At 44.7% G+C, this 144,179-nt stretch overlaps 1 protein-coding gene, 1 long non-coding RNA gene and 1 pseudogene across 2 annotated transcripts; 2 read left to right on the forward strand and 1 right to left on the reverse strand.

Moving 5' to 3' along the window:
• Positions 1–15,886: 15,886 nt before the first annotated feature.
• On the forward strand, positions 15,887–84,259 carry LOC124620379. Its single transcript, XR_006980175.1, has 3 exons — positions 15,887–16,018; positions 65,846–65,925; positions 84,147–84,259. It is a non-coding gene; the product is annotated as an uncharacterized LOC124620379 (long non-coding RNA).
• Positions 77,166–77,284, reverse strand: LOC124620589 (annotated as a pseudogene).
• Positions 84,254–116,244, forward strand: LOC124620148. The gene is made up of 5 exons (XM_047146818.1): positions 84,254–84,317; positions 84,401–84,542; positions 108,534–108,758; positions 115,137–115,370; positions 116,107–116,244. Exons 1-5 carry the CDS (start codon positions 84,304–84,306, stop codon positions 116,242–116,244), a joined length of 753 nt encoding a protein of 250 aa, XP_047002774.1. The 5' UTR covers positions 84,254–84,303.
• Positions 116,245–144,179: the final 27,935 nt, after the last annotated feature.

Consider the following 144,179-nt stretch of genomic DNA (forward strand, 5'->3'; position numbering starts at 1 on the left):
TCGGTAATATTCACACCTATCAGCACCTACTTTCTTTGTAATTGCAATTTCTTCTTGAAGCCTGAGGGTTACTTTGCTGTCTCATACTACTTGCACACCAGATGGAAGAGTTTTGTCATGGCTGGCAGTCCCAACTCTCTCAGTAGTTCTAGCGGAATGTTGTCTACTCCCAGGGCATTGTTTCGACTTAGGTCTTTCAGTGCACTGTCAAATTTTTCATGCAGTATCGTATCTCACATCTCATCTTCATCTACATCCCCATCCATTTCTTAAATATTGCCCTCTACTACATCTCCCTTGTATAGACCTTTCAGTTCTCCCTTCTTTGCTTAGCCCTGGTTTTCCATGAGAGCTCTTGATGTTCATGTGGGCTCCTGCCCACTCATCTCGTGTAGAGTGCCTAAAGGATGCTGTGTTCTCGCAGTGCTATACAACAACTCAAGCAAATCACATTAATACTTTTCGTTACAAGTAAGAAGATTGACAATACTTAACTTTAAATTTTCAATGGTGTCGCAAGTGATGGGCGACATGGAAACAATCAAAGTCATTTGCTATATTCAAGGCCAATGTAAGCAATTGATAGGGATCACATGTCACTGCTGTCGTAGTGCTCTTCTAGTACTGTGCAAATACTGTCTGTCCGAAGCTGGTAGGAGCGGTGTTTATATTCTTTTCGGCTAGATGTCACTCCTGTCTCGTTGCGTTCCTTCGCAGTGGGCTATTGGCTGATGTCGTCTCACCACCTTCTTTGCTCTTGCGACCTGCATCTTCGTGCTGGCACTTGTCGATACGCTGGAACATTCCTCTCCCAAAAAGCGACAGATCGTCGTCGTGTAGGGAGTGCGACCACAGTGGGGAAGACAGGAGTGTGGGCGCAACGTCAGCCGGAAGCGATGGCTGCAGGGGACGTCGAGCTCCCACCATCCAGCCTGCGCACTGGCGGAAACGTACCCCGGAAAACGACCAGAAGGGTACGCGCCCACCTCTTGCTGCCACGAACTAGATGAAGAAGGCGACGACTGCTGCGGTGTGGGCGGGTCCAGCTCCATAAGGTAGGACGAGAGGAGACGCAGGAGGCGAAGTTTCCATCTCCATGGGGTTGTCCCGCTGTGGCGTGATGACACCCTCTGGCGGCTGCTGTGGCCGTGCTGTCCTCTGAATCCGTGAATCTGGTGGAAGAGAGACTGAAAGATCATCGTGTACATGGCAGAGGCGAAGTTGATTTTGATGGCGGCGCTGCAAGCCATCTGGACATGAAAGAAGACACATGGAAGTGCCAAGTCGACGGACGATCTCGCCTCGCGCCCACCGTCTGCTGCCGCTAAGAAAACCTGTAAAAAACAATATCATGTGGCGCGAAGGTATAGTTGCGGCCTTCCTTCGGCGCCGGATGTTGAGGAGGGTGGAGCAGCTGGAGCAGTGTCTGATGGTGGCGCCCGTGAAGCAATTCTGCCGGCGATGGTCCATATTATAGTGTTGGCAGAAGCGCCAACACTGTGTTGCTAGAGGAGGCCGAAATGCACGAGTTTAATTACACGCTGACTGGCGTTAGGTCTGGAACAGGTCAGAGAAATAAGACTAGCAAAACAGTAGGTAACTGGTAGAATACTTAACTTTAATCCACAATTGTAGAACATCTCTCGTTACGGTACATGCTTCATAATAAATATCAATCGAATACGGCGCCTTGCTAGGTCGTAGCAAATGTAGCTGAAGGCTATGCTAACTATCGTCTCGGCAAATGAGAGCGTATCGGTCAGTGTAGCTTCGCTAGCAAAGTCGGCTGTACAACTGGGGCGAGTGCTAGTAAGTCTCTCTAGACCTGCCGTGTGGTGGCTCTCGGTCTGCTATCACTGACAGTGGCGACACGCGGGTCCGGCGTATACTAATGGACCGCGGCCGATTTAAAGGCTACCACCTAGCAAGTGTGGTGTCTGGCGGTGACACCACACATATCGTGGGTGCGAACAGTATGAGACGAGAAACAGTTTCAATGCTTGATCCCTGGTGTGTGTAGAGTGAAGTTTGGCCATCTGTTGCTTGAATGTTCTGACAAAACGTTCCGCTTCGGCGTTTGACTGTGGATGGAACGGTGCACTAGTTAGTTGCTGTATGCAGTTGCGCTCTTAGAATGTTTCAAATTCATTTGACGTGAACTGAGGACCATTATTTGCCACTATTACTTTAGGAAAACCTTCGAGGCAAAAAATCGATGACAACACCTGAATTGCCGAAGTGCAAATTATCGGCGCACCAAAGGGTTCTTTATGCTACGCGAGGAACGAGGCCAAGATGCGCGAATGTATTTTAGCAAAATGTTCACATCTGAATCAGCTTTCGTGGCCTGTGCAATTTTCCTATAGTTCAGCGGAAAACAGTGAAGCAATTCAGAAACAGAGAGGCTATGCCGACGTGCGAAGTATCGGCGCACTACTGAGTTCTTTAAGTTATTCAAGAAACGAGGCCAAGGCGTGGGAATATAATTGAGCAAAATGTTCAAATCTGTATCAGATTCTGTAGCCTGTGCAATTTTCTTACAGTTCAGCGGAAAAGACTGAAGCAGTTCAGAATCATGAGCATCGATGTGACAACAAGGTGCAGTAGAAGCATCAAAGTCTGTATAAGGGCCAAACGGAAGACGTGAAAGCGCGTCCGCATTACCATGTTGAGCGGTCAGACCATACACAATCTCGTACTGGTATTGAGACAGCAACAAAGCCTATCTTTGCAATTTTTGGGCAGTTCGTACAGGAACCGGTTGCGTCGGATGAAACAAGGACTGCAAAGGCTTGTGATCCGTTACTAACTAGAATCTTTAGCCATACAAATAGTGCTGGAATTTGGTGACACCATACAAAATAGCCAAAGCCTCTTGTTCAATTTTTGAATAGTTACACTGAACTTTAGACAAAACTTTGGACGCGAAAGCAATATGCCTGTCTTTATCACCAACTGTGTGCGAAAACACTGCACCGATTCCGTAAGAGGAAGCATCAACTTGAGATACAACTGTTGTGTCAGGATCAAAGTGAACTAAGCATCGATCACTGAGCAGTGCACATTTAAGTGTTTGAAAAGCTGCTTGGCACTCATCCGTTCAAAAAAAAGGGGACATTCTTGCGACGCAAGCGATGCAATGGAGCTGCAATTTGTGCTACATTCATTATGGACCGAATATAATACGAGTAGTTCATTTTCCCAATTCTCTGATATTGCGAGGAACTGGCAAGTCTCGTATGGCTAACAAATGCGACTGAAGAGGATGTAGACCTTGATTGTTGATGACATGACCAAGATACTACAAATCAGAATTTAAAAAATCACACTTGTCCAGTCTACACTATAGTCCTGCCTCAGATAACACATGAAACAAAGTACGTAAATTTGCAATGTATTCTTCAGGTGTACGATCTGCTACAACAGCATTGTTGAAATAGTTTGAACAGTTTGGCATTTGTGCAGTTTGCTGTTCCAAATACCGTTGGAAAATGGCGGGCGCGGAAGCACTGCCAAAAGGCAAATGCAAGTATTTAAACAAGCCAAAACGAGCATTTACTACACACACTTTTGGAGATTCTTCATCTAGCGGTATTTGAGGATACGCATCGTGCAAATCAATTTTTGAAAAATAACGTCCAGAGCCTAATTTGTCCATGAGATCCTCAAGCCATGGCAATGGATAAGTATCAATGACAGTTTGTGGGTTGACGGTAGACCTAAAGTCAACACAGAGGCGAATGCGACCTGGAGGTCTGGGGAGCGAAACCAATGGAGTTGCCCACTGACCAGCTGATATGTGCGCAATAACTGCGTTATCTTGCAATTCATTAAGTTCAGCCACGACTTTGTCCTGTAATGCAATGGGAACAGTTCTGTCCCATCAAAATTTTGGCTGACCATTGTTTTTCAGAGTAACATGTGCAACAAAATTGTTAGCTTTTTATACACCTTCATAAAAGATGTCCGAGAACTCTTTTAGCAAACTAGCTACACTGTCTTTCACATTGAATGCAGACACTGACAGCATATTGTCCTAAATGTTAAAGCCATAAAAAGCAAAAGAATCAAAACCAAATATGTTCTCACAATCGCATGATTGTTGCATTGCTAAAGTCACTGTTCGCGTATGTGAGCGATACATGGCAGACAAAGCACATGTTCCGAGAACGGAAATAACTTGTCCATTATAAGCTGTCAATGGCTGGATCTGAGCACTATGGGACTTAACATCTATGGTCATCAGTCCCCTTGAACTTAGAACTACTTAAACCTAACTAACCTAAGGACATCACACAATACCCAGTCATCACGAGGCAGAGAAAATCCCTGACCCCACCGGGAATCGAACCCGGGAACCCGGGAACCCGGCCGCGGGAAGCGAGAACGCCACCGCACGGCCACGAGCGGCGGACTATAAGCTGTCAGTTGTGTGCTAGTTTTAGACAGGCATGGGGAGCCTAACAGTTCATATGTGTGACGATTGAGCAATGTGACAGAGGTACCCGTATCCAATTGAAATTTCACACGTTTCCCACAAATAAGTAAATGAACAAAAAGTTTGTTTGACTGGCGTATCACTGAAGAAACTGCACGTTTGCTAGTTTTGCTAATGCTACGGTCGCAGGTTCGAATCCTGCCTCGGGCATGGATGTGTGTGATGTACTTAGGTTAGTTAGGTTTAAGTAGTTCTAAGTTCTAGGGGACTAATGACCTCAGAAGTTAAGTCCCATAGTGCTCAGAGCCATTTGAACCATTTTTTTGCTAATGCCCGTTGTAGAATTTGAATATATGGCATTAATGACGTGGGGCTTGTGGCTAAATTTTTTTGAGTGGGATGAATTCTTATGTTTGTTCCGTTGCAAACATACGGATTGTACGTGTCCTTTTTTACCACAAGGGTAACACTGAGCTTGTCGGGAGGGGCAGTCTTGGCGTTTGTGCCGTGAATAACACCGAGGGCAAGTCTTAATTGTGTTCGCCTGTGTAGCCACCTGTGTAGCGAACTGCTTACACAGCGTGGAAGGTTGTTTACGCGGCGAAGCGAGCTGCTGCCACTGCTGAATGGGCTGATCGCAACTAAGGGACTCAACCCGAGTAATAGCTGGCTGCACAAATTTCTGAGCCGACAAGGCACCTGAATCGTACTGGTCTAGTATTTGCACTACCTGCTGAAATGATGGACCGGACTGTTTCAAAATCTGTTCTCTGAGTTTGACATCAGGTACACTGTACACGATCGCATGATGTAACATGACATCTGAATATAAAGCACCGCAAGTACATTTGAATTCGCATTTCCTTGTCATGCCCTGAAAATCTGTTGCCCATTCGCGATAAGTTTGTTCTGATCGCTTTTTGCAATTAAGGAATTGATACCTCGGTCTACCACATTCACTTGTTGGTCATAATAGTTAGTTAGCGAAGAGATAACATAAACAAGTTCACTCAGAGTGGCGTTAGGAAACAGTTTTTGAAATAATGGTTCAAATGGCTCTGAGCAATATTGGACTTAACATCTGTGGTCATCAGTCCCCTAGAACTTAGAACTACTTAAACCTAACTAACCTAAGGACATCACACACATCCATGCCCGAGGCAGGATTCGAACCTGCGTCCGTAGCGGTCACGCGGTTCCAGACTGAAGCGCTTAGAACCACACGGCCACACCGGCCGGCTTTGAAATAATCTGAACACTGCACTTTCTACCATGGATAATAGATACAGAAGTTTCACAATAACTGGTGCATTGTAAACTAGGAGGTGGGCCTCAAACTGGGACAACCACTCTAGCCATTCCTCTTGAATGTCGCAAAGGTGGTATTGCAGCTGTAGTAGGCAGTGCTTGATACGTTGGGGATGCAGCGTTGACCAGTAGCTGCTGCACCGTGTGGAGTAACATGGAGATCTGTTGCGTCTGGAGCTAAACATCTGCATTGGCTGTGTTGCATCTAACACTTGTGGCTGTGACGCCTGAGCAGGGGGCGGGACAGGTGGGGTGGGGATGATGGAAGATACACATGCAAGAAACAGACAAGGCAAGCAAGCAAAGAAATTTTCTGCAACGCCCACCTGAAAACACTGATTAGCAAAAACGACAAGAAGCTGTTAAAGCAAAGAAAAGCCCCTGAAAAGTAAAGACAAGAGAGAAGCCAGCAACATACAAAATTCCATGGCTGTCAGGCATTGGGCTCGGCGGATACTCATCTCCAAATGTGGGGTTCGCCGGCCGCGGTGGTCTTGCGGTTAAGGCGCTCAGTCCGGAACCGTGCGACTGCTATGGCCGCAGGTTCGAATCCTGCCTCGGGCATGGATGTGTGTGATGTCCTTAGGTTAGTTAGGTTTAAGTAGTTCTAAGTTCTAGGGGACTGATGACCACAGATGTTAAGTCCCATAGTGCTCAGAGCCATTTGAACCATTTTTTTTGAAATGTGGGGTTCTGCTCACTCGTTTCATACAGGGTGCATAAAGGATGCTGCGTTCTTGGAATGCTGTACAGCAATTCAAGCAAATCATGTTAATAGTTTTTATTACAAATAAGAAGATTGACGATACTTAGCTTTAAATTTACAACGGTGTCACAAGCGATGGGCAACATGCAAACAATTAAAGTCCTTTGCTGTACACAAGGTCCATGTAATCAGTTGATATGGATCACATGCCACTACTATCGTAGTGCTCTTATAGTACTGTGCGAGTACTGTCCCAATACTGTCCACCTGAGGCTGGCAGGAGCGGCGCTTATATTCTCTTCTTTGCTCTTCCAACGTCTTCGTGCCGGCGCTTGTCGATATGCCGAAACAATTCATACAGCTGGTTCTCTTTTCTCCAAATGTCTCTTTAATTTTTCTTTAGGCAGTATCTGTTTTCCCCTACTTATATAAGCTTCTTAATAATTACATTTGTCCTCTAGCAATTCCTGATCAGCCATTTTGCACTGCCTGTCAATCTCAATTTTTAGACGTTTGTATTCTCTTTCGCTTGCTTCATCTAGTGCATTTTTATATTTTCCCCTTTCATCAATTAAATTCAATATATCCTGTGTTGCTCACGGATTTTATACTAGGCCTTCTCTTTTTTCCTATTTGGTCCTTTGCTGCCTTTACTATTACATCTCTCAAAACTATCCATTCATCTTATACCGTATTCCTTTCCTCTGTTCTAGTCAATCGTTACCGAATGCTCCGTCTGAATCTCTCAGCAATCTCTGTTTTTTTTCCCAACTTATCCAGGTCCCATCTCTTTATCGCCTACTTTTTTCCAGTTTCTTCAGTTTTAATTTATAGCTCATAACCAATAAATTGTGGTCAGAGCCCACACTTGCCCCTGTAAATGTTTTACAGTTTAAAATATGGTTCTGAAAACTCTTTCTTACCATTATATAACCAGTCTGAAACCTTCCAGTATCTCAAGCTCTCTTCCATTTATACAACCTACTTTCATGATTCTTAAACGAAGTGTTAGGGTGCAAAATTCTAATAGGCGGCCTCCCCTTTCATTCCTTTCCTTCAGTCTGAATTCACCTACTATTTTTCCTTCTCTTCGTTTTCCTACTATCGAATTCCCAAACCCCATTACAATTAAATTTTCGTCTCCCTTAACCGTCTGAATAATTTCTTTTACCTCATCACACATTTCTTCAATCTCTTCATTATCTGCGGAGCTAGTTGGCATATAAACTGGTACTACTTTGGTGGGGGTGCACTTTGTGTCTATCTTGGCTATAATAACTCTCTGTCCGACACATTTTAACAGACTGCATTTTATACCGTGATGCAAGGGCAGAAGCACAAGTTGATGGTGATCTGCCCTGTGTTTTAGCTAATGATGAGACGTGTGTGTCTAGGGTTTTTAAGTTTTGTGATGTGTCTGGACTCTGGCCTAAACTTTTAGGCTGGAGGTATTAGTGTATTGCAGAGTGGCTGACACCTCCCTTTTTTTCCTTGCGGTCAGCCGGCCACTTCCATCTGCTACATTGTTTTAGCCCCCTCTCTCGTTTTCTTCCTGTGTTGTCCATGTTTTACTGCTGACGCCCTGCTTCATCCCACGCTTCGGTGTGGGTGAGCACATCTTTTCCGATGATTGTTTCCCGTGTTTTATGTTCCGTTTTATGTAAATATTCTGAGTTTTTTTTTTTTTTTTTTTTTTTTCATGACACCCGTCTCACTATGATACTGAACGGGCGCTTAAGACCTTGTTGTCGTGCGCCCACAAAACCCCTCTACTACTACTACTACTACTAATAACTCCTTCACTATAGTGTTCATAATAGCTTATCTGCATTCCTATTTTGTAGTTCATTATGAAATCTACTACTGCATTACCCCTATTTGATTTTGTATTTGTAATCCTGTATTCACTTGATAAGAAGTCCTGTCCCTCCTGCCACCGAACTTCACTAATTCCCACTATTTGTAACTTTAACCTACCTGCAAGATTAAGCGATCTGATATTCCATGCTCCGATCCGTAGAACGCCAGTTTTGTTTCTCCTGATAACGACATCCTCCTGAGCAGTTCCCGCCCAGAGATCCGAATGGGTGACCATTTTACCTTCAGACAAGAATAGCAGGCTCAAATCATTGCTTCCTATCCTCGATGGCATGAAATTACTGTGGTTTGGAGGCAGGGTACAAAATGCTGATCTGTCATACGAGCATCACTCATACGCATGTCCTGCATCAGTGATGAGATGACTTCTCAGCGGTTAACGGCATGTCCTGCACTACAGCCCATGGTATATTGCCACCCTCACATGTAGAAGCTATGAGCCCTTTCTTCCACTGCGGGATTGATTGTGCAGGACCCTTCTATGTGAAAACTGACTCACGGCAATCCAAATTATAGGAACAGTATTCTGTTGCCGTGTTTGTGTGCCTGGTGACACGAGCAGTGCATTTGGAGGTAACTGGCAGCATGGCTGCCGAAGTATTCCTAGCGACTCTTAAAAGATTTGTGTATTTACTGCCACAATCTGACAAACTTCCAACTATGTTGGAGTTAGTCAAGAACTCTGGAGCTACATACTGCTATAAGGACTCACTATCAGCAGACTTAGTTGCTCGAAGAAGGCATCGAATAGCAGTTCATTCCTTCAGGTGTCAACACACTTTGGTCAGATATGGGAGGAAGCAGTAAAGTCCTTCGAGTACCACTTGCGGCGAACGATGGGAGTCATATGTCCAACATTCCAATAGTTTCATTATAACTATCCGGGCTGTTATGTCGTGGTCGGTTGATGAATTCTGTGGTGATTCCCAACGTTTCGTCTCCGGCTCCGGGAGACATCTTCAAGGGGGTCCGTAGCTCGATGGAAGGTCCAACACACCCATGGCTCGCTACTGTGTTGGACCTTCCATCGAGCTACGGACCCCCTTGAAGATGTCTCCCGCAGCCGGAGACGAAACGTTGGGAATCACCACAGAATTCATCAACCGACCACGACATAACAGCCCGGATAATTATAATGGAAATGATATTTCCGGCCGTGAAAGTCTACATTTTAGTATTCCAATAGTTGACAACCCTGACTTGCCAAATTGAGGCTAGCCTGAACTCTCTCCCTCTCACACCCCCACCTTGCAATCCTATTGACTCCCAGGTCCTCATTTCCTGATTGGAACCTCAGTCACGACGAGCCTCAGCCAGATCTACCTACTGCAGCAGGGATTCCAGATCTTTTGGCGGCACTGGTCATCTGACAGCCTACATCATCTGCAGCAGCAGGCCTATTACAATGCGCAACCTGGCGCTTTGGTCGTAGTAAAAGATGGTTGTAGTAAAAGCAGAGACAACCTGCCACCCATACGCTGGAAGCTGACCGTTATTGAAGGAGTACGCTGTCAGTGTGGCGTAATGGTGCAAGTGGCCACTATTCGCACACCGCAAGGGGTTCCCAAGAGACCAGTCTGTAAGCTACGTCCTTTGCAGAGTGAAGTGATAACAAACGCGAAGAGCGTATTCGTGTTTTTTATCTTGTATGTTTTCTTTAGTTTGTTCTGCATGTACCTTGCAGCAGATTCAGTTTTTCGTCATTTTTTATGTTTCAGTGTTCTCTCTTTGTTTTGTTTACGGGAGCGGTTTTCGGGAGCCAGTTACAACCCTTGTATGTTAACAGAATAGCAGCCAGCAGGTCACTCGTCAAGGGCGCATAACGGGACACTCTCCCCTGCGAGACAACAGTTTTGAATAGTCTACCGGTCGGGTGTCGTAGCTTGTGGCTTTGTGGCCCGCGCGACTCGTATGCTTGACGGCGAAGGTGCGTATTTCGTTTTGTGCATGTCAATTGTGAATAATAAGTGATTCTCTGACACAAGTCAGTTTTTGAAATCTGAATGGATCGGAACCACTGTGCAGTACTTCTAAATTCATCGTCCTCCGGCAACATTAACGGTTTACATTTTCGTCATTCTTCGCATGCGTCATTTCCGAATGTAACAGGGAAACAGGGGGGAAAAGATACTGGTGTGGTGTCACCGCCAGACACCACATTTGCTAGGTGGTAGCCTTTAAATCGGCCGCGGTCCGTTAGTATACGTCGGACCCGCGTGTCGCCACTGTCAGTAATTGCAGACCGAGCGCCACCACACGGCAGGTCTAGAGAGACGTACTAGCACTCGCCCAGTTGTACAGCCGACTTTGCAAGGAACGGTTCACTGACAAATACGCTCTCATTTGCCGAGACGATAGTTAGCATAGCCTTCAGCTACATTTGCTACGACCTAGCAAGGCGCCGTATTCAATTGATATTGAGATTCTATTAATGTATCATCAATAGCGATGTTCTACAAATGTGGATTAAAGTTAAGTATTCCAGAAGCTACGTACTTTTCTTTATAGCATTCATTACGTATCCTGTTTCAGACCTCACGCCAGCCTGCGTGAGTTTAAGCGCGTGCCTTTCGGCTTCCTCTCGTTGTGACTTGGCTATCTTGCTAAGTCACAACAACTGGTACTACAAACCCGTCCGACAAACCCCGCAAAGCCTAGTTTACACGACGACGCTGCGCCACTCGTCACTTGGAACGCAAATGGTTTCATATATGACTGCAGAGACAGCGACACCAGTGTACAGTTTGGACGTTTTCTGGGTGCCTGAGTCATGTCTGAAATCAAAGTTTTGGCAGCTGCACGAATTGTGGCGAAGTTAAAGCACGTTAGCGTGGTATCACTGCATAGGAAAAGAAATGAGAAACGTGTTTGGGTGCGTGACGCGATACCGAAAAGACGTCAGCTCGGTTGCTCAGCGACATTGCTGAAAGAAGTTGTGTTTATAGAAGAACCTAGAAGTTATTTTAATCATCTTAGAATGTCACCAAAACAGTTCACGTTTCATTTACGTGGAGTTAATAATGCACTAAGGAATAAAGATACTGTAATGTTGAAATTACGAACCACATTGCGCGCAGTACAGTCCAGAAATCTCCGTCTGGTATAAGATGCAGTTTTAGTTGGTGCTGACGCATTTCTATTAACACCAATAATTATTAACATTAACAGCAATAATTACTATTAAGAAAAGTTTAAACATACAACAAGACGATAAAAATAATGGAATACCTCCTAATATCGTGTCGGATGTTCTCTAGTCCGCCGTAGTGCAGCAGCTCGACGTGGCGTAGACGCAGCAAGTGTTTGGAAGTCCGCTGCAAAAATATTAAGACATGCTGCCTCTATAGCCGTCCATAATTGCGAAATTGTTGCCAGTGTAGGACTTTGTGCACGAACTGACTTCTCGTTTATGACCCATACACATTCGATCGATGGCCAAATCATTCTCTCGAATTGACCTGACTGTTCTTCAAACCAATCGTTCAGAAGTGTCCCGGTGCGGTGGCGCAGTGTGTCTATAGAAATTCCATCGTTGTTTGAAAACATGAAGTCCAGGAATGGCTCCAAATGGTCTCCAAGTAGCCGAACATAACCATCTCCAATCAATGATCGGTTCCGTTGGACCAGAGCACTCAGTTCATTCCAGGTGAACACAGCCCACACAATTATGGGAGTCTTCACCAGCTTGTACAGTGCCTTGTTGGCAGCTTGGGTCCGTGGCTTTGTGTGATCTGTGCCACATTCGAGCCCTATCATCAGCTCTTATCAATTGAAATCGTGACTCATCTGACTGGGAAATGGGTTTAAGTCTTCTAAGGGCCCACCGACACTATCATGAGTCCAGGAGAGGAGCTGCAGGCGATTTCGTGCTGTTAGCAAAGGCACCCGCGACGGTCGTCTGCTGCCATAGCCCACTGACGCCATATTTCGCCGCACTGTCCTAACTGATACGTTTGTCCTACGTCCCACATTGATTTCTGCGGTTATTTCTCGCAGTGTTGCTTGTCTGTTAACACTGACAACTCTACATGAACGCTGCTGCTGTCGTTCGTTAAGGCCGACGGCCACTGTGTTGTCCGTGGTGAGAGGTAACGCTTGAAATTTGGTATTCTCGGCGCTCTTGACACTGTGACTGTCAGAATACTGAATTCAGTAAAGATTTTCGAAAAGGAATATCCCATGCGACTAGCTCCAACTACTATCCCGCGCTCAAAGCCTGTTAATTACCGTCGTGCCGACATAATCACGTCGGAAACCTTTTCACATGAATCACCTGAGTAGAAATGACAGTTCCGCCAGTCCACTGCCCTTTTATACCTTATGCTCGCGATGCTATCGCCCATCTGTGTACTTGCATATCGCCATTCCCTGACTTCTGTCAACTTAGTGTACTACAATTGGCAAATGGGAAGCACTGCTGTAAATTTTTAAATAAATGAATATCGAATAAAGAATTAAACTTCCCAGATTTGTGTAGCCTTTCCCCCCGTCAACAATTTTCTTAAAAAAATAATCGGTCAACTTGATTCAATGGATTTTAATTTTGTAGACGTGAGCAGTTCCACCGCCAGAGGCCAGCCGCTGTGGCCGAGCGGTTCTAGCCGCTTCAGTCCGGAACCGCGCTGCTGCTACGGTCGCAGGTTCGAATCCTGCCTCGGGCATGGATGTGTGTAATGTACTTAGGTTAGTTAGGTTTAAGTAGTTCTAAGTCTAGGGGACTGATGATCTAAGTCCCATTAGTGCTTATAGCCATTTCATTTCAACCACCGCCAGATGTTTTGCTTGCCTGTATTTTCCTTCATTTAGTTGTATAAATGCATCCAATTTAACATATTTTGCCCTGCTGCTCATATGTTGTCAACACATTTGTGTTCAGATCGGATATGACGGTCTCAAGCGCAGAAACATGTCGCTGTTTGTTTTTGTAATCAATGTTACTGAAATCTCACTAACACCCATGCGAAGCATAAATAACGAAAATGTGAAAATTATCCTCTTTTCCGCACTGCACATTTCTGTACGTCTACACTCTACCGACACACCTAGCCTCGAGACATATCAGTGTCGCCAAAGCTGGAACAAGCCAAAAGAGTTTAGTTTCAGCAACGAGTTGCGCAATTGCGCGGCACGCATGTGCAATGGTCGACTGCGCAATTGGGTGCAGCCTAGTGTCGTGTAAACTAGGATTAAGATGGCTTTCTGAGTGAGGGCGTAAATCTAGGTGTGTTATTTTGCTTTCTGTATTTGTTCCCGTCGCCATGAAAATAAATGGGAGGTATTAGTTTCGGAATGAACCTCGTATTGTAACCAGTTTTGTACTCCGCAAGCCGTCTTACGGTAGGTGGCGGAGACTACTTCTGGCTGGGCTGTTTTGAGGGAAGAGACCAAACTGCGAGGTCATTGGTCTCATCGGTTTAGGAAAGGACGGGGAAGGAAGTCGGCCGTGCCCTTTCAAAGGAACCATCTCGGCATTTGCCTGGAGCGATTTAGGGAAATCACGGAAAACCTAAATCAGGATGGCCGGACGCGGGATTGAACCGTCGTCCTCCCGAATGCGAACTACTTCTGGTACCACTATCTTTTTCCTCCCTCCCCTATTCCACTCACGAATGGCGAGGGGTAGAAATGACTGCCGGTAAAGCTCCGTATGTGATCTAATTTCTCCAATTTTCGCGACACGTACGACGCAGGGAGCAATGTGTTGCTCGACTCATCTTGCAACGTAAGCTCTCGAAATTTGAAAACAGTATGCCTCTTAGTGACGCAGAACGCCCCCCTCCCTTGTAGCGACTGCCACTGGAAGTTGCTGAGCATCTCGGTAACAACTCGTCAGCACACGGAACGTTCGAGCGTCATCGTTGACAGTGCCGAGTTCAACGTGCTGCTGAACGCTCAGAAACGCTGCGACTTGCGCTTACGTACATTTCCCCCTTTGTAGACGTGCTAACCATGTTGTTCCGTCTGTCATATACCCAAGTAAACACTTCAGTATCAATGACCATGTAATAAGGAAATCGGAAGTGTAATGTCTAGTTAGAAAGGACATCAGTTCATGAAAGTTCCGTTACAAACAGTGTGAGAAATGTTCAAATGTATGGGAAATCTTATGGGACTTAACTGCTAAGGTCATTAGTCCCTAAGCTTACACACCACTTAAGCTAAATTATCCTAAGGACAAACACAGACACCCATGCCCGAGGGAGGACTCGAACCTCCGCCAGGACCAGCCGCACAGTCCATCACTGCAGCGCCTGAGACCGCTCGGCTAATCCCGCGCAGCTAACAGTGTGAGACAAATTTACAATAGTTCTACACATAAGATAAAAATTATTTCATTACACTCACATTATAGTAAAACCGTAATGTCATTTTTAGTTGATCACTGTGCCTATTCAGCAGCAGAATCCTTACAACAGGCGAAATCAATTCTTGAAACAAGAAACTGGAGAATTTCTTATTGCAAGTAGTGCGAGCTGTGTTGTAGATTCAGCCAATTGAACAAACTCACACCTCAGATAAAGCACACTTATATCTGCATAACATCGAATGTAATACAATAAACCTTTATTAAACCAATAAGAAGGTATCAGAAACTATCAGAAAACGTGTAGATTGGTAAAAAAAAATCTTTGAATCCAGTGACATGCGGCCAGCAACACATCAACTGTTACCAGGCAATTGTACGATTGTACTCATTACGCTACACCGAAGATGAATTGTACGCGACTTTCTTCGTGTCTTACTATTGCCTGAAAGCTTTATCGTAGTTTTTGATGGATTCTCAACGTGCTGTAGCCTGACACGACATATTTTCACAACACGCAACTTACAGTAATTCATTCAAATGGCTCTGAGCACTATGGGACTTAACTTCTAAGGTCATCAGTCCCCTAGAACTTAGAACTACGTAAACCTAACTAACCTAAGGACATCACACACATCCATGCCCGAGGCAGAATTCGAACCTGCGACCGTAGCGGTCGCGCGGTTCCAGACTGTAGCGCCTACAACCACTCGGCCACCCCGGCCGGCCGTAGGTGGTGTGCATCCGTCTCATTGGTCTCCGTTCAAACGCATGTTTAGAATATCTGACCTGCTAGATATTCCTCTGTGCGTTCGGAAAGACTCACGATGTGTTTTTTCCACACTATGACGTCAGAAACTCGGCACATTCAAACGTTATAATGCACGGTCCGTGTGCTCACGGCTTAATGCCCTCGTGCCGAGAAGAGGTACGATTTCAATTATGGCGAAAAGAAAGGAGAAGGAAATTAGTGCGGCACTTCTTCGCCTAATTCTCAAGATACCCTGAATACGCACCCCTGCACCTCACACTTGACAATACACGTTGCGAATCGAGGTCCACTTCGCGCATCAGCTCCAGTGCCACGGCGGCGGGCGGGGGAAGCGAGCGGAACTATTTTGGCGGCGGCGTGACCGTGGCGCTCCCGCTCCCCTCTGCCGCCCCCGGGCCAGCCGGGCGCCACAGAGCACACACCGCAGACGCCCCCGCGTCGCGCCAGCCACAGACTCCCTTCCAGTCGCTGCTCGCCTCGCGCCACGCTCTCTCGCTCAGACTGCCCTCGTCGCGATAACCGCAGCGCACGCCGCCGGCAGAACCGCCAGAAGCAGAGCCATCTCTCGCGGCCGTGTGCACTAGGACAACAGTGACGCGGCATCCGGCAGAGGTAAGGTCAAGGGCCGCGTCTTATGACGCTTTCGCCAGACAGTGATTGCCATTCATTCCTTCTACTCTTCCGGGCAGATTCTTCATCGTGCATATTCCATATCGAGAAGCAATGAGTGCGCCTCTAAGGACGACATTATGACCTGAATCTATGAATTGAAACTTATTTGTATTGTATTGTAGTGTATGTTAACCGGGGACCTAGAAACGACGGAGAGGCTCCGTCCCCGCCGCAGCCGCAGCCCCGTACGTGGAGAACTTGTTTGCGCAGCAATCGCCGACATAGTGTAACTGTGGCGGAATAAGGGGAACCAGCCCGCATTTGCCGAGGCAGATGGAAAACCGCCTAAAAACCATCCACAGACTGGCCGGTTCACCGGACCTCGACACAAATCTGCCGTGCGTTAGACGGCATGGCCAACCGGGAAGGCGAAACTTATTTACTGATTTACTGGAACCGTTCAGTTTGTTTCTAAACCGCGTTTCGGAGGTTTAAACCACGGCCATCACATGGATTTACGTTACTTACGGTAAAAAGATGTAGCCTATGTGTAGGTAAAAAGATGTATATGTAGGTAACAAGACGTATATGTACTGGGTGTTTCACAATTATTCATGTTGCACACTTCTAGAGGATGTAGAGGCGACTTACTAGGGAACTAGGGAACCTCCTCCTCCCCCCCCCCCCCCCCCCCTCAGGTTTCAAGGTAAGATGACCCAGTGGACAGCCCGTCAAAACGTAAACACAGATCAATCATGAAAACAGGAAGAAGGTGCACTAAACTCTGAAGAAAGAAGCAAAATCAGAACACTGAACGGCCCGTGCTCAAAATGTGCAACATCCAGCAGAGTTGTCTAGCGGCGGCGTTATCGTTCTGTGGTTACGGTGTTGGACTGCGGATGGGGAGATCCGTATTCCAATTTCCCTCGTACCCTATTTACTTATTTTCTTCTTCACGAAAATATGAACTGTCCGACCGGTCATCGATTTGTCTGCTGTATTCAAATTTGTGTCTGTGTTGTGATTTAACGTGCGTTTGCAGCAGCGATGTGGAAAGAAGGAACTTCCACACGTACGTACTTCCTATTTGTTCTACACAACTACCACATGTTATGACTCTTGCGTTCCGTTTTGGAAGTTTTGACTCTTCAATTCCTTTATTGTAACATAGTTCACACACGTTTTCATTTCTGTGAGAGATCTATGCGACATCTCGCCTGCCCTCACTATTCATCATATTTACTTTTGACGGTAATATATTCTTACCATATGACTTATATTCTACAACCAATGTATGGTATGACTACAGAGAAAAATATTTTCGTAAGGAGATTGCAAATAAAATGGATACACAAGAACTTTCAGTCAAATCAGTACATTCGTTTTATTTATATTATTGTATCTACATTTGTTAGGAGTTGGGTTGTGTTGTTTTGCGGAAAGAGACCAGACAGCGAGGTCATCGGTCTCATCGGATTAGGGAAGGACGGGGAAGAAAGTCGGCCGTGCCCTTTGAAAGGAACCATCCCGGAATTTGCCTGGAGCGATTTAGGGAAATCACGGAAAACTTAAATGAGGATGGCCGGACGCGGGATTGAACCGTCGTCCTCCCGAACGCGAGTCCAGTGTTTAACCACTGCGCCACCTCGCTCGGTATTTGTTAGGAGTATAATGTGTAACCTATGGAACACTGCAAGAACCAGGGAACTACTCGTAGCAGAAACAAGGAAAACAGTAGGTATTGCGACACACGGACTTTTAATGAACGCCGAATTTGGCCTATTGTTGTTTTTCCATATGTCTATTGCAAAACAAACTTGATTTACATTCATAAACGGCTCTCCGTCGTCACACAGTTTCATGGCGTACCAAACAAACCTATTGTTAGAATTACGTGCGAATGAAAAAAAAGCACAAATAGTGAGATTCGATGCTTACAGCTTGCCCCTATGAAACTATACGCTTATTCGCTCGGCAGCGGACTCATTAAATATTGGCGACCACACGAAGAATACAAGCACGCATACAATTTTCAAATACGATTTTCTCGAAAACGGTTGAGAATTGCGTGTTCCTGTTTACGTATGTTGAAGTCCTAGTCGTGACCAACAAACACTGACAGTATGAATCAAATCGGCGAGGGGAAGTTCGTACGATCCCCTTGTTAGTCTTAGTTTCTCCAGTTCTAACGAGGGAAACTCCCCATCCCACCCACTCAGTTTCAGTGGTAAGATAGCCCAGCGGATAGCCCGTCAAAAAGTGGACACTGATCAAGCATGAAAACAAGGTGTACCGAACTGTTGAGAAAGAAGCAAAATAGAAACAGTGAACGGTCCAACCTACAGATTTGCAACATGGAACGAAATGCAAAAACCACGGCGTTATGGTTGTGCGGTCACGGTGTTGGACTGCCAAGTAGAAGATCCGTGTTCAAATCTCCCTGGAGGCCCCTTTTTCACAAATTTAGGAACCGTCTGCCTGGTCACTGACGTGTCTGTTCTTCTTCTGTAGTCTTAGCAATTGTCGTACTATACGCTGGTTTAGAATATGAGGCGTGTGGTAAAAATATATTATCATCGCACGTAAATTTGATGAATAGTGAGAGCAGGCGAGGTGCCACATAGACTTCTCACACAAATGTAAACAGCTAATGAACGGGTGTGATATACGTTACAACAAAGGAATTGAAGAGTCAAAACTTCCAAAACGGAACGCAAGAGTGATAACAAGTGTTACTTGTGTGAACAAAAAGGAGGCACGTGCGTGTGCAGGTCCCTTCGTTGCACATAGCTGTTGCAGACGAACTGTACACCACGATAAAGACACAAATCTGAATACAGCGAATAGACACGTCAATGACCGAATGGATAGTTCACAATTTTGTGAAAAATATACCGTCACCAGACAAGCACGAACCATGGCTGTTAAAACTAGCTCAATATTGATCTTCAGTTTGGACCATTCATTGTTCATATTTTGCTTCGTTTTTCGCAGTTCAGCCACCACCTTCCTGTTTTCACGCTTGATCTGTGTTTAGTTTTTGATGGCCTATGCTCGGGGTCACCTTACCACAAAATCTGAGGGGGTTGCGATGGGGAGTTTCCCTTGTAAGTAGCATACAGGGCAACAAGTTTCCTTTAGCAAACTCGATCACCTGCCAGTTTTTCAGCTTCCTCCCAGTTCATGTCCACGCACTGCAGGTCCTCTGAAAAAGTTCGTTCCCAAGTGTTACAAATTCTTCCTCTACTTCTGTGTCCATTAGTTGGTTTCCACAATAGTACTGATTTGGGGAGTCTTCCATCGTTGTTGTGTAAAACATGCCCTGCAAGCTTCAGTCTTCTTTGAAAACGATTTTGTGCATATCACTTCTTAGCACAATTCATCTCTTGAAGTGTGGTCGCGATAACTGATCTTTAGAATTCGTCTTAATCATCGTCGATGAAAAACATTGAGCTCGTGTGCTGATTTTACTGACTTTTCCGGGTTCCATATGCGTATATTGCCATCAGTAGCATGATACAGGAGTACAGCCGAAGTTTTGTTGACGCAGTTATAGAGTACAACTACCATACGAATCGCAGCCGTTGGAAGACTGCAGAAGCTGTCCCAGTTATGTTGCTGATATCTGCATTACGTCGCTGTTATTGCAAATAACGCTGCCAAGATATGGAACTGGTCAACATCCTTTAGTACCTTGTGTTGCACTACAATTTTGAGTATATAAAGTTCAGTTCCAGTTTTTATGTTTATTGCTCAAGTCAAATGTTTATCCGTCCATAGTCCAAGCCTGTGCTTTGTCTCTTACTCACAGTATAGCCTAACCTAAAATGTTCCCATTAAAACCTGATGCACATCCATAAATAGCTTTTTTTTATTCTTGAGTCCACAAGTGCATTAATTTTTTTTGTACGAAGGTATTTCCTCGTAACATACTTCAAACGGTGTCATTGTCGATTAGTTAGTTCCACCTCTTGGATATTATCAATCACATTACACAACAGCCGTTGGAAACAATTTGCCAGATGTCGTAAGCGGAATACATCAACATGTAACAGCATCACCCGTTGAATGGCTTAGTATCTTACAACAGCAGATACCAGGTACTGCACCGCGTCTTGTCACTGTTCCAGTACGCAAAGTACAATACATTAAAAAACTCAGCGTATGTCTTGAAATAAAAATGCACATGACGTTGACGAGGTATTAAAATAAAATGGCTCAATGAGGGCGACAATGCGTAACTGCCAATGAAATGAGGTGTCTGTGTCAAATAAAACAGTTTGTTGCCGGATAATATCTTCGTACAAGTCATCTTCGTTTCTTTTTCTTTCACCAAACAAGATGGTGAACCAGTAAGACGCTGGCCTCGTGTACCTTTCAGAGAAATTCGCATTTAGATTTTTCGTGGTTTCCCTAAACGCTTGAGGTACATATCCAAGATTCCGCGGTCCGAGCCTGTGCTATGTTTCTTACGATTTCGTTGCCGGCGTGGCGTTAAACTCCTCGGTCAGCGTTAGCGTTGTGAAAGGTTACAATTACCGTTCACTTGCTCTGAATAAATTTTTCCGTGTTTCCCTTCTTTGTCACACAGCAACCGAGATGGTGTAGTTGCCAAGATGCTGGACCCGAAGTCTTGCTATTTAGGTTTAGGCTGTCCTTGATTTCCCTGACTCACTTACTGTGTATCTGTGGATGGTTCCGTGATCGGTTTACTGCTCCATCCTTATCCATTCGAGTTGGTGGTCAATCTCTTAACGCAGCTGTCGCCACAGAAATTTCTGTTCAGCTTTTCATGTTATTTAGACAATGGTTAAAGGTGGAATTGGCTCAGATCGGAGAAACTAATTTAAATGGAAATTAAACACCAATAACACTAAGAAAAGTTCAGCATTTTCAGAAGTTAAGGAATGAACTAAAATTTGGGTAACGTATCTCTTGACCCTTCAGCGTTAGCCTAAATGAATGTTGTAAACATTTAGAAAGCACGCTTATATCGTCGTGCACGTCGGAATAAGCTTTCTTGCTCTCCTTCACCCTACTATTTGCAGCAAAAGCTGGCTGCTCATTTCTTCCGAAATGAGCAAATTACTTCTCCCTTGGCAGCGCAGTCTGCATATCGAAGAATTAATTTCTATGTTTTTGTTTAATAGATACTTGATCCCTGCCTTACAGCCGAAGTGGCCGTGCGGTTAAAGGCGCTGCAGTCTGGAACCGCAAGACCGCTACGGTCGCAGGTTCGAATCCTGCCTCGGGCATGGGTGTTTGTGATGTCCTTAGGTTAGTTAGGTTTAACTAGTTCTAAGTTCTAGGGGACTAATGACCTCAGCAGTTGAGTCCCATAGTGCTCAGAGCCATTTGAACCATTTGAACCTGCCTTACAACGTAAGATTTAATGCCAGACAGCTGTAGCGTCATACTGCTCTGTAAAAATGCTCGGCCGCATAACCTTAGTGCAGTTTATCAAAGACAGCAAAAGTGGGGCAACTGAAAATTGGGTTGCTTGATAAATCTGTCGAAGGAGTAGGCACAAACACAAACCATGAACAATATTTCCGCTATGAGGTAGGTACCTACCAGAATTCGAACCGCATCTCTAGCAAAGTTATGCGAAATCTACCACTTCCGAAATTCAGCATGCGTATGTGCGAAACAACCCACTACGTCCTTCAATTACGCACAAGCACACCTCTCTGGACTACGAATGTTCAGCTGCTCTCGCGTTGTTTGGCTCTCGCCGCCCGTAACATCGTTATCTAAAGAACGTAGTTTGCTTTACTTGCTTGTATTTTCCCTGTCCGTTCAGAGCTGTGGCCTGATACAGCGGCAAGTGGCGACAATTAACGATGCGTATAACTGTATTTCTGAATGAATCCACTACTTGCGTGACTTGGAGTTGGCTGCGTGCAATGGTATGGAAGTCTGATGACGCTAACGAAATGTGTGCTTAGGTGCTAGAAGACTCTTTACAGATTATGGGAAGAAATAATCGGGAAATGATAATAGAAATTTTACTTTCCCAGTATACAATGTGTTCCACGAGGAACGGTCTGTTTTCAGGAATATGACAGGAGCAAACATATACAGTAAATAACCAGTGACAAAATTCAAGTCGTGTCACATTGTCGCGAATGTGAAGATTGTGGACACTGTATGTGAAATGGGTACAAGTTTTCCGCATGTAGTGTTCGCGCTGGAAGTTCAAATGTTCAGATGGCTCTAAGCACTATGGGACTTAACATCTGAGGTCATCAGTCCCCTCGGCTTAGAACCACTTAAACCCAACTAACCTAAGGACATCACACACATCCATGCCCGAGGCAGGATTCGAACTTGCGACCGTAGCAGCAGCGCGGTTCCGGACTGAAGCGCCTAGAACCGCTCGGCCACAGCGGCGCTGGATGTGGCCTTGCGGTGTTGGTAGGACTACGCTGCACCATTTCAACAAGGTGCTACTGTTCCTGCATAGATTGTTGAACTATAAGCTCAGAAGAAAAATTGGAACTTGAAAGAATACTTGTTTCACGCAATGCGCTGAAAACTCCGGCAATTCGCTTGGGAATTCGAGATGTCGGAAAGCGCCGACGGTATTGTTCAACTGCAGCAGAAGCACTGCCGTCGCAGGAGCCGTAAACCTACATCCTATCTGCATACTCTTTATTAGTCTAGATGTGTAGCAAAACGTCAAAGAAGCTGTATCGGAAAGACACATACGTACGCGCCACTAGCTAAAAACAAATGTACATTAAATGTGTTCTATCTCGGAAACTATTCGAAATAGGACAAAGGTACATATGAAGTTTTTTGCTTCAAATGAGTGTTCCTGTCATATCACTGAATAATTATCATTCCTCTGGTACATCCTGTATATGTAGATGATGATATTCTCTTTAGCTTCTTACCTACAGTTTAAGTGTAACAGTACAGATTGCATCAAAACTGTCTGTTGGCTGGTCGTAACAGCTAGTGATAGCTAGTGACGTTCGTGCTTGATAGAGGGTGCTTGGATCCGAAATCACCCAAAATGTGCCCTTTCTTCTATCTTTCATTGTCTTATTTCTTGATTATAATTAATTTGGATTACGTAACCCAGTCAAAAATTAGAAATTCTTTGTGAAATTGAGAACGAAAGAAAAATACCGGCCCGAAAGCAATTCTGTATGCTCCTTTAAAGATTTCAGAAAAATCGCTACATTATTTGACACAAAGTCTGCAAGGAAGTGAATTTAACATCTACTACAGCTGTATTAAATTTCATAATTGTTCCTAAATTCACTGTTGTTATAAGTAAAAGTAACGTAAATGTATTGTCACGTGACTGATAGAATCCTCAGTTCCCTGAAAAAGTCTCCTGTAAGATGTTTGGATGTCAATTTTGCATGAACTTTGCACTGATAGCTTCTACGTCTATACTCTACAAACCACTGTGAAGTAGATTAAAAAGGTTTTTGGGATAATTGCATTGATGAAGAAGATTATGTTGCAGGACAGCACTGATTAAAAGTGTGTGCTCAGAATTCTGTCTTCAAGTCAATAGAGGTTTCAAAGCAGGCAGAACAGAGATTTTTGACTAATGTAGCCACAGGAAAGTGTCATCTCTATAAATTATCCATCTGGAAGCCTAGGAATGTTAAACACGGAGTTTAATTTAGTGTATGCCCATTGATCTCTACATTTGGTACCAGTAGGTCATTTTCATTCGTTTGGAGTTGCATAACATGAGTTTCTATAAGACTGATAGTTACACTGTTTGCTGCAAATCAGTTATACGCCTGTTGTACTATTCTCCAGGATTTGTATGGTGTAGATGTGTTTGGCCCCATACCAGCGTAAATGCTTCATCAGCAGTTGTCATCGTTTTGTAATAGCCCTCCAAAGATAATTCATGTAAGTCAAGAACAGAAGAGAGACAAATTCTGAACCTTGAGATACACCGCATTTAGTATTTCCCGACTTTGAATTTGGTTTTGATCGTATGGAATCATTTTAATGTAACCCTATGCTTTCAATCAGCAAGTGCTGCTCTTATGTGAAGCCCGCTTGTGTAAATAAGAACGTGTATTTCTCCATACTGGATGTACGCAGTACAAAGCAAAACTTTACAAACACATCCTCGTGAACGTTGGTTCTAGATTACTCAGGCCCTACAACAAATAAATACACAATTGTCCGAATTTCAAACGTAAAAGTTACAGCACGTTTTCCCACAAGAAGGGTAGCAGAAGTGATCCGCAAAACCATCGTTAAATATCTTCGACATCCATCTATTGTGGAATATTAGCGTATTCTGATTTCAGATGTAATAAGGTATCTCAAATGCGGTTATCTCCTAGATGTCAAAAAGCATCGATTCCGAAAACATCTCACATGAGATACTGAAAGTCATCGGTCAAGGCAGTTATGTAGATGCAGTGTTTCTTGACTACCGAAAAGTATGTGACACAGTACCACACCTATGCTTATTATCAAAAGTACGATCGTATGAGCAAGCGAGGTAGCTCAGTGGTTAGTTCCATGGATTCGCATTCGATTTCCCTTTCGACGTGCAGCAGCAAAGTATGATGGAGTCTCTGTTTTATATTAACGACCTTGCAGGCAATATTAATGGCAACCTCAGACTTTTCGCTAATATGGTGGTTATCTTTAATGAAGTATTATTGTAGAAATGCTGCACAAATATTCCGTTACATCTTAATAACTATGCACTTCACAAAACGGAGAAACGTAGTAATCTATGACTACAGTCCAGTGATGGAATCCGTCAACTCACACAAATAAAAATTTGTAACGAAATGAAATATATAAATTGTACAGGCTTGGTCGTAGGTAAAGCAAGCGGTAGTAGGTTGTAGGGCAATGCAGTTAGTCTACAAAGGACCTGCGACCCGTCATAGAATGTTGCTCAGGTATAGCCACCCATAACAAAAAGGACGAACGGAGAATACTGATTGTATACAAGAAGGTCAGCACGAATGGTCACAGATTTTTGACCGTAGTGAGGAATCTATGAAGGGTGTTCAGTAAGTAATTTAACACTTTTTGTCGGTTAATTTCGGTTGAAAAAATGTGGGAGATCGTGAAATATTCCCGCTACAATCCCCTAAACCTTTATGAAGTTACGATAATGGCGGCGCTATGTTTAGCCTTCAGAATGGTATCTGTAACGGAGGTGAGCTCCAAGTAGAGAGCTGTCACTGAGTTTCTTTTGTGGGAAAACCAGCGCATCACAGATATTCATAAGAGCTTGCAGAATGTCTACGGAGATCTGTTAATGAACAAAAGCACGGTGGGCCGTTGGGCGAGGCATCTGTCATCATCGCAACAAGGTCGTGCAGACCTGTTCGATCTACCCATTTAGTAAGTCCATGGATTTACCGCGTGCCAGCCGGCCGCGTACAGCTGTGACTCCTGCAATGTTGGAACGAGCGGACGCTCTCTTTCGAGGCGATCGATGGATCACAATCAAAAACTTCGCTGATCAACTGGACGTCTCTGTTGCTAGTGCTGACACAATCGCCAACCAGTTGGGGTACTCAGAGCCTAACAGAAGACCGTAAACAGCAACGAAGGACCATCTGTGCGGAAATACTGGCGCGTTAAGAGGCTGATAGTGACAATTTTTTTGTCGACAGTCATCACAGGCGATGATAAGTGGGTTCGTCGCCTCGAACCGGAAACGAAACCGCAAGCCATGGAGTGGTGCCACACCTCCTCCGAAGAAAAATTTCCGTTCAGCCCCATGAGACGGTGAAGCCATGGCGACGGTCTCCTGGGACTCTGAAGGGGTTATTCTGTTTGACGTTTTCCGCAAAGAAACGACTTCAGCATGTTCGTCGCCACAAAAACGCAAAGGAACTTCGCCTTCTCCATGTTTGCGAAAGGCCTCACAAAGGTCTGCGCTCCCGAGAGGAGTTCAAAAAACTTCGTTGGACTGTTCTTCCTCACCCTACAGCCCGGATTTCGCACTTTCCGACTTCCACCTGTTCGACCCAAACAAGGACAGACTCCTTGGGAAGCATTACGTGGATGATGGGGAGGTTATTGATGCAGCAAGACGTTGATTCCGACATCGACCATTAGAGTGGGTCCATCTGGGCCTGCAGGCCCTCTTAGTAAGGTGGCGTAAGCCGTCGCACTGGAGGAAGATTACGATGAAAAATAAGGTTTTGTAGCCGAAAGAGTGGGTAAATTGGCTATATTGGAGTCCTGATAAAACTAACGTGCTTTCAAAAAAAAAAAAAAAAAAAGTTGCATTACTTACTGAACGACCTCGTAGGAATGTACTACAGCCACCTACGTATCACTCCCGAAGGGATCGGGAAGAGGAAATTAGATTAGTTATAGAGCGCACAGAGGTGTTCAAGCTATCATTCAAATGGCTCTGAGCACTATGGGACTTAACATCTATGGTCATCAGTCCCCTAGAACTTAGAACTACTTAAACCTAACTAACCTAAGGACAGCACACAACACCCAGCCATCACGAGGCAGAGAAAATCCCTGACCCCGCCGGGAATCGAACCCGGGAACCCGGGCGCGGGAAGCGCGAACGTCAAGCTATCATTCTTCCCATGCATCATACGCTAATGATATGGGAAGAAGCCCTAAGTGGTAGAATGGTAGGTATGCTAAGCGCCCCACTGTGGTTTGCAGTTGTAGATTTACCGCGTTCATATCCATCAGACAACACCTTATGACGGTTGTGATAAGGACGGCTAAGCGTTTCCATTCCAAATGTATTACCTGGAACAGTCGTAAACCATGTAATCCGCAGATGAATAGGTAAGAAAGGAGTAATAATAAACCTGTGATTAACCGAAAATTTCTAGTTGTCACACGTGCCTCGAGAAACTGTGACTACACCGTTGCAGGTAATTCACGTGATATCAAGTCTTCAGGTTCTGTAGTCCATTTCGCGGAATTATTTGTTATTGATTTAGATCTAGTAAATTTTTCTCAGATCTTCGTGGGGTGCCCACAAAAGTGTCGGTGGGACAGAACTTCAGTAACGCGGCTCTAGGCTGTTTCTGTGTTTGACTTTTGTTTTGCCTTTGCCATAACAAAATCAATGAAATAGGAAATCGCTATCGGTGATACCAAGTTTTATTTGTTACTCTCTTAAAACCAAAGTACCATGAAACAAGCGTACATACGGCTTGTGGCGAGAAACGGCGGCCGGCCGAGGTGGCCGAGCGGTTCTAGGCGCTACAGTCTGGAACCGCGCAACCGCTACGGTCGCAGGTTAGAATCATTCCTCGGCAATGTATGTGTGTGATGTCCTTAGGTGAGTTAGGTTTAAGTAGTTCTGGGTTCTAGGGGAGTGATGACCTCAGAAGGTAAGCCCTTTGAACCATTTGAGAAACGGCGTCACCAATTATATCTGATTACGCTCTGCATGCAGTGACTTAAACAACACCTTCAGTCACAAATTTTCGTGTTTTATTAAGTACACGATGCATTTCGGAATACAGTCACGTTTGAAGTTGCAAAATATGGATAAAATTAAATTAAAGCCTTAGCTGGTCTCTCACCGGCGTAACCTCCCTTTTGGCATATGCCAGTCGTTTTCTGTCTGTCCAACAACAAACGAGTATATCCGTCAAACTGTAAAGACTCCATGCTTTCTTCATCCCAATCCATTTTCGTTTTCTTTCCTCCATCCCATAAGCTAGCCTTACCCCGCTATGTCTCGGTGTTCTCACTGTCGGTCAGCTTCTTCTTCAGATTTTATTCCTTATGTTTCTGTTAGATGTCGTTTCTCAAATTCGACGAAAACATAATGAGGAAATTGTTAAAAAGTTTAATTAGACTGGCATTTCTGAAATACAATGTATTTATTACTATATCTAATATTATTATTACCAGATTATTATTATGAAATTGATTATTATTTACTGCTCATGTTATTATGCTTACTGTAATGATTGCTATACTATTTGTAAGCATTATACTTCTAGCTGCCAGTATGATACCATTATGTGAGACTGTGTGAACTTTCGTTATACCGTGTGGATTTCCAGTTCTTATAGTAGTGTGCTCTTTACGGAATCTCGGTGAAAGTTACCAATCCGACTTAGATGTGACTGCTGTGCGTATCAACTTTATGCCTAGGTTTTATATATGAATTTCTAATACAGAATATTTAAACAATCTTTTAACTGTAGGTTAACCAGACCAACGTTTACATACGTACCTGTGTAGGATTCTTGCGTCATGACTGGACTAATCACGGAATATGAAGTGTACCTATTTACTGCTACGAATACAGAAAAACACAAGGTTTCTTTAACACAGTACTCTGAATGCGATAGTATGTTTGGCCTAACAACTGTAACGCAGAGACATACAGGATAAACATAGGCTGTGGCTGAAGGCAGTCTGAATCTGTGCAAACTGAATAAGCACTCACTGTTCCTTAAATGCACTAAGAATGATGTGGATTACCAGCAACGTATCTGTAATCTGCAGTGCATACCTACCTTGATTATAATCATCTGCAACAAGATGAGCTGGGAGCAATTACATTGCTTTTGATATTACAAATAAATCTTGCGCGTAAGACAAGCGCCTTTAAACCATTTATTAATAATCGGATCACGCAAGCTGCAGTGCGTGTATAAATAATAGTATTTAAAAACTTTTAAACCGGTAAATGGGATGTGAAGGTCAGTGAGAGATAATTGGAAAACTATTGCTATTTAGTTGTGTATTAACCATGAGCGACTAACACAAACAGAATCCATATTAATGATAACGTTATCAGTTACTGTAATTTGGATATAAAACAGAAAGCTTACGAAGTGAACACCTGAAAAATTCCTCTTACATTCAGTGCTTTCAAAAGGAAGAGGCAAAGAGGCTTTCCTGAGTTCATGCATGTACTGTAATGAGGTGCTCAAACCGACAGTGTCCTTATAGTCAAAACACAAGATACAATATTAAAAACAAAACAAAAACTGAAAACAACCCATAAACAGGCGAAAGCGTTTGATGCAATACTAAGGCACGCAAACGCATAGCCAGATATTACCACACTGCATATGTTCCAAACCGCGGCAACTGCATTCCGAAGTCAATGCTCCACAGCAACACGGCTAAGACATGTCCAGTTCTACCAACGCTCGATAAAATAATGCTAACCAGGGCGGACTGACTACGCTGCAATATAAACGTCAGTATCCAAAGTGTCTCCTCTGTACAAGTTATCCGAAAGTACACCGTCTCTGGCAAATATTACAAACAAATCCACCACCTCTCATGTTACAGAAACCTTACACATCTACTGCTTATTTACTTCACGTATTGTATAGGGAGGGGGGGGGGGGGGATCAAAAATTTTCTGTTTGAGGACGATGCTGCAGCGTACAGGTAACCCATCGCGACGCCGATGCGTGTATGTAAGCACCGACATGTAGGTAAGGGATTAGTGTTGCCTTCGAAACCTTTTTATCGCCCCTTATAATATTAACTTATTAAGAATATCTGGTTAGATGTAAGTGACGGCCGTAAGCTCTAATATTACCAAGTGAAATAAATGCATAAATAAATAAATATACAAGTATAAGTATCCGTGATGATATACGTACATTGACTCGTGGAATGAGTTATTCTGCTTAGGAGATTGCGGGTATCCGTTATCTCACGACTGCATTGTGTTTCGCGGTAAACAGTAGTGTAAAGGACTATTATAAATATGTGCCCTGACGTCACGGGAAGTTTATGTTTGCGATACTGTTCCACCAATCTCTTTTTTACACACAGTCTGTGTTCCGCGCCAAAGTATTTCTGGAACGAGCTGTGTACCTGCCCACCGCTGCAGGGCTGCGCCTGCTCTTGAGAAGTCAGTTTGCACTGTTTGCCATACATTCTTCGGCTTCTACCACAAACCACTCTTTCCTCTATTCCCCCAAGCCGAAATATATGATGTTATGGTTCAACTGAACGCCACGTTCGTAGTGTGGTTTACTCTAGATGTTTACTCTGCTCTTTTACTCTATCTCTGTCTCTCCCTCTTCTCCTGTAGCGTAGAAAAGGCTCTCCACGAAGAACTATAGAGCTAATGGTGCTCAGTCGGACACAGCCGTCTTAGGATGATAAGACTCGAGGGCTATTATCGAGTTATCTTGCACAAATTTATGTGGTCATCTAACAACTCATATTAGCGTGCTATCTGAAAACATTTCAAGTCATCATTCAGGAAGCAGGTACGGATTCCAATCCAATCGTCGCTACAGAACATTCTCTTTGCGTTAATTCTTACAATTTTTAGAACGGAACCTAAACCTGTGATGTAAATTCATGCATATGTGCAGCAATTAAGACTGGGGTTCGGCGCGGGTCGAGTTCACAGGCTTAAATCAAATGACAGGCCCATATAAACGTGTAGTCTTCAATTTATTCGTCGTAAATTACGTTGAGGTGCATACCAACTGAAGCACAGGTCGATTGAGTCTTCCCACTTGTAAAGAAATCAAAGTAAATGAGGAAAACTTAGGAGATTATAAAATTGTAAGTGGCAATTCTCGCTGTTCTTATTTTTATTGCGTACATGTGCGATCAACAGATGCAAAAATCTCTTAAAGCACTAGCCAATGAGAACCAATACAGCAGATTGTCAAATGGTTCAAATGGCTCTGAGCACTATAAGACTTAACTTCTGAGGTCATCAGTACCCTAGAACTTAGAACTACTTAAACCTAACTAACCTAAGGACATCAGACACATCCATGCCCGAGGCAGGATTCGAACCTGCGACCGTAGCGGTCGCGCGTTTCCATACTGTAGCGCCTAGAACTGCTCGGCCACTAAGGCCGGCCAATACGGTAGACTGTAGCCTAAATAATGCTTCACTATGAAAGAGACTGATTTCAGACAAAAGCAGAAACACGTAATAACATGTGACGCCTTAAGTGTGACGGCATCTAACAGTTCATTCTTCAAATACAGCATGTATAGGAAAGTGAAACATTGGGAGTAATATTAGGACGCCGAAATCAATCCGAAATAAAAGATAATATTCACGACACCTGGTTTTTCTCTGAATAATACCATGTCAATATTTTGCAGTCATGACTTATTGAACTGATGTTTCGGTAGTATTCACATGTGTCGGCACCTGTCTTCTTTGGAACTGAAATTATTGCATTCTTCCTGAAGTGTGAGGCTATTTCGCCTGTGTCATATATCTTCCACACTGGGTGGAATAATTTTGTCATGGCTGTTTCTCCCAAATATCTCAGTAGATCTGAGGAACCCTCTTTCCACTTAGGTCTTTCAGTGCCCCCTTGCCGAAAAAAGTGTACGTTACTGATACATCGGCTACAGCCTTCACGTCTAGCTGACTTGTCGGCTGAACGAGTAGTAAAAGGGAACAATGGTAGAGGCAGACAACGACCAGAAAACGCAGAACAGATTGGGAGGATGTTAGGCATAGCAGTTGCGTAGACATGGAGATTTTAGCGCAATATACGAAAAAAATGGATGACAGCATGAAACCAGTAAACAGACTGTTGACTTAAAAGAAACTTAGTAGTTTACGTTTCAGTTACCTCAGATTGCGTTTTGTTATTGAATGAGAATCTTAAATACTAAATTTATTGCACGAAATATGCAGAAATCTGATACCGTTCTCACTTTATATGTTTTCATTATTGTTTGCATTTTTTGATGTCCCTTTCTCTTTAAACGCGAATTAAGAGAGGCATAATAAACTTCCACTTGTCAGTGATAATGTTTTATTTTATATGGTGGAACATTCAGTACAGTTAGTATTATCTGCTGTGTACTGCAGAAATATCCAAGTGGATCTGCACCTCGTGTCTATTTGGTACACAAACTGGCTATTAGATCTTACTATACAGAAATATATAAGCGATCAATGAGTCACAGGTGAACTCAGTCATATCAAAACGAAAGAAACACTGAATGGAATGACTGGTCGAGATATGAAGTAGAACTATGACGTTGGTTCGGTTGAGCGTAAAGCAAATAAAAAACTACTATTAAGTGATGGGATAATGGAAATCTGCAGACTGTCTACGAAGGGGAGTGGTTACGAAGTACTTGTGTAACCTATCATTAAAAATGTTATTATGAACAAACTCTATGAATAATGTGGTACATATGTGTGAATTTATGCGTGATGTAGGATGTACAGTACCTTGAGAAAGTAGGGAAAAAAAATGACTTCAGGGAAAGAGGCAGGATGATACATTCATAACATCACACCCAAATCTATGTAAATTCCCAGAGAATTCGATAGAGGTAATAAACTCCCTGAGAAACGTTGTGCAAAGCATGCAGAAACGCGATAGTTGCAGTACTTTGTTATTTAAATCAATAGTTGCGTTATTTAAGTCAGAATACGTATTCAGTTGGACCAACGTGGAACGTCGAGCGTATTGAAAGAAGGGCAACCCGAAAAGTTACAGGTTAATTTCACTGGCGGGAGAGCGCAATACAAATACAAAACAAACTCAGCTCGCAGGTAATACGTGTAGGATGCATAGCACTTCACAGTAATCTACGTACTTGGGAAATTCCAAAAACTGATCAGAGCAGAATCTACAAATATTCTTCAGAGTCCTACATGTCGCTTTGGTAGAGCCTACGAAGAGCAAATTAGACTAATAACAGCTCGCACAAAGGCACGTAGATAATTATTTTTACCTCGCTCTGCTCATGAATGGCACTGATAAGAAACAAATAAAGTGTATCATCTTCCATAATGGTAATGATTTGCAGAATATACACACCCTTCTCGCAATAAGGAAATACCTTGTGCACCGAGAATACATTTTTAATTTGCAACTACATCAATAACAGACTGAGGCTGTTTGCATGAAGTTAACTCTATCCACTTAGACCTACTCTGCAGTAATATCTGACTGCGCTCGCTCTCCCGTAGACCTCACAATCGATGCAGCTCATGTGGCTTTGGGAATCCCTAGGGACGACTGTTCTCTCTACCGACCATTCGGCCATGTACACCCCTCGCTACCTGACCCTCCGGCCGACGAATTTATCAAAGCCTCTCTGGTGTCAGGCATTTCTACCTGCGAAGCCTGCACAGGACCACCATGCCCCATGCGTGCCAGACTGTCAAGCGAGAAACCATTACTGAAGCAACAAAACCAATACCTAACTTGGCGTTGGGCACGCCAAGTCCAATTCAGGAACGATGGCGGATCCTGCAGTTCGCGTCACGGAAGGGTATTATATTGTTGCAGGTTCCAAGCACAGTTGCGGTAAATTTTTTATTGGCTTTTCGGTCTTGCGGCTATATTCATTTACATACACTTTTTAACCTTTAGTAAGAGTACTTTAGACAAAAGCAAAGGAACTTAACCTGGACAATTATCTATTCCTCACAGTGCTCTCCGAAATCTTAATTCAGTGAGTGAACTCATGAGTGGAAATGAAAACTAAATTATCTGATAGGTATACTCAGGCTGATAAATTCGTATACGACGTACGCGGACCTCTCCGCAAATAGAACAGTTTTCCCAGGTGTTGACCTTAGTCAAACGGATAAAAAATCTATTTTCATACTTTCATATGCAAGAAATATTCCAAAATGGGACGCATATAAGATGTAGATTTCATGATAAACTCAATGTAACAACGAAAGAGGCAAAAAAAAAAAAAAAGAAAAGAAAAACATCTTCGGAGATTGCAGCAGTCTGTCTGTGAACCAGTTGTCATAATACTTAAGACTCCGTTGATGGCTAAACGACGAAATTCTTCGCACGTGAGTAAAAAGTACTCGTAGTAACTGAAATATACGTACGACTATACGAGGAAGGAACTGCTCCTTTATGAAGTACCAGAGCAAAGAGAAAATTGCGCGAGGGATTATGGACGACCTAATGCTTCTTGTAAAACTGTAAACTAATCATATACGCGCAAATGCCGTCCAGTATTCATAGATTTCTTGGTCACCAAACTGTTACACCGTCGTGACAGACGAAGTGTAACAATGACAAATTCTGTAATTTTCAGGTCTTTGTAGAACAGACACAGATCGAGGGTTCGATAAGTAACATTGGCTTTATGTCATTCAGACCACTGTTGTCCAATTACATACTGCGGTGCGAGACCTGAAGATGACCTGCAGGGCAAGTCAAAACCGGTAGTAATTAATAAAACAAACTGTGATTCAGATGATGTTTTTTCATTTATTATAACAAATGAGATCATGGATCCAAAGACATGGCGTAAATTACATTAGGGCACATTTTACAAGGGTAGCTTTGTTATATTTTTAAGCGCGTGTATTCTATATTTATTAAAGTAATAGTTTTCATTGTTTACAAGATGTAGACCGTCCATTACTTCTACTTGGTTTCCCCTTTTTCTAGAAATCTGAAGATGGTCACCACTGACCGAAATCGATAGTCTGAGGACGAAGTTTCTAATCTTAGACCGGAATAAAAGAAACAAATTCTACACTTCCTGGATCACTGTTTTTATCCGTGTCGTCGTTGCAGCTTGCAAGAAGACAAAAAATTGCACTTGCTTCCATTGAAATTTGGATGTGGTGTCTTTGGTTGAATTTTTCCTTGTATCCCTGTTTTGTTTTTGTGAAATTTATAGGCGGGAGTCGCTAATAGCCAACTGCAGGCGATTTCATGAACTGTTAACACTGTATGTATTCCGGTCCAGTGGTCGGATGTCGGAATCTTCTGGGGAATATTTAGACAGCTGCAGGGTTTTAAGTTACCGACTTCAGACTTCCAGAGTAGCAAGACGTTAAACCCTGTCTCACGTGTCAAAGCGAGGCTGGCAACTCTTGTATGTATTGATCTCAGAGGCACACACCTACAGAGCATTAGTTCTGCTCAGCCAATAAACGCTTCAGCTGAATACGTGGACCTATACGTCCCATAATTTGTCTCGAGTGCCGCACAGCGTTAATAAGCCCTTTTTTACACTAGCGACTTTCTGGTCAAATTCGACTACTCGAAGTGCGTGCGCTCCTTATACAGCAGCAGCCAACTACGACACGAGTGTGCCTATAACGTCAATGATCTATACAGATTGTGCCGAGTGTGAATTTCTAAATTTGTGAGTGTGCTGCGTGCTGTGAACGTTCATAAACAAGGGACTAGGTGCCGTCTGCTAGCATCAGAGGTTAAACTTTTGTGATCGAGCTCATTCACATTGGCCGCAGCTCGCGGTCTTGCGCTCTCGCTTCCCGCGCACGGGGTCCTGGGTTCGATTCCCGGCAAGGTCAGGGGTTTTACCTGCCTCGAGATGACTGGGTGTTGTTGTGTCGTCTCCATCATCATCATTCATCCCCATTACGGTTGGAGGAAGGCAAAAGCAAACTACCTCCGCTACGCCTAGTCGACGGTGCGGGTATCTTGCATCGTCCCCCATGTTCCTCGTAGTATGGGACATCATCATGATTCACATCAAAGAAATGGATTCTGTGCTTTTGTGTCTTGTACGGCAAGAAAGGAAGAATGAATTGAATGTTGGTGTTAATAACGATCATCCTCCTTTACCTCCTCTACATTACTGCAGATGACGTGTCACTGAGCACATTTGTTCTGTGCATGCAGTACACGTGAAGCGCCTAGTTGTTTCCACTGCACAGTGTGGAATATGGAGGTTCTGTTATAGTTCGCCGGCCCGTGTGGCAGTGCGGTTCTAGATGCTTCAGTCTGGAACCGCGTGACCACTACGGTCGCAGGTTCGAATCCTGCCTCAGGCATGGATGTGTGTGATGTCCTTAGGTTAGGTTAGGTTTAAGTAGTTCTAAGCTCTAGGGAACTGATGACCACAGATGTTAAGTCCCATAGTGCTCAGAGCCATTTGAACCATTTTTTTATTATAGTTCACTAACCTGCTGTCTTCAATTTGATGTCCCCAGCGCAGGAAACAGCACGCAGGTCGTAGGTTCTGTATCTTGAGGCTGAAACCGACTTTTAGAGAGGTTCTGTTCTGAAATAATGTATCACTTCTTTGGGATGCCACTCCCGTATTTTAATATAGCCACACGAGAAGATTCAAATGGCTCTGAGCACTATGGGGCTTAACTTCTGAGGTCATCAGTTCCCTAGAACTTAGAACTACTTAAACCTAACTAACCTAAGGACATCACACACATCCATGACCGAGGCAGGATTCGAACCTTTCACCATAGCGGTCGCGCGGTTCCAGACTGTAGCGCCTAGAACCGCTCGGCCACACGAGAAGAATACATGATCTTAATACAAACACCTTCTGATATAGCAAAGTACATGATCAAACACAATGTTTACGAAAATTTGTCTTTACACTATTTGTGGCACGTGTCTGTGCCTCATGACTACCGGAGTGAATCTTTTAATACTGAATACTGGCAAACACATTCTGCGACAGACAACATGTCTGCTCTTCTCGACTGCCTAATTCAGAACGACGAACAGGAACTTAAATAAAAGTTGGAAACACATCCTACGACAGACAACATGTCTGTTCTTCTCGACTGCCTAATCCAGAGTGACGAACAGTCCGACTCCGAAACACTTCGCGCGCCATACCAGAGAAGGCTTGACCCGAACGCTTCTGAAGTGCTTCGACTGTAATTTCGTCAGTCTTTTGTTTTTGATTTAAATTGTTTTTAATAATTCTAAAATGACTGATTGATAGTCAGCTGTTGAGAGATATTTATATTAAAAAGTGAAGTCATTCCAATGAGTAGTTTAACTAATAATAATAACTATACTTTAACGTTTTGGCGCCCTTGCTCCGAACACAGCAGCCGATCACAGAGCAGTAGCATTATGCAGGCTGTCTTTCTCACGGCAATGTTACTGAATCTATCATGTTTCACAGGCACCTCACACCACATTTCGTTATCTATATACTTCTTGCATCTCCACTGCTCTGGGAACAGCTTCTTGGAGCCTAATTTGATGGCTGACTAAGCCAGAAATAACACACTTCTTAATCATTATTGAGTTGTTTGCTTAGTTTCTGTGAGACACTGAGAATATACAAAACATTCTGGTATTTTTTCCTATTACTGTTCTCGCACGAAGGAAACGAAATGTCTGAAGCCAAATTATATTTACCGTGTTACAGAGAAAACATCTACAGTGTGGATAAATAAGAACGTAAAAAGACCAGCGGAAAAATGCTCCTATCGGAGCGCAAAAATAACCATTATTTTCTGTTTGTTTTAAAATGGTTCAAATGGCTCTGAGCACTATGCGACTCAACTGCTGAGGTCATCAGTCGCCTAGAACTTAGAACTAATTAAACCTAACTAACCTAAGGACAGCACACAACACCCAGCCATCACGAGGCAGAGAAAATCCCTGACCCCGCCGGGAATCGAATCCGGGAACCCGGGCGTGGGAAGCGAGAACGCTACCGCACGACCACGAGATGCGGGCTTGTTTTAAAAGACTCTGACTTCAAAGTGGGGTACCAGCTGCCGCAGTCTACTTTCCTAACCTTTAAAAATTTTCCCATAGATCTTGGCATATGAACAGATTCGCGTTTTTTTAACGTGCAGTTGACTTCAGACTCCTACAAGCTCCCATAACTGTAAGTCACACCCACTAGTCCATCGCTGTATGTCGCTCATACACATCCACTTCCAGTTGCCCTTTCTCACTCACTCATTCAGCCCACTCACTGTCATTATCTCTTTGTGTCTCCCTGTGAATGTCTCCTGTGTCACAGCGACAGTCCGCTTCGTCCTGTCTCACTACTACAGTTTCTTTTCACTGTCACTATCTCTCTCTTGCTCTCTCTTACTGCAATATCTCATTCCTGCCTTTGCTGTTGCTACAGTTCCCTCTCACTGTCACTATCTCTCTCTTCTTCATTGTTACTGTCATATCCACTGTCTCTTATTAACACTGGTTCTCACCCACTTCCACGTTTTCTGTCACTGTCAGCTAAGTTCTACTGCCACTATGTCCTTCGCTTTCTCTCACACTGCCATTGTCTCCTTTGCTCTTTCTATAACACAACCACTACCTGCTATCTTCCAATATTTATTACTTTTCCATCTATTTGCCACTGCCACTGTCTTCTTTTCTCTCAGTATAAAAAGCACAAACATGTTTGCATGACAAAATTTTTGGGAAAATTTTCAAAAATGCCGAGGAAAATAGGCTGAGGCAGCTGGACTCTAATTTTCAGTTGGAGTCTTTTAAAATAAACAGAAACTTATTCGATTTTTTTGTTCTCCGAGAGGACCATTTTTCCACTGGTTCCCTTCTTTTCCCCGCTGAATAGCACATGTAACTCATGTGAAAAGAAATGTATCGGTCAGTAAAATTTAGATAGTTTACTTAAGTGAAGTTGAAATAACGCACAACTAATTTTACAACTCAGACCAGATTTTACGTGCAAAATTCTAGAGCATGTGGTTCCCATATGATAACGGAGACACTTTACAGCATATTTCTCCGTGCTACATCACTTTATAAACTACATTTTCGACTCACATTGGATTTTACATGCGTGTTTTACGTGTACAAGTAAGGTAACTTTGAACCTCTGTGTCTCGGAAACTGATAAGGATATACAGAAAATATTGGATATCGTTCAAGATAAATCTTAGCAACATATCGTAAAAATTACGGACTTCGCTGTGCATACCCGTCTCGGAATCCGCGGATGGGTTTTGGTGCCCAACAAACACGGCTTTTTGAGAACGGGGAGATGGCTCTTGTAGATAAATGCTTAGAGAATATACCGTTATAATTTGAACAATTTGCTGCGATTGTTTATTATTTAGATTTCGCCTCATACCGAATCTTACATGTAGAACTAGGAAAAGTTGAACCACTGTATTTCGGAAAGAGATAAAGATATCACGAAAATTTTCAAGGTTTGTTCGAGATCGGGACATTAGAAGTATACTGTAAGAATTTCAGCCTGTTTCTGTGTGTAGCCGCCTTGCAATCGTCGGTTGGGTTTTGATCCGATGGTGATCGTGAAAAGACTTTTTGTGGGATTTTCCTGAGAAATGTCAGTGAGCTAGTGGTGCCTCCATAAGTCTCACCAAGCCCACCATAGCCCACACCAAACGCAAAAAGAACCAATTTGCTCCAGTAGCCTAAGCAGGAGCATGTGTGTAATATTCATACTTTCACCCTGTAGGCAGGATAGTGACACTATGACAATCCTTCTGTTGGTTATACAAATAGTCCCTAGCCAAAGGGCTATCCAAAACACTTGAGCCCACATTTTTATCACTAATAGAAACAAAGATATAAGCACTGGAAAACCCTGTTTTCACACACAGTGTTTTGGAACATATTAGATCTGCATGCTGTCGCATGCATAACGTTAAATGTTTTCTAATGAAAATTACACACATCAAAAAAAGTTTTTCATCATCCTGGTTCCCAGAACTTCTGAAGATAGACATTGACTGTGGATATTGTATCACAGACACAGCCCCTTTGACTGTTCAGAAATGTCACTAAACCCACCCAAAGATGTAAACAACCATGCATGAGCACTGTCTATTAGACAGAGGGAGTACAACTGCCAATCAGTTCCAGTCATTCCACCTGGAAGAAGATACACAGCTCGTGTTGTCTGTAGTTCAACCATGCCTAGACAGTCAATACCGCGGTTCGATTCCATTTGCTTTGTTACTTCGTACCAGGAAGGGCTCTCAACAAGGGAAGTGTCCAGGCGTCTCGGAGTGAACCAAAGCGATGTTGTTTGGACATGGAGGAGATACAGTGAGACAGGAACTGTCGATGGCATGCCTCGCTCAGCCTGCCCAAGGGCTGCTACTGCAGTGGATGACCGCTACCTACGGATTATGGGTCGGAGGAACCCTGACAGCAAGGCCACCATGTTGAATAATGTTTTTCATACAGCCACAAGACATCGTGTTACGACACAAACTGTGCGCAATAGTCTGCATGGTGCACAACTTCACTCCTGATGTCCATAGCGAGATTCATCTTTCCAACCACGACAACATGCAGCGCAGTACAGATGGGCCCAACAACATGCCAAATGGCCCGTTCAGGACTGGCATCACATTGTCTTCACCGATAAGTATCGCTTATGCCTTCAACCAGACAATCGTCAGAGACGTGTTTTGGGGGCAACCTGGTCAGGCTGAACGCCTTAGACACATTGTCCAGCGAGTGCAGCAAGGTGGAGATTCCCTGCTGTTTTGGGGTGGCATTACGTGGAGCCGATGTACGCCGCTAGTGGTCATGGATGGCGCTGTAATGGCTGTTCTATGTGTGACTGCCATCCTCCAACTCATAGTGCAACCATAGCGGCAGGATATTGGGGAGGCATTCGTCTTAGTGGACGACAATTCGCGCCCCCATCGTGCACATCTTGTGAATAACTTCCTTCAGAATAAGAGTGACCAGCATGTTCTCCAGACATGAACTCAATCGAACATGTCTGGGATAGATTGAAAAGGGCTGTTTATGGACGACGTGACCCACCAACTACTCAAGAGTTCTGGGCATTGGGGTGATGCAAAACTTTTTCTAATGTATGTATATGTTTTCTCGAGCAGAAAAATATATTGTTCTACACGTTGGGAAGGCGATCCTCCTATCCTTTCAATTTTCAGGAGTGAAAGAATATACCACACAACCTTTGACAACAAGTTTCACAACGAATTCTGCTTTCGTAATTAATAACTCTGTTATCATTGTTGGTCCCCACTTTTTTTCTATAGTTAGATTTTTTCGTAAAATGTGTGATCGCTCATAATCCCACATTCACTGTTCAGATGCCATACTGCACAACAGACACCTCTCACAACACACGCCATTTTGGAACTGACTTGTATACGACAACGGCCAGTCGAAACAGACTAGACTCAGTACAGCAATAAAACACCAGGGGCGCTGCAGTAGACTCACTGGTCTCGAGTAGCCATTCGAGACAAGAAAGTCGATCGCATAAAAGGGGCTTAAGACTGCGTCACTCCTGGAGCGCGGTCACGTCAATGAAAGGAACGTTCCAAATGGCATAAAAGACGAGTTCGTGCAGTTCTTTGCAATAAGAATATAAGCAGAGCTTAGAGGAAAAGAAATACTTAAAACTGAATGTTCGAAATGCCTGTGTACATTAATCATTACTTTAATTAGAAATTGCATTATATATTCTCAAATGCTTGTCTTCAGTAGCATTTTCTCAACGATTAACTGTAAAATCTTCAGAAATTCGTTTTGCTTTGTGTACTTCCATTCATTAACGTCGCACGGAATAATTTCCTGGGAAATTCAACATGGACATACAAAGCATTCATTACATAGGATCATGTTGCATCTGGTATTCATCTGCAGACCTCAAGTAGGTAAACGTGAAAAAGAACTAGACATACTAACAACAGCCTCACAATAAATTTACTTTCTCCTTGAGTTTAAGATGTAAGCTGCTTTTCTCATTACTGTTACTGACTGGTGTTATTAAACTAGCCATCACTGATTTAGAACCACATGATATGAGCCAGTGTGAGCGCACTATTATTTACTCTGTGGATCTCGTTAAATAGCACTGTTCAACAAAGAAAATATAGTATAAATCGTGGTAACGCAAAGAAGACGAGGAGTAATAGGTGTTGCCTTCCAGGAGGTATTGCTGTGCGTATAAAATTACACCCAAGACAAAAATAATAGTTAATTGTCTTTTGCACACGCTAACCAGACCCCTCCACCTATTTGCAGATACGGACGTCTGGGACCTTGAATGACAAAGGGTTTTATATCGATCCGTAAGTTGTCATACAAATATGTCAAAAAAAGCCGCTCGCAAAAATGCTATTTTTCAGAGGGTCATATCTTGGGTTCTGTTGATCACAGAGATAAGAGATCAAGTATTTTGGATAGCTATCGGCCTAACGATCATTTGTATACATGTCGGAAGAACGGGAATATGTAGCTATCCTACAGTGCAGGGTGAAAATTTAAAGATTTCACTCTTCCTGCAACCCTGGCAAATTGAACAAATCGGCCGGTTCTTTTGCATTAGGTGTCGTCTGCAGTAGACCTTACGCAGTTTATAAAAGCGCCATTTGTTCATGGGTGCTTCCTGAGAAGACCCTGAGAAAGCCTGATTTATGCGTACAAAAAGTACCAATTATTGGGATGGCCACTTCTATCATTTCTATTCATGACAGAGCATCAAACTTTTTACAGTATGCTCTTAAGATGATATTCTAGGGCAACTTGGAAATTTTTTTCGATATCATAACCCTTTACTGATATACAGAAGTTCCAAATTACAGTACTTACACTGAAAATAGCAAAAATCAGTTTTTAGCCGTTTTCGCACCATGGGCCGCAATTATCTAAATATTGAACAATAGAAAGTGCCACAAACCTCAAATGTACATTCTTCAGACATTCATCTAGAAATGCCATATTCTCGTTTTCTAAAAATCTGTACCCGTTATCAAGATACAACGGAAAATTGATAATTTTTGCATACAAAAACTACCAATTAGTCACATCTATAATTTTTATTCGTGGTAAGTCGTCGAAATTTTTACCGTGTTTTCTTAATATGAAGACCTCTGGGAACTTAAATTTTTTTCTCGTTATCGTTAGCCGTTACCGAGATCCAGCGGTTCAAACTTACCGTAAAATATGCCCGTAATATCCGCTCTTAGACGGAAATGTAATTTTATCTGACGTTGTGAACAGATGGCAAGAGTTCTATTGTCATGGCAGGGGTTCTGAGGTCACCAAACTATGTTTTTAGCCAATATATTTCATCAAGGAGTAAAGCATTGCAATCCTTTAAGAATGTTTTGAATGGTTCTTTGGAAAGCTTCAAACCATAAAAACTTGAAAGAACCCGTATGAACATCTGCAATGTATGATGTCACTTAAATCCCATTTTTTGCAATCACACCTGTATTTCTCGAAGCTAAAATGTGTGTTGTTAACGATAAATACCAGAGTGCATCTGCAAGACATTTTACTGAGGGAGCGGAGATACAAGGGCAGGAGGAATTCTGTCATGATAAGTAATAATGAAAGAAAGATTCAAGAGTGGGATTAAAATTCAGAGTGAAAGGATATCAATGATAAGATCCGCTGATGCTATTGTTATCTTCAATGAAAGTGAAGAACCATTATAGAAATTGCTGAATGAAATGGACAGTCTATTGCGTACAGAATATGGACTGAAAGTAAATCGAAGAAAGGCGAAGGTAATGAGAAGCAGCAGTAATGAGAATAGCGAAAAACTTAACACCCAAACTTCTGACCACGAAGTTGGCGAAGATAAGCGATTCTTGTACTTTGGAAGGAAAGAGAACGTTTCTGGCTAAAAGAAGTATGTTAGTATTCAACATAGGCCTTAATTTTTTTGTTAATGTACCTTTTGAGCACATACTTGTATGGTAGTGAATCATAGTCCGTGAGTAAATCGCAAAAGGAGAGAATCGAGATGGGGTGTTACAGAAAGATGTCGAAAATTAGGTAGACTGGTAAGATAAGAGAAAAAGGAGGATCTCTGCAGAATCATTGCAAAAGTGGAGGCAACAAGAAAAGATGAGATGACAGTACACGTGCTAAGACATCACCGAATAACTGCTACATCTACGTCTACATGATTACTCTGCAATTCACGATTACGTGCCTGGCAGAGAGTTCATTGAACGACCTTTAAGCTACTTCTCTTGAGGAGAAAGTTGGTGACTGAAGTTTTATGAGAAGGTTCTGCCGCAACGGAAAACCCCTTGTTTTAAAGACTGCCACCCCAATTCGCGTATCATATCCGTGACACTATCTCCGTATTTTGTGATAATACAAAACGGGCTGCCCTTGTTTGAACTTTTTCGATGTCCTCTGTCAACACTTTGCGAAGCGGATCCCACTTCGCACAGCAATACTGAAGAATTCGTGTATCATATCCGTGGCACTCTCTCCGCTATTTTGCGATAATACAAGACTGGCTGCCCTACTTTGAACTTTTTCGATGGCCTCCGTCAATCCTATTCGGCGCGGATCCCACTTCGCACAGCAAAACTCCAGAAGATGGCGGACAATCGTGGTATTAGAGGGAGCTGTAGAGGATAAAAACTGTATGGTTGATAGAGGGTCGAATACATCCAACAAATAATTCAGGACATAGTATACAAGTGCTAATCTGCCATGAAAATGTTGACACAGGAGAGGAATACTGTTGAAATTGAATGATGCAGCACCACAGACAGCCCAGGAAAGAGGCGCTTGTAAGATATTTAATATTTTTTACAAATATTTTTCATCTCTTTGAAATATACATGAAATAAATATCATAATCTCAGAAATGAGAGTGAAAATTTATACTTCACTTTCACATTATGTGCCGAAAAAACGCAGGGAAACGTATTCTCTCCACTATAGCATTCAATTTTAATATGTGTGTTCTGTAATGGTGTTGTGTGGTGTCGACCTCCTGTGAAGGTGGATAGGTCAGTAGAATACTTGTCAGGGCAGATGGTATGACCCCCACTCCCCCAGCCCCCAAGACATGTGGACTATCTAGTGGAAGCAGCAGCAAATTGATTCATACTCAGATTGAAACAAGTTGATTTATTTTTCCAGTGCAGCATACATCGCAGATACAACGCCCACATGGTTCTCCTCAGCAATACATAGTCGAAACCTCGTCTGGGGTCGTCACGACTCAGTGTCGCCAAGAGCAGAGCAACCTTCTGTGTAACCAATCTTGACCAATGGTGGAGCTGCTTGAATTTCTAACTTCGCAGACTGGCATGGTTATACCATGGGAAGGTTGTGCCAGCAGCCTGCCCCAGCAGCGGCTGGTGACAGAAGCGATGGCATACAGGGAGCAAACCCCAGTTTCTGACGTTTGGCTGGCAGTGCACGGCGAGAGTAGACTCTGCAGTGCATGGCGAGAGTAGACTCTAAGTGGGTCAGCGGGTAAAAGGATCCTAGTCCGATCTTTAGCTCATAGGAGCTGGTGCTAGCTCCTAAAGCAGACAGTCCCATAGGATGATGGAGGATGATGACTAAAGCAGAAAAAGGCAGTAGCGTGACGATGCTTCTACGGGCCATATGAGGCCTGTCTAAAAAGTATCTGACCTTTGGCCAGAAAAAATATTTCGAATACCTGACGAGGTTGAGACCCTAATCCCCATCAAAGAAGGCCCCTTGTGCTTGCACACACTTAGCCCACAGACCCTTCCACTGCCACAAACACCTCTGGATGTCTTCTTTTGGAATGGTGTTCAGCTCCATCGTCGTGTTCCTCATTATCTCTTCTATACTCTCAAAACAGGATCCTTTCAGTGGCATCTTCAATTTTGGAAACAACCAGAAGTCGCAGGGAGCCATGTCTGGAGAGTAGGGAGGTTGGCCAAGAAATTTTGGATCAAGTGGGATGAATATATGGGGGCGTTGTCGTGGTGCAGTTGCCAGTTCTTCGCCGTCCACATGCCTGGTCTTTTGCTCCAAACTGCGTCACTGAGTCGCCGGAGAACATCTTGATAGTACTCCTTTGTCACTGTTGGTCCTGGTGCATAACTCGTGATGCACAATTCCACAGACATCAAAGAAGACAGTCAGCTTCACCTTGATTTTACTTTGCACCTGATGCACTTTCTTTTGGCTTCGAGACTGGAGATGCTTCCACTGCGACGACTGTCTTTTTGTTTCTGGGTCGTACCCGTACACCTATGACTCATCTCCAATTATCACAGTGTTCAGAAACCCAGGATCAGCGTTGGTGGTGTCCAGAAGGTCCTGTGTGTGGTGTCACCGCCAGACACCACACTTGCTAGGTGGTAGCCTTTAAACCGGCCGCGGTCCGTTAGTATACGTCGGACCCGCGTGTCGCCACTGTCAGTGATTGCAGACCGAGCGCCGCCACACGGCAGGTCTAGAGAGACGTCCTAGCACTCGCCCCAGTTGTACAGCCGACTTTGCTAGCGATGGTTCACTGATAAAATACGCTCTCATTTGCCGAGACGATAGTTAGCATAGCCTTCAGCTACGTCATTTGCTACGACCTAGCAAGGCGCCATTATCATTTGCTATTCATCTTGTGATGCATGTACCGTCAGACCGATGTTCACCAATTATGGATTAAAGTTAAGTATTCCAGCTATTCCTTTAACTGTTCCAGACCTCACGCCAGCCTGCGTGAGCTTAAACGCGTGCCTTTCGGCTTCCTCTCATAGTGGCTTGGCTGTCTTGCCAAGTCACAACACTGTGCAACATCAAAACGGTGGTCATTTGTTCCGGTGACAACAACTTGGGCACGAATTTCGCAACCACTCGGTTCATGTTCAAATCATCACGCAAAATTGCATGTGCAGAATCTTTACTCACTCCAACCTATTGGGCAATCTCCCGCACGGTCAAACGACGATCTTCCATCACAAAATTTTGCACCCCCTCAACAACAGCTCCACTCCGAGCAGTTTGGGGCCTGCTAGAACGCTGGTCACCCTCCGCTGATGTGCGTCCATTTTTGAATCGGTTGAACCGCTCCTTAATTTGCGTTACAACCATCGCATCTTCTCCAATCACCTGCTGAATCTTACGAATTGTTTTGATTTGAGAATCACCAAGCTTTTGACAAAAGTGTGTTTGTGTTTAAACCTGGTAGACTGTCATTCACGTACTGTACCTGCCTCTTTCCATGAGAATCCGACAAGCTCTTATTTGCCACCGAATTAATTCGGGATTGTCACGTCCTTAAACGACCAACGACTCTGCTTACATACTTCAATAGATTTTCATTTTGTGAAGTACTTGTAGAAACAAACACTACTACGTCCCAAATGAATTAAATGATAATTGTCAACATTTTGTTAGTTCCCTATTCGGTTTTCCTATGCCGACTACTAACACTATGCTCTCTTGACAGAACCATTCTTCTACCTAGATGGATAAATTACAGAACACTTATCTCTCATACTGTGTCGGGAGAAAATTAGTCTCCAGTCCATCGCCATTACGACAAGACTTAGACGACCTGAAATACAGTGTGTGTGTGTGTGTGTGTGTGTGTGTGTGTTGGGGTTTATGGGCGCTCAACATCGAGGTCATCAGCGCCCTGACACACATTAAAAGGAACGAATGTGGAGAGACCTAATAAAACTGAAAAACACATTCAAAGAAAACAGGAAAAGAGGGAAATTACTACATAAGAAAGTATAACCGAAGGGAAGGGAAAACATAGCAACAAGAATGACACAGGAATGTGTCATTGGCTGGCCACTTACAGAAAAGATGGGCGAGCTTGGCACACAGTGAGCAAATTAAAATCCGCTCCCTAAAATCTTTGTAAAAACATTTGACAAGGCACAGAACTTTAAAACTTCAACCACATTCGTCCGAGTGTTGCCTAAAAGAGTTGGCAGGTCCGCTGGCAAATCAGCCGAGGCCCGCTGGTCAGAAAATAAAACACAATCCAGTAAAATGTGGCTCACAGTGACCTGGACGCCCCAAGCACCACACAATGGAGGGTCTTCTCGCCGGAGCAGGAAGCCATGCGTCATAGGGCTGTGGCCTATTCGAAGCCGAGTGAGGAGAACCTCGTCCCGTCGATGGGGCTGAAAGGAAGTACACCACACACGCGTTGTGGGCTTGACTAGACGGAGCTTATTGTCAGTCACTTCCAGCCACTCATCCTCCCACCGACACATGACTCTGGAGCTCAACAGCGAGGTGAGTGCGTGCAACGGGATAGCACACTGAGATACGTGTGGATCAAGACACGCCTCCTTCGCTGCGAGATCTGCCCGTTCATTCCCAGCAATGCCGACATGCCCCGGAACCCAGCAGAAAGCTACAACCTTCCCTAGTCGCTGTAGTCGGAGGAGGGCATCCTGGATGGTCTGGACTACTTTATCCGCCGGATACAAACGGTGCAAGGATTGAAGGGCACTGAGTGAATCGGAACAGACAAGAAATTTAAGAGAGGAAGAAAGTCTCATCGGCTCCAGTGCCCGCAAGATCGCAGACAATTCTGCATCAAAGACAGTAAAAGTCTGAGGCAGGCGGACCTTGAGGACACGATCCGGAAAAACAACTGAGCAACCCACGGAATCCCCTTGTTTCGACCCATCCGTAAAAACAGCTACATAGTCGTGGTGCTCAGATAAAATAGCAGAAAATGCTGCATTAAAAACGGTAGCAGGAGTGCAATCTCTCTTGTACTGCAATAAATCTAAAATCACACGTGGCCTCTTCAGTAACCAGGGTGGCAGGCAGTTAAAACCCAGGATTTGGGGTTGTACAGACTCCACACTGAGGGACTCAAGCACACGGTGCACTCTGATCCCAAACGGCAACGTAGCCCGGGGACGGCGGGAAAAAAGGCGATCCAGAGGTGGATGGGCAACAAGATGGTGAGCAGGCGAGCCGGGAGCTGCAAGAAACTTACAAGCTTGGCGCACCAGCAGGAGCTGCCGCCGGATGGTAAGTGGCGGTTCGCCAGCCTCAGCACAGAGGCTGGGTACGGGACTGGTCCGATAAGCACCCGTAGCCAGTCGAATCCCAGCATGGTGAACAGCGTCAAGGATCCGCAAATAAGACGGCCTCGCTGACCCATATACTGTGCAGCCATAGTCCAGCCGTGAGCGCACGAAAGCTCGATAAAACTGAAGGAGACGCGCCCTGTCCGCTCCCCAAGACCTGTGGCTGAGGCACTTGAGGATGTTCAGTGCCTTCAGCGTTCTGGCTTTCAAGTCACGTAGGTGTGGCAACCATGACAACCTGGAGTCAAAAATTAGGCCTAGAAACCGCACTGTGTCTCCAAACTGTAGGACAGTATCCCCCATATGCAAGGCAGGCAACGTAAAAAGACGACGAGAACGATTAAAATGAACACAAACACACTTATCGGCAGAAAACCTAAAACCCGTCTTTGCAGCCCACTCCTCTAACCGCCGCACCGTTAGTTGCAATTGACGGCTCGCGGATGCAACACTAGAGGAGGAACAGAAAACAGCAAAGTCGTCCACAAACAAGGAGCACTGTACTGGACTCCGCACTGTAGACGTTATACTGTTGATTGCTATGGCAAAGAGGGTAACGCTTAAAACACTGCCCTGGGGGACACCGTTCTCTTGCTCAAAGCGATCAGACAGTGTGTTACCAACGCGGGTCCGAAAAAACCGCTGAGACAGGAAAGACCGAATGAAAATAGGGAGGCGGCCACGAAAGCCCCATTGATGCAGTTGTGCAAGAATACAGTGTCTCCAAGTAGTATCATATGCCTTACTGATATCAAAGAAGATACCGATACAGTGATGCTGACGGAGGAAAGCCTGCTGAATAGCCGCCTCGAGGAGGGTCAGGTTGTCGACTGTGGATCGAAATTTTCGGAATCCACACTGAAAGCGGCTAAGGAGCTGTCTGGTCTCTAGCAGCCAGACCAGACGACGGTTAACCATCCGTTCCAGGGTCTTTCCGACACAGCTTGTCAAGGCGATACTACGATAACTACTGGGACATGTGCGGTCCTTTCCTGGTTTGAGGAGAGGGATGAGGATTGCCTCCCTCCACGAGGTTGGGAACACTCCCGTGTGCCATATGAGATTAAAACATTCAAGGAGGATTTCCTTTGACGCCGCTGGAAGATGTCTAAGCATGGAGTACCGGATGCGGTCGTAAGCTGGTGCAGTGTCAGAAGTCTCAGTAAGAGCCGACTCAAGTTCCCACATGGAGAAAGGGGAGTTGTAGGCCTCAGAACCGTTCGACCGAAAGTTCAAATTCGCTCTTTCGACAGTCGCACGGTAGCGACGAAACGCTGGATCCTGGGTTGCAGTGGCAGTACTTTGTGCAAAATGCTCTGCCAGCGACTGAGCTATGGCACTGCGTGTCGTTTGGAGGCATCCCTGGTTCAGGACTGCAGCTATTGGTAAACGGCTGCGTTTACCGGAAATCCTCCGGATGGCTTCCCATACCTTTGTGGAACAAGTGGAACGGTTGATGGAGTCCAGAAACTCCTGCCATGACCTTTTCTTGCTCTCTTTAATGACACGGCGTGCCCTGGCTCTCGCGATACGAAAGGCGGTAAGATTGACCGTTGTTGGGCGGCATTTAAATCGGCGAAGAGCCGCACGCCTGTCACGGATGGCTGAACGGCACCCTTCTGTCCACCAAGGCACAAGGCGCCGCTTAAGAGTGCCAGAAGACTGTGGTATGGACAGGTCAGCAGCATGGTGGATCACAAGCGTGATGTGATCCACCCATTCCTGTACGCTGGTGTGGCGGTCAAAGACAACCAACCGAGTGAACAGTGGCCAGTTAGCCCTGCCAATCATCCACGATGGTGGCCGCTGCTCCAGCAATACACCATCCAGGAGATGAATGCGGATAGGGAAGTGATCGCTGGAATGTAGGTCGTCAATGACCTCCCAGTGAACGGAGTCAGTGAGGGTTGGAGAGCAGAAAGATAGGTCAATGGCTGAGAATGACCCTGTAGCACTAGAGAAATGAGTCGGAGTACCTGTGTTGAGGATGCACAACACTTGAGATGTTAGGAGGCCCTCCAAAATTCGACCTCGAGCGCAAAGAGAAGTGGAGCCCCACAGGACATGATGGGCATTGAAGTCTCCCAGGAGGAGAAATGGGCGGGGGAGTTGGTCGATAAGGTGTGTGAAAGCCTCTAAGTTCACTGCATCCAGAGGGGGTAAATAAAGGGAGCAAACGGTAAGCCTCCGACCGGAATAAATTGCAACTGCAACTGCTTGCAGGTCAGTATCCAGGGGGAGAGCAGAGGAGTGGTGGTCATTATCGACAAACACGGCGACTCCGCCTTTGGCCCTGTCTCCAGTCAGGTCATCTTTGCGATACAACCTATAGCCCCTGAGTACAGGAGCATCAGATTGTTTGAGATGTGTTTCCTGTAAACACAAGCACAGGGGGCGTTGCTGTGCTAGGAGGTGCAGTTCCTCCACATGTGCCCGGAATCCATTCATGTTCCACTGAATAATGGGAGCCATCTATCAGGGCGGGAGTACCTTCAGTCGCACTTTCTGTCGGGGTGGAGAGCCCACAACAGGTGGAGGCTCAGTTTTGGGGCGAGACGATTGCCCCAGTCTGACATCTACCTCCATCGCCTCAGAAGAGGAGTCGAGAGAGACGTCAGAGAGAATGACATCCACATCAGCAGACTGTAGAACTTCAGTCTCCTTTAGTGGGCGAGTCTTCACCTTTGTCTTTGGCTTCGATTTTCTGGCCTGAGGTGGCATTGGAGCCAAAACCTCAGAAGCAGTAGGGGGTGTACCAGCACTAGGCAGTACACAAGACTGGACCCGGGAAGGGACAGGAAGTTCCATGATGTCAGCTACCACAGCCTGGTCAGAAGGCTGGGAGGGAGCAGCGGGCTTCACAGGAATGGCAGCAGCACATGTACACTGACAAACGCAGGTGCTAGTGCTGACAGTAGCAACCTCCGTTTGGGTAGCGGCATCGGTTTTCAAGACAGGCTGTTTCAGAACGGAAGAAAAGGAGGCAGCGAACGTGGGCGGCTGCATGGACTTGTAGATTTTCTTTGCCTCACCATACGGGATGCGTTTAGTGGTTTTAAGTTCCTGGATCTTCCGTTCCTCAAGGAAAACTCTGCATTCCCTACTCCACACAGGGTGATCCCCAGAGCAGTTCACACACTTGGGAGGAGAGGAGCAATCAACTCCCTCATGAGCGGCTTTACCACATTTCCCACAAGTGGCTTCCCCTTTACAGCCGAGAGTAGTGTGGCCAAAGTGTTGGCATTTAAAATACCGCATGGGGTTGGGGTAATAAGGCCGTACACGGAGTCGTAGGAAACCTGCCTTCACATGCTCTGGCAATTTGGTGCTGTTAAATGTAAGAATAAATGGTGGTGGTGGTTGTTGGATGTTTAAGGGGGACTAAACAGCGAAGGTCATCAGTCCCCCATTCCAAAATCAGGCGAGCCGAAAATCTACGAAGCAGATAAAAACCAAAGGGGGAGGAGACGTCCCCCCAGGCGCTAAAAGCACACAAATGCAGCAACAAACACTACAGACAAGGACAGAGGAACATCAGACAGAAATAAACAGAAGAAAGAAAGATGGCCGGAGACTGGTTGACTGACCACGAGATCAAAAATGGGAAAGAGTCAACCATCTCACAGCACACCAGAACAGCAACAGACACAAGGACAATAGACACAGAAAGGGAAAGGCGCAGGACCTCCCTAAATCGAACCATAAAACGGACTACCACGAATAAAATTTAAAACGGTATCAGCCATGGAGGCATCGTCGGATAAAACCAAAGCCAAAGTGCCCGGGAGATTAAAAGATTGCCGGAGTGTGCGCAGTCGAGGACACTCCAGCAAAATGTGGCCGACCGTCAGCCGGGACCCACACTGACACAAGGGGGGATCCTCCTGACGCAACAGATGGCCGTGCGTCAGGTAGGTATGGCCGATGCGCAGCCGACACAGGACTACCGAGTCCCTGCGAGAAGCCCGCAGGGAGGAACGCCACACATCGGTCGTCCCCTTGACAGCCCGTAGTTTATTCGGGGCTGTCATGCCACGCCACTCAGCAGCCCACATCCCAAGTACCTTACGGCGCAACACCAGCTGCTGGTCGCGAGCCGTAAGGCCGATCTCCAAAGCTGGGGCGGCTATCGCCCCTTTGGCCAGCCTGTCTACACGTTCGTTCCCTGGGATGCCAACATGACCGGGCGTCCAAACCAGGACCACTGAACCACCAGAACGGGCAATGGCGGAAACAGCCTCCTGAATGGAGGACACCAGAGGAGAGGAGGGATAGCAGCGGTCGATGGCCTGAAGGCTGCTCAGGGAGTCACTGCAGATGACAACGGACCTACCTGAGCAGAAACGCATGTGCTCAAGAGCGCGCAAGATGGCCACCAGCTCTGCAGTAAAAATACTGCAGCCAGCCGGCAAGGAGCGTTGCTCAATATGGTCAGAGTGAGCAAAGGCGTAGGCAGTGCGACCATCAACCAGGGAACCATCAGTGTAGACTGGCTCACAGCCCGGAAATGATTCGAGGAGCGCAAGAAAACGGCGACGGAGGGCCACAGGCGGAACCGAGTCCTTAGGGCCCTGTGCCAAATCCAGACGGACAGACGGCCGGGACAAACACCAGGGAGGCGTAGGTGTATGGACCCGGAAGGGAGGCAGAAGAGGGAATGACCCCAGTTCTGACAGCAGGGACTGGACACGGACAGCTACGGAAAGCCCAGACCTAGGTCGCCGTTCGGGCAGATGGAGGACCATGGCAGGGAAAAGCAGGCGACGATTGGGATGGCCTGGCGAGCAATGCACGTGGACAGCATAGTCGGCGAGCAGTCGATGGCGGCGAATCCGCAGCGGGGGAACCCCGGCCTCCACCAGTAAACTATCCACGGGGCTCGTACGAAAAGCGCCAGTTGCAAGCCGGACCCCACAGTGGTGTATGGGGTCTAACAACTTCAACACTGAGGGTGACGCAGACCCATAGGCCAGGCTCCCATAATCAAGCCGGGACTGCACAAGGGCTCTGTACAATTGCAGTAGCGTGCAGCGATCTGCACCCCAAGACGTGTGGCTAAGGCAGCGGAGGGCGTTGAGGTGCCGCCAGCATTTTTGCTTCAGCTGAGTAACATGAGGAACCCATGTGAGCCGGGCATCAAAGACGAGTCCCAAGAAGCGGCAAGTGTCCACCACGTCAAGCAGGTGGCCGTCGAGGTAAAGTTCAGGATGAGGGTGGACCGTCCGACGCCTGCAGAAGTGCATAACCCGAGTCTTGGCAGCAGAGAACTGAAAACCATGAGCCAGAGCCCATGATGCTGCCTTGCGAACGGCGACTTGCAACCTGCGTTCGGCGACTCCCGTAGTCGTGGAGCTAAATGAGATGCAGAAGTCGTCGGCATACAAAGAAGGAGACACCGACGACCCCACTGCTGCAGCCAGACCATTAATGGCCACTAGAAATAACGAGACGCTCAACACCGAGCCCTGCGGGACCCCATTTTCCTGTATATAAGAGGAACTAGAGGTGGCACCGACTTGCACCCGGAAAGAGCGGCGCAATAAAAAGCTTTGAAGAAAAGCCGGGAGCCGACCACGAAGACCCCACCCATGCAACGTGGCGAGGATGTGATGCCTCCATGTGGTGTCATACGCCTTCCGCAGATTGAAAAATACAGCAACAAGGTGCTGACGTCGGGCAAAAGCCGTACGGACAGCAGATTCCAGCCACACCAAATTGTCCACTGCAGACCGGCCCCGACGGAAGCCACCCTGGGATGGAGCGAGGAGACCGCGCGACTCAAGGACCCAACACAAACGCCGCCCCACCATACGTTCGAGCAATTTGCACAAAACGTTGGTGAGGGTAATGGGACGATAGCTGTCCACCGCCAGTGGGTCCGCACCGGGCTTCACGATGGGGACAATAAGACCCTCTCGCCATTGCGACGGGAACACGCCCTCGTTCCAAATGCGGTTAAAGATGGCGAGGATGTGTCTCTGGCAGTCCCTGGAGAGATGCTTCAGCATCTGCGCATGGATGCAGTCCGGTGGTGGTGCTGTATCAGGGCAATCGGCGAGGGCAGCGAGGAGTTCCCTCTCGCTGAAAGGAGCATTGTAAGTTTCATAATGACGCGTGTGGAATGAGAACGGCGTCCGCTCGGCTCGCTCCTTTAGAGAGCGAAAGGCGGGGGGATAGGATGCAGTCGCAGAGCTCTGAGCAAAGTGCGCGGCTAGCCGTTCAGCAATGGCGGCAGCGTCCGTGCAGACAGCGCCGTCCAAGGAGAGCCCAGGGACACCCACAGGGGTCGGGGAGCCATAAATCCGCCGGATACGGGACCACACGTGCGAGGACGAGACACGGGAGCCCAGGGAGGAGACGTACCTCTCCCAGCACTCCTGCTTACGCCGTGCAATAAGGCGACGGGCGAAGGCACGGAGCCTCTGAAAGGCGATGAGGGTCTCCAGAGACGGGTGCCGCCTATGACGCTGGAGAGCCCGCCTACGGTCGCGAATAGCCTCAGCAATCTCCGGCGACCACCAGGGGACAGCCTTCCGCCGAGGGAGGCCAGAGGAACGGGGGATGGTAGCCTCGGCCGCTGAAACGATGGACGTGGTTAAAACACGGACCACCTCGTCAATGTCACCCTGTGGGGGAGACGCAATGGTGACAGCGGAAGTAAAAGCTGGCCAGTCAGCCCTGTGGAAAGCCCAGCGGGGCAAGCGCCCAGAAGAATGACACTGTGGCAGTGACAAATAGAGGGGAAAATGGTCACTACCACACAGGTCAGGATGCACCCTCCAGTGGAGGGATGGGACAAGTCCAGGGCTGCAAATAGAGAGATCGATGGCCGAGAACGAGCCATGGGCCACACTGAAATGCGTGGGAGCACCGGTGTTTAAGAGGCTAAGGTCGAGCTGAGCCAACACATGCTCCACGGCCCGACCACGATCATCGGAGACAGTCCCACCCCATAGAGGGTTGTGGGCATTGAAATCGCCCAGCAGCAAAAAAGGTGGCGGCAGTTGTGCTATCAGAGCAGCCAGGACATGCTGTGCGACAGTACCATCAGGTGGAAGGTAAATACTGCAGACGGTGATAGCCTGTGGCGTCCACACCCGAACAGCGACAGCCTCTAAAGCTGTTTGTAGAGGTACAAACTCGCTGTGAAGAGAGTTCAGGACATATATGCAGACGCCACCAGACACCCTTTCGTAAGTTGCCCGGTTCTTAAAATAACCCCGATAGCCACGGAGGGCGGGGGTTCGCATTACTGGAAACCAAGTTTCCTGCAGAGCAATGCAAAGGAAAGGATGACGGCTGATAAGTTGGCGGAGCTCAGCTAAATGGTGGAAGAAACCGCTGCAGTTCCACTGGAGGATGGTACTGGCCATTGCTGGGAAAGGCGTGACGGGACGGGGAAGGCAGATTACGCCACGGGGTCACCCGCTGCCTCCAAGTGAGCACCTGTGCCAGTGCTGCCCATGGCGTCGGAGGGACTGGCGAGATCGAGGTCCTCAGCGGACGCCAGGATCTCCACCTCGTCCTCAGACGCAGAGGTTGAAGGTTGCGGTGGGACAGGTGCCACCGCAATGTCAGGATGCTTGGGAGCCTTTTTCTTCAACGGCTTCGCACGCTGTGCCTTGGGAGGGTCTGGCTGGGAGGGCCCCACTGGGTCAGTCTCAGGGACGGACGACGACCGTGAAGCCCTATGACCAGCGACCGGTTGTTGCTTCAAAACTTTGCGGGTATCCGCTTTGACACTGGGCAAAGCCTGGGAAGGGAGGGCCCCAAGGGACCCCTTCCTGGCTAGAGTAGCCGAAGAAGCCCTACGCTTCTCCGGCTGGGAAGGGGGGACGAATGTCCCCGATGGTTGGGGTGGTGTCGCTCCTGGAGTAGATGGAGCAACAGAGGGCGAAGTGCTCCCCACAACCAAGGGGGCTGGGTCATTTTGACATAGCTGAGAGGCAACAGTACGTGACGACACGGGAGAGGATCGGACCGCTGTTGCAGCAGCGGCATAGGTGGATGTCATGGGCACAGGATGTAGCCGCTCATATTTCCGCCGTGCCTCTGTGTAGGTCAGGCGGTCCAGGGTCTTATATTCCATTATCTTCCTTTCCTTCTGGAAGATCCGACAGTCCGGTGAGCAGGGGGAATGGTGTTCTCCACAGTTAACACAGACGGGAGGCGGAGCACATGGAGTATCAGGATGCGAAGGACGTCCGCAATCCCGACACGTGATGCTGGAAGTACAGCGAGATGACATGTGCCCGAACTTCCAGCATTTAAAACACCGCATCGGAGGAGGGATATATGGTTTCACATCACAACGGTAAACCATCACCTTAACCTTTTCGGGTAAGACATCACCCTCAAAGGCCAAGATGAAGGCACCGGTGGCTACCTGATTATCCCTCGGACCCCGATGGACGCGCCGGACGAAGTGAACACCTCGTCGTTCGAGGTTGGCGCGTAATTCATCGTCGGACTGCAGAAGAAGATCCCTATGGAATATAATACCCTGGACCATGTTGAGACTCTTATGCGGCGTGATGGTAACTGAAACATTCCCCAACTTGTCACAATTGAGCAACCTCCGTGACTGGGCAGAGGATGCCGTTTTGATGAGCACAGAGCCAGAGCGCATCTTGGACAAGCCCTCCACCTCCCCGAACTTGTCCTCTAAATGCTCCACAAAAAACTGGGGCTTGGTTGACATGAACGATTCTCCATCAACCCGCGTACACACAAGGTACCGGGGTGAATATTCGCCACTGCCTTCTTTAGCAAGACGTTCCTCCCATGGAGTAGCTAGGGAGGGAAACGATCTCTGATCCAATTTCTTCCCGTTGAGGTTAGACCTCGATCGCTTAGAGACTGCTGGTGGAGGCCCACCAGCGATAGATGATGTACCACGCTTCATTGCGGGTCATCCGCCCTGATGCCACCTACTCCGACCAAGGGCCCTCCCCACGGGCGCCACCCAGCCACAGCAAAGGCCACCTGGCAGGATGGCCGTTGCCGGGAGTCCCGATGCCCCAGGGAGATGGGCATCTACTCCTTGGCATACGTGGGGAGTGAACGGCGCAGGCATCAGTAGAGCGATCCCTGTGTTGTCAGGGGGCTACAACCAAGAGGGTACATGGCGACCCCACCACAACGGACTGGCTACCGTGCTGGATCTTAGGTGCAAAAATGGCCAAGGTCGTCGTCACAGTTAAAAGAAACACTGCAGAGTGCAGCGTGGTAATCGCCCAAGAGATCGAAAACGAGCGGGACACCATTGCAACGACGAGAAAGACGGCTATAGGTCTAATTGCACGAAGGATACAGTGCACCATGTAAGGTGCCCTTCCCCAATTGGCTCGCTCTTCGGAATAATTTAGATAGATGGAGGTCAAACCCGAGAGGGGACCATCACATAAGGCCGAAACGTTTGAGACTCCTTTTAGTCACCTCTTACGACAGGCAGGAATACCGCGGGCCTATTCTTACCCCCGAACCCGCAGGGGGTAAGAATAAATGAGTCAGTTTTTATGAGAGCACCATCCACCCATTTCATAACGTGTTGCACGTCCACAATGCCTTCCCGGGACCATTCAGACTTCAGTTCGTCTTGGGGAATGTCGACGAGATCTCTGCAAGTCACAACACCCTTGCTGTAGTTCAAGGTGTTGTGAAAGTCAGTCTCTATCGCAAACTCCCCAAGAAAGTGTGCCTTCTGAAGGTTCTGAACTTGCTGGAAGCTAGATGTTTCAACCAGCAAGGTGCCATTGCACAGGCGCTTTACAGACTTTAACGTGCCAGCAATACCCTCTAAGCCCTTCTGTATATAAAATGGCGAAACTTTTTCAAAACTCCCATCTTTTCTTTTAATTATAAGAAACACATTCTGAGAAGCAGAATGCGTTCTGTTACTAGTACCTGAATCAGGAGGACTGGCTACACGAGCCCTCTTGTTAGATTGGGTGTGAGAACCTACCAGCGGCCCACCCTTTCCGCTGGGAGGAAAAGAAAAGTTCGAGGGTTCCATCTCGATCCCACGAGCAGCTAGGGAACTAAAGGTCCGCTCAGACAGAGCCCCGCATGCCTGAGTAAGCCCTATACAACTGGGGTGTGGCAGGTGCCCCAGAGGTTGCCCGCTTGCGACTGTTCCACCTCAACAGCCATGCATCTCATAGGCACGGAGCACACTGGAAGATTGAGGGTTTTTTTATAGAGGTTTGTTCCATCCTCGCGATCCGGGCGGCCAAGCCAAGATCCCCATTCCCTGAGACACACAACATTCCACCGCTGCGCCGCACGGTGGTCGCTGAAGTGTACTCAGAGCTTACGGTGACGGGGGACAGGTGGCGCTAACCAGTCCCCAGCTCAGGAATCCTGGGGTCGCCAAGCCCGTACCCAGCAAACGAATGCTGAGCCCCTGGGGGAACCTGAAATACAAATTACAGGGTGAGTCAACTGTCCCTACCGGTGTCGTTGAATACAATCGTTTGATACAACCCATTGTGTTGTATCTGGCCTTCAGAAACCACGCGCGAAATTTTCATACGCTATCCCTCGCTACACGTAAACTATTACTCCTACAGAAAAAAATGAATAGGATCTTTTTGTGGGATATTTAAAGTACTTAAAAATTGTAGTGGGATATGGTTTCACTGACGGACACGGTCTTCGAGCTATTCAAGAAAAATATACAGAAGACACCTTCAAACGCACCTCCACCCCTCACGTATCCCTCACCAGTCAGGATTCCTAGTGCGTTGTTCGTGCCATTCCCTCTTACCACTGTACAAAAAATTACAAATACACGAACTGTTCCTGATATTCGACCTTTTCTGGCCTCTATTGATTGGGTCGTTTCACTACCAGCATAGCCAGCTATTTCGTTAACATGTTAATTTAAACGTGTTCGTGAGGATAACGAAAGAAAAACGGCTTTTGTAAACTTTACGGTGAAACTAATTACGTTGGTAATTCAGTCCAAACTTAACCCTTACAAGCACAGTAGTTTCGTAGTCTGAAGGGCTGACAAATACAACGATGTGTTTTATTTTATGCTGTTAAAATTCACAAAACTATTAGGTAGAATTTACACAGACGACAATTTTACAATTTGTAAATGCTCGACTAAGCCGGTGGTGTAATGAGGCCAGTCAACGAAGACCAAAAGAGGTTGAAGGTGTGAAATAATTTGCGCAATCAAAAATTTTTGTATAGCAGTAGGAGGGAGCGCCATTTACAATATACTAGAAATCCTGATCGGTCGGGACAAATCTATTGGGGTTGCGTGTGAAGGTCATTTTCATAAGTTTTTCTTCAATAACTCGAATACTACAGCCTCTATCGAAAATTTATCCCAGTACAAAATTAAACTACGATTCCTACAAAAAGCGTCTATTCGTTTTTTTCTAATGTTTGGCGCGTAGTGAGGGAGAGAATATGAAAATGTAGCGCATGATTTGGTGGCCAGACACAAAATGGCGGTTTGCATAAAACGACATTGATAGGGGCAACTTAATCACTTTGTATTTCAGACAGAATGTACATGAAGTTCAGAGATCTCACCGATTGTAGTTTTTCAGCATAACGTCCAACGAAAGGGATTTAGTAAAATCTTTAGTAAAAACTTCAGGCAGTTTGCTATCAAGGTATATACACCTGAACAGATAAATATCACTGAACGAATTTAATTTGTTTCTCAAAATTTGATTAATTTATTTAACAGATTTTTTACTGCAGAATATTAGCTCACAGCTAAGCTTACGTTACCTCTTATCGCTTTTCACTCTCTACTACTACAGGGAGAGCGCGCTGTTGGAGTTCTGACACACCGTACAGTCAATCTCTTTTCAAACAAATACAAGGAGAGTTGGCAGAGGGAGTCTCCTACCGCGAATATTTTGGAGGTGGCTTCCTGTTCTCACATATGCATTCCATCCTTTTCAGGTGTTCATCCATTAACAGCTTCATGACAATGACTTTCAAAATCGGTTACAGCTATCCAAATAACATATACGAACACTGTAAAGTGACATGGTGTTTCTATGTATGACATCGCGAATAATTCATTGTTCACAAACCACGTGCAAGTCAATCTTCACAATGTGCAGTACTGGTCAGATGAAAACTCACTCTGTCTGAGAGAGGTGGATAACCTGCTACTCTAGTTTGTCTGAATGTGGTGCTGGAATTTCGAGAATCGCATCATTCGTCCCTATTTTATTGACGTCATTCGAAACAGCCACAAGTATTTACAGTTCGCTCTGCACAGATAATTGCAGACGTTCTTAATAGAACATTTTGCCACAGCTGGATTCGTACTGCTCTCAGTATTAATCAGAAAACTTTATTGGGAGATCCATTTTAATTTTCAGCACTATTCTACTTCAGGAAATTGTCTTATGAGGGATCAACTTTGACCCGTGAGATACGTTTAAACTTTTCACTGTTCCCGAAACGAACAATTCATGTCCTGTAACTGCAAAACATCATCCATAAAAATTCCAAGACTCGACCACTGGATTGGATAATGCACGCTACTAGCAGCCAATACACCACCTTTTGTTGGTACCTAGACAGTTCTGCCGATAATACCAAATAAGACAAAACAGGATATGCCAATAAATTTAAAATAACACAAAAACACCATACTTCAATTTTCCGTAGAAACAAATGTAATTCATTGGCATTGGCTTCAACTCTAGCCCAATAAACGGTTCCACCAAATGTTATGAAACCTCTTTCTTCCGAACGATCAAGCTCAGTAAACTCTGACTCTGCTTTAGAAAACCGGGAAAGCAGAAGGGTACGCCAGTGCACAACAGAGCACTTTCGAATTTGTTTAGGCTTTCTGAACTGGAAAAGAAATTTTGCTGGCCAAGAAAGTGCAATAATTTCCGAACACTTTAAAACAGCACAACCCCTATGAAGCCAAACAATGCCAGTTGACTTTTCATTTCACGAGCAATAAACAGTCATACGAAACACTTTTAACATTGAGGCCGTTCGCCAGTCAGCCTCAGAGACAGAATGTAGGTGCTTCCAAAGGACATATCCTGCTCCCACAAACGGCACGCTGTTGCAGAGTGTTACCTCATGCTAGGACTTCTTGCAAGTTTATTCACAACAAATTACGGAAAACATCTGTAGTTATGGGACTGTCTCCCACCTCTAGGTCACCGTAGCAGGCTCTTGCAACAAATCCCTCAAGGATACAGGGTAGCCGGCCGTGGTGGCCAAGCGGTTAAAGGCGCTACAGTCTGGAACCGCGCGGCCGCTACGGTCGCAGGTTCGAATCCTGCCTGGGGCATGGATGTGTGTGATGTCCTTAGGTTAGTTAGGTTTAAGTAGTTCTAAGTTCTAGGGGACTGATGACCTTAGAAGTTTAGTCCCATAGCGCTCAGAGCCATTTGAACCATTTGATCCAGGGTACTTTCCTGGCTCAATATTATATAAAAATCAACACCTATTTCTTTCAGGCATTGTTTATAAAGTACATATTTTACAGAGTTTTTATTGACATCGGCTAATGCAGCACACTTTCTAAACAAATTAGAACTATTTTGAATATTTTTGAACCTGCTTAGGGTTATTAAAAATTACAAAGAAATTGTTTGTTTCCAAAATGCTTCCTCAAATTGAGGTACCATTTAATCCAATGTTATATATTTGAAGGGGACCACATTTTTACCAGATGTGCATGATATAATGGCTGAGGTGCTAGACCTATTTAATTCCACGTGTTATGTATATTACAAGGATAAAAAATATCACCTCTTACATTTTCAAAAAGTGGTTCAAATGGCTCTAAGCACTATGGGACTTAACATCTGTGGTCATCAGTCCCCTAGACTTAGAACTACTTAAACCTAACTAACCTAAGGACATCACACACATCCATGCCCGAGGCAGGATTCGAACCTGCGACCGTAGCAGTCGCGCGGTTCCGGACTGAGCGCCTAGAACCGCTAGACCACCGCGGCCGGCTTAGAGTTAAGTATTCCAGCAGCTACGTACTTTTCTTTATAGCATTCATTACGTATCCTGTTTCAGACCGCACGCCAGCCTGCGTGAGTTTAAGCGCGTGCCTTTCGGTTACCCGTCACTGTGGACTGGCTGTCTTGTCAGTCCACAACACACAGATTCAGACTGCCTTCAGCCACAGCCTATGTTTATCCTGTATGTCTCTGCGTTGCAGTTGTTAGGCCAAACATACTATCGCATTCAGAGTACTGTGTTAAAGAAACCTTGTGTTTTTCTGTATTCGTAGCAGTAAATAGGTACACTTCATATTCCGTGATTAGTCCAGTCATGATGCAAGAATCCTACACAGGTACATATGTAAACGTTGGTCTGGTTAACCTACATACCGATGTCGTACAGTTAAGAGATTGTTTAAATATTCTGTATTAGAAATTCATATATAAAACCTAGGCATAAAGTTGATACGCACAGCAGTCACATCTAGGTCAGATTGGTAACTTTCACCGAGATTCCGTAAAGAGCACACTACTATAAGCACTGGAAATCCATACGGTATAGCGAAAGTTCACATAGTCTCACATAATGGTACCATATTGGCAGCTAGAAGTATAATGCTTACAAATAGTATAGCAATCATTACAGTACGCATAATAACATGAGCAGTAAATAATAATCAATTTCATAATAATAATCTGGTAATAATAATATTAGATATAGTAATAAATACATTGTATTTCAGAAATGCCAGTCTAATTAAACTATTTTAACAATTTCCTCATTATGTTTTTGTCGAATTTGAGAAACGACATCTAACAGAAACATAAGGAATAAAATCTGAAGAAGAAGCTGACCGACAGTGAGAACACCGAGACATAGCGGGGTAAGGCTAGCTTATGGGATGGAGGAAAGAAAACGAAAATGGATTGGGATGAAGAAAGCATGGAGTCTTTAGAGTTTGACGGATATACTCGTTTGTCGTTGGACAGACAGAAAACGACTGGCATATGCCAAGAGGGAGGTTACGCCGGTGAGAGACCAGCTAAGGCTTTAATTTAATTTTATCCATATTTTGCAGCTTCAAACGTGACTGTATTCCGAAATGCATCGTGTACTTAAGAAAACACGAAAATTTGTGACTGAAGGCGTTGTTTAATTCACTGCATGCAGAGCGTAATCAGATATAATTGGTGACGCCGTTTCTCAAATGGTTCCGGACTGAAGCGGCTAGAACCGCTCGGCCACAACGGCCAGCTTACATTTTAATTTTTATAATTTGTTTTTCCAAATAAAATTTTACTTTTTCTATAATTTAGTTGATTCTGTAATAAAGCTTAGATCTACTATAAGTATGGACTATTGCAAGATATAGAAAAAAATTAGAGCAATGCTTTATAAACTGTAGGAAATATTTGTACCTGAATTCTGAAAAAATACAACTTGCAGGAAGTTGTGAATGAAGATATGAGTCCACTTAAACTGTGGCTCAGAACAGTCTTGAAGCATAGTCTTCATCCTGCAGCATTTCTTCATCTTCAAGCTTCCTCTTGGGATTCCTTTTAGCACTTCTTGCTTCTTTGGTAACTTGAATAGCGAATCTTTCAGCTTAATGCATCAGTTGTCTGTCATACACAAGCAATTGATCTTCCATATTAGAGCCACATTTTATGCCTAAATTTCTCAGGACTTCCAACCTTCCTATCACTCCATAATTGAAACATATCACTGCATCTAGTACACCAACTTTTAATGTATTTAGTCCCACAAAAACATTCTTGGATAATATTTGCCATATGCAATGGTTGAAATTTTCATTTGTATTCTGTGTGTCCCCATGAAGACATTTATTAAGCAAGTCAGGGTCACTCACGTCTCTAAAACTTGGTTTTATTTCATTCATAACAGGCTCAGGAAGAGAATGCTAATGATGGTATATTTGACCACTTTCTTTTGCCTTTTTGGTAATCACACCAAGAATATGCTCCTTTAGAGCTAAGCCCCTGAACAGGGTGGTCATCTGTGGACAACTTATAAAAGTAGGTGGCCCATACAGCCCATATTGTCACTCAGTAAGTTTAATAAAAAATTGTGGGAAAGTTGAAAGATTCTAAACACTTGGGGGTGATCTCCACAGAAGGCATATTGAGTGGGTTGGAGATCAAAATCGAGGATCGAAGTCGGAAAGCAATATTACTTCAGTCTGTCAAGCAATTTCAAACTACAGCTGTACAAAATACTGTTTCATGAAGATTAAAGTACTGAATAATCAGACTGATAGTTAATATGTACTACTATGGACACAGCCAAAAAAGTTGAAAATTTGACAATTCTCATTTCAACTGTCTCATCAATATTGTGAACACAAAGAAGCTGAAGGCTGGATACAGTTGACTTATTGCATGGAACACTGAATGTTGGGTGAAAAAAAGAACATGGGGAACTTTGGCCGCAGAGTTTTCAGTTGACGCAACATTGAGCGACTTGTGTGTCGATGATGATGAAATGACAATGAGGACAGCACAACACCCATTCCTCGAGTCGTTGAATATCTCCAACCCAGCCAGGGATTGAACCCAAACCAGCTACATGGCAGTTAGATGTGCAGACCACCCAGCTAAGGGGCAGACCAGTTGGGTACAAAAATACATTTATTATATCTGTCCACCCTAAGGGCTAAATACTGCCATGTAAGAGGCACTAGAGAAGAGTTAAAATGATTCACAGTGTGCCACATGGCACGAGACAGTAACAATGTTCCGGCATCACAAACATCCGAAACAGTTACAACTGTTTTGGGCTGCACATAAATAGGAGAATTAATCTGCAAACTGGCAGGAACTGTCAGAGATTCGCTGCCTGAACAAACCCAATGTTTTGATGACTATTCTAGACGTCTTTGTAGAGTGTTGCGAGTGAAGACCATGAGCAAAAACCATGCTAGCAACACAAGACTAATAGACCAGTTTCAGAAAAATAGTGTACCCAAATTAAATTTTCAACGCAGTTAGTCAGCACAAAATACACAAAAAACCACCCCAGGAAAATCTGTGAAATCATATTATGCAGATAAGTTTAATTATTCAGTAGAATGTCAAGGATATATCCTGCAGTTTCAAGAAACTGACATTTAGTTCCATAAGTGTATGAAAAACAAATATCACTAACTCATCTTTTGTTCCATCAAGCAATAACTTTAGCCACTGCTGATGGATATTTTTTGCTTTCCACTCATGTTGTTATGATGCCTACCATAAACAATATTTTTGTGTATATTAATATTTACAATAGACCGAAAATAAGGCTAAGAAAAGAATGATAATCAATTACTTCTGTCTAAGATTAGTGGTTATTCCTTGATGACCTATATGAAAGATCTTTGGAATCAGTCTTCTACATAAACCAATCTCATTTTATGATTGCAGGAGTGGCGCTAGGCAAGGGCTAAAATTTGCCATGTCTCTCTACTCATGAGGTGCTTCCAGAACATGTACTACACGAAACAGTAAGTAAATTGTAATTTTAAAAAAATACTTCATTACTTACATGACAAATTAAATTTACTGATTACACTGAGGTGACAAGAATTATGGGATAGCGATAGGCACATATACATGTGGCGGTAGTATCGTGTACACAAGGTTTAAAAGGGCAGTGCATCGGCGAGGCTGTCATTTGTACTTAGGTGAATCGTGTGGAAAGTTTTCCGACGTTATTATTGCTGCATGACGGGAATTAACAGACTCCAAACACACAATGGCAGTTGGAGCTAGATGTATAGAACATTCCATTATGGATGTCGCTAGGGAACTGAATATTCTGAGATACACAGTGTCAAGAGTCTACCGAGAATACCAAATTTCACGCATTACCTCTCAACACTGCCAATGGAGTAGCCAACGGCCTACTCTTAACGCCCAAGAGCAGCGGCGTTTTCAAAGAGTTGCCAGTGCTAACAGACAAATAGTACTGTGTGAGATAACTACAGAAATCGATGTAGGACGTGCACCGAACCGTATCTGTCAGGAAAGTGGGGCAAAATTTGGCGTTAATGGGCTATGGGACCAAACGACTGACACACGAGCCTTCGCTAACAGCACGGCATCGCCTGTGTTGGCTCTCCTGGGATCGTTATCACATCGGTTGGACCTTAGATGACTGAAAACCGTGGCCTGGTCAGATGAGTCCCAATTTCACTTGGTGAGAGCTGATGGTGGGATTCGAGTGTGGTGCAGAGCCCCAAGAAGCCTTGGACCCAAGTTGTCAACAAGGACTGTGCAAGCTGGTGATGGCTCCATAGTGGTGGGGCTGTGTTTACATGGAACAGAGTCTTCTGGTCCAACCGAACCGATCATTGACTGGAAATGTTTATGTTTCGCTACTTGAAGACCATTTGCAGCCATTCATGAATTTCATGTTACCAAACAATGATGGATTTTTTTTGGATTTCAATACTCCCTGTCGGGACTTGTTTGAAGAACATTTCGGACAGTTCAAGCGAATTATTTGACCACCCACATTGCCTGACACGAATCCCATCGAGAATTTATGGGACATAATCGAGAGGTCAGTTTGTGCAGAAAATCCTGCTTCGGTAATAGTTTCGCAATTATGGACGCCTGTAGAGGCAGCATGGCTCAGTATTTCTGCAGGGGACTTCCGACTTGTTGAGTGCATGCCATGTTGAGCCGCTGCGCAATGCTGGGAAAATGGAGGTCCGACACAAATTAGAAGGCATCCCATGACGACTTTTGTCAACTCGGTGTATTTGCCCACTATTGATCCCGAAAATGCAGAATGATTTCTCTGCTTGATTTCAAGAAAAACCGTGAAGATGGTTCTTTTGGGACTGTAGTGACTAAGAACAATGTGTGAAACTGCAGGAACATTACAGTCCTGGATTTATAAGATGATTTTACAATTTTACACATGGGATAAAACTCTGGATCACTAAACATTATAGATTATAAGGAATAACTTACAGGCCAAGGTAACCAGTTGGTTGGTTGGTTTGGGGAATTAAAGGGACCAGACTGCGACGGTCATCGACCCCTTTGTCCAAGTACTAAAAAACACCCACAGAGAATAAAAAACGAGTAACAGGATAGAGCACAGACGACACAGAACAAGAGAAACTGAGACAAAGACCAGACAAAACGAACTAAAAGCACACAGAGTGTGACGGTGGTTGGCCGACCAGAGAAATAAAAAAGGAAAAGCCAACCACTTGAAACACATTAAAAAATCAGTTTAAAACCGGAGGCCAAAGGCCAGAATCAACACAAAACAATAAGATAAAAACAGAAACACTCAGATTAAAGAATAAAAACCCCCTGCCCGAATAAAACGTAAAACTAAGTCAGCCATAGCCGGGTCATCTGTTAAAAGGGCAGGGAGCGAGTCAGGCAGTGCGAACGACTGCCTGAGCGCAGCTAAAAACGGACACTCCAATAAAACGTGAACCACGGATAAAACGGAGCCGCAGCGACATAGAGGCGCGTCCTCACGGCGCAATAAGTGGCCGTGCGTAAACCGAGTGTGCCCAATGCGCAGCCGGCAGAGGACAACAGACTCCTTGCGAGAGACCCGCAAGGAGGAGCGCCACACACCGGTAGCCCCCTTGATGGCCCGAAGTTTGTTGCGTGAAGGCAGGGCGCGCCATTCAGTGTCCCAAAGGTCCAGAATTTTGCGGCGTAGGAACGCTCGCAAATCTGTCTCCGGGAGGCCAACGTCCAGAGATGGTGCACTAGTCGCCTCTTTCGCCAGCCGGTCAACATTCTCGTTGCCGGGGATCCCAACATGGCCTGGGGTCCACACGAAGACCGCAGAGCGGCCGCAACGCGCAAGAGTATGCAGGGACTCATGGATAGCCATCACCAGACGGGAACGAGGAAAACACTGGTCAAGTGCTCGTAAACTGCTCAAGGAATCGCTACAGATGACGAAGGACTCACCTGAGCAGGAGCGGATATACTCTAGGGCTCGAAAGATGGCGACCAGCTCAGCAGTGTAAACGCTGCAGCCAGCCGGCAAGGAACGTTGTTCGGAATGGTCCCCTAGAGTGAGCGCATAACCGACTCGACCAGCAACCATCGAGCCGTCGGTGTAAACAATGCCAGAGCCCTGATACGTGGCCAGGATGGAATAAAAGTAGCGGCAGAAGGCCTCTGGAGGGACCGAGTCCTTCGAGCCCTGTGCCAAGTCGAGCCGAAGGCAAGGGCGAGGAACACACCACGGGGGTGTACGCAGAGGCGCCTGGAAAGGAGGCGGAACAGGGAAAAACCCAAGCCCGCAGAGAAGCTCCTTGACACGTATGGCGATCGGACAACCCGACCGGGGCCGACGTTCCGGCAGATGGACGACTGACGGCGGGAACAGGAGACGATAGTTAGGATGCCCGGGCGAGCTTAGAACATGGGCAGCATAAGCGGCTAGCAAACGTTGGCGTCGGAACCGCAGTGGAGGGACACCTGCCTCCACGAGTAAGCTGTCCACAGGGCTGGTGCGGAAAGCACCAGTGGCAAGGCGTATCCCGCTGTGGAGAATTGGGTCCAGCACCCGCAACACAGACGGGGATGCTGAGCCATATGCCAGGCACCCATAATCCAGACGGGACTGGATTAACGCCTGGTAGAGCCGTAACAGGGTAGAGCGGTCGGCTCTCCAGCGGGTGTGGCTCAAACATCGCAGTGCATTGAGATGCCGCCAACACGTCTGTTTGAGCTGCCAGATATGAGGCAGCCAAGTCAACCGGGCATCGAAAACCACCCCCAAAAACCTGTGTGATTCCACCACCGAAAGAAGTTCGCCGTTAAGAGAAAGCTGCGGCTCCGGGTGGACAATATGTCGCCGGCAGAAATGCATAACGCAGATCTTGGCTGCCGAAAACTGAAACCCATGCGCTACAGCCCAAGACTGCGCCCGACGGATAGCGCCCTGTAGCTGACGTTCAACAGCTGCAATGCCGGGAGAGCTGTAATAAAGGCAGAAGTCGTCAGCATACAGGGAAGCGGAGACAGAGTGTCCCACGGCCGCAGCAAGACCGTTAATGGCTATTAAAAACAGACAGACACTTAAAACGGAACCCTGTGGCACGCCGTTCTCCTGGACGTGGGAGGAACTATACGAGGCCGCGACTTGCACGCGGAAGGTACGACACGACAGAAAATTGCGGATAAAAATCGGCAGAGGACCCCGAAGACCCCATCCATGAAGCATAGAAAGAATGTGATGACGCCACGTCGTATCGTATGCCTTCCGCATGTCGAAAAAGACAGCGACCAGGTGCTGACGGCGGGAAAAGGCAGGATGGATGGCCGACTCCAGGCTCACCAGATTGTCGGCGGCGGAGCGGCCTTTACGGAACCCACCCTGAGATGCAGCCAGAAGGCCCCGAGACTCCAGTACCCAATTCAAGCGCCGGCTCACCATCCGTTCAAGCAACTTGCAAAGAACGTTGGTGAGGCTAATGGGACGGTAGCTGTCCACCTCCAGAGGGTTCTTTCCAGGTTTCAAAACGGGGATGACAATGCCTTCCCGCCATTGCGACGGAAACTCCCCCTCGACCCAAATACGGTTGTAAAGATCGAGAAGGCGCCGCTGGCAGTCCACTGAAAGGTGTTGCAGCATCTGACAGTGGATGCCATCTGGCCCAGGAGCGGTACCAGGGCAAGCAGCGAGGGCACTGCGAAATTCCCACTCACTAAATGGAGCATTGTAAGGTTCTGGGTGGTTGGTGCGAAACGAAAGGCTCCGACGTTCCATCCGCTCTTTAATGGAGCGGAAGGCCTGGGGGTAATTCGCAGAAGCGGAACTCATAGCAAAATGCTCTGCTAAGCGATTTGCAATGACGTCGGAGTCAGTACAAACTGCTCCATTCAGTGAGAGCGCAGGGACGCTGACAGGTGGCCGATAGCCGTAGACGCGTCGAATCTTGGCCCAGACCTGCGATGGAGTGACATGGAGGCCAATTGTGGACACATACCGCTCCCAGCACTCCTTCTTGCCTTGGCGGATAAGGAGGCGGGCCCGCGCACGCAGCCGTTTGAAGGCGATAAGGTGGTCGAGGGAGGGGTGTCGCTTGTGACGCTGGAGCGCCCGCCGGCGATCTTTAATCGCTTCTGCGATCTCAGGCGACCACCAAGGCACAGCCTTCCGCCGAGGGGACCCACAGGAATGGGGAATGGCAGATTCGGCGGCAGTAACGATGCCGGTGGTGACCGATTGAACCACCGCATCAGTGTCATCGGTAGAGAGAGGCTCAAAAGCGGCAGTGGAGGAGAACAAGTCCCAGTCAGCCTTATTCATAGCCCATCTGCTAGGGCGCCCAGAAGAGTGGCGCTGTGGTAGTGACAAAATGATCGGAAAATGGTCACACAGGTCGTCATGCACACTCCAGTGGACAGACGGTAAGAGGCTATGGCTACAGATTGAAAGGTCAATGGCGGAGTAGGTGCCATGCGCCACACTGAAGTGTGTGAAGGCACCATCATTTAACAGCGAGAGATCGAGCTGCGACAATAAATGCTCAACGATGGCGCCTCGACCTGTTGCCACCGACCCACCCCACAGAGGGTTATGAGCGTTGAAGTCGCCCAATAGCAAGAAAGGTGGCGGCAATTGGCGACCAGTGCAGCCAGGACATGCTGCGAGACATCACCATCCGGTGGAATGTAAAGACTGCAGACGGGAACAGCCTGTGGCGTCCACACGCGTACAGCGACAGCCTCTAAAGGCGTCTGGAGAGGGACAGACTCGCTGTGCAGAGTGTGAAGGACATATATGCAGACGCTACCAGACACCCTTTCATAAGCTGCTCGGTTCTGATAATAACCCCGATAGCCACGGAGGGCGGGGGTTCGCATTGCTGGAAACCAAGTTTCCTGGAGAGCAATGCAGAAGAAAGGGTGAAGGCTGATAAGTTGGCGGAGCTCAGCTAGATGGTGGAAGAAACCGCTGCAGTTCCACTGGAGGATGGTGTTGTCCATGGCTGGGAAAGGCGTGACGGGACTGGGAAGGCAGATTACGCCACTGGGTCACCTGCTGCCTCCGATGGAGCATCCGTGCAAATGCCATCCATTGCGTCCGCGGGACCGGCAAGAGCGAGGTCCTCAGCGGACGCCAGAATCTCCACCTCGTCCTCAGAGGCAGAGCTTGTAGGAAGCGGCGGGATCGGTGCCACCGCAATACCGTTCGTCTTGGGGACTTTCTTCTTTTTCTGCTGGTCACGCTGTGCCTTCGGCGGTTCAGGCTGCATGGGCTTCACTGGGTCAGTCTCAGGGACAGACGACGACCGCGAGGCCCGACGACCAGGGACTGGCGGTTGTTTCAACCACTTGCAGGCGTCCGCTTTTCCACTGGTCGTAACTTGCGAAGGGAGGTCCCCAAGGGATCCCTTCCTGGCGAGAGCAGCCGAAGAAGTCTTACGCTTCTCCGGCTGGGAAGGGGGAGCTGATGTCCCCGAAGGTTGGGAGGGTGTTGCTCCTGGAGAAGAGGGAGCAGGAGCAACAGGGTGTGAAGTGCCCCCCACAAGCAAGGGGGCCGGTGGATGCTGACCGATCTTAGAGCCGATTCGTGATGACGGGAGAACCGTCGTTGCAGCAGTGGCGTAGGTTGACGGCATTGTCACAGGATGGAGCCTCTCATATTTCCGTCGAGCCTCGGGGTAGGTCAGCCGGTCCAAGGTCTTATATTCCATTATCTTCCGTTCTTTCTGCAATATCCTCCAGTCCGGCGAGCAGGGGGAATGGTGTTCTCCGCAGTTAACACAGATAGGAGGCGGGGCACATGGAGTATCGGGATGCAAAGGACGTCCGCAATCCCGACACGTGATGCTGGAAGTACAGCGAGATGACATGTGCCCGAACTTCCAGCATTTAAAACACCGCATCGGAGGAGGGATATATGGTTTCACATCACAACGGTAAACCATCACCTTAACCTTTTCGGGTAAGACATCACCCTCAAAGGCCAAGATGAAGGCACCGGTGGCGACCTGATTATCCCTCAGACCCCGATGGACGTGCCGGACGAAGTGAACACCTCGTCGTTCGAGGTTGGCGCGTAATTCATCGTCGGACTGCAGAAGAAGATCCCGGTGGAATATAATACCCTGGACCATGTTCAGACTCTTATGCGGCGTGATGCTAACGGAAACATCCCCCAACTTGTCACAATTGAGCAACCTCCGTGACTGGGCAGAGGATGCCGTTTTTATCAACACCGATCCGGACCGCATCTTGGACAAGCCCTCCACCTCACCGAACTTGTCCTCTAAATGCTCTACAAAGAACTGAGGCTTCACGGATAGAAAAGATTCCCCATCAGCTCTGGTACAGACAAGATATCTGGGCGAATACGTCTCACTGTCACGCAATGCCTGTCGTTCCTCCCATGGTGTGGCGAGGGAGGGGAACGATTTGGGGTCATAAACGTTACCTTTAAAATGGGCTCTCGAACGCTTAGAGACTGCTGACGGCTGGCCGCCAGCGAGAGATGATGTACCACGCTTCATTGCGGGTCATCCGCCCTGATGCCACCTACTCCGACCAAGGGCCCTCCCCACGGGCGCCACCCAGCCACAGCAAAGGCCACCTGGCAGGATGGCCATTGCCGGGAGTCCTGATGCCCCAGGGAGATGGGCAACTACTCCTTGGCATACGTGGGGAGTGAACGGCGCAGGCATCAGTAGAGCGATCCCTGTGTTGTCAGGGGGCTACAACCAAGAGGGTACATGGCGGCCCCACCACAACGGACTGGCTACCGTGCTGGATCTTAGGTGCAAAAATGGCCAAGGTCGTTGTCACAGTTAAAAGAAACACTGCAGAGTGCAGCGTGGTAATCGCCCAAGAGATCGAAAACGAGCGGGACACCATTGCAACGACGAGAAAGACGGCTATAGGTCTAATTGCACGAAGGATACAGTGCACCATGTAAGGTGCCCTTCCCCAATTGGCTCGCTCTTCGGAATAATTTAGATAGATGGAGGTCAAACCCGAGAGGGGACCATCACATAAGGCCGAAACGTTTGAGACTCCTTTTAGTCGCCTCTTACGACAGGCAGGAATACCGCGGGCCTATTCTTACCCCCGAACCCGCAGGGGGGAAGGTAACCAGTTATTGAGTGTTTGCAGTTAGTGGTACTGAAATAGTTTTTTGGCTGTGTTAGACGGTATTTCAGTAACTGCCGATACTATGGGCCACCTGTTGCGTCATTCAAGCTCACAATATATGACCATAGGGACTCATATTTGTAAGCAAATAAGAGGTTATTTCCTTGGAGAGACAAAGACATGATTCCAGCGTTCTTACATCTGTAGGAATAACTTTTCTTGACATGACTTACTTTACCTTATGTGATCAGGCCCAGATGACTGTGCTCAGCTACAAGGCTTGTGTTCCACTGGATTCTGTTTCCTGATTTCTGCCACCAACCACCCTAATACCAATCTGCAGCAAGGCCTCATGAATTCCATCTCTTCTTTTCTTTCGTCTGCCTCTTGGTCTTCATCTGTGGTGAATAAAATGTACGGATTTCAAAGGCCATCAATAGCACTAGGACAAGAGGCGTTTCTGGCCCACTTTTGATATCAAATTGATACGCAAATTAAAAAATGCGACAGCTGATTGATTTATGACCTTAAACTATTGTTCTGCTAAGTGGTTTTTCATGTAACCACCCCCCTCCCCTTAACCTATAGTTCTGCTAAATGTTTCATGATCCCTTGATGGTTGATTTATGACTGCCCTGGGATAATCAGTCCTTATGAGAAACTCATCATCCTTTTTCCCTCCTTCTCTCTACTGCACTGGGAAGAGGGACACTTGTTCAGTTCAGAGCCATTCATACCCCTCTGGTGAAAAGCCCCAACCCTCCCCTCCCCCACTTCCCCCCCTCCATTCCCCACCTGGAAATTGGCCGGAAGAAGATGTAGTCTATGCTGTAAAGGAAGGTTTTCACGATATGAAATTCAAATCAGTGTCAATAATATATTGTTGCATATTCATTATTTAATCAATTTGCAGGAGACAGGCTCCTCTTTGGTTGGAAGTAACTCAGTTGTGGTACCTCCACTCTTATGACATCACCCCACATCCTATTGATGAATACTGGTGCAGTTAGGTCAAAATCCGTACTGCATCGATACCCCAACCCATCAGTTCTCTAGAAATACAGAGGCACTTTTGATTGATCACTTGCATATTTTGGAGTAAATATCTTATCAAATCGATTGACTGTGTGGAATATTGCAATTTACAGGAAAACCACTCCTAATATATCTTAGGTCTTGTATGTACTGACTCATGACTACACAAGCACCCTCCTCCACCATACGTCTGACGAAAAAAACCTTCTGATCGCATCTTTGTGTGGGCCACACTGCACCACACATGACAGATCGCTGGCAACCCTTTGACTACCAAGCACTGGGCTGGCAGGCACCTGAGGATGAATGTGTGATACCATATGCTGGCTTCCTTTGAAATATGATACCAGACTCTCTTCCTGTCTTCTTTCTAGACACACATATTCCACACAAGGTCAATGGAACCAGCTGCTGTACGTGCTAGCCCTATTATGCAGTTACTGACTGAGTTACTTCACAAAACCAACAGCAGAGGGCCCTGGGGGAAAGCAGCACACCCAACTTTTCTCCCTCCAACCATCTCCTCCCCTTCCCCCTTGTCAGTCTGGTTACTTTCTGTTGGATAAAGCATCAGGTGGCAGCAACTCTTTAATATTGGTACCTGGGGGCTATTGAAACACGTATTCTCTCTCCATCTCTCTCTCTTTCGCTGCTCTGCCACCCCCCCCCCCCCCTGCCCCTCTCAAGTGACTACTGCTTGACTGGTGAGCGTCTGTTGTGGGTTACCAGAAACCACACTAACCCCTCTTATGCCCTGAACAAAGCAGCAGATACGTGGTAAACTCCAGCTGTGAATGTCTTGGAAATAGTCCACTTGCGCTGTCCCCACTCTATCAAACTGATTGACTAATTAATGAAATCGATGCCCTCTGAGTGAGAGAGGTTTTCCATGCTCCCTATTGGTGGATACGAGGTCTGGCATATTTGGCAGGAAAATCTGGGAATATCTGTCCCACAACCACCCAATTTCCAAATCATACTCTTCCCCCTCTTGGATTTCCTTCCCTCCTACTGGTGGATGTTGGCTCAGTTAGGTCGTTTGGCGGGAAATCCATTATGTTGGAGGTATCAGAAAACTGTAGTGAGAATTTCAATTTTCAGCTCAGTTGGGCTTTGTCCTTAAGCAATTTGTAGGAGACATGGCAAGGGTTTGACTGTAGTTTGCTCACAGTATCACCACTTGTACTGGAAAAAATAAATTGATCAATCAGGAATTTTTCATCGCAATTGGAAGCGATACTGTACAAAATTATTGCTGTCATTTCAAATTTCGGCGCACATTTATGCCGTCATGGTTGTGTTATTCTCAACCACCTACAGGTGTGCTAAATGTATTTTTTAAAGCACTATAGAATTCCCAAGTTGGTTCTCTCTGCTAAACCAGGAAGGAGAAGGAGGGGAAAGAGCCTGATAGGATAGTAACAATAACTAATCCACATTTATTTAAACAAATACCACTCCATCTTTTTGCCGGATGATAGAGTCCACTGGAATGTACTGAGAAGCACTCAGTGCAACATATAGCAGCCAACAGCTCATGGACAGTGCACTTTGTTAACACATACACATAAAGCATGGTCCATTACATAGTAGTTGGCATGACTGGATATCGGAGATAGAGGAAATTTCATTAGACTACCGCTGCCAGTCATCTTTGCACACTCGTCTTCTAGAATCCACACGTCAGTCGTACTAGATACTCAGAGGCCGGAGAGACTGCTGCCATGACCGCCAAGCCGACAATTGGTCAATTTACATGGGGAGGAGGGAATAATCGTCCAGTGAAAATACTAGCTGAATATACTCAAATTTCTACATAAAAATCGGAGAATATCGCCACACACACGATCGCGAAGGCTTCCCAAGGCATACTGACTATCAGTTCACTATTCACCCGCTCATGTGACGACACGGTGAGGTCAACTGCACACTCGTAACTGAGTTCTGGAGGCTCAGTGGTGGCTCACGACTTAAGCCAAACATGTTCATTCGTTCCAGCCACGGGCTACCTCTGCCACGTTCAGAGATACCAAGTAGAAAAAAATGGTTCAAATGGCTGTGAGCACTATGGGACTTAACATGTGAGGTCATCAGTCCCCTAGAACTTAGAACTACTTAAACCTAACTAACCTAAGGACATCACACACATCCATGCCCGAGGCAGGATTCGAACCTGCGACCATAGCGGTAGCGCGGTTCCAGACTGAAGCGTCTAGAACCGCTCGGCCACAGCGGCCGGCTACCAAGTAGAGTCGTCATAGAAAACCAGACACACATTTACAGTGTAGTTACAATTAAATATTGCAATAGAACCACCATCCGATGACCATTCAACAATTAGCCAAGTACCGGAAATACTTCCTTGTGATTTCCCATGTAAATCTATATCCTCTTTATGCACTCCATCTTCAGGCCACAAGTGGCCCATCGGGACCATCCGACCGCCGTGTCATCCTTAGCTGAAGATGCGGATAGGAGGGGCATCTGGTCAGCACACCGCTCTCCCGGTCGTTATGATGGTTTTCTTTGACCGGAGCCGCTACTATTCGGTCCAGTGGCTCCTCAATTGGCATCACGAGGATGAGTGCACCCCGAAAAATGGCAACAGCACATGGCGGCCCAGATGGTCACCCATCCAAGTTCCGGCCACGCCCGACAGCGCTTAACCTCGGTGATCTGACGGGAACCGGTGTACCCCACTACGGCAAGGCCGTTGCCATATCCTCTTTATGACTAGACATAATTTTCCACATAAAATCTTTCATACCCCTTATGGCTATCAATGCACTGAAATTGCAGTTTTTCACATTAAATCTGTCCCTGCCTCATCAAGGGACATAGTCCCACCCACATCATTTTCTTCAGACATGACAGAACACTGACCACAGTAACTTCACACTCCAACAAAAACACATCTCAGACAAGGAATGAAATTTTCATTTATATGTGTGCAGTACCCAAAAGAATTACAGTATATCCACATTCACATCAGCTAGGTGTCTCGATTATCCTCAGTTATAGTAAATGATTCTTCCAGCCAATCATATTCGAGAATAGACTGCTGGTATTTTTAGTCAGCACTTCCGGAAAGTGCTGCATTCCACCAAGCCTCACTCAAACAAGTGCTGTAAAGCGCAAGGTGTCCAGAACTATGTTATAATCAACAGCGTTCCCACAGATTAAAGGGTTGGAAAGACCACCGATATGGGTTGATGTACTGTAATATACATTGCAGTCGATAGTGCAACAAAGAATACGTGAGGATCTGCTTCAGGGAGCCGATGAGAGGGCGTTCCGTGTATCCATGACGTTACAGCCAAGCTGGCTGCTCTGTTTGTAAACTACAGCAGATCCAGTTGAACCTCTGAACTGGTATATTGAGCAGGTGTTTACGAAGTGAATTATCATCGTTACACTTAGATATATTCGTCAATGTGTTGAAATCACAGCTGCCCATGAAAATCTGTCCTCCCGTAAAGGCTAGACATACGTAATATTTTACAGAAACATTAGCCTGATCACTTCCCACACACGTATGGTGACATGTCGAAACACTAACCCCAGTAACTTTACATTCCAACAACATAACATTCTCTACAAGTACTTTCAATGCATTTTACCCAGTTAGTTGAGGTCGAAACTACCATTCTCGACTAATTGTCACGTCAGCAAAACATCGCGTCGATCTCGTGATGCTATCAGCCAGGGACTTTGCAGCACGGTTCTCAATTTCTGTATCATTGCTAAGCCACCTCCTCCATTACTTTGGGATGGTGACATGCATGTGAACATATCGCGAACCCAGTTACACTACCTACATCACATGACACAAAACAGTGTTTCTTAGTGTAGGAAGTAGCCACCAGCAGGGAGGATGTGTAAAAACTATGTACCTTAGCCGAAACACTTTATAAATTCGGTAAGATCTTATTACGATTTGCCATTTGCATTTAATTTTTTACTGATCTGGGTTCCCAAATTTTGTGTTTTTTTAAGATTTTATTACGGTTTGCCATTTCCATTTAATTCTGCTATTGGTCTGGGTTCTCACCTTTTATGTTTTCTTATCTATTGGCTGCCTAGAATGCAGGATCCATTTCGGAGTCTCTATAATTGTCCACACAATTATCATATTTAGTGGTTCTGGGTGTTGCCTTTTTTAGCCATAAATTTTAATGCTGAACTTATGTACTGGGATGTAGCATGAAAAGACTTTTACCATGCTTTCATATATGTTTAAGTGTCAACTTCGCGTTCTACAAATACTTCATAATCTTTAGATTCGATGCAGAAGAAGACTAGAGGCACAAGACGACAATCAATCTATTTGATGCAAATGACGTACATATTTCTCACAGTTTATAATCGATAAGTGCAGCAATAATTATGGTGCTGCACTAAACTCTCAAAGAAAACACGTAATAAGGTATTCTCAATGCATTTGGTACTAACATACTAGAATGCTAACGTTTCTACTACTTTTCGTCATCTTTGTATGATTTCCTAGGCCAAAGGGGAGACATTTTTATAAATCTGTAATGGGCGGCTAAAAACAACAGTTTCGTTGCCTGCAAGCAACAATATAAAAACCACCTTTCTATTTCCGATTTCTTTCTTCCATCTTATCTGATAACTTTACCATATTATTTTTTCATCTTCCCTAGACTAGCCAACTTCTTTTTCAGATTTGGGTCCCTTGTACTGCTGCCATATGTTTCTGTTGGTATGTCATTACTCACGGACGACAGCAATGTAATAACGAAATTGCTTGACACCATTATGTCAGGGTAGTTGGAAGGTAGGGAACCAGGTAATGGCCCAAGTAAGGCTGTGAGGATGGGTGGCTAGTGCACCTACCTCCGAAAAGCAAAGTTCCGGAGTTCGAGTATTGGTCTGGCACACAGTGTTGATCTGCCAAGAAGTGTCACTTGACGCCATGTCAATATGACTGACATTAATGGAATACCATATATTCATACTCTATCTATAACAACAAAAACAAGCATTATCAGCTAATACAGCTTTGCAGTATGCTTAGTATAACGTTAACTCACGAAGGCCACATCCTACATGAGTGACAGAAATGACTGACAGGTGCAACAGCTTCAGGTGACATAAAACGACCGCAGACCTAGGTACAGAAGTGTCCTAGGTTGGTGACGTCCGCAACACTGCCTGTCATCCGTTACAACTGGAGATATATGAATATTGTCACTACAGCACAATTGTCAGCGAAGGCTACAGTTGTGAGTTCTTGACAAAGTGCTGGAGCGGATGCGCTGGCTGCTATAAAATACTTGTTATCTGATATTAAGAAAACTATTTGGTGAAAAATTCTGTTTCTTTCATATCTTACAGCTTGACATCTTCTCTTGATTAAGGACTGAATTTCTTTTCGTTATTCATCTTAGTTACTGTGCTGCACGAACCTAAGTAAATGACTGCACAATTGTTTTTTAGAGTTTGCAGAGTGACAAATGCATTGCGTAGACTTTGCATATAATTAATCTTAGGTCATACGTTTCTCTGTATGAAATGAAGCGAACATATCGAAATCGTATTTAAAGTTGAGATCAGAATTATATATTTCTTAGTTTTCGAGATTTTGGATTTTATGTCTGGCGGATGGCTTATGTACTGTGCGCCCGACTATGCCCGTGTGTATTCGGAATCATGACACTGCAAAAATTGTCATATTTCATAAACAGTTCGAGATATCGGCACACGGTTTCCCTTTTTTCTTTTTTTATGCAAGTGATAGCATACAAAGAGAAACGTATTTGTTCTATGATGAACACTCAAAACGTTTCTGTCAAATGTTCTAGTGGAGTAAAAACAGGATTCACTACAAATTACACAATGGGTTTCTGCCCGAATTTTCATAGCCAAATGAGGAGTCGGAAATGAACTAACTGAACATCAAATTAACCAGCATGAGGTCGTTTTTCCTTAAAAATCTTAATTATTTGAAAGTAATGAGGTTAATTAAAAAAAACTTAGTGAATTGAGAGAACAGTGAAATGTATCTTATTAGCTGCTTCTAGCTATGTAATGAAGGGTCAAAAAGTTCATCTCTTCAAGGCCTATGTATTTTGCACATAAAAAGATGCATTTGCATGATATTTAACCGTCAAAAAGCTTCCTTTGAATCAAGTACTAAATTTAGGACATTTCGAAAACAGAGGACGCTAGGAAGGCAAACGAGTTGTCACTAAGATGTTTTCTGAATAAGACCTGATTTTTTGAGAAATGAAAAAAATCGGTCAAATGTTTTGTGGAATGATTTGTCTAAAAGTAAGAAATAAAATGGAGTGGAGAAGCATTTAACGTGCCCTCAAATGATGCTCTAAAGCATGTACAGCAGATGAGATGGATCAAATTTTTCTTTAGTCTATTTTGTTCGTATTTCTTAATTTGAGAAGAATCATTTCGCAAAACATTTAACCTTTTTCTTAACGAAACTTGTCATACTTTATTTACAGACTGTTTAGATTAATGAACACTGATTGCTGATGAATTGCATTCCCAACAATCAAATGTCAGTAAAATTTCTTGGTTGTTCAGTATGTTTTATTAGCAGTTTAATGTGCGTGATATATTGAGATAGGTGCATATACACTTAAAGTACTTTTGCAAGACCTTAAAAATATACTTCGAGATGCCATGTGAAGAGAATAGACAAAACTTTATTCACACAGCGGATGATAGGATTATGTCTGAGGCATTTAAAATTTAAGATGTAACCTGGTCCAAACCCAGGACCCACAAAGAGATATGGTACTAATCACAGAAATTTCCGCTAGACCATAGACACCTCGTTGCTGTGGTGGGCCATTCTGCCATACTTGCAGTGGTCAATCATTGTTCCACACTTAACGGCCACTGAAAGCTCGTGGTCACTTTCATCTTTAATGGTCACCTTTAATTCAGTGGTGAGACAGTCGAATATATACTTGCTCATCCTCGTATATTTTAAGACTCTGTTTGGTGACCATCTTAGTTGATGATATAATTGATTAAGTTCGACGTGAAGAATCCTCCCTCTGTAAATTTCAAGGACAGAGCTCCTTTATCGCCTTATTTACCTAAGTAAAGGTAATCTTGTTGCATTATCATCGAGCTACAGCATTCCACGATTAATGGTCTCCATATTATGAAATTAGTTGGTCGGTTCTAGTAGCCATCTTGTAGTGGGAGTTTGTTGCTCGCATGCAGGACACCAGGGCTTGTCACCCGACACTGCTGCTTGCAGCTGAATTGTCACGTGCTCAGTCACCTGTGGGACATGACCTAAGGATGTCGGGTTACATGTAAGGAAGGGCCTCAAGCTCCTAATCTTGCCAGATGAGATAAATGGAAAAATAAACAAGGTACATTATCATCATACTGTTGAAATCAAGTACAGTGTCCGCTTCGGTCGTTCCCATCAGGCAGTCGCAGTACAGTTGACTGGCAGTTATAAGCGACAGCAAAGACTAACTGCTATTGAAATATAGGCGCAATAGCTGGCATAAAAATAGCTATTTAGTCTATCTCAACTATTAATACACACTGGAAGTGCTTGTGCCAACAGCTCAGACAGTGCGGCCAAGCGAAATGTGTGCCTGGTGATGAAGAAGTACACTACTGGCCATTAAAATTGATACACCACGAAGATGACGTGCTACAGATGCGAAATTTAACCGACAGGAAGAAGATGCTGTTATATGCAAATGATTAGCTTTTCAGAGCATTCCCACAAGGTTGGCGCCGGTGGCGACACCTACAACGTGCTGACATGAGGAAAGTTTCCAACCGATTTCTCATACACAAACGACAGTTGACAGGCGTTGCCTGGTGAAACGTCGTTGTGATGCCTCGTGTAAGGAGGAGAAATGCGTACCATCACTTTTCCGACTGTGATTAAGGTCGGATTGTAGCCTATCGCGATTGCGGTTTATCGTATCGTGACATTGCTGCTTGCGTTGGTCGAGATCCAATGACTGTTAGCAGAATATGGAATCGGTGGGTTCAGGAGAGTAATACGGAACTCCGTGCTGGATCCCAACGACCTCGTATCACTAGCAGTCGAGATGACAGGCATCTTATCCGCATGGCTGTAACGGATCGTGCAGCCACGTCTCGATCCCTGAGTCAACAGATGGGGACGTTTGCAAGACAACAGCCATCTGCACGAAAAGTTCTACGATGTTTGCAGTAGTATGGACTCTCAACTCGGAGACCATGGCTGCGGTTACCCTTGACATTGCATCAAAGACAGGAGCGCCTGCGATGGTGTACTCAACGACGAACCTGGGTGCAAAAATGGCAAAACGTCATTTTTTCGGATGAATACAGGTTCCGTTTACAGTATCATGATGGTCGCATCCGTGTTTGCCGACATGGCGGTGATCGCACATTGGAAGCGTGTATTCGTCATTGCCATACTGGTGTATCACACGGCGTGATGCTATGGGGTGCCATTGGTTACACGTCTCGGTCACCTCTTCTTCGCACTGACGGCACTTTGAACAGTGGACGTTACATTTCAGATGTGTTACGACCCGTGGCTCTACCCTACATTCGATCCCTGCGAAACCCAAAATTTCAGCAGGATAATGCACGACCGCATGTTGCAGGTCCTGTACGGGCCTTCCTGGATACAGAAAATGTTCTACTGCTGCCGTGGCCAGCACATTCTCCAGATCTCTCACCAAATGAAAACGTCTGGTCAATGGTGGACGAGCAACTGGCTCGTCACAATACGGCAGTCACTACTCTTGATGAACTGTGGTATCATGTTGAAGCTGCATGGGCAGCTGTACCTGTACACGCCATCCAAGTTCTGTTTGACTCAATACCCAGGCGTATAAAGGCCGTTATTACGGCCAGAGGTGGTTGTTCTGGGTACTGATTTCTCAGGACCTATGCACCGAAATTGCGTGAAAATGTAATCACATGTCAGTTCTAGTATAATACATTTATCCAATGAATACCCGTTTATCATCTACATTTCTTCTTGGTGTAGCAATTTTAATGGCCAGTAGTGTAGTACAACCTATTGCTGGGTCATGTGACAGGCAGAACTTAGCACAGATGGAATGGGTAATCTTTCATAATCTGTATAATTCTGTCCCCTCTCGTGCAACCAGGAGTATAATATCAAAATAATAAGTCACCTTTGGAAATTTGTAGAATGTAGTTTATGATTTCATTGTAGCTTGAATTTGTGGGCAGTTGTGAGCACGTAATTCTAGCTGTTTGGCACAATTGGCTACTGGCTGTACGGCTACAGTTCGAAAATGTCTCACCACTATTTCAGGTGTAAGTGAAGCGTCAACAAGTTACAGTAAATTTGGTGACTTTAATAAAGTGTACTGAAGAACCAGGGAAATACACACACTTAGTAAAAACATTAAACTCAGGATTCTCACAGGTAATGATAATTATTTCTGTTGTGATTCACGATCCTCTTCTAATAAGCTCAGGAAAGCCATTAACAGACATCTTACATAGAAACACAACACACTAAAATTGGAGCAGCACTCACACAAATCGTACTTTGTCTTGAAACACAGCTCATTATGTACTCTTGTTTCAGGTTTGCTGAATGGATCCGACTGACTTTATTGCTTTGTATAGCTCTGCATTGCTGTCTTGGGAAAATGGAGGACATCAGCTTCGAACCGAGGATCCTACTTAACAAAACCTGTGCTTTTACCTCTTGTCGCAGTGCGAGACAAGAATCACCTAATGACATGGATTTAGACACGTGAGTTTCTGGAAAATTATACATTAACTTACTGTGGGTGCATATTAATTTACTTATTGACTACTTGTTTTCTGGTCCATTAGATTTCTTACTGCCAGGTGTTACTGTGACCCTGATTGCAAGAAATTCCAAGACTGCTGCTATGATATATCTAACACATCTTACTACGCTTACGATCAAACCTCACTTCATTGGAGCTGTTCACATATACCTTCGCAGGCAAAGGTATGCTCTTATAATTATGTTTCTTGATAATCGATAGAAGTTTCTTTGGAAGTCATAAGGTGCTAGCAATTTATCGCTATGAGCTGTACGATCCGCTAAAAATTCTCGTCACATCGTAATTAATATTCTATGCTTCTTCTTTACGAATGCAATAAAGTGCGTGACCATACTTCCTCGTGAACACCTGGACTGGTGCACAGAAAGCTTTCTAGGTTTCCAAATACTAAAACTGAGATGTATTTTTCGAAAAAAAGTTTCTCCACTTTTGATCAGCCGTTTGTTTCACTTAACAGCATATTGTACAGTAGCACTTATTATTGTTCACAGTTTGTAAGGTATGTGCTCTCGTCAGCAATGGTTTACCTACTGGATAGTAAACCTAACTTGCTCTGATATGTAGAAACTGTGGCTTATAACAGAACCAGTAATGACACAAGTAATTCATTAATAAGCGCATTTTGACTTCGGTATGAGAAAAGGAAGTTAAATGAGCAACCCACGGTTACATTAAATAGTGCAACGGAAAATATCAGACATAGGATTAGAAAATGAACAGTATTGAACATGTATCTGACGGACAAGATCCTAACAATATCAAGAATGCAGCAGTGAGCAACACATAGTTCATCACATTGTAATTGAGATGAAGGCCCCATATTGTAACCACAATAATCAAATACTAAACATTGAATATCTACTGGGAATACGACTTAAAACTGGCTGCACGATGTTGCAGTTTGAAATATATGAATATGCATGATTTGCCAAACCGCGCTAGGTCTCTCGATATAATACTCAGTTCGAGATAATTCTTACAACATAAATAAACACACTTTTGCACGATCATGCACAGCGTTCCTCCGAGCAGCGTCCGTCATCAAAGAGGGTGCTGTTTGGGATATTAAATACTCGATGAAATTCCTCATATGAAACAAATGTCTCCGATAAAGGTATCGTCTTGTAACATCCATCACGAAGTGGTGGGAGAAAGAAAGGTCATGACATGTACACTTAAACAGCAACTAAGTGACCAAGAAGGTTGAAATGAGAATTTGTATCCGTATTTTAGTTATACAATTAGTTCAAAACCGAATGAACATAACAACACATGAATCCTTGACATCACAAAGATACGTAAAACACAGTTGGATGTATCAGCGTTATATGAACTCAATTCTATACATGAATCATTGAATAAACTAAACTGAAGAAACGAGTGAAAGAACTGATTGCATATTGTTTGGGATTAAGTGACAAGAATTCGAATTTGTAACCAGTCTGGTGCCTATTGACTTCACAAAGACGCGAATCGTTTGCAACGCCACGCATATGAATACGTACTCACTTACGTAATTCATAGCAAGTTTGGCAACACAAACTACTTGAAAAGTTACCCGTGCAATGCGAGCACTTCACGAGTAATTTAATATTTTAACTGTTCATTTGGACAGTCCCTTCAGATACTCTCAATAATAAAAAAAAACTCTCACCAAGACTGCAAACCTGCAGCAGCCCCATGTAATACTAGTCAGCCTTCTACATACTGGAAGCCAGGATCAGAGTATGGGTTTAAAAATACCAATCGGCGTGATCTCTAACTGCATAAACCTGTCCTCACAGAGGCGAGGCCGCTGAGGTTGACATGCAGCTGTACGAGTTTTGTGATGTCACTTCCTATTATTTCACACTGAGGAGCCATTGCGTCGCCGAGACACAGGATGAGTTCTACAATATTTCACCAATGCGCAACGGAATGTTTAACCAGCAGCAGGCAAGAACGTTCTCTAAGTCATAAACAGAACTTCTGAGACGCCATATTTTATTTGTCGTTCTCAGTTGAAGCCCATATCTGGTGGGTTTGGTTCTACAACATACATCCTACAAATACATACTATTTCCAAGTAGCGGCACGCTGAGAATTTCGCGATAACGTGTCGTTATTGGTACGATTTGCTGTAATAACATGACGAAAAACGTCATATTGGTGCTTATACAAATTTCGTATTTAGTTAAAAAAATGGTTCTGAGCACTATGGGAGTTAACTGCTGTGGTCATCAGTCCCCTAGAACTTAGAACTACTTAAACCTAACTAACCTAAGGACATCACACACATCCATGCCTGAGGCAGGATTCGAAACTGCGACCGTAGCGGTCGCGCGGTTCCAGACTGTAGCGCCTAGAACCGCTCGGCCACTCCGGCCAGCCGTATTTAGTTATTTTCGTGTTTTAGCTCGAGTGTTATGAAAGCATGCCGTTTTTAATGCAATGCCACATTGAAGATTCATGTAAAACATGTCGTTTTTTATAGTTAAATGTCAGGTAATAATATATTGCCAATTAAAGCCTTCAGAGGATTGTAACATAAAATAGAGGACGTCTGTTAAGGAAGTTCAGTGTAACATAGTTGGTAAAGCTCGGGGTTAAGCTGCCCTCGCATGGGATGAGGCAGCTAACATCGACGTGGATGTGCGTCACATGGGTCGTGCTGGTTTACGTGATTTGCGACTGTAGCGCTCTCCAGTAGCAACTGTTGGCTGTACCTGGTTCCCAAACAGCCTAGTTCGTTTACGAAAATGGATCTGTATAAAATTACTGTGTTAGCTCTATTAAAAGGCACGTTTCATCAGTTGTCCAATGCTACTAATGATACATAAATAAAAACGTCACTATCAATGAACATATTACAAGGCAAAAAGGGAAGTTCCATGTCCACTCAGTAGAAGAACATCAGCGTATCAAAATCAGACGAACTCACTCCTGAGAGTCAACGGACTTATGCTGACATAACATCAAGTATTACAGAAATTGTTTCTTTTATTGTAGAGAGAAAATCCCACAAATTTTAGAAACCGCGAAGCTGAAAAAAATGTATTAATGCAGCAAAACACGAACCTGATACACATTGTTTCATAACCTGACCTCATTCTATCTACGCTACAATGAACTTCTGCAAAGAGTGAACTTCTCTTTTATGTTAGTCTTTTTTTTTTTCATCAGTCTTTTGATGTTTTGATGTGGCCCGCCACGAACTCCTCTACTATGCCAACCTCTTCATTTCAGAGTAACACTTGCAACCTATGTCCTTAATTATTTGCGGAATGTACTCCAATCTCTGTCTTCCTTTACAGTTTTTACTGTTTATAGTTCCCTCTAGTACCATGGAAGTCATTCCCTCATGTCTTAACAGATGTCCTAGCATCCTATTCCATCTTATTGTCATTGTTTTTCGTATGTTCCTTTCCTCTCCGATTCTGCGCAGTACCTCCTCATTCCTTACCTCATTAGTCCACCTAATTTTCAACATTCGTCTGAGGCACCACACCTCAAATACTTCGATTCTCTTCTATTCCGGTTTTCCCACAGTCCATGTTTCACTCCCATACAGGTACGTTTCAAACGTACATTCTGAGAAATATCTTCCTCAAATTATGGCCGATATTTGATACAAGTAGACTTATTTTGGCCGGGAATGCCCTTTTTGCCAGCGCTAGTCTGGTATAAATGTCCTCCTTGCTCCGTCCGTCATTGGTCATTTTGCTGCCTAGGTAGCAGAATTCCCTAACTTCATGTACTTCGTGACCATCAATCCTGATGTTAAGTTTCCCACAGTTCTCATTTCTGCTACTTCTCATTACTTTCGTCTTTCTTCGGCTTACTCTCAGTCCATACTCTGCACTCATTAAACTGCTCATTCCATTCAGCACATCATGTAGTTCTTCACTTCCTCTTAGGGCAGCAATGTCTTCAGTGAACCGTATCATTGATATCTTTTCAGTTTGAATTTTAATTCCACTCCTAAACCTTTCTTTTTTGTCTATAATTACTTCTTCGATGTTCAGACTGAATAGTATGGGCATAGGACTACATCCCTGTCTTACACCATTTTTAATCTGAGCACTTCATTCTTATTCTTCCACTCTCATTATTCCCTTTTGGTTCTTGTACATCTTGTGTTTTACCCATCCTTTCCTATAGATTACAGGCATTTTTCTACGAATTTCGAACATCTTGCACCATTTTACATTATCGATAGCTTTTTCCAGGTCGAGAAATCCTGTGAACGTGTCTTGATTTTAATTTAGTCTTGCTTACATTATCAACCGCAGCGTCAGAATTGCCTCTCTGGAAGCTTCACCTTTCCTAAAGCTATACGGATCGTCATTTAACACATCCTCAATTTTCCTTTCCGTGCTTCTCTTTATTATCTTTGTCAGGGACTTGGATGCATGAGTTATTAAGCGGATTCTGTGATAATTCTCGCACTTGTCAGCTCTTACAGTATTCGAAATAGTGTGGATGACATTTTTCCGGAAGTCAGACGGTATATCGCCAGACTCGTATATTCTACACACGAACGTGAATAGTCGTTTTTTACCGTACTAAAGACGTAGAGTGATCGAGGCATTTGAGCGGTTGAAAAACAGGCACAAGGATTTTCTTTATAAATAGGCAATCTCAGTCATGTTGCTGCATTGTTTTCTCTATTTAACGTTTACCTAATGTGCAGAGTAACGTGTATTAACGTTTGTGTGGACGAAGGATAGGACATTTCATAAGAAGAGATTATGCCATTTGCCTGATTCAGAAACGGAGGCTCGGTGAGTGACAAAACTTTAGTAATGTTAATATTTGGCTGACGAGATGGAGAGTAGTGGAAGCTTATACATTATTTAGTTCTTACCCTGAACTCTACTTAATTATGTACAAAACAACAAAATTTCACAAAAGCAAGTCCTTCTTTTGTCAGACAAGTTATGCATATTATTATTATTATTATTATTATTATTATTATTGATAGTGGCTGTAATTGTATAAATTTGTTCATAACCATAACTATTACACAGCAGTATGCCATTTCACACATTCAGGTTGATCTGAGACGAAAAATTTGTGAGCACCCAAAATGTATGCTCACGAGCCGCCACTGGTGACAGCATAATGGATTTGGTGGATTGTATCACTAAAAGGATCTACCACGCAGCTGAAGTCAGCGTAGCAAAGAATGCAGCCTGTTATTGGATGGAGCAACGAGAGCTGCTCTGCAATCAGGGGCAGGTGGGCGGCTCTTTGTACGTTCAAGTGCCTGCCAACTGCAGAAACCTTGCAGCCTTTGCAGTAGTGTGGGCAAAATGTCCGCCAAATGCTTAGAGAAAGCAAGAAGAGGTCGTGGCAACAGTTCTTGAATACCATAAACAGTTCTATTAAATGTACAGCTGTATGACAGAGCATCAACAGTATTTCTGGGAGAGGTGGAAGGTACCCAGTGGCTGCTGAAATGCAGAGTGGCACTCACCATACCAACCCATGAGACACTGCCTAGATTATGGCAGAATACTTTAACAGAGTTACCACTGCTACTAGTCAGTGGCCGCTGAGTGGTGCAGTTGGAACCCCTTCAGTTCCATCAATTATGAGGAATACCCAGTACCTTTTCCATGTGGGGGCTGGATTCTGGGTTACCTGCCGTGTGTGATATGACACCTGGTCACAGTAGATTCCATTACGTGTGTTACACTACCTCACAGGGTGAAGCAAGGTAAACCTCCTCACTCTTTTTAATTTAATTTGTGCATCAGCATGCTTTCCTGCTTCCTGGAGAGAAGTAAGTTTAATTCCACTTTCAAAACCTGGGCAGGGTCATACATGTTTTTGGAGTTATCGTAGTGCTGCCCTCACTTGGCATGTGGGGAGACCTTGAGTGTATATTCAACTACCACATTGTCTGGATTTTAGAATCCAGTCTGATCCTTGGTCGCTTTCAGTATGGATTCAGAAGACATCATTCTACCTTTGACAATCTGGCTCTCCTGGAAGCGGCTATGCAACAAGCTTTCCTCTAAAGATACCACTTAAAAGATATGTTTTTGACATCGAGAGCACCTATGATACCAGTTAGAGGCACAGAACCCTTGGACAGCTCCATGAATGGAGCTTTCAATGAAGTATTCTTGTCTTTATACGACTCTTCCCCTCGCCACATTATTTTAAATATTGAGTTTTGTCATGTCATCTCTGACCACTCTGAACAAGTAAACGTTGTTCCTCAAGGCAGTGTTTTAAGTGTGATTGTCTTTTCCATAGCTATTAGTAGTGTATCATCGATGCTTAAAAGTTCTGTCCAGTGTTCTCTGTTGTGGAAGACTTCTTGGTCTTTTTTTCTTCTCCAGTCTTGCAACAACAACAACAACTCATCTGTTGCAACTGACGATTAGAAGATTGGGAGGATGGGAAGAAGAGAGGAGTTTTAATGTATCAACCACGAATGTCCATTTTAACAGTTTATTGTATTTTTTTAACTTTCTTGCTTGAGGATGAGGGACACTGTTCACAATTTTTAAGAAACAGTGAGGAATCTTGGGCTCACATTTGATTTTAAGTTCACCTTGTTATCACGTCTTAGGGACCTGAAAATCCACTACCTAAAATCACCAAATAATTTAAAATATATTACCCACTGTTCATGGAGAACAGATTGTGTATGGATACTCCAGTCTTAAACAGCCTTTGTGTGGTCTCAGTTTGATTATGGAAGCATGGTGACCACTGGTGCCTTTAGAAATAGCCACATACCAAGTCGTTTCACTGAGGCTGATCACTCATCTTTCAACATCAGGCAGTGACTGCTCATTGTGTGACAGACCTAGAAGATATTAGCAATGCCACATGCCATTGAATGTTATTCCACTGCTCTCCACCACTGGAAAGATACGTAGGTTGGAACTTAAATAGTGGCAACACTGATGTGGAGACACTGTGCAATGGAATCTACTATTGTCGCTGACAGCACACTTTTTTGACATACCTACCTTACCTCCGAGCAAATGGACTCGCCTGTCCCACGTCACTGGCGTGCGGACAATCGAGGGAAAATCAGTCTCTTGTGAGCGAGCGGTCTAACATAACGATGTCACTATGTTTTCGAAACAGGAACAACGCAGTTGGATCAAGATTGAATGTGACAGAGGTCGTACAGCATGACAGTGTCATCAACGTCTTCATGAGGAGTGCAGGGAGTCGGTATTGCCATACAGAACAGTGGCACGTTGGGTAAAAGCCTTCAACGAAGTTTGGCAAACTGTGGCAGACGTGCATCAGGCAGGTCGTCCTAGCGTCTCTGAAGAAGTGCATGCTGTTGCCGCGTGAGTGAACAGTGATCGACGCCATACGATTCGTGATCTCGCCCACAAAACCGGATTAGCTTATAAGACTGTGCTTCGCATCCTGAAGGAACGCCAGTGCTTGTAAAAAAATTGCATCACGATGGGTTCCGCATGACTAGACGGAAATGCAGAAATGGATGCGTTGCAACGCTGCTCAGACGCGCTTGGAGCGCTGTGAGTGTGAAGAAGAGGCTTTCTTACGCCGTAGTTATGATGATTCTCGTGTGTGACTGTGATGGTGTTATCCTAACGCATTTGTTCCTCCACGGCAGACCGTCAGTGCACAGTATTACTATCTGTTTTTGGATTTTGGAGCATCACCTGCGACCAGCTTTGCGAAAGAAGCGGCGACACTTTCTGCGCAACCCACCCATCATTTTGCACGACAATGCGCGGACGCATACAGCGCCAACCGTGGCTGCTCTGTTCGGTCGATGGGACTGGGACGTACTCTACCATCCACCAAACTCCCCGGACTTAAGCCCTTGTGACTTTGATTTGATTCCGAAGATTAAGGAACCACCTCGTGGCATATGCTTCAGAACTGTTCCAGAGATTCGACAGGCAGCAGACCGCTCCATTCGCACCATCAACCGAACAGACTCTGCTAACGGTATACTACGCCTTCCATATCGCTGGCAACGGTTTCTACACAACGCTGGTAACTACTTTGAAGGACAGTAACAGGTGCAAACATGTAACTCTTTTGTATCGGTTGTGAATAAATAGTTGCCACTGTTTAAGTTCCAATATTTCAATAATTGATAGCAAGCAACGAAGCCCTGTGGGATTTGAGTGAAAGGCTACTTTTTAGAGATCGGTGTTGCTGATTTTAAAGTTTCACACACCCAGTTTGGAGCGGATCTTCACCTTGGCTCCTAAAGAGGCCCAGAATTATTTTAGATTTGATGAATTTTAAGGAAGACTGCACTCCAGATTTTACCTTTAAATCTTTATTTTCAAGAATTTAAGGTAGCCAAATAGTGTACATTGATGGCTAAAAGTAAGCTGATCCCCTTGGCTGTTCAGTCATATTTCACAGTCAAGTTAATGAGTCACCTTCCCAACAAATACAATTTCTTTACTGCAGAGCTTCTTGTAATCCTGAAGGCAATGGAGCAAAATACGTGCCTTCTGAGAAAAAAGTTTTTCATCTGCTCCCGTTCCCTTACTGCCCTACAAGCATTGCAGCAAATGTACTCACCTGGGAAAATGATCCCATTAACACTAGACAAACTACTCTTTCTTCAACAGCATGGGAAGCAGATATTTGTCTGCTGGGTACCTGGGTATATGGAAATCTGGGTAAATGAGGAAGCAGACAAAGCAGCGAAGGAGGTCTGCAGCGAACAAAACATGACACAGCGCACCATTCCCTGCTGCCTATCATTTCACTGTTGAGTCAGAGAGTTCAACTATGGGAGGAAGAGTGGCTGACCATTAAGGACATTAATCTATGGGGTGTGGAGCCAACTATCGGGAACAGCATTGTTGATGCCATACAGTTTATCATATCTTGTATCAAACTTTGATAAAAAAATACAGGAATTCAACATTAATAAATTTTTGATAGAAATACACACACACACAAAACATCAAATTATTTTTATGTTGTTACACGTCTGTGATTTTAAATAAACTGATGTAGCTTTAGTTGACACTAACAATCCTTTATTCTAACCTAAAGATCTCTAACAATGTGCTAGATCCATGGACAAATGGTCTGAACCAAAATGGAATGGTCTCTAAGCAAACTATATAGTACTTCTAACACAACTCTTCTGATCTGTAGTTTTTAGATCCTCTAAACCCACATTTGCTACTAATTTTAAAAGTGCTGCTTTACTATAAAATAAATTATGTAATACTTTAAGTATCTTTTCAATCCGAACAGACACAACACATACCTGGACTGCAAAACTGTTTATTCAAATCATACATTCCTGATATCTCCTATAGTGCTGTGCAGTGGCGGATTTAAAAATTTTGCTCCCCTTGGCACACCACATTATATGAATTCCCCCCCCCCCCCCCCGCCAAAAAAAACTGTTTTAAACAATAACTTTCACCCGATCACTTCACAATTGCCGTTTTGGGTGGGAGCGCTGTGAGCTGTTTCGTTGTTCTGAAGGACGCGTCAGCGGTCTAGTCGCACTCAATCAAAATTTAGGTTCCTGAACTGTACTTGGTGTACGGCAACGGATAAAACAAACTTAAAGCTGCATTGTACTAACACATTCTTCTGTCGGCAGACAACAGAAGCGAACACAAGAAAAATAACTTTTCTTTTATGGCCTAAAAATTCAGCAGAGCGCGTACGAGACAACGGATTTTTGTTATACATTCACTTTTAATATGCTCTTTTACACGAAACCGTTGAAAACGAAAATAAAAAAGTTGTGTTACGACCTAAAAATTGAAGCGGACGTGTCATACGTTAGAAATTAATACGTACTTTTAGATAAATGCGTTCAAAATTAAAATTAAACTGTTGTTTCACGATCTAATAACTTGAATGTGTAGCAGATAAAAAAAAAAAACTCGTTCGGTATCAATACGTGAATCTGTAGGAAAGCGTGAGAAATGAAAATGAAATAGAAATGTCGGTGCACAAACTAATAACTAAATACAGATCAACAAATACAGAACTTGATTTGCTATTACATAATTTTACAGACTAGTGTGGAAAAATCAAATTTGTTTTATAATCTAATAGTTAACGTGTAAAGCGTTAGAGTTTGTATAGCTAGATACTGCATAATAAGTGCACACAAATCTTTAATTCATGTAAGGGCTGAACAGTTTTTACTGCAGCTACTGCTCTCACCATAGCTCTTTCTGTTGTGACTTGGCAAGACAGCCAAGCCACTAGGAGGTAGCCGAAAGGCATGCGTTTAAGCTCACGCAGGCTGGCGTGAGGTCTGAAACAGGTAAAGTAATTATACTAGCAAAAACGGTACGTAGCTTCTGGAATACTAACTTTAATCCACAATTGGTGAACATCGGTCTGACGGTACATGCATCACAAGATAAATAGCAATTGATAATGGCGCCTTGCTAGGTCGTAGCAAATGACGTAGCTGAAGGCTATGCTAACTATCGTCTCGGCAAATGAGAGCGTAATTTGTCAGTGAACCATCGCTAGCAAAGTCGGCTGTACAACTGGGGCGAGTGCTAGGACGTCTCTCTGGACCTGCCGTGTGGCGGCGCTCGGTCTGCAATCACTGATAGTGGAATACGCATCAGTTGTAATCAGTGTTCGATTTGCAGGGGGGGGGGGGGGAATGGGGGGGGGATTTCCCCCCCCCCCCCTCCCCCCCCCCCTCTACATCAGACCATCCCCTCCTCTGGTTTTAGTTTATGCATCCCAACCTGGGGTGTTTATTTACCAAGCACTGGAGTAAAACTTTACATATAATTTAAATTTGTGGAGCCGAACACTGAAAGTTTTTAATAAGTTTACTATTAATATTATTAATATGTTTCAGTTTTCTATCATCAGAATAAGTACAACTTTTCACAAATGTGCCTCTACTTTTTGAATTCCCCTCCTATATCTGTACCTGTATGTAGATGATTTTGTAAATAAGCTTTACTTATAATGTACTTTTAAAGATATAACAAGGGATGGCTTTTCTGATAGTGCATACGCGTCAATAGTGAGTTTCGGCATTAACATCTATTTATAAATAGCTGTTTAACTATGCGTAACGCCACGGTCCAAGCTAGTAACATATTTAATTCTACTAACCCCCTAAGACATCCCCCCCCCACTGGTAAAAGCACAAATCGCACCCTGGTTGTAATATACTACAATATCAGTATGACTTGACAGTACAGCGCCGAGTTGCCTGGCTCATTCCAGTATTGTTTAGCGCCTTCGGTCACGTCTGCAAGTAAACGAGGCATAGTTCCGCGTTCTGCCATCGGCAATTGTAAAATAAACAATTAATACGTAGTTTTTAAATCCAATGAATGTGCTCTAAGTTATAATAAAAATCACGTTATAATCTTGAATTTTTAAAACTAATATGAATAAATAAACTTACCACACGGCAAAGTTTGTGTCTAGCTTTGACGGCAGAAAACTCGCAACATCTTCATAGTTCAGACGGTTATCAGTTAGGAGGTCGGCTTCGATGTTAAGAATGGACAAGGCGTTCAATCTCTCCTCCGACAACGCAAAACGTAGGTGCGATTTTAGTCTTTTAAGAGCCGAAAACGAGTGTTCTGCTGAACAATTTGTAAGTGCCATACATAGAAATATTCTAAGAGCAATGTCAACGTTCTGAAACTCTAACTGTAACCTCTCTTTTCGTAACAAATTATTCATTTAGACTGGTATATCACTAATCCGCGAAATGTACATATTCACCAGAGAAGGAAGTCTCTAAATCTGTGTCATATGACGCTTGGAGATTTGCTGCACGTTCAGCAATATCGTCAGGTGAACAGTTCTTAAGGTTACTGAAAACTGTGAAAGAGTTCAAGAGTGTTCTATAGCTTTCCTTCCTCCTCACTAATTCGGTATACAAGTTGCGAAGTACAGGGAGCAATGAGTCGACTCTAAATTTTTCTCTTCCAGTCAGAAAAACTTCTTCAGTCCGCTTCTTCGTCTTCATGAAGTTTGCGTTTTCTTGATCTTTTATAGCTGCTTTCATAGTCTATATCAGTCACAATCACCACGGATTTATTTTCATAATAGTCGAAGATGTCACGATAGATGCAATAAATCCTACAAGTGTTTAAGTGTTCAAATGTGTGTGAAATCTTATGGGACTTAGCTGCTAAGTTCATCAGTCCCTAAGCTTACACACTACTTAACCTAAATTATCCTAAGGACAAACACACACACCCAAGCCCGAGGGAGGACTCGAACCTCCGCCGGGACCAGCCGCACAGTCCAATCCTACAAGTGATTCATATAATTCATGCACTATTTTAGTATCAATATTTACACTTTGCAATTTCAGATATACACTATTAAATCTTTGGAGTATGTGCTTCCAACTGTCATCATGAATACTGTTTCTGGTCTGCTAAGTTGATTCAATAAAGCTGAAGCCTCATTTCGCACAAGTGGTTTTTCAACCGTTATTGGCAATATGTGTGAGGGTATTGATAACGCTCTCCCAGTTTTCATATAGACTTATACACGCTTCCTCTCTTGCTAACCAACGTATTTTGGACAAACTTTTTACTGTTTTGCTTCCTGGTTCCATGAAAGAAAGAAGTTTACCCCAGCGCTGTGTAGAAGCAGAGAAAAAATTATAAAGGTCTTGCACTACTTTGAAAAATGAACATGCTTCCTGACGACAGCTTGCAGCACAAGTGCCGACTAAATTCAAAGAATGTGCTGCACAAGGCACATAATGCACTTTCGGATTTCATTCTTTAATGCGAGCCAGCAAAACAGTGTAAGTCCTTGACATATTGCTTGTGTTGTCATATGATCGGCCTCTACAGTTAGTAATATGAATGGAATTTGTAGACAGGGCTTTTACTACGGCCTCAGCTAAGTTTTCGGACTTGTGGCCTGGGTTTGGTAAAAACAGAAGGAAACGTTCAACAGGTTCACCAATCGCCTTCACATATCATAATATGAAAGATAATTTACCAATATGTGAAATGTCTATTGCTTTATTTCACTTATGATAATTCTTTTTATTCGTTCAGAAAGAAGCTCTATTATAACATCATAGATTGTTGAAGAAAGATAACTTGTATGTTCCTGCCCTGGATTTCCATATCCTTCAATATGCTCTGCGAGAAAAGGATCAAACTCGGCTATATGTTCAAGAGACATCGTAAGTGGACCATTATATAATGAATGGAATCTTTCAACGTGTCCACGTAGGGGAAGACCATGATTTGTTAGCTACATCACCGCTGCAAACACCCTTTTCAACAAACTGCGCTATTTCATTTTTTCTGTTTCAACATATGTCTCGAAATGGTTGTCTATTGTTCCAAGTGACCTTTTTCTTGTTAAGAGAGATAACTCAGAATTTTTGTGTTCAAGTGAATCCCCAATACCATTAGTAGCAATCACGGCCTTACCTCCGAACAATATTTACATGGTGCACAAAAACAGCACCGGTGCTACAGGAGAAAATCACACAGAGTTGATTCACCATTTAAAAGTTTATGGTGAAATACCCTTTTGTTCAAATATCTGGTTTTATCGTCTAATGATCTTCTTGAATTAGAAAAATTACCGTTACAATTTTGATTAATGCCACATTGTAAGGGGATGTCGATTGTTGATTGACGCACCATTCTCCAGGATCATCACTACCGAGGTTACTTCTTTTTGTAATGCCTGACTCGACACTTAGTTTTTCGGGAAACTCTAAATAAGGAACAATTTTCTTTTCTACATTTACAACTTTTGTTTTGTCTGTATTTACTTCTTTTACAACAGCTGCAGTGCCAGAAATATCATCCGTACTACTTGATGTCGAAGTCGAACCAGAAACATTTTTTGCGAAAAATTTATCTACTCTGCCAAGCGTTTTTACAACATTGGCTTCTCGTTCTCGCCTTTCCTTCAATAATTTCCGAAATGCCGCCCCACTTAATTTTGTACGTTTGCTTTGTTTCCTGTTATTCATGTTAAGGTACTTACAAAATTGTCAACCAACAGTCAAAACAAAAGCAAAAAAATTGTAAAAGGAAAGAAAGCAACACTGTATCCACTTCCAGTCGTACTACACCACACATGAGCACAAAGCGTTTTACTTTAAACACGGCACACGAACACAAAAAGTTTTCCTTTAAATACGGTGCATCGCTGTCCAACTCGGATTACTCGACGTAGCTGTGCTATGAAAGAACGACAATGCAGAATAATTTAATTTCATTGTTGCCTGTTTCTCTGTTATTAGTGAACAGTAGAATCACACCTGCCGGCTGGAATTCGTCTCATAAAGAAAACGGGACATGGTAGTCCCTTTTTTGGCAACCGTTCCCCGCGTCGCTGGAATTTTAGCTGGGAGGCAAATAAGTTTTGAATATTCTTGACACTGCCTTTCAAATTTAAAAAGCAAATGATTTTTGCAATTTATTGCAGTGAGGTATGCTGGATCGTCTCTTATCCCACTTATTCTTAGAACATTTTAACGGTTTCTGTGGGCAGAAAGGACACGACTACAAAGCTTAAGTAGTCTCGTTGGAAGTTGGTGTGGTTCAAATGGCTCTGAGCGCTATGGGACTTAACATCTAAGGTCATCAGTCCGCTAGAACTTAGAACTACTTAAACCTAACTTACCTAAGGACATCACACACATCCATGCCCGAGGCAGGATTCGAACCTGCGACCGTAGCGGTCGCTCGGTTCCAGACTGAAGCGCCTAGAACCGCTCGGCCACAACGGCCGGCGGTGTGTTGTCATTTGTGTGAACACTACTGTTATGTCTACACGCAAGTGCACCTTTTGTTCCAACATAAAATAAAAATAACCTTTCCTCGAAGAGAAAAAGCTTAGATAAGAAGTTTAATACAAAATTTGCAATGCCACATACTATTCGATTGCACAGAGTAGGATCTTCGATATAGTGCAGGCTGCAGCACCATAAATGAGACAAACGAAAGTTGGTTTTTTCTTCTTTTTTCGCAAAAAAAGTTACTAAATAAATAAATAAATAATATTATGAGAAGGAAAGTTGCTACTCACCATATAGCAGAGATGCTGAGTCGCAGATAGTCACAACGAAAACATTTTCACACTTAAAGCTTTCGGCCAATGGCCTTTGTCAACAACAGAAGATCCCACCCATGAAGCATGAGGAGGATGTGATGTCGCCGTGTCGTATCATACGCCTTCCGTATGTCAAAAAAGCTGCCACCGATTGATTACCTGTGCGATCAACTTCCGTGGTGTTTGAGGGCCGGCGAAATCTAGGTCCTCAGCGGACACCAGAATCTCCACCTCATCCTCAAACACAGAGCTTGTAGGTTTCCGTGGGGTGGGTGCCACCGCAAGTTCCTTGGTCTTAGAGGTCTTGGTTGGTTGGTTTGTGGGGTTGAAGGGACCAGACTGCTACGGTCATCGGCCGCTTTTTCCAAAACTTCAAACACCAACACAGAATAAAACGAACAATGGAGAAGAAAACAGACGACACAGGACAAGAGAGACTTAGACACCAGACAAAAGGAATTAAAATCACACAGAGAGTGACAGTGGTTGGCCGACCATAGAGAAAAAAAAAAGGAAAAGCCAACCACCTAGAAACACACTAAAACAAATTACCCAGTCTAAAATCGTAGGCCGAAGGCCAGACTCAAAACAAAAGAATGACAAACACTCAGATTAAGTGATAAAAGCCCCCTGCCCTAATAAAACCCAAAACTAAGCCTGCCATGGCAGCGACATCTGGTAAAAGGGCAGGGAGCGCATCAGGCAGCCCAAATGTCTGCCTGAGCACAGCTAAAAGGGGACAGGCCAACAAAATGTGGACCACCGTCAACATCGCCCTGCAGTAACATAGAGGCGGGTCCTCACGGCGTAGTAAATACCTGTGCGTCAGCCGGGTGTGGCCAATGTGGAGCCGACAAAGGACAACTGAGTCCATGCGAGTGGCTCGCATGGATGACTGCCACACAGTTGTCGTCTCCTTGATAGCACGGAGTTTATATGGTGTGGTCAGATCGCGCCATTCAGCGTCCCAAAGAGCGAAAACTTCGCAGTGTAAGACTGCTCGCAAATCAGTCTCTGGGACCCCAATGTCGAGAGACGGTTTGCTGGTGGATTGTTTGGCCAGGCGGTCCATGTGTTCATAGCCGGGTATCTCAACATGGCCTGGGGTCCACACAAAGACCCAAAGACCACAGAGCGGCCCCTCTCCTGTATAGCCATCACCAGAGGAGAGCGAGGGAAACACTGGTCGATAGCTCGTAAACCGCTCAGGGAGATGCTACAGATAACGAAGAACTCACCTGAGCAGGAGCGGATATACTCTAGGGCTCAAAAGATGGCGACCAGCTTAGCAGTGCAAATGCTGCAGTCAGTCAGCAATGAGTGTTGGTCGTAATGGTCCCCTAGAGTGAGAGCATAACCGACACGACCAGCAACCATCGAACTGTCAGTGAACACAACGCCAGAGCCCTGATACGTGGCAAGGATGGAAAGAAAGCAGTGGCGGAAGGCCTGCGGAGGGAGTGAGTCCTTCGGGCCCAGTGCCAATTCAAGCCGAAGGCAACGGTGGGGCACACACCACGGGGATGTACACAGAGGGACCTGGAAAGGAGGTGGAAGAGGGAAAACCCCAAGCCTGGAGAGAAGCTCTCTGATGCGGACCGCGATCATACAATCCGACCGGGGCCGACGTTCTGGGAGATGGACGAGCGACAGCGGGAACAGAAGACGATAATTAGGTTGCCCGGGCAAGCTACAAACATACGTAGCATAAGCGGCCAGCAAACGTTGGCGCCTTAACCGCTGTGGAGGGACACCAGCCTCCACAGGTATGCCTGGTAGAGCCGTAAGAGGGTAGATCGGTCGGCGCTCCAGCTGGTGTGGCTCAAGCATCGCAGAGCATTAAGATGCCGCCAACACATCTATTTAAGCTGCTGAATATGTGGGAGCCAAGTCAACCGGACATCAAAAACCACACCCAAGAACCGATGTGTCTCCAATCACAGCAAGAAGTTCGCCAGCAATATAAAGCCATGGCTCAAGGTGAACTGTTCGTCGCTGGCATAAATGCATAACGCAGGTCTTGGCAGCTGAAAACTGGAAGCCATGCGCTACAACCCAAGACTGCTCCTTGCGGATAGCGCCCTGCAGCTGACGTTCAGCAGCTGCAATGGCAATGGAGCTATAGTAGAGGCAGAAGTCGTCAGCAAGGAAGCTGAGACAGACGTTCCCACCGCCGAGCGAGCCCATTAATTGCAATTACAATCAGGCAGACACTTAAGACAGATCCCTGTGGTACCCCATTCTCCTGAACTCGGGGGGAACTATGGGAGACCGCAATGTGCACGCGGAAGGTACGATGCGACAGAAAATTTCGTATGAAAATCGGCAGTGGACCCCGAAGACCCCAACCATGAAGAGTAGAGAGGATGTGATGTCACCATGTCGTATCGTATGCCTTCCACATATCAAAAAAGACAGCAATGAGGTGCTGACGGCAGGTAAAGGCCGTACAGATGGCTGACTCCAGGCTCACCACATTGTCGGCGGCAGAGCGGCCTTAACGGAACCCACCCTGAGACGGATCCAGAAGGCCCCAAGACTCGAGTACCCAACTCAACCGCCGGCTAACCATGCGTTCGAGCAACTTGCAAAGAACGTTGATGAGGCTAATGGGGCGGTAGCTGTCCTACAATGGGTTCTTGACAGGTTTCAAAATGGGGATAGCCACGCTTTCACGCCATTGTGACAGAAACTCACCCTCGACCAGATACGGTTGTAAAGCTCGAGGAGGCGTCACTGTCAGTCCACCGAGAGGTGTTCGAGCATCTGACAGTGTATGCGATCAGGTCCGGGAGCATGCGGCTAGGGCACTTTGGAATTCCCATTTACTGAAAGGAACATTTTAGGATTCAGGATGGCGAATGTGAAATGAAAGGCTCCGACGTTCAACCGCTCTCTCAGGGAGCAGAATGCCGGTGGGTAATTTGCAGAAGAGGTTTGCAATTATGTCAGAGTAAGTATAAAACTGCTCCATTCAGTGAAAGTGCAGGGACACTGACAGGGGTCCGATAGAGGCGCCTAATCTTGGCCCAAACCTGCGATTGAGAGATATGGAGGCCAATGGTGGATGCATACCATTCTCAGTACTGCTCCTTGTGTTGGCAAATGGTGCGGCGAGCTGGCACATGCAGCCGTTTGACGGCAACGTGGTTTTCTATGGAGGGATGTCGCTTGTGACGCTGGAGCGCCCGCCGGCGATCTTTAATCGCTTCAGCGATCTCAGGCAACCACCAAGGCACAGTCCTCCGCCGAGGGAACCCAGAAGAACGGGGAACGGCAGATTCTGCAGCAGTAACGATGCCAGTGGTGACCGAGTGAACCACTGCATCAATGGCTTCATTGGAAAGAGGCTCAATAGTAGCAATGGAGGTGAATAACTCCCATCACCTTATTCATAGCCCATCAGCTAGGACGCCCAGCTGAGTGACGCTGTGGCAGTGACAGAAAAATCAGAAAGTGGTCACTACCACACAGATCATCATACACACTCCATTGGACAGACAGTAAGAGGCTAGGGCTGCAGATCGAAAGGTCGATGGCTGAGTACGTGCCATGCGCCACACTAAAATGTGTGAAGGCACCATCATTTACAATGGAAAGGTCGAGCTGTGCCAATACATGCTCAAGGGTGCTGTCTCTACCTGTTGCCACTGATCCACCCCACAGAGGGTTATGAGTGTTGAAGTCGCCCAGTAACAGAATAAGTGGTGGGCTATCAGTGCAACCAGGACATGCCGCAGGACACCATCCGGTGGAAGATACAGACTGCACACAGTAAGAGACTGAGGCATCCACACCCGAACAGCGACAGCCTCTAAAGGTGTTTGGAGAGGGACAGACTCACTGTGAAGAGAGTGTGGGACATAGATGCAGACGACACCAGAGACCCATTTGTAGGCTGACCTTGACGCTTCCCCCCTACTGCCTCTCCTGCAGACTCGGTTCCATACCCCTCCATGGTCAATACCTCGGCCGCAGCTTAGGCTGGACCTATTGCTTGACCCTAAAGGCTAAGTCCCACCTGCGGTCCTCCGCCAAAACTTCCTCTCTGTTCTTGGTGAGTTTGGGGGCTCAGACATAATCTACACTGATGGCTCCTTGGTTGACGGTTTTGTTGGCTTTGCTTACACTTACATTGACCATACCCCCCTGCAAGTTCACGGGTAAGAATAGGCCCAGGGTGTTCCTGTCTGTCGTAAGAGGTGACTAAAAGGAGTCTCAAACGTTTTGGCCTTTTTGTGATGGTCCCCTGCTGGGTTTGACCGCCATATCACAAAATTATTCCGAAGAGCGAGCCGATTGGGGAAGGGCGCCTTACTTGGTGCATTGTGTCCATCGTGCGTTGAGACCTTTCATCAGCTTATTCGTCGTTGCACTACACTCCTGCCTACTCTCCATCTCTTGGGCATGGCTACGTTCCTGCATGCCTTTTCCGCCATGCAATGTGCAGTGCCGCTTTCTGGACTGACGACGAACATGGACTACCTGTCACCTAGCTCAGCAAGATGGCGGAAAAAACCGCTGCAGTTCCACTGGAGGATGACATTATCCATGGCCGAGAAAGGCGTGAAGTGACTGGGGAGGCAGATTACGCCTCCTGGTCACCTGCTGCCGATTGAGTACCTGTGCAGCTGCTATCCATTGTGTCTGAGGGACCGGCGAGATCCAGGTCCTCAGCAGACGCCGGAATCTCCACCTCATCCTCAGACGCAGAGCTTGAAGGTTGCAGTTGGGTGGGTGCCACAGCGAGTTCCTTGGGCTTAGAGGTCTTCTTCTTGGATTTCTCACGCTGCTCCTTGGGTTTCACTGGCTGCGAGGGCTTCACCAATTCAGTCTCTGGGATGGAGGAGGATTGCGAAGCCCTACGACCAGCTGGTTGTGTGCACTTGTGCCACTGTTGGGCGTCAGCCTTCCCGCTTGTGGAAACCTGGGAAGGGAGGGACCCAAGGGACCCCTTGCGAGTGAGAGAAGCCGAAGAAGTTGCACGCTGCTGCAGCTTAGAGGTGGGGGTGGATATCCCTGATGGGTGGGGGGTTGTTGCTCCCAAGGTAGGTGACACAGGAGCAACAGGGGGTATAGTGCCCCCTACGGGCAAGGGGGCACGTGTTGTACGGTTCACCAATCTGACTGGAAGTCGCGGAACAGATGGGGCTAACACAGTTGTTGTTGCAGCAGCATACGAGGAAGTCATTCACACAGGATGTAGTCATTCATATTTCCTCTTAGCCTCAGTATAGGTCAGTCAGTTCAGGGTCCTATATTCCATGATTTTGAGCTCTTTCTGTAAGATCCTGCAGTCTGGCGAGCAAGGTGAATGATGCTCTCCGCAGTTGACATAGATGGGAGGCAGGGCACATGGAGTGTCAGGATGTGATGGGCATCTGCAATATCGACATGTGAGGCTGGGAGCACAGCGGGAAGATATATTGTCGAACTTCAGCACTTAAAGCACTGCATCGGGGGAGGGATATAAGGCTTGACGTCACAACGGTAGACCATCACCTTGACCTTCTCCAGTAATGTATCACCCTTGAAGGCCAAGATGAAGGCACCGGTAGCAATCTGATTATCCTTTGGACTCCAATGAACGCGCCAGACGAAATAAACACCTCGGCACTCTAAACTGGTGCACAGCTCGTCATCATACTGCAAAAAATGTCCCTATTGTAAATAATACACTGGACCACATTTAAACTCTTATGGGGTGTGATGGTAACGGGAACATCCCCCAACTTGTCACAAGCAAGTAACCTTTGTGACTGGGCAGAGGATGCCGTTTTTATCAGTATTGACCCAGAGCGCATTTTGGACAAGCTATCCACCTCCCCAAACTTGTCCTGTATATGCTCTACGAAGAACTGAGGCTTTGTGGACATGAAAGACTCCCCATCAGCTCTCGTACAAACTAGGAACCGGGGTGAATAACTGTTACTGCCATCCTGAGGCTTACACTCCTCCCATGGTGTGGCCAGGGAGGGGAACGTTTTCGGATCGTATTTCTGAGCATTAAATTGAGCCTGAGAATGCTTAGAGGCTGCTGGCAGCTGACCACCAGCGAGAGATGATGTACCACATTTCATTGCGGGTCATCCACCCTGATGCCACCTACTCCGACCAAGGGTCATCCTCACGGGCGCCACCCAGCCCCAGCAAGGGCCACCTGGCAGGATGGCCATTGCTGGGAGTCCCGATGCCCCAGGGAGATAGGCATCTGCTCCTTGGCATACATGTGGAGGTAACGGTGCAGGCATCAGCAGAGCGATCCCTGTGTTGTCAGGGGGCTACAACCAACAGGGTACATGGCGGCCCCACCACAATGGACTGGCTACCGTGCTGTATATTAGGTGACAAGTAGTTCATGGTCATCGTCTGTGCAGAAAGTGGCACTGCTCATTGCATGGCACAAGGTGCACACAGAAACGTATCCATGCCCAAGAGATGGAGAGCGGGCAGGACTGCAATGCAATGACAAATAAGCTGGTGAATGGCGCAACACACGATGGGCACAATGCACCAAGTAAGGCGCCCGTCACCAACCGGCTCGCTCTTCGGAATAATTTTGAGATATGGAGGTCAAACCCTGCAGAGGACCATCACATAAGGGCCGAAATGTTTGAGACTCCTTTTAGTCGCCTCTTACAACAGACAGGTTCCCTGTGTTGTCAGGGGGCTACAACCAACAGGGTACATAGCGGCTCCACCACAACGGACTGGCTACCATGCTGGATATTAGGTGCAAGTAAGTCCGTGGTCTTCAGCTCCCCAGAAAGCGACACTGCACCATGTGTGGTGGAAATTGCACCCATTAATTTTTCCACACCCAAGAGATGGAGAATGAGCAGGACTGCAATGCAACAACAAAAAAGGTCTCAATGCACGGTGGACACAATGCTCCATGTAATGCACCCTTCCCCAATCGGCTTGCTCCCCGGAAGAATTCAGAAGTATTGAGGTCAAACCCTACAGGGGACCAGCACATAAAGGCCAAAAAGTGTGAGACTCCATTTAGTCACCTCTTATGACAGGCAGGAATACCACGGGCCTATTCTTTCCCCGGAACCCACAGTTGGAGTTACACAGATAAAGGAGAAAGCTTTTCTAAGTTCCAGCAGTGTCACACAGATAATATATTTATTTTTGAAACAACTGTATGTTTTTGCTACCAAGCTCTCAACTGCTTTGACTGTAGAAATGCTGGATCTGAAACCATAGAGCAAAGAGCTGAATATATCATTAGATTCAAAATATTGACTCATTTGTTTATGCACGCAGTATTCTATTATTTTTGATATTATGATTATAAGTGATAGGTCGATAGTTATCTGGAGTTGCTATATCTTCTTTCTTATGTACTGGTTTAACTACAGATATTTTCACACATTCTGGATAAGTACCTACATTTAATATTTTAGTGATTAGTTTAGTCAGTGGTATTACAATAATCTCTAATGATGTTTTTGTCAACAGTATGTTAAATCCTAATGTTTCTTCCTTCCTACATTGCAGTTGCTAGTAATTCAGTTGCCTGTTAGTGAATGTTCATTTATGAATTATTTATTGTATGTAGCAGCCATAATGATGTTACTTTATGTGCATATTGTGGAATAATAAAAATATATAAAGATTATGACATTCCTCACATATATTGTCTACATTTATCAAAGATTGTGAGCCACAAAAATAAAATTCTATGAGATCTGATGTGAACACTGCACAAATAGAGTATGGTTTAGTGTTTTCATATAGGGAGAGTCAATTGCTAATGTACCAATATGTTGAGACACATTATTGAAAATTACAGAACACTTTTTTCCCATTGTCTTCAGTTTTGTTAATGTTGAATGTTGATGGGGATTTCATTATGAGTGAACAGACATAACATATGAAGAACATTAAATTACAGAAAATGTTTTGAGAGATTGAGAACACTTCATTCTTTTTTTTTTTTTTTTTGCAATCTACTGGAATTATAGTGTGTTGAGTATTCATATAAAATGTTTTTTGTTTTGTAAATTTTATTCCTTTTTGTTTTGAATGGGATACTCTAAATGTGGAACATAATGCTGATTTTGCTGTGCTGCTCTGTAATGGCAAGAAACACAGTTCTACCAGTTGCAATAATTTCAGTTCACTTTCCTTCAAATGATACATTCTGGATCATATTGCTCCATGAAAGGTAGTAATCTGTTTTTTCATCCTTATTTTATCCTTTACAGATTAGCATAAATTAAGTTAAAACCTGAAACTAACTTAACATTATAAAAAATCAGTTTGCTGGATTGCTTCATTGGGCAGGCTTACAAGCTAAAGAAACAGAATTACTTGGTTTCCAAAATGGCTGGTCTAATTTCAAAAGTGAAACTTGACGCTATCTTCTTCTATGCTACAAATTTTTGGATGTATAAGGGTGGTCAGAAATAGTCTGAAAAGCTTATAAGGGTGTTGCAGGATAGATTATGCTGACAAATAGATGTTAAGAAAAAATTTAAAGTGCTGCACTATTTTTGAGTTATTTAGCATTGGAGTTAGCCATTTAGGTTGGTTGTTGGCCATGTAAATTCAGGAAACCCACCAGGTGCATTTATTGTCAATTGTTCTCTTGGTGTATGTGATGGTGCATGAAAGTGCTTAGCCTTTGACTTAGGTATGATTCTTGTTACCATCTTATGTAAGTTCTGTTTTAGGAAACCAGATGAAGAACATGTCTAGCATTATTATCTCTGGTGAGCCAGTTTGACTTGTGCTAACTTCAATACTAATCAACTCCAAAACAGTGCAGCATATCACTTCTTTCTTTTTTTTTTTTTTTTTTTTTTTTTTTTTAATTGTTCCTCAGCACATCCTATCCTTCAACACTTACAAACTTATCAGATTGTTTCTGAAAACCCTGCATAGTCACTTTGAGACATTTGACAGATCTAGCTATGGTACAATACAACTTTAGTAAAACCACTATTAACTGTACATAACTAATATTCAGTCCTGTTCTTGGGTAGAAGCTCTGTGATCAGTACATTAATTTACTTGGAAATATTTACTATGGCTATGGCTGTCAGCCATTGAAAACTGTTCTCAGAAAAGAAATTAAGTCATTTTCCACAATAGAAAGTTAATTATAAACTCTTTTCCAGGATGTATATATGATAAATTCATGCCCACATCATCATACGCAGATCTCAAATTTATGTTCAGGAACTGCAGAACTATATGATTACAAACTAGATATTCCATTTCTAAGCCACCACACAGGTTTGTGGTACCGAAATTTCTTCTGTGCTTTGTGTCACGAAGAGCAGGACAACTTGGTGCCAGTGACACTTCACTTTGAATGTACCAGAAATCTGACATCAAACCAGGTAAATCATAAGAAGTAGACCTATATTAGTGAACAAATTATGACATACAGTACTTCACCAGATTTTCATATTATTGTATTGTAAGAAATGATAAGAACATCTATCCACTGATTTATTTGCATATCATATTCTGTGAGTTCCATTATGAGGGAACCTCTCAGGGACACAGAACAAGTCCAGATGAATATTACCACAGTGATAAAGAAAGAATAAATTGCTCCCATATGCAATATCATGAAACAATTATTAATAATGGCACATAATTTATGATAAATAATAAGCAGGTAGACCACTACTTTGAAATGGCTGCTGTACTATCTAACTGCCACCATCTGTTACTATACATATTCAAACTATGAGAATGTACTTATTATTGTCTAGAGTTAACAGATATGATCCATTAATGACATAAAAAGGAAAATTAACTAGAGAAAATTAACAGATTATGAGATGCAATTGTTTTTTAGTTTTTAGCGTTTTACTGTTCCTATTTTTTTCTTTCTTCCAAAAATAGGTCATATGATAATGAGTTCTTGAGAAGACTAAATCAGTTCTGATACCAACTGTGTGACCTAAAGCTAGAAAAATATAATGAAATAATGTAACAAATCATGAGACATGATAGCTGGGCAGGAAATGAAATATTAGTACAGCTGATGGATACATAAAAAAGTAAAAGTGGCAACAGTAGCCTAGCATTCATGACTATTAGTTTCTTTCTTAGGGAGGACGGTGGGATGGGTTAGGGAAAGATAAAAAGAAAGGGTAGATCCAAGATGATAGGAGCCCACCCGTTGTGAGGTCTGAATGACCTGTGTTTACAGCCTTCTTCTTCATGGAAGGAACTAATAGTTATGAAATCTGAGTGTTTCATGTACTTTATGCATGTTTCAAATGGCTCTGAGCACTATGGGACTTATCATCTGAGGTCATCAGTCCCCTATGCATGTTTGTCAGCAGTGCTAAAATATTTGCCTAATTATGATCTAGCACATGACCATTAATATATTGTTATGGGCTCATCTACTGATGTAGGGACCTGGCTGTATGCCTTGCATTGTGCCCATAAGAAATTCTTTAAGTAAGAATCAGGTATCATAAGGCAGAGTTAATGGAAATAGAAACTAAATAAATAAAATGGGACTGATCAGTTAGGACAAAAATATGAGTTATAATCAAAAAGTAATGGGAATTTATGTTTCTCTTAAATAATCTTTATTTATTCATCAACATCAACTTTGACCTCTCCAAAGTACTCCCCCTCAGATAAAGGCCTAATACACTTGTGCCAGCTCTTTTTCCAATTTTGAAAACATTTCTGGGACTCACTTTTTGTTACGCTATTCAGCTTCTTCAGAAATCCTGTTTTCACCTCGTATATTGTGGCAAAATGATGTCCTTTCATGGTTTTCTTCAGCCTTGGGAAAAGAAAGAAGTTGCAGGGGGCCATGTCTGATGAATACAGTGCCTGGGGCAACGTACTAGTTTTGTCTTCTTACCAAAAAAATCATGAACAGGAATTGAGGCATGAACAGAAGCTTTATTGTGATGTAATTTACACAAGTGGTTTTGTCACAGTTCTGGTTGTTTCCTTTGGATTGATTCACAAAAGTGGCACATAACTTCGAGGTGTTATTCCTTACTGACTGTATGACTATAAGGCAGGAACTTATGATGAACTATCCCAATGTAATAAAAAAAATAGTGAGAAGAACCTTCACATTTGATCAAACTTGTCAAATTTTTTTCGGTTTGGCTCTTCAGACAGTTTCCAATTGGGGCGGCTTGCCCTTGGTTTCTACATTGTACCCATATACCCGTGTTTCATCATCTGTTGTAACCTTCTTTAGATGCCAACATCTTCAGCAAGCTCTCTGATAATTTTCTTTACTTCTTTCACATTGTCATCAATAATTGAAAGCTAGAGCATGTAGATTAGTTATCATCTCCAATGCCTTCTCAACTCTCTTTGATATGTTTATACTACTTGTAAACTCTTGTCTTACTCATAGCAGATTTGCCAAAAGCCACACTCAGCTTTTGAATTTGATGCTGCATTTTATTCCATTTTTCAAGCAAAATTTAATGCAAATTCTTTGATCCATCTTTTTTGAAAGTAAAAATCTGCTAAGTGGTCAAAAACACATACACCCTTTTTTACTGTCAATAAACTGAATACTCAAAACAACTGAAAATGCAGGTATACATCAGCAACATTTGTTTCAACAAGATAAAAAAATAATTTAAAAAATTAAAAATTTGGTTATAAAGCCCACGAAATTAAAAATTTTCATTGTGTATTTTTTGGTAAAACCTCATATACTCTGACACCAGACTTATGCACAATATTGTCTTTTATTTATCTCAGAGAAACAAGTTATCTGAAATGGTGGCTCTATAGTTGTGATAATAAATGACAATTAAGTATGAATCAAACTAGTAGGGCAGTTACAGCAAGCAGAGGTAGAAATATCATTTAATTCTTTGCATGCAGCATAGTTCAGTGCATTTACTCATTAATATAAACAAAATCTCATATATAACCAGTTTACAGAAGTTTGAGAAACAACTGATTCTCAAAATGAAGTTCAAAACAGTGTGAAATGCTTTCATAGGATTGCTATCAGTTACACTGAAAGAGTAATTCCAACTACAGCATAACATACTATCATAAGCAGATCCTAAGCTGCTCAAGACCTCATCCCTTCAACTGGCAGCAAATAAAAGACCACCAACTTGCTCTGCTCACTACATTCTCAATGAATCGCAAGGTTACTCTTGTAGTCACCACAGCTCATAATTTCTGTATTACTTTTGTAATGTTCAATAGTTATTCACATTTTTGGGTTAAATATTCCATACACATTTAGACAAAACACATACATTCCATTGGTTTGCAGACTAAATATATATATCTTTTTCTTATTATGTTAACTAAAAAACATTTTTACCTCATAACTCAGAACTACTGGATCCAAGTCAAACTAAGTGCTCCCTTCTTCTTGATCCTGAAGTATTTTCTAATCAGTCAGTCTTAAACATAATACCGTATTATTAAAAACAAAGAATACCAGCATTTACAACCTGCCTTTTTAGTGTAACTGTAGAGAATGGGTGTTCCTTACAGTAAAACAATTTCGTCTTTTACACTCAAGCACCACAGAAACTTGTATAGGCATGCAATTTCAGATACAGAGATAAACAGGCTGAATATGGTGCTGAGCTCGACAATGCCTATGTAAGACAACAAGTGTCTGGTGGCATTGTTAGACTGGTTACTGCTGCTACAATGGCAGCTTATCAAGATTTCATTGAGTTTGAACGTGGTGTTATAGTTGGCACACAAGCAATAGGACACAGTTTCATGAATTGGGGATTTTCCCATACAACCATTTCATGAGTATACCATTAATCAGGAATCCAGTAAAATCTGTTTAGCGCACTCCACCATAAGTCATCATCATCATCATCATCATCATCATCATCATCACCCAGTAAAATATCAAATCTCCAACATCACTGTGGCTGGAAGAAGATCCTGCAAGAACAGGACCAATGGTGACTGAAGAGAACTGTTCAGCATGACTGAAGTGCAACCCTTCTACAAATTGTTGCAGGGCCGTAGACAAGTGTCAGCATGGGAATCATTTAATGAAACTTCTTCGAAATGGGCTCTTGGAGCCGAAGGCCCACTTGTGTACCCTTGATGACTGCATGACACAAAGTTTTATGTATTGCCTGGGCCCATCAACACTGACATTGGACTGCTGATGAATGGAAACATGTTGATTGGTCAGACAAGTCTCATTTCAAATTGTATTATGTGGATGGACATGTACGGGTATGGAGACAACCTCATGAATCCATGGACCCTACATGTCAGCAGGGGACTGTTAAAGCTTGTGGAGGCTTTGTAATGGTGTGGAGCGTGTGCAGTTGGAGTGATACAGGACCCTAGATATGTCTAGATATGACTCTGACAGGTGACTCCTATGTAAGCATCCTGTCTCATCATCTGCATTCATTTATGTCCATTGTGCACTCGGACAGATTTGGGCAATTCCAGCAGGACAATGCGACGCCTGACACATCCAGAATTGCTACAGAGTGGCTCCAGGAACAATATTCTGAGAATAAACATTTCTGATGGCCACCAAACTCCCCAGACATGAAGATTATTGAGCATATATGGGATGCCTTGCAACGCACTGTGCAGGAGATATCTCCACCCCCTCGTACTCTTACAGATTTATGGACAGCCTACCAGGATTCATGGTGTCCAGCACTGCCATGTCACGTTGCAGCACTCCTGAATGCTCACAGGAGCCCTACATGATATTAGGCAGGTGTACCAATTTCCTTAGCTCTTCAGTGTATATCCCTGACTTGTTCTCATCTCAATAGGATATAATTTGAAATTTCATGGCAGATTAAAACTTTGTGCCAGACCAAAAATCGAACTCGAACTCAGGACCTTTGCCTTTTGCAGGCAAGCACTCTACCAACTGAGCTATCCAAGCACAACTCACAACCTGTCCTCGCAGCCACAATTCTGCCAGTACCTTGTCTCCTACCTTCCAAACTTCACAGAAGCTCTTCTGCAAAACTTGGAGAACTTGCACACCTGGAAGAAAGGATATTGTGCAGACATGGTTTGGCCACAACCTGGGGGATGTTTCTGGAATGAGATTTTCACCCTGCAGTGGAGTGTTTGCTGATGTGAAACTTACTGGCTGATTAAAACTGTGTGCCGGACCAAGACTCTGGCCCACAGTTTTAATCTGCCAGTAAGTTTCATATTAGTGCACACTCCACTGCAGTGTGAAAATCTCATTCTGGGATATAATTTGTTTGTGTAAATGTGTGTAAACATTAATATCTTTTGGAAAACAAGTTTTGTATGCAAGTAATAATAACATTAGTCATATGTGTATCATTTGGGCAGTGGAAATGCATCAGAATCATATTTCTATCACTAGTGCAGTGGCATATTCAGACTGGGTGTAGCTCAACTGGAACTGACATTGGTATTTTCTGCTGAGTATTTCAAATATTTACATATTGTTTTTGAGAGATTCTTGCCACACTGGGCTCACTTGTGAGGGGTCACACAAACTGGATGCTCTGTGGATTAAGGATATCCAGGCAGGGTGCTCACTACTGACTGCCACCAACCTTGGCTGGCTTGCTACCAAATCTCCCTAACCTATTTCAACCATGGTACATTGGCTAGCAGCGTGATCTAAATTCACACCCTCTTTGAATGAACAATATATACACGATAATACATGATACCTTCTACTTGTAATATCATAATCAAACATACTAATACTGCCACTTAATAATTGCTAAGGTTGGTTAGTTGGTTTGTGGGATTGAAGGGAACAGAGTGCTATGGCCATCGCTCCCTTTTTCCAAAAAATTTTAACACTCACACAGAAGAAAAACGCACAATGGAGATGTCAAGAGATGACACAGGACAAGAAAGACTCAGACACAGACCAGACAAAAGGAATTAAAATGACACAGAGTGTGGCAGTGGTTGGCTGACCATAGAGACAAAAAAGAAAAAGCCAAACACCCAGAAACACACTAAAAGGGGACAGGCAAACAAAATGTGGGCCACCGTCAAAGCCACCCCGCAGCAACATAGAGGCAGGTCTTCACGGCTCAGTAAATATCTGTGAGTCAGCTTGGTGTGGCCAATGTGGAGCCAACAAAGGACAACAGACTCCTTTCGAGACCCCCGCATGGATGACCGCCACACAGTCGTCATCTCCTTGATAGCACGGAGTTTATATGGTGTGGTCAGATCACACCATTCAGCATCCCATAGCGCAAAAACTTTGCGGCATAAGACTGCTCGCTAATCAGTATCTGGGAGGCCAATGTTGGAGTGTTGTGAGGACAGTGGCTGCTAATATCAATAAAAATGTTATATCTCCACCCACTACAAGTTTTATGTTCCATCAATTATGGGTTGTGATGACTACACCATTGTCATCATTAGGTGCATGGCTTTTTACTTCTAAATCATTCTAAGTGAGGAACACTGTTGATAACTTGCTATATTGTGCAAGGTGACCAGGTGGGTATGTTGCATCTTTCAAGTACAAGAACTATAGGATGTATGCTGCATTCTGATGTGGAAAAATCACAAATGCTGCATCTCATACCATACCCTAGTTAATACAATGTTATGGCTGTGCTTCAAAGAGGTTACACATACACATGTACTTATTATATTCAAACCAGCTTAAAGATGACACTTTCATCATTTACCTACTCAGTGAATGGTGCTTTTTTGGTGCAGATTTTTTCATTAATTTTGTTTATATATAGTTTTCAAACAGAAAAAATTATATTCTGTGATTTCAGGTGCTACAGAATGGTACCTACCAACCACGTGCTTTGTCGTGGACTCTTGGCCAAGATGAGTGTAAACTGAAAGTTGGGGCAGACTATTCAAACACATCACTGGATAATGTAGTCATGCGAAGATGTTTGCCTCATGTAAGCACTTGTGCCCTTGACTGGACAAATGAAACAGTGGAAAACCTTTGCTACTCCTATACACACTTTGTTTATGGAAGAGTAAATGGAGAAAAAAAGGTAATTTGTTGGAAATAGTTACAGTGCTGTAATTTTTTTTATATTTTTTCTAATTAACTTCATCTAGCTGAATATTTACTTCTACAATTGTGTGAGATGCCATTAAGAACAAGATTATCTGCTATGAATTGTACAATAAATGATATTCACTTATGTGATTCTTGAAGTTTTCCCAGAGGCTGGAATATTCCATCATTATCTGGTGTGTATCTCTTTTAGCCCGAGAACACTGTAATTTATTGACTGAACAGTACACACACATGGAAGATGCAGTACAATACAATTAACAATACATGAGAGCCTAATGGAGCCCGGTGCTCCAGCATATGTAATCATTAATTCCAACGGACACAGCTAGCAGGCTTCACACACAGCTGCTGTTGTATTAGCAGGCTGGGTGGCTCCTAGTTGCTGAATCAAGCACAAACTTCACATGAGACCTATGAAGTGGCGCACACACTAAATTATAATGTACTCACCAAGCGGCAGCAGGAGAACAATTGATTAGTTTCATTGTTATATATCACACACTAAAGTGGTAGTTATAGAACTTTTCTTCCTTTGTGAAGAAATGAGCACTGTGCTCACATCCACTTCTTCTGTGGTCAATGAAGGTTGTTTAGTCATGCAGCGTGCTGCCACCAGTGCCTAACGTCAGAAGTGACATGAGCACGGCAGGTGTGGTGCCTGTCCCCCTGTGAGAGGCCATACGATAAGATAGGTAATGGTGTTGCAGCTTCCATTTCTGCATCTGAGTCCAACCCCATGGAAGAAAGTTGCACTGATGGTGATGGAACAGGCGGTGCCAGCTGCGATGGAGGCAGCTGTGTCAGCGCGAAACCCAGGGTGTCCCTCCGTGGTCCCCGACAGCTGAAGGGGGCACCCACAGCAAAGTTGACAGTTGTGATAATGTGAGCCATGGCAGTGGAGAAGGCAGGGGCACTGGCCATGATGTAGGAATAGGCCTGGCAGATGCAACGGAGGTGCACCCAGTGCACGGCTGTCCACGCAAGGTAGTAGTCGATCAGCGTGATGCGACCCCCTCCTCTCAGCCGTGTGAATGACACAGAGGTGTCAGCCCTAGGTACTCTTGTTGACTGGTGGCACCCATTTTGGCCAATGAACAAACCCACGAGCCCTGTGCTAGGCTGGAAGCATTGTGGTACAGTGCCGGTGGATGGCCTGGCATCAGCCAGAGCACATGTACCAGAGTCTGAAGCTGACAACTGTGCAAAACTCCTCCAATCCATTATCAGCAATAGGCATGAACCAATAAGAACTGAGGAACCAATAAGACAATAAGAGCTACTTCTGGTGTCACATCCAAAACAAATTTTTTCATCTGAGTCTTAAATGTTCGTACTAGTTGTTCTGGAGAGGAACCATGAAATGTGAACACCACTTTGTTTACAAAACAAATTTCTGAGATATGACTGTAACTAATGACTGATGCCTGTAACTGATTTATAAAGAATACCTTCAATTGGAAATTTTTTTGACAAAGCAGAAATAGTTGCCACTACAGAAGCAGACAGGTAGTGTACCACATACAGAAACTTAGAATAAGTATTAGTTACAACCATCCAGTAGAAATTCAAAAAAGCCCCACAAAATCTACATGAATTAATTCTCAAGGCTGCTGTGGATCCAGCCACAGTGATAAGGAAGCATGGGAAGCTGCCTGATGGGTGGTACATTGTGGGTGGGTTGCAACAACTCACACTACTTCCCCATCAATGCATGGCCAGAAATCATATTTCCATGCTAATGCTTTTGTCCATGGCACACCCCAGTGGTCCACATGTAAAAAATGCATAACCTCATGCTGCAGTGCAGATGGAACTACAACCCAAGGCTCTGTATCCTCTGTAGCAAACAGCAGCACTCCATCCCAAACAGAAAAATCGTTATGTTGGTTGGTTGGTTTGTGGGATTGAAGGGGCCAGACTGCTAGGGCCATCGGTCCCTTTTTCCAAAGACTGCAAACATCCACAAAGAATAAAAACGAACAATGGAGATGACAAGAGACGACACAGGACAAGAAAGACTCACACAGAGACCAGACAAAAGGAATTAAAAGCACACAAAGTGTGACAGTTGTTGGCTGACCATAGAGACAAGAAACACATTAAAAACCCAGTCTAAAACCGTAGGCCAAAGGCCAGACTCAACACAAAGAGTGACAAACACTTAGATCAAGTGGTAAAAGCCCCCTGCCCGTATAAAACGCAAAACTAAGCCTGCCATGGCAGTGTCATCTGTTAAAAGGCAGGGAGCGTATCAGGCAGCGCAAATGGCTGCTGGAGCAGAGTCAAAAGCGGCAGGCTGACAAAATGTGGACCACCGTCAAAGCTGACCCACAACGACATAGAGGTAGGTCTTCATGGTGCAGTTGGTTGGTTGGTTGGTTGGTTGGTTCAAGGATCAAAGGGACCAAACTGCATAGGTCATCGGTCCCTTGTTTCATAAACACACAGAGCACAGTGAAACCATCCACCAGTCAGACGAAGCACTAAAATAAAAATTCCGGGGGAAGAAGAGCCCCATGGTCTATGCAGAGGACTGTGGCTGGCTGATCACGAAAATAATAGGACGAGCCAGCCACTCTGCAACACGGTAAAACCTCCAGCCTAAAAGATTAGGGTGGAGTCGAATTACAACACAAAACAAAGTAAAAGATACAACACAAAAGAGGGTGACGCAATAAAATTAGAGGGACCTACAAAAGCCACTTGCTCGAATAAAACTTAAAACACGATCTGCCATAGAGACATCGTCACCTAAAAGAGACGATAAATCACCCAGGATATTAAAAGTTCGCCTGACGGCGGTTAAAAGAGGACATTCCAACAATATATGGGCCACCGTCATGGTTTCACCACAGCGACAATGACAGGGGTCCTCTCTACGCAACAGATAACCATGTGTCAGCCAAGAGTGACCAATGTAGAGCCTACAGAGAATAACAGAATCCCTGCGAGAGGCCCGCATGGAGGAACCCCACACGGTCGTGGTCTCCTTTACACGCTGCAGCTTGTTGGGTACAGACAGAGTGCGCCATTCGTCTGCCTACATCCCAAAGACCCGACGGCCGTAACACCGATTGGAGGTCAGTTGCCGGGAGGCCGATCTCCAATGGCAGTTTGCGGGTGGCTTCTTTAGCTAACTTGTCGGCGTGTTCGTTTCCCGCTATCCCAACGTGTCCCGGGGTCCATATGAACACCACTGAACGTCCACGCTATTCAAGAGCATGAACGGACTCCTGGATGGCAACAACAATGGGATGGCGTGGGTAGCACTGGTCAAGAGCCTGTAGACTACTGAGAGAGTCACTGCAAATGACAAAAGACTCGCCAGTGCTGGTACGAAGACGCTCAAGGGCACGAAGAATGGCTGTTAGCTCTGCAGTGTAAACACTGCAGCTGTACGGCAAGAAGCGCTGGTCTACATAGTCTGCATGAGCATAAGCGTACCCAACACGGCCATCAACCATCGAGCCATCTGTATAGATAACCTCTGAGTCGCGGGATGCGTCGAGGAGAGCAAGAAATTGGCGGTGCAAGACTGCAGCAGGAACTGAATACTTTTGCCATTGTGAGAGGTCCAGCCGAAGCTGCGGCCGACGAATACACCAAGGTGGTGTATGTGGGTGGACCTGAAAAGCAGATGGAAGAGGCAAAGACTCGGGGTCACTAAGGAGTGACCGAACACAGATCCCAATGGTATGGCCTGATCGAGGCCGCCGTTGTGGTGTATGGACTGCCGCATAAGCGAAAAGGAGACGGTAGTTAGGGTGATGAGGCGAACAACGAACGTGGGCAGCATAGTTGGCTAAGAGTTGTAGACGCTGAATGTGGAGCAGAGGAACCCCAGCCTCAGCAAGTAGGCTATTAACAGGACTGGTGCGGAATGCTCCTGTCGCCTGTCGAACCCCACAGTGGTGAATGGGGTCCAGCAGTTGCAACGCTGAGGGCGACGCTGAGCCATACGCCACACTCCCATAATCCAGTCGGGACAGCACAAGGGCTTTGTAGAGCTGCAGCAGCGTGTTATGATCTGCACCCCAAGTTGTGTTGCTGAGGCAGCGGAGGGCATTCAGATGCTGCCAGCACTGATGCTTGAGCTGACGAATATGTGGAAGCCAAGTAAGCCGGGCATCGAACAGCAATCCCAGAAAACGGTAAGTGTCAACAACCCTGAGCATGGCATCCTGAAGATAAAGCTCAGGGTGGGGATGGACAGTTCGACGCCGACAAAAGTGCATAACACAAGTCTTCGCAGGAGAAAATTGAAACCCATGGGCTAGGGCCCACGCCTGCGCTTTACGTATGGCTCCCTGCAACCTACGTTCTGCAACACTAATGGTGGAGGAGCTGAAAAAGATGCAGAAATCGTCAGTATATAACGTGGGTGAGACAGACGACTCTACTGCTGCTGCAAGGCCATTAATGGTCACAAGGAAAAGGGGCACGCTCAATACAGAGCCCTGTGGAACGCTGTTCTCCTGGATATGAAATGAACTATGGGATGTCCCAATTAAAACGCGGAATGTCCGAACAGATAAAAAATTCTGAATAAAAATGGGGAGAGAGCCCCGGAGACCCCACCCGTGCAACGTGGCGAGAATATGGTGCCGCCACGTCGTGTCATATGCTCTGGAGAGGTCGAAAAAGACGGAGACGAGGTGTTGGCGCCTGGAAAAAGCAGTGCGGATTGCAGACTCAAGGAAGACCAAAGTATCGGCGGTGGAACGGCCCTGGCGTAAGCCGCTCTGTCACTGAGCCAGAAGACCCCGAGACTCGAGCAGCCAACACAGCCGTCGACTCACCATACGTTCCAGTAGCTTGCACAGAGTATTTGTCAAGCTGATGGGCCGATAGCTATCCACATTAAGCGGGTCCTTACCAGGCTTCAGCACCGGAATGATGGTACTTTCTCGCCACTGCGACGGAAAGACACCATCGCCCCATATGCGGTTGAAGATGGCAAGAACACATCGCTGACAGTCCGGGGACAGGTGTTTGAGCATCTGATTGTGGACGCCATCTGGCCCAGAGGCTGTATCGGGGCACTGTGCCAGGGCACTCTGGAGTTCCCACAAACTACATGGGGCGTTAGACGCCTCAGGGTGGCGAGAAGCAAAAGAAAGCCGTTTGCCTTCCTCCCGGCGTTTGAGCGCGCGAAACGCAGGCGGGTAATTCCCTGACACAGACGCCCGAACATAGTGCTGTGCGAAATGCTCGGCGATTGCATCGGCATCGGTGGATACTGCCCCGTTGATGGTAAGCCCTGGGACACCTGTAGAGTACTGCAATCCAAAGATGCGCCAAATCTTCATCCACACCTGGGAAGGTGAAGTACGGCAACCAATGTTGGAAACGTACCTCTCCCAGCACTCCTGTTTCCGCCGTGTGACGAGCCACCGTGCCTGAGCACGGAGACGTTTGAATAAAATGAGGTTCTCCAAAGACGGGTGCCGCTTATGTCGCTGAAGAGCCCGCCGACGTTCTTTAATGGCTTCAGCGACCTCTGAAGACCACGAAGGCACTGACTTTCGCCGGGGGCACCCTAACGAACGAGGAATGGTACGTTCTGCAGCAGAAGCAATCGCTGCAGTCAGTGTCTCAACCGCCACATCGATGGTACCGTGGGGGAGAGAGTCAACAGTGGCAGCAGAGCAGAACGTTTCCCAGTTTGCCTTGCTAAATGGCCATCTAGGCAAGTGTTCATGGGAGCGACGCTGGGGTAGTGAAAGGAAGATGGGAAAATGGTCACTACCACACAAGTCGTCATGGAGTCTCCAGTGGACCAATGGTACAAGCCCTTGGCTGCACAACGACAGATCTATGGCCGAGAACGTGCCATGCGCCACACTGAAATGTGTGGCGGCGCCAGTGTTTAAGAGGCAGAGGTCGAGTTGGGAGATGAGATTCTCGACATCTCTGCCTCGGCCAGTAATCTTCGTTCCACCCCACAGGGGATTGTGGGCGTTAAAATCCCCCAGGAGAAGAAAAGGCGTGGGAAGTTGGGTGACAAGTGCAGCCAATTCGGTCAGGGAGACTGTACCACCTGGAGGGAGATAGACACTGCAGATGGTTATGTCCTGGGTAGTCCTTACGCGGACAGCCACAGCTTCTAATGATGTTTGAAGGGGCACAGGAGCACTATATACAGAGGTAAGGACATACACGCAGGCTCCACCTGACACACTATTGTAAGTGCTACGGTTGCAGTAATAACCCCTGTATCCACGAAGGAAAGGGGTCCGCATTGCTGGGAACCAGGTTTCCTGGAGGGCAATGCAGAAAGCAGGTGTCATGCTTAGAAGCTGACGTAGCTCAGGTAGATGGCTAAAATAACCATCACAATTCCACTGGAGGATTGTACAAAGCGTGTCCTGTAGGGGCATGCAGGCACTGAAAAGGCAAATTACTTTGCAGGGACGTTGCTATGTCCATCGTTTCTGAGGAGACGGCGAGATCTAGGTCATCAGGGGACGCAAAGAGCTCGACCTCGTCCTCAGAGGCTGAGCTGACAGGAAGCGGTGGTGCGGGGACCACTGGGTCCTTATCCTTCTTAGAGAGCTTCCTCTTCTCTCTCTTATCTTTCGGAGGAGGATTTACATGCTGGGAGGGCTTTCCTGACACATTATCAGGAACAGACGAAGAGCGTGAAGCCCTTCGACCAGCAGCTGGTGGCTTCTTCAGCCACTGGCTAGTGTCTTGTGAGACACTGGGGAAGTCCTTGGAAGGGACTCCCCCAAGGGATCCCTTCCGAACAAGTGAGGCCAGAGGAGGCTGTTGCGTCCCCGGCTGAGCAGCCAGAGAGGGCTGTCACCTCTCCGGCTGAGAAGCTGGAGAGGGCTGTCGCCTCTCCAGCTGAGCAGCCGGAGAGGGCTGTCGCCTCTCTGGCTGAGAGGTGGGGACTGACGTCCCTGCTTGTTCGGGGCGCACTGCTCCCAAACTGGGTGTTTCGGGAGTGGTGGAAGAGAGAGTGGCACCCACCTGTGGTGGGGCAGGCGTAACGTGACTGTTCGGTGGGCTAACTGTGAAAGGAGTCTTTGCAGGAACTGGTGGCGGCAGTGTTACAGCAGCATAACTCCTCAACATAGGTGTGGGGTTGAGCCATTCTAATTTCTCCCTCGCCTTTTGGTAAGTTAAACGGTCCAGGGTCTTAATTTCTTGTATCTTCCGCTCTCGTTGGTAGACTGCACAGTCTGGCGAGCAGGAAGAATGATGCTCCCCACAGTTAACGCAGGTGGGAGGCGGAGCACACGGAGCATTGGGATGCGAAGGTCGTCCATAATCTCGACACGTGGGGCTGGCAGTGCATTTGGAGGACATGTGTCCGAATTTCCGGCACTGGAAGCATTGCATAGGGGGCGGGACATAGGGCTTGACATCGCACCAGTAGATCATGACCTTGACCTTCTCAGGCAAGCAGTCGTCCTCAAAGGCCAGGATGAAAGCACTGGTAGCGATCCTATTATCATTGGGTCCCCTAAAGACACGACGAACGAAGTGTACACCTCGTCGTGCCAGGTTCTCCCGTAGCTTGTCATCAGACTGTAGCAGAAGATCTTTATGAAAAATAATCCCCTGGACCAAATTTAGTGACTTATGGGGAGTGACGTTAACAGGTATGTCACCAAGCTTCTCACAAGCGAGTAACGCCCTTGACTGTGCAGAGGAAGCTGCTTGTATCAAAATGGCCCCACTCCGCATTTTGGAAACAGATGCCACTTCCCCGAACTTATCTTCAAGATGGGTCACAAAGAACAGAGGCTTAGTCCCCAAAAATGAATCCCCATCAGTTCTGCCGCACACAAGGTATCGTGGTGAATATGGCTCCTGTCTGTCCGCAGCCTTGCGTCCCTCCCATGGTGTGGCTAGGGAAGGGAACGATTTGGGGTTATATGCCACAGCGTTAAAGTCTACTTTACCGCGCTTAGAGACGTTGCTGGTCGTGCGACCACCGGATTGAGACTTTACCCGCTTCATTGCTGGGTATCCGCCCCGATGACACCCACTCCGACCAGGGGCTCTCCCCATGGGCGCCACCCAGCCACAGCAAAGGCCACCTGGCAGGATGGCCGTTGCCGGGAGTCCTGATGCCCCAGAGAGATGGGCATCTACTCCTTGGCTTACGTGGGGAGGTGTCAGCTCAGGCATCGGCAGTATGATCCCTGTGTTGTCAGGGGGCTACAACCTAGAGGGTACATGACGACCCCACCACAACGGGCTGGCTACCGTGCTGGATTTTGGGTGCCATGGGTAGTCTATAGTAATCGTGGGTGCAGATGGTGACGCACTAAGGGCGTAACTTACACAATCCATCAGCTGTGTAAGCCCAAAATGAGGGATGGAGGGTGCAGTTACGACGCCAAGACGATTACAAGTGCCAAGGTCTTAGGGCACAGAGGACTCATGGTGCACCACATAAGGTGTCCTGCCCCAAAAGGCTCGTACTTCTGTGGAATTTGGAAAAATGGAGGTCAAACCCCAATGGGGACCATCACATTAAAGGCCGAAACAGTTGAGACTCCTTTTAGTCGCCTCTTACAACAGACAGGAATACCGTGGGCCTATTCTAACCCCCGAACCCGCAGGGGGGTCATGGTGCAGTATATAGCTGTGCGTCAACCAGATGTGGCCAAAGCAGAGCCGACAAAGGACGACTGATTCCCTGCGAGTGGCTCGCATGGATGACCACCACACAGTCGTCGTCTCCTTGATAGCACAGAGTTTGTTTGTTGTGGTCAGGTTGCGCCATTCAGTATCCCAAACCACAACACTTTGCAGCGGAAGACTGCTCACAAATCAGTCTCCGGGAGGCCAACGTCCAGAGATGGTTTACTGGTGACCTGTTTGTCCAGGCGGTCAACTTGTTCATTGCCTGGTATCCCAACATGGCCTGGGGTCCAAATGAAGGTCACTGAGCGTCCACTCCTGTAGAGGGCATAAAGGGACTCCTGGATTAACAATACCAAGGGGTGTCTAGGGATGCACTGGTCGGGGCTTGTAGGCTGCTTAAGGAGTCACTACAAATGACGTAGGACTCACCAGAGAAGGAGCAGATATGTTCAAGACCGCGATAGATGGCAACCAGCTCTGCAGTGAATACACTGCAGCCAACCAGCAAGGAGCGATGTTCTGTATGGTCAACGTCAGTGTAAGCAAAGCCAACAAGACCGTCGACCAGGGAGCCTTCAGTGTAGATGATGTCTGAGACCCCAAACTCACTAAGAACAGAGAGGAAGTCTGGCGGAGGACCCCAGGTGGGACTGAGCTTTTAGGGCCAAGCAATAAGTCCAGCCAAAGCTGCGGCCGAGACATTGTCCATGGAGGGGTATGGAAACGAGTCTGCAGGAAAGGCGGTAGGGGGAGAAGCGTCAAGGTCATCAAGAAGTGACCAGAAACGGGCAGCTAAGGGATTTCCTACTCTGGGCCACCGTTGCGGGATATGGAGCGCCATGGTGGGGAAAAGAAGGCGGTAATTTGGGTGGCGAGGTGAACTATGGACATGTGCGGCATAGTTTGCAAGCAATAGTTGCTGCCGGAGCCACAATGGAGGAACGCCCGCTTTTACAAGGAGGCTGTTCACAGGGCTAGATCGAAAGGCTCCCATAGCAAGGCGAACTCCACAGTGATGGACAGGGTCTAGTAGATACAGTACAGAAGGGGCGGCTGAACCATACACCACGCTTCCGTAATCAACACGGGTCTCCACAACCGCTTGGTACAGCCACAGTAGTGTACGACAATCAGCAACCCATTCTGTGTGGCTTAGGCACCGAAGGAGATTGAGATGCCACCAGCACTTGTCTTTAAGCTGATGAATATGGGGAAGCCAACTTAAGCGGGCATCAAAGACCAGTCCCAGGAGGCAGTAAGTCTCCACTGTGTCTAGTAGTTGGTCATCAAGGTAAAGTGCAAGATGGGGGTGGACGGTGCAATGGCGACAGAAGTGCATCACACAAGTTTTGACGGCCGAAAACTGGAAGCCTTGATTGAGAGCCTATGACAGCGCCTTCCATATAGCTCCCTGCAGACAGCATTCAGCTACAATAGTAGAAGAGGAGCAGAAAGAAATACAAAAATCATCAGCACAGAGGAGGGGAGAGACCGACGGTCCTACTGCTAGTGCAAGGCCATTGACGGCTACTAGAAAGAGCGGGACACTCAGGACAGAGACATGTGGGATCCCATTCTCCTCTGTATGGGGTGCGCTATGGGAAACACTAATGCAAACTCTGAAAGTGCGGTAGGATGAAAAGTTCTGTATAAAAATCGGGAGTGGGCCACGAAAACCCCACTCATGCAGAGTAGCAAGGAAGTGGTGTTGCCAATTGGTATTGTAGGCCTTCGTGAGATCGAAAAAGACAGCGATGAGGTGTTGTCGCTGGGAGAAGGCTGACCGAATGGCAGACTCCAGGTACACCAAGTTGTCAATGGTGGAGCGTCATTGGCGAAAACCGCCCCTGGACGCAGCCAGAAGGTTCCGAGACTCAAGGAGCCAACTCAACCGCTGGCTCACCATACATTCGAGTAACTTGCAAACAACGTTGTTGAGGCTAATGGGGCGGTAGCTGTCTACCGCCAGTGGGTTTTTGCCAGGTTTCAGAACGGGGATTACGATGCTTTCCCGCCATTGCGACAGGAACACACCGGCAACCCAGATACGGTTGTAAACGTCGAGGAGGCGTCGCTGGCAGTCCACTGAGAGGTGTTTGAGCATCTGACAGTGGAAGCGATCAGGCCCAGGAGCTATACCAGGGCAAGCGGCTAGGGCACTTTGGAATTTCCACTCACTGAATGGAACACGGTACAATTCAGGGTGGCGTGTGTGAAATTAATGGCTCTGACGTTCCAACCATTCTTTCAGGGAACAGAAGGCCAGTGGATAATTCACAGAAGCGGAACTCTGAGCAAATTGCTCTGCTAAGCGATTTGCAATTTTGTCAGAGTCAGTACAGTCTGCACCATTCAGTGAAAGCACAGGGACGCCCATAGAGGGGCCTAATCTTGGCCCAAACCTACGATGGAGATGTACGGAGGCCAATGGTGGAGACATTTCTTTCCCAGCACTCCTGCTTATGATGGCGAATTATGCGGCAGGCCTACTCACAGAGCTGTTTAAAGGCGATGAGATGTTCCAATGAGGGATGCCGCTTGTGATGCTGGAGCGCCCGCCCACGATCCTTAATTGCCTCAGCGATCTCAGGCGACCACCAAGGCACAGTCCTCCACCGAGGGGACCCAGAAGAACAGGAATGGCAGATTCTGTGGCAGTATGATGCTGGTGGTGACCGAGTGAACCACCGCATCAATGGCGTCATTAGAAAGAGGCTCAATAGTGGCAATGGAGGATAACAAGTCCCAGTAAACCTTATTCATACCCCATATGCAGGTGCGCCCAGAAGAGTGACGCTGTGGCAGTGACAGAAAGATCGGAAAGCTGTCACTACTGCACAAGTCCTTGTGCACACTCCATTGGACAGACAGTAAGAAGATAGGGCTGCAGATTGAAAGGTTGATGGCTTAGTACGTGCCATGCGCCACACTGAAATGTGTGAAGGCACCATCATTTAAAAGGGAAAGTTCGATCTGTGCCAATACATGCTCAATGTTGCTGCCTCAGATTGTCTCCACTGATCCACCCCACAGAGGGTTATGGGCACTGAAGTCACCCAGTAACAGAAAAGGTGGCGGCAATTGGGCTATCAGCGCAGCCAGGACATGCCACAGGACATCACCATCCTGGTAGAAGATACAGACTGCAGACAGTAACAGCCTGAGGCATGCACACCCGAACAACGACAGCCTCTAAAGGTGTTTGTAGAGGCACAGACTCGCTGTGAAGGGAGTGAAGGACGTAAATGCAGACGCCACCAGATACCCTTTCATAAGCTGCCCGGTTCCTATAATAGCCCCGATAGCCACAGAGGGCAGGGGTTCACATTGCCAGAAGCCAAGTTTCTTGAAGAGCAATGCAGAGGAAAGGGTGAAGGCTGAGAAGTTGTCGGATCTCAGCAAGATGGTGAAAAAAACCGCTGCAGTACCACTGGAGGATGACATTGTCCATGGCTGAGAAAGGCGTAACGGGACCGAGGAGGCAGTTTACGCTGCTGGGTCACCTGCTGCCACCGATTGAGTACCGACAGGAGCGACATCCATCATGTCTGAGGTACTGGCGAGATCGAGGTCCTCAGCAGACACAAAATCTCCACCTTACCCTCAGGCGCAGAGCTTGTAGCTAGCAGTGGAGTGGGTGCCACCGTCGGTTCCTTGGTCTTAAGGTCTTCAATTTCACTTTCTCACACTGTTCCCCTGGTTACCCTTGCTGGGAGGGCTTCTTGGAGTCAGTCTCTGGGACTGAAGATGATCGCGAAGCTTGACGCCCAGCAATCTGGGGCTTCTTCAGCCACTGGTGGGTGTCTGCTATGCTGCTGGTAGGAACCTGGGAAGGGAGAGAAGCCGGAGAAGGCTTACCCTTTTCTGGCTTAGATGTGGGGATCGATGTCCTCGATGGTTGAGGGGGTGCTGCTTCCAAGGTTTGTGGTGTGGGAAGAACAGGTGGGAAAGTGTCTCCCGCCATCAAGGGAGCAGGTGTGGTCCTTCGACTCTGAGAGCTGACTGTATGTGGTGCAACTGATGGAACTGTAGCAGGAATGACAGTGGCGGCATAAGATGACGTCATGCACATGGGATGAAGCCGTACAAATTTCTGCTTAGCCTCAGTGTAGGTCAGTCAGTCCAGGGTCTTGTATTCCATTATTTTCCTTTCCTTCTGTAGAATCTTACAGTCCAGCGAGCAAGGAGGATGGTGCTCTCTGCAGTTGACACAGATGGGAGGCGGGGCACATGGAGTAATAGGATGGGATGGACGACCACAAATGCAACATATGAGGCTGGAAGAACAGCGGTAAGACATATGGCCGAACTTCCAACACTCGAAGCAACGCATCGGGGGAGAGATATATGGCTTGACATTACAGCGGTAGACCATCACCTTGACCTTCTCAGGTAATTTGTCACCCTCAAAGGCCAAGATGAAGGCACCGGTGGCAACTTGATGATTCCTCAGACCTTGGTTGATGCGCCGGACAAAATGGACACCTCGTCGCTCTAAGTTGGCGAGCAGCTCGTCATCGGACTGTAAAATAATGCCCTGGACCATATTTAAGCTTTTATGGGGCGTGATAGTAACTGAAACATCTCTCAGCTTCTCACAAGCGAGCAAGGCTCGTGACTGGGCAGAGGATGCTGTTTTTATCAAGACTGACCCGGACCGCAACTTGGACAAGCCCTCCAACTCCCCGAACTTGTCCTCTAAACGCTCTACAAAGAACTGACGCTTCACCGACACGAAGGATTCCCCATCAGCTCTGATACAGACGATTAACCAGGACGAATACGCCAGGGAGATGGGCATCTATTCCTTGGCATACATGGGGCGTTAACAGCGCAGGCATCAGTAGAGCGATCCCTGTGTTGTCAGGGGGCTATAACCAACAGGGTACATGGCAGCCCCACCACAACGGACTGGCTACCGCGCTGTATATTAGGTGCAAGGAAGTCCATGGTCGTCATCTCCGCAAAAAGCAACACTGCACGGTGCAGAGTGGAAATTGCACCCTGGAACGTATCCTCACCCAAGAGATGGAAAATGAGCGGGACAGCAATGCGACGACGATAAAGCTGGCTAGAGGTCTCAATGCACGATGGACAAAATGCACCACGTAAGGCGCCCTTCCCCAATTGGCTCGCTCTTCGCAAGAATTTGGAAATATGGAGGTCAAACCCGAGAGGGGACCATCACATATAGGCCAAAACGTTTGAGACTCCTTTAAGTCGCCTCTTACGACAGGCAGGAATACTGTGGGCCTATACTTACCCCGAAACCCGCATGGGGAAAAATACCTTTGTGAAAGGCAGCATCACTAGCATATTGCGGAAACAGGGGCTGCGCAAATTGCATAGAAGGTGCAAAATTCAATGGCCTAGTGCCTGAATATTAAGTCAATATTCTGTAGGTGTTACTCTCGTTGACCGTATTTGTGAAATATCTTCCAAATAATTACATGACCTGTGGTCATAGCACGTGCCACTAGTATCTACTGGCTGCAGGTGTAATTTTAATACTGTTGTGTACATAGTTCCGCGTAGTCAGCGCGTACACAACTTTCCCACTAGAGCGTGTCCCACTAAGCACAACAGTGCAGGCACAGTGCTCGTCCGTCTGCTCACTACAAGATGGCGCTGCCATAGAGATGGACCAAATTCTGCTTCTGCCAATCCGTGTATTAATATGTAACGCAACCAATGAGATTGCTGCTAATGTAGAACCTTTTCTCGTCGCGGACCACACTCGCACAGTGGTACATGAATGCGTGAGGTATTATATCGAGTGTACAGGCCTCCGATTAGTCAGTCTGCATTTGTCTGCACCAGTCTGTACCAGTCTGCATTTGTCTGCACCAGTCTGTACCAGTCTGCATTAGTCTGTACCAGTCTGTACGAGTTCTACATTTGTCTGTACCAGTCTATAGTCAAGTTTCAGTCTGTGCCTAATAAGATTGCCATATTCCTGTACATAGCCATGAAGATAAATGTATAGACACTTTTGTCAAGTATCAGAGATATATGTGAGACTAAGATTAACCTACCAATACCAAAGGAACTTCAGATTGTCAATTGTAAATAGCATCCAGAACCAAGTTAAGTAATTTTTATGCTTGTTATTATTTTAATAAATGTGTGTGAAAATTAATCAAGGTCTGTTTAAAGTTGGTCACCATCAATCTGCTACCCTAAGCGTGCATGTGGCATTTCTAACGCCTGACCTAACGGCAGAAGATAAACACGCCATGATAAGCCCACGAGACATATTGCTGACACTCGCCTACTTCGTTAGAGTGACAAGTCAAATAATCTGATGGTGTGTGTACGGAAGGTCTTACAGTACGCACACCACAAATACCTTTACCATGGAATCCTCAAAATATAGTGTTCTCATATTACACCTTTGACTGACATTGTACTCAGAATGGAGACTTTTTTATGTTTCAAAGACTCAATAAAGTGCAGAAAAATGCACTGTGGTGAGGATTCCAGATAGGTACCCAAAGCTCATAAATATAAAAGTCTTCTTTTCCAGTAACCCTTGCTTCACCATAAAATTATCATGCCTGCGGACTAAAAAAGTCTAGTTCACGATTCGTCTAGCACTTTATATGTGAACAAAAACTGGTGAGGTGCGCTGAAGGCGCTTAGCATCAGTGTAACAAACTACGTGTTGGCTACAGTATATTGCATACAACTATAGCTTCATTTATGCACATGTATGATGCTTCAGAATGGTATATATTAGATTGGTGCCCAAGTCCACAGCGTTTTTATTTTGCATGTTAGTATTCCGGTTGCAATGGGTTTGTTTATCGATTGTCATTTTTTATTTGTAGTTCACTGTTGCTATTTGAGTTTACATTGTCATTTTGTCATTTGGAGATAGTGAGTGGAGGTGTGGAAGATAGAAAATGGAAGGCCCAATGGAGAAATGAGAACATTTCCGACGTTTTCTTTTGTTTTAGTTCAGTGAAAGGATGACAGCAGTGGAAGCAGCTAAAAACATTTGCTACGTTTATGTGGATAATGTCACTGGACAGTGCAAGACTAGAAAATAGTTTTCTCGTTTTAAGGAGGATCGTCTTGACATTAGTGACTGTCCACATTCAGGAAGGCCTTCGGGGATCGATGAAGATCGTTTAAACGCATTAAACCAGAATGATCCTCGTCAGTGTACTCGACAGTTGGCAGGTGTGATTAAGTGTGATCGTTCCAGCATCCTGTGACGTTTGTATGCTGTGGGAAAGATTCAAAAATCGGTTGTATGCGTACCACATGCTCTTAGACAAAATCAGCAGACACAGCAGGTGGCCATGTGCGCATCTATACTCGATCGTCATCAATGAGTTCGTGAACAACACCTTATTGTTACTGGTGACGAAAAATGGTGTCGTTATGCTGACATAAGGAAAAGAAAGGAATGGTTGAGTCCAAACAAAGCAGCAACTTCCCGTACAAAGACCTAAGTGCATCCACAAAAGAAAATCTTACGCGTCTGATGGAACAGCGATGGTGTGGTGTGCTACGAATTGCTTGCCCAAGGTGTAATCATCACTCCTGACATTTATTGCCGAGACGTCTTGTAGACGCACTCCAAGAACAACGACCAGGAAGACTGCATCAAGAGATGCTACTCAATGATAACGACTGCCTGTATTCTGCTAAAATGACAGAATACGAAGTACAGGAGTTTGGTTGGTTGATTTGTGGGATTGAAGGGACCAGACTGCTAGGGCCATCGGCCCATTTTTCCACGAACTTGAAACACCCACAAAGAATAAAAACAAACAATGAAGACGACAAGAGACGACACAAGATAAGAAAGACTCAGACAGAGACCAGACAAAAGGAATTAAAATCACACAGAGTGTAACAGTGGTTGGCCGACCAGAGAGACAAAAAAGGAAAAGCCAACCACCAAGAAACGCACTAAAAAAACCAGTCTAAAATCGTAGGCCAAAGTCCAGACTCAACACAAAAAAGGACAAACACTTAGATCAAGTGATAAAAGCCCCCTGCCCGAATAAAACGCAAAACTAAGAGGAGTTTGGAAGTCATTCCACATACACCTTAGTCACCTAATCTTGCGCCCTCAAATACTCACCTTTCTCGCTCTCTATCGAAAAGCTTTAATCAACCTCCTATCTGGATGCAAAAGCCTTCCGATCACGGCTCGACGAGTTCTTCGTCTCAAAATCACGTGATTTCTACAGTTGCGGAGTGGAAAAGTTACTCCAGCGCTGGCAGTCTGGTGTATATAGTGAAGGAGAATATGTCATCGATGACTAAAGCCTCTGTTATGCGTATAAGTTGTGTTTATTAAACTTATAGAAAACCGCTAAGAACTGACGCACCAACCCAATATTTAACAAAAAGCTGATCTCTTGTGTGACACTGCATGTGTCATAATTTATTGGTGAGATCCAAAACACCCGGTGTTACATTCTACTACAGCTCGCTGCACTAACAAGAGCTTACCTTCAAGATCTGAGCTGGAGGTGGAAGGGGGGGGGGAGGGGAGGGGAGGGTTGTAGAGGGATCAACAAAAAATATGACACTTGTCTCTGGTTACACTTTCTACTAGCCAATATCGATTTCGTGTTCTACCTGTCTGCAAACTCATTCTGAATTCATACATCTGTTTGGCGTGCCACGATGCCAGTCTTTTCTTGTAAGGGGTGGGGGGGGGGGGGTGGGGGGGGGGGGGAAGGAGGGAAGAGGGAATCAGCAACCCTCCCATACCCCTCTCTGGGTACACCATTGTGCACTAATACCCTGCCTTGCTTAGACATTCCGAGCGACAGGTAAGCTCACTGGCAGTCGACTGAGAAGAGGTACTACCATAAAGCTGCAATGATTATGGAACACAAATCTTCAGTACCCTTCTAAAGAAAAGAAAAAAACATTAACTGTTAATACAACGACTTACAGTTGAAGAAGAGTCTAAAAGGGACAACTTGCTTCTATTCTCTCTATGAATTTATTAACGAAACCAAATCACGTGTACGTCATTAACATTATCGTATCATGTGAATGGGATGTAATATTCGATTTCTGTTCATCTCAAGTGTATCAATATGATCATTTTAAGTAAGAAATTGTAGTTTTATCTCATTTGTCAATGTCTGGCTACAACAGCCTGCGAACTACTTTATGTACCGTACATCACTGTGTATATATTTACACATCTGTGACAATTGAAGTATTAATCTGTAAATGAAAATTAATTTCCTTTTTAAATGTATCCAACTTTTAGGGCAATTTCACTAAGACTCTGTGAAACGAACATAAAATAATTGGTGTCTAGAATATTAATTCTGCAGCATGTCTTTTTTTTTTAACACATTCCGAAGAGTGTCGACACTGTGGGTCTATGGGACACACAACGTACCTAACCTAACCTAAGCTGATGCCATCGTGGTCGCGTCTAAGCCACACGAACATGGCGGAACAGTTTTTTTTTAATATTCTTAATGCTCTTCATGGGATAATTTTATGTAGTTACCTATAATAGTCGTTCAGAAAATGCAGTCACTGAAGTAGATGAGTAAAATCAATACATTGCCGGTTCGAAAAAACTGTAAATCAGTTCAAATATAAATAAATATAATACTAACATAACGTAGCATTACCGCCTTATAATTCTATAGTAACACCTAGCTTCAGTTAGATATAACATAAAACATATGAAACAACCGGACATGCTACACAGACTTTGGTTAACATTCCTTCTCACAAAGTACTTTGCTCTGCAAAGTACTGTTCAGTACTGGTGGCAGTACTGTTCAGTTTGCCTCTTGAAATACGATTACTGTTTCTCCAGACATCCAAATAAAAATATCGTTAAGTCCTACCTTCAGCTACACATTACGTTTTAGTGATAAGTACAGTTGCTGCGTTAAGTGTGACTTGAATGTAGTAGGCCCTTATCATATGTTTCAGATCTACAAGAATCCGCACTGCGCATTGTGCAACCATGCCAAAATGAAAAGTCTGCACTGCTGGTCGGATGACGGCGTGATTGGGAGAAAGAAGCCCGAGTTATCGTTGATCACATTGCTGAATCTCTACTGGAGTATTGGCGACAAAAACTGCCGTCCACCTACGCATATCTACGACCCACTGCATGAAGTATGTCAGCCTATAACTGATTCTTGTCCTGAAAACACAGTTTATGACAATGGTATATGCGTTGGAAAATATTCGAACGGAACCAACTCCACTCTGGGATCAACAGATCTTAAAACATCATGTGCAGTTATAAGTCTTCGCAGCGAAGAATTTATCGTTCTCAATAACTCTATCCAGTTGGCCCTAAAGACTTCCCATCAGGTGATACCAGAAGGTCAATACGAACTCACTGAGACTGGAGACGCCAAAGTTTGCTACAATGCCATCACTAGCCTCCCCCATGTTCAGGATAGCCTCGTCACCATCATTTGCCTTTCTTTGTCGGTCGTCTGCCTCGCATTGCACAATGTAATTTACTGCATGCTTCCAAAATTGCAGAACCTTCCTGCTAGGAATCTGTTCTCCATGTCCTTGTCCCTTTTGTTTGCCCAACTTATTTTTCTCACTGGATTGAGCCCAGTGCTACCTGTTTCCGAGCCGGTGTGCGTTGCAATAGCAGTTTCTATACAGTACTTTTTTCTCACGTCCTTCTTCTGGATGAACGTTCTGAGCTTTGATGTGTGGAAAACATTCGGGGGTAAAACGCTTTCCTACGGATCAAGAGGCAATCACTGGAAGTATGCTATTTACGCGTGGGGCACACCAGTGTTAACAATTTGTTTGTCTATGTTTTTCGAATACGTAGATATTCTACCAGTGCAGTTCCGGCCTAATTATGCACAGTTAAGAACATGTTGGTTCGGTAGTCAAGAAGGTCTATTGATATTTTTCGTCGCACCAATGTTTGCAGTAATTCTTATGAATGTAGCATTTTTTGGTAGCACCGTATACAAACTGATTAAAAACGACGAGGGTCGACACTTTGCCACGAATATTGCTCAGAGAGGATCTGTGACGGCTGGAGAAAAAAACAAATTCCGTATGTCTCAGAGAAAGCCCAGCTGCAAAACCGTTCAAATTAGCCATGTGACTGGAAAGAGAGATAAAATTCAGTTTTACTTATACCTGAAACTATTCGTTATTATGGGCCTCACTTGGCTTTCGGGAATTATTGCCATATTATTTAACTTGGACATTCTTAGGTACATATTCGTCATTTTTAACGGACTACAAGGAGTATTTATATTTCTAATGTTTGACTTCAAGTGTAAAATTGGTGGGATGCTTTGTGGGACACTATTTAGGCACTGTGTTACGCAGCCTGACAACTCCACCAAAAGCAATAGCACTTCCAGAAGCAACTTGAACAGCGTCGAAACTAAACATTCTTGCTTGTAGTAGTGGATTCTGTGATAATGAGAACGGATTGCTGCTATGGGGAATCGTGCCGAACGTACTGTTTGCAGTTACCAAGTTATTTCATGTTGAGAATGTGGTAATGCCACAGGTATTGTGCACATTGTTCCCTGATAAGATGTGAATCTTTGCAGCCACACGATTTTTTCTGCACTACAAGATGTTACCCATCCTTATTGAAGTAATATACCGCATACTGAACAGATACTGGAAACCAAAGACGATGGTGATACAAATGGGTAATGTTCTCGGCCATAACACACTTCAATCAATTAAATTTTCTGCAATGGCTTATTAAACGTGAAGCTATAATAGACAGGGTGTCAGCTTAATTATGTAGAAGGAAGGAAAATTTTTCTGTGCACTTTTCATTGAAGTGGCTGAGTATTAGTATGGAACGATATTGTGTATGGGCGCGAAAACTGAACCACCGATCGGTCATTTGTACAGCGGTCTTTTGGGGCTCTGAGCACTATGCGACTTAACTTCTGAGGTCATCAGTCACCTAGAACTTAGAACTAATTAAACCTAACTAACCCAAGGACATCACACACATCCATGCCCGAGGCAGGATTCGAACCTGCGACCGGAGCGGTCGCTCGGTTCCAGACTGTAGCGCCTAGAACCGCACGGCCACTCTGGCCGGCACAGCGGTCTTTTCAGATAGTTCAGAAGTTCGTCTTTGAGCTGTCTGATGTAGTGGGTGTTACAAACAAAATTCTCTTTATAACTGAGAAATGGTTGTTATAGAATTCGCGACGAATTCCGAAACTGTGAGAGTAAAATAAACAACTTCGTTATTCTAAGAAAATACAAATGGGCGTTCTTGTGAGAAATAAGATTCTTTAACCTGTGTTGCACTCGGTCAGATGTGTGGTGCATCTGGCTGTTAGTCACTAGTGTCACTAATAAAAACAAACGATTCACTAATGGAGTGAGGAAAGTGTGCAGCATAGCTCCTGAGTTAGGACGTGAAAAAGCTATCATTCATTGAATGGGACAGCTTGGCTCTTGTAGACTTAAAGTGAAGCGTTGAACAGTCTGTTCCCAGAACGTCTTTGTCAGTGCTAGAGAATCTGTAACAGAGTTCCGGGCTCAGTCCAGGTGAATAGCTATTGGTCGGAGGGCAGCGCGATGGGTTGGTGTTATCCAGCCGCGCGGGATTAGCCGAGCGGTCTGGGCGCTGCAGTCATGGACTGTGCGGTTGGTCCCGGCGGAGGTTCGAGTCCTCCCTCGGGCATGGCTGTGTGTGTTTGTCCTTAGGATGATTTAGGTTAAGTAGTGTGTAAGCTTAGGGACTGATGACCTTAGCAGTTAAGTCCCATAAGATTTAACACACATATGAACATATGGTGTTATCCAGGAACTGTAAACAGCGAACTACTTCTGCTTTCTGCACGCTTCCTTCGGCAGTGCGGTATCGTTGTCCAGCATGTTCTCGTTGTGTATGCCGTAGTCATGTAGACTCACGTCTTCCATATTGTCTCCATGGTGCTATGCTCGGAGTGGACATGGCAGTTATTGTTGCCATTAGTCATTGCGAATGCTAAACCGAGTTTGTATTTCATGTGACTCCTGTTCGGAGAGCCTTGTTGGATATTAAAATATATTTCACACACAGACTACTATGAAAACATTTGCCCAAATAAGCGAAAAGAAGGCTGCATTAGTTTTAGACTTTTTGTGATTTTGATTTCTAATAAGAAATATTTTCAGTATTCTATAGATTTTACATCCTGCTTATAGGGACTCAATAAATGGCAGACGGACAATGAGGAGCTTTTACATGGATTGCCTTTGAAAATACTGAGGGAAAGGTCTCTCTTCATACTAGCACCATCCTCCTGGCTCAGGTGGACCAGTTGGGACTGATGGTTCAAATGGCTCTAAGCACTATTGGAGTTAACATCTGAGGTCATTAGTCCCATACACTTAGAACTACTCAAACCTAACTAACCTAAGGACAACACACACATCCATGCCCAAGGCAGGATTCGAACCTGCGACCGTAGCACCAGTACGGCTCCGGACTGAAGTGCATAGAACCACTCGACCACAGCTGCCGGCAGTTGGGATGAGCGACCGCCATTCATTCCTCCTCCAATGGCGTCATCTGGATGCGGCACGGACGGGAGAGAACACTGCTTTCCCAACCGTTGTCGGTTTAGCAGACCTTGGTGTCGTTATTTCTCATTCAACTAGCTACTCAGCCGACATCACTAGGCTGAGTGCACCCCATTCCTGTCCTCTCACCAAGGGAAAGTCTCTGCCAGCATCAGAACTAGGATCCTCCACATAGCAGTGACCCACGCTGACCTCCGGACGCAGAGTCTTCATACTAGGGGTACACAATATATCTAAAGACAGTCATATCATCACTATTATTAAATCGTTTTGAAAGTTCTACAGTCACAGACAGAAGCAGGTTTCTTTGTATTTTAATCGCGAAAATACTCATCACTTTGGGCGAAATTTTTATTGGTTGTGTTTTCTCCAGAATGGCGCAATATTGGCACATGACAGCGAAATACCAGAGTGATGGGTCCAGTTGTATAAGTGCCAGAGAGAGGCCTTGCGCCCAATGAATTTCTGTTAAGAAGAGACTTCGCCGATCCTCTGCAGTCATAGCTCATCACAGCGCTGTTCGCATTGCACCTCTCTGAAATGTCCCTCTTTCAATGAGTATGATGCAGCATAGTGTGTTTCTTCATACCAATAGCCATTATTTAATGGAAGTGAACGTGGTCGACTACTGTGGTGCCTGGTACTCTGCGTGGGTCCTTCTTCATGCTGCAGACGTTTGAATCTCGTATCTCTGAACGGCTTTTGAAATTTTATTTCCTATTACTTTTAGTTTATCTGCTATTATGAGTTCAGACTCATAGTTGAGCTTGAGTACAAAGCATAATATTCTCTGGAATAGACTGGATTTTGCCTGAATGTGAGATTTTAACATGGTCTCGAACCCTGTGGTCTCTGACGTTGGGCATAGAGAAACTGACAGGTACTAAAACTCTGATAATTTTAGCTTGATGATATATCAGAAAAAAATGCACAGTAAGTGGATGATCTACAGTATTTATTTTTCTTGTTAAATGGGGGCAAGTTCACAAAGCATTCTTCAGATAATAGCTAAACTCATTGTCAATGATGACGACTTTGAATAGACCATTGTATGTTTTCCAAAGTTGTGCACTAGGTCATGGTAGTCATTCTTGTCTGATAGTGGCCCTGTCAGCTGATAATTGATTAATAAATAAAGTAAATACTTTAGAGTGCTAAGAGTTTGTGTTTTACATTTTATGGACTATTGCCTGCATCAAACCAGTCTCAGGACTGAAGACCACAACAACAACAACAACAACAACAACAACATTGCCTCAAACAGTGACCAAAAAATCTGTTAATATGTAGAGTATTGTAATCACTGAAGCATATGATGAAAGAAACGACTGAAATTATTTTTACAACACTATTGTAATAAAATATACTTCTAGGCTTCTATATAAAAATGAATGACACTCATTCTTATCAGCTTTATCAATCGTAAGACAGCAAAGAAAAAGTTACATTAAGTAGGGAAAACTTTCCTAGTGTTTTAACAAATGTTATATATTATTTCGGGTTTCTAGGCCATCATTAGATGAAAGCTTTATCGAATCAAATACTCACTATAAATGAAATATGGGCCTATGTTCCGATGTACACATAATAGAAGAATAGATTCTCACTGTGGTCTAATTGGAGTACCTTATAAAGAAAAACTGTTTTTCTTAGTTTCAAATCACTGCATAATTATTAATGTTTTTATTCTCTACCACTATTCTATTTGAAGTCTTTGACTTGTAGTCTCCAAAACCATTACAAACATTCTATTTTTTATCTGTAATAAACTTCTCATCCGCACATTGTGTCTAGTAGACAGTCTGTTTTAACTCAAAGAATGATTCTTCATCTATACTGTCAGTTTAGAGTTTTTATTGTGAGTCTAATGAAATTATTAATTGCAATCATACAGGTCTTTCATGTTTAATTTTGTCATGACAGGGAAAATCAAAAGCAGTGGATGACATTCATAGTCCAGTGTCTAAATGCACCCTTTAACAGGGTTAAATGTTGTTAAAGATGGTTAACATTGGACTGTCAACAGCAACAGTATTGACAAAAGTAATATGGAGACATGTTTACAAGCATAGGTTATGAAGAAGTCCAATTATCAGTTGTATTAAAATAAAATTAACTACTTAGAAAATAATATACGCCACTTCTGTTAATCTAGAATATGGATCTTGTATGTCCTCATGTTACTGCATCGAACTGGGAAGCGTTGTTACACCCTAGCCGCAGTAGCCACTAAACTATGTTTATATTTTTACTAATTAATAAATTATTAGCGAAAATTTATAGTTATGTATTATAGTTATTTGTACATGTTGACCATGAGGGACAGATGTAATAAATCCCTTTGGATCTCACAAATCAGAATAACATACATTCCAGAGACTGATGTTTCGTTAGTGATAAATTTACGCAAATTTATTCATTTACATTGTCATTTGTTATGTTACAATATTTTCTATTAATGGTTTGTGAGCTTTAATATTTTCAGAAATTTAAACTGACTCTTGTGTTATGTGACTATGTTACTTATGACACAGTGCAACTGTAGAACAATAAAATGTATAAAGCCAATTGTCTTACCTCTTTGTTGAATTTCGTCGCTACTTACATTTCGTTGCTACTTACAGTTATTGTATCTGAAATGAATTACATGCACTAAAATAAAATGAATGAAATTCAGAGGAGAAGACATCAGTTAAATTCATTGACATTATACGTATTCAGAAGTGGTCACTCTCGTATGTGGAAGTATCCATCATCAGAAATGAAAAATTATGTCGGACCAGGATATTTTGCTTATCACAAACTGTCACCTAATCAGCAAGTAAATGAGGTTATTAACAGAAGAAATATAAGCTGTAGATGTTTCTTCACAACAGAGAGCCTTAACAGCACAGAGAGGTCCTGCAGGTAATTTTAATCTGTCCAAAAATCGCCTTGAAGCTAAACTGGTCTGTATAAAAGTAAAAAATAAATAATAATTGTTGCTGATGATTTAAATATAAGTTTTCTTAAAAACTCTTCAAGTAAGAATTTATTGCGGTCAGTAACATTATCATTCAACTTAATCCTTAATTTAAACTTCTCAACTTAGGTAGGTAATTGTTCAAAAACAGCCACAGATATAATATTTTTGTGTAAAGGTCTAATGAGCAAAACTGTGTTACAAAACAGTAGTGAATGGCTTCTCTGACCAGGACGTGCAGTTCCTTTTGTTAAATGTTGATACTGACGGGGGAACAAAATCTACTAAACATGAGATAACGAGGCTTGTCAATGGGTCAAAAATTGATAATTTTAAGACACTTCTCAAAGGCATAAATGGGAGTGATGTCATCATGGCACGAAAGAAAAGAAAAACAATACTTTTACTGGTAAAGTTCTCAACTTATTTAAAAACTGTTCCCGCCAGAAGTAGCCCAGATTAGAAAATGAAACTCTGTCTGGGACACTGTGGTGTGAACGCAAAAAGTGGTGCCTATGCAAGGAACTGGATCTATTGTTTCCCGATATATGTTTATTCCGTAACAAAAATTGTCGTAAATAATGTATATGTTAGAAGAAATTTCGGGCTTTCAGCGGGTCGCTGTTGACTTCGCTGCACGGTATTTCGACTGGAACCTACCAGTCTCTTCACGTAAGATATCGAATACTGATGAGACTTTTGTTTCACATTATACCGGATGTGCCAGAGATATGACATATAGACATGTATATTTTATCTTTAAGTGCAAGCAGCATATTCAAGTTTCTGTGCGCGCGTACCCACACACACACACACACACACACACACACACACACACACACTAAATTTCGACGTGTGCTCCTGTAAGTGCCCGAGAGATACCCAGGCGATATGCCAGTTTCACCCACGTCTTGGTCAACAGTTCGTGAGGGATGAATGCCATGGCGTCATAATGCTGCAATATCGTTCACTTCGGAATCAGTAACTCACGTGAGGCTCTGTAGTCTGACTTCTTGGGACTTCTCACGAAGACATCTCTCATTGTCTGAATTGTCTGCGCACTAGAGCTAGGCTTGCCTGTTCTAGGGAGATTACAGACGCTCCACGTTTCCTTAACTCTTTATTTGGCAGTGTTACTCTCAAGCAACATCAAATTTACGTTGGCCTTATGGGACAACAAACACTCCCCAGTGCCATTTACTGGCATTGTTGCCTCCAGGCAACGCTCCTTTACACACTGCGAATGCCAGTTGTTGCAATAGTTCAAGGTTTTCCACACGAGATGGCAGTTTGTGCAGTGGTGTTACAGAGATCTCCTCGTGTGAGCAATAGGGGTGTCTTATTTTGGTTCTGAAAGAGTGGATTTCAATAAATTGGCAGTAATCTTAGCAGATTTTCTTCACGAAATACCCAGAGGTGAGTTTACAGCAGAAATATTTCAATCTAATATTGTTTTGAATTATGTAAATAGTATAAAACTTTTATGTTGCCTGTGAGCAACATTGCCCATAGTTGAGACCTGTGCCATTAGTATATTATACTTACAGTGGATATTCAAAACAATGAAATCGTGACACTTGCAAGCTCATTTTGTGGTGTCCAACCACTCTCAACAGTAAAATGATGGAACAGCAGTGAAAAAAGAAGAATTGATGTGCCCTGTCCCAGTATTACACGTCAGTACAACAAGCATATGGGAGGAGTTGATCTTGCTGGTATGCTGACAGAGGTCTACAGAGTACCAATGAAAACTAGGTGTTGGTACACGAGATTGTTTGGATTTATGCTAGATCTGAGTGTTGTAAATGCCTGGCTGGTATTTCGAAGAGAATCTCTGTACAATAAGATCTCACTGAAGTCATTCAGGGCAGATATTGCCAATGGTTTGATGTTTTCAGGGAAAAGGAAAGTAGGAAGGCTCTCAATAGACGTAACACCACCACAAAAGAAGAGGAGGAAGCCAACAGCTCCGACTGTTACACAAGATGTCCGATTTGATAGTATGGAGCATTGGCCTGTATACGGTCCCAAAGGTAGTTGTCGTTATTGTCCATCTGGATTTTCTACAGTCATGTATTCAAAATGAAATCTAGTATTGTGCTTCGTTCCAAAGAGGAACTGTTTCCAAAAATTCCACTGCAAGAAGAACTAGCAGGGAAAATGAAACAGTTCTATTGCACAGCAGGAATGCATAAATGTGTTCATAAATTAAATTATTCACGTACAGGAAACCTTTTACTTGAGGTTATTGCCAAACACTTTTTTTCTATCATATGTATAAATGTGGTCTACTGCTGGCAATGTTGCTTGTAAGCAACATTTCATAATTTTTGTCAAAAATTTCTAAAACTGACTGAACTGTATTTCTTTAAGCATAATAAATAAATATAAGCACTGAAAATTTTTTTTGTTTTTATTTTCTCCATTTGCCAAATAAAGGGTTAACTTCGCATTCCACATCCTGATGCTTTTAACATAAGGCGGCTGTGTATGGTGTGCCGTCTGTAACTTTCACGTTGGGCACGTAGGGCTTTCTCCTGGTTTGAGTACATGTTTGCAAATTGTGTCCTATTCCGCTGTTGTTACATCACAGCGCCCTTTAACAAACAAAGTAACAGTAAGTATGTATGTACACAACAATTTGATTATGTTACAGGCAATCCAAGATAAAAAGTAATCGTCTGTGTCATATTTTATGCCTTGTGTATGTTTGAAATTAGGGAAAGACTTTTGGATCACCCAGTGTAAGCGCGCTGTGTGTGTTTCACGCATGCGTTAATATCGTGGTGACAGTATGAGCTCAGAATGCAGCAGGTACCATCGTCACTGGTGGAACTGCGAAACTGACAAAGTATTTTGTATAGTCCAGCCTTCCACATTAACAAGTCATCCACTGATATCAAAAGGTCTGCAGTTTTAGATGATGGACGGAAAATCACTTTAGTCTGAAATTTCTGAAGGATTCCTGCTACCTTGAACGCGATAATGCCAACAAATAGAAGAAAAGTTAGGTATTTTTCCGGTGTACTCTCCTCTTTATCCACTTCTTTCACTTTGTCTGTAGCCGATAATGCCTTTTTAACAGTACTCGGTCTGCCAAGGCCTACCAAGTGAGATTATTGAGGAGTATCTAAGAGATCGCTCTATAATAAAAGTTATGTAATACATGAAAAACAATAAACTCGAAGTTATCTCAAATTATTGCTATTTTCATTTCTGGTGTACCATCAATGGCTTACAGAGACAACATTATCATTCAGGAGCACAGACTGATTCAGTTAAAGCGTGCATAAATTAGACAGCGCGTAGAGGACATTTCTCCACCTATTTGAGACGGGGGACTTTTGGTCTGGAAAGGTAAATTAAGATGACATAAGCTTTAACATGTCCTCTGATATCGCTTTCCTGAAGTAATGTACGGAGTGCCGCTTCAGCAAAATATTTGATTCCGATTACTGACGTACGCATTTTCGTCTTTTCCTGTGTGATTCGTAACGCCTACATTTTAAGATCTTCAGCAATCTATTCGTTAATTACTTGCACTTACATTTAGAACAGTTATTGCACTGGCAACATTTAGATTTGTTCCTCTGAGATTATTTGCATTTAGTTTTTACATGAATTTACTATCCCTGCACTTTTACTGTTACAGTTGATACTACAGTAGTA

This window comes from Schistocerca americana, chromosome 6, assembly GCF_021461395.2.
Source record: "Schistocerca americana isolate TAMUIC-IGC-003095 chromosome 6, iqSchAmer2.1, whole genome shotgun sequence".
Classification (NCBI taxonomy): Eukaryota; Metazoa; Arthropoda; class Insecta; order Orthoptera; family Acrididae; genus Schistocerca; species Schistocerca americana.

Bases quoted from the DNA above. Each gene is read 5' to 3' on its own strand.
- LOC124620148 (XM_047146818.1), top strand. The intron at 108,759-115,136 runs GTAAATCATAAG...CTGTGATTTCAG, and splicing joins GAAATCTGACATCAAACCAG to GTGCTACAGAATGGTACCTA. The intron at 115,371-116,106 runs GTAATTTGTTGG...ATGGTGTTGCAG, and splicing joins GAGTAAATGGAGAAAAAAAG to CTTCCATTTCTGCATCTGAG.